Source organism: Syngnathoides biaculeatus, chromosome 10 (genome assembly GCF_019802595.1).
Source record: "Syngnathoides biaculeatus isolate LvHL_M chromosome 10, ASM1980259v1, whole genome shotgun sequence".
NCBI classification, from domain to species: Eukaryota; Metazoa; Chordata; class Actinopteri; order Syngnathiformes; family Syngnathidae; genus Syngnathoides; species Syngnathoides biaculeatus.
In genome coordinates this window covers 4,656,788-4,799,808 of record NC_084649.1, presented here as the reverse complement: position 1 = coordinate 4,799,808, position 143,021 = coordinate 4,656,788, and the positions used below count along the sequence as shown (strand labels likewise).

The window sequence follows — 143,021 nt, the reverse complement described above, 5'->3', positions numbered from 1 at the left end:
TAACGTTCCTACCACCTTATATTAATCTAATGTGCACATAGGGACTCCAAGCCCCCACAGCCTCCTCCGGGAACAAAATGGAAAGAGGTTCGTCACGATAACAAAGTGACATGGCTGGTGTCGTGGACTGAGAACATCCAAGGTTCTATCAAGTACATCATGTTGAACCCGAGCTCAAGGATCAAGGTAGGCTGCAACGTTATCTACTTTCCATGTATGGGCTTTGTTTGATCATTGAATGTCGTGGTTCCCTTATTGTGTGTACCGTGGCATCCTCTCTAGAGCTATGCAATATTATCTATCTAGGTAGTGTGATTTGAAGATGGTGGGAGGGGGGTTGGACATGGCTGTCAAATTAATTAGGACCTCACCTAACAGCATTATGTTCAAACTGCGGATTTTGCTCTTATTGCGACCCTTTACAGCACAATGTGACACACAGAAATGGTAATTTGACCCTCACAATATATTTAGTCAGTTTTATATCCAGTTGATGTACTTTTTTGTGTTCACTCAGTGAAAGGAGCAGGAACCTAACAGGATACTAGTTTGTCAATAACTGGCGAGAACTGACATATTCATTCTTCTCCTTTCACATTTACAGCTAGCTGGGTTTATATTAGCATTCAGGATGCTAGCTTCATTTTTAATGAATGTGTTTTGGGATCAGGCTGGCTGTAGCTGTCTGGGACACGTGTTCCGGCCAGTTGGGTTTGGTTGATTTGGTATTCAAGAATCAGTTTTTATTTCAATTTAGGTAATGATCATGAATGTAATTAATATGTGCAACAATTAATTAATTGACAATTATTTTCAAATGAATCAACTATTTTGATATTTGTAATGTTAGCCTCTCAGTCGTGACAACTATTAGATTTCTGTAGTCCCCTGTAAAGGCACACTGATTATCTTAATCAAAATAAGGTATTTATTTACACATCAAATTTTTGGAAAACAATGACAAATATTTTTACCTATTTTCCGACACAAAATATGGGCTAAACAAGTAACTGAGTATAAAAGTATGTTTATTAATTTATGTACTGTCAATTTGAAATAATGTCCTGTTTTTTAATCAAGGGGTGGATGGTTTAATATATATATATATATATATATATATATATATATATATATATATATATATATATGTGTGTGTGTGTATATATGTATCTGTGTGCATTTTTTTATTTATCATTTACTTTTAATGCATTGACTAATCAAATGTTCTAATGGGAAATCTTTGTGTAGACCTCCGCTAAGACCAAAGTGCAGTGTGTAGCCCACAGTCTCAAATGCGCTGAACAGTTACTTTAATGTCGTGGTTCCAACATTTGACCCTGTTGTTTGTCCTGTAATAATTCTGCAATCCGTTTGTGTGTGTGCAGGGAGAGAAGGACTGGCAAAAGTATGAAACAGCTCGTAGACTAAAGAAATGCGTGGACCGCATCAGGACCCAGTATCGCGATGACTGGAAGTCCAAGGAGATGAGGATCCGACAGAGGGCTGTAGCGCTTTACTTCATTGACAAGGTGAGCTACACGTTACATTGCAGGTGTACGTAGCTCAAAGTTCCAATGTGACAAATTACTTGAACCAAAGCTTGGTCTCTTGTGGTGCAGTTGGCACTAAGAGCAGGTAATGAGAAAGAGGAAGGAGAGACCGCCGACACGGTGGGCTGTTGCTCCCTTAGGGTGGAACATCTCAAACTCTACCCAGAGAACGACGGTCAAGAGTATGTTGTGGAGTTTGACTTTCTGGGTAAAGATTCCATCCGATATTACAACAAAGTCCCTGTGGAAAAAAGGGTGAGAGTTTTTCTTTAGAGGACCAGTCTCACTGGAGACTTTTACTCATGACTCTTCTTTCTCTTTAGGTTTTTAAAAATCTACAGTTGTTTATGGAGAACAAAGAGCCAGATGACGACCTGTTTGATCGCCTGAACGTAAGCTAAAAAATATGTACTCGCACCTCAAAGTTCAACCGCAATCCGTTTCAAGACGCGTTGCAACATTTTATCATTGTCATCCAAGTATGAGCAGAAGTTAACCAGCCAGTAGATAAAACAGTGAAGATGCCAAAAGGTGCAGCTGGCATTGGATCAGAACAGGAGAATACATAACTTCATTTGCACTAACAACATTTGATATTTTGGACTATAAAAATAGTTGGAAATTTGAGTATATTTGTTACCAGCATTTTGAAGTCCAACTGGGCATACCGTTTTCAAACTGCCACTGCACCACCCCTGTATGTGTACAGAGGGATCCTTAGTATATGGCAGAGCACCATTCCAACGGTGGAGACCTAACCCAAATTGGGGTGTTGGTGTCTCGTATGGAAGTAAATATGTGCCACCAGGATTTGAATTAAAAATGCCACTGAAAATTTTATGTTGTAAAATCCAGATTATTTTCAATTGCTGTATTTCAGTTTAACTTTTCAATGTTAAATTCGCCATATAAAAAAATTCAACCTTTTAAATTTCAAATGCAATATTTTCAGTCTCCTGAGATTTCAACTGGCTATAATTTGCCGTCTGAAATTCACAGTCTAAATTCAGTGTTAAAGGAGAAGTCCGGTCGTTTGGATTAACAATGTATCTGATAGGTCATGTCATATGTACTGCACCTTGAAAATTTGAGGTTAATCCTCTATCATTTCATGGTGTTCTGAGAAGATTTTTATCGGCAATTATGAATTTTCATGGGTGCCACCATTTCGGCGAGTCACATGACATACGTGCGTGGTTTTGAACTTTGTCCGCAAACAAAGAAATCATCGCCAGTTTGTAGTGTCTTCACATGCGGTACAAACACAAACGGACACGGTAAAATACCTTACTGTATCGTGAAATTTTGCTATAATTCGGATAGAAATAATCCGCAGAATTTTCAGTGGCATGTTCTGCCCAGTAAGAAAAACAACCAGCAAGCCAAGGTCATTTCATTATCACTTGGACCCTGGCCACCCTGTTGGCTAAAAGAACCTTTCCAACAATCTAAGGCCTACATTTCACTGATGGGTTCTACCATCCGTCATGACCACAAGTGCTGTCCTCAGTGCAATCCTCCACTGACGTTTATAAACGCACTCCAATATCGAGAGGATGGATGAATGGTGTGTCCCGCATGTCGGCCTCCGTGTAGTCAGACTTGCATGATTCTTGTCCAAAGAACCATCCGAATATTCAACATTATTTACAGCCGCAGGTTCAAATCTGTATGGACATATTCCTGTCTTCCTGAGCCACCGATACTGCTATTTCTTCCTCAGATGAGGATAAATCCGAGAAATCGGTGCTGGCCGTAATTGTGTCCCAACGTAAGCGAGCCGTTGTTGGGGCACGTAATACATCACATCCTCGCATGTAGGTCATGTGACTTGCTAAAATGGCAGCGCCTATGAAAATTCGTAATTGCCGATAAAAATCTCTTCAAAACACTATTAAATGAGAGAGGATTAACATCACAATTTCAAGATACAGTACATTTATGAAAGTTTTCACAATATGCAGATATGTAAAAATGACAGGACCAGAAAAGAAAAATCCACCTCACACAAAACTTGACTTCCTCACTGTGACAGGAAATATAATACTTCCCGTCATTTTTGGACCTTTTGTTGATGGTTGGTTAAAGAATGCCTGTCAAAATTATGGCTTGACGTGAAATCGGACCGTGGGGCAAAAAAGATTGGGGACCGATGCCCGAGAAAACTGCCCTACCTGTGAGGAGTTTGCATGTTCTTCCTGTGCCTGTGTGGGTTTTCTCCGGGCACGCCAGTTTCCTCCCACATCCCAAAAACATGCATTCTTTGGAGACTCTAAATTGGCCTTAGTTGTGATTGTGTGGGCGAATGATTGTTTCTATGTGCAGTTCGATTGGCTGGTAATCAGTTCAGGGTCTACCCCATCTCCTGCCCGATGATAGCAGGGAAAGACTCCAGCGCACCCCCAACTCTTGTGAGGATAAGCGACTCAGAAAATGGATAAATGGATGGAAGCACAGGTATATCCAGAAGGCAAAGTATGAAGGACAATAGGCTCTGTATTTGTAGACCGCTCAATGTGCGCCCAAGCTTAAAAGGTGCTCATCTTGATATTGGTGCCAGCGCAAGACTTGCTGAGTGTTTTAATATTCGTCAGAATGGTTTGCGCCAAGTTGGAGCGTGGTGGTGGTGAGGGGGAGTAGTTGTATTCTTTGACTTCTGCCTGGAGCATGTGACATTTTGGTAAATGAGGAGTCTATTTCTAGTGACACATTGTCATTTTCATGTCAGCACAAGAAGGTTGTGCGCTCGAATTGATATGATGGTCTCAGAAAGTCTTTTAATTTAGACCAGGTAATACCACGTCTTAAGTTATGGATTGGGGAGCTAATGCAATTTTGGCAACTGATGCAGTGTGCAGAAAGGCATGCGAGGTCATTGAATGGGTTTGGTGTTCGAGAGATTTACTTCATCATTGGGCATCTCTTAATCATTTTTGGACTCAGTGTTTTGAATGCATTATTATCATTATTAATATTGTTGTTGTTATTTATTTTTTTTTTTTTTTTCAAAAACAATGTACCGGCTGCCCTGTTGAGGTGGAAAGGAATGTTCGTTTGAGGAAATATAAATCAATGAGGGACGTGGACACATTTTAGTCTCCAGTCATTTTTTGTGAGATTATTCACTATTTCAGGCTTGACTGCTACAGTCTTGAACATGTCACTAAGTTCTGTTTGGCAAAAATGACATCGCCACATCCTACGTTTAAAGAGAATGATGCGAGCTTCTTTGATTAGAGAGTATTGAAGTTAGTTGGTGAAGTTGGTGATGCCCACACCGGCCCGAGGGTCCCATTTTAAATGCAGTGGCGGTATGGCAGTCCACCAAAGTACCAAAGCCCCCCATCTTGTTGAAAAAGCAAACGTGAGCTCCACAGATGTTGTGGGGATCAGACTCAAGTGTTTCATTCAAAAATTTCCTGCCTACTTCGGACGAGAGGTGGTTTACACCCTGAAATGGTCACTAGCCAAATCGCAGGACAAACGTAAGCAACATTCAGACTATGACAAATGAAAACAAAGTGTAAAAGAGAGTACACCCCTGGACGTGTGTGTTTGTGTGATTAATTTATCTTTCAAACAAAAAACAGCGTTATGATGGTAACTCAGCATGATTGATGTGCATTGTCAACGCTGCACAAATTCATGAATTGTTAATCCGTGTATACAAAAGACCCTCTGTATTTGGAATGTTGGCATTTTGTTCATTTTGCTCAATTTTGGCAGACTTCAATTCTCAACAAGCACCTTCAGGAGCTGATGGATGGTCTAACAGCCAAAGTTTTCCGTACATATAATGCATCGATCACCTTGCAACAGCAGCTCAAAGAGCTCACAAATGGTACGCTGCCATTTGAAAGGCTGAACTCAAGAATCCAAACCTGATCAATGATAAGAATTTTCATCATAAATAATTGATAAGTGTCTTTTTAGTCACGATTAAATCAATGTTTTTGCTGTTTGCTCTCTAGCGGATGAGAATGTTCCAGCCAAGATCCTATCCTACAACAGGGCCAACAGAGCTGTGGCCATCCTGTGTAACCACCAGAGGGCTCCACCTAAGACGTTTGAGAAGTCCATGCAGAACCTGCAGACTAAGGTGAGCGTGGGATGTGCTTTTGTTTATCATCACATAGGAAATGTGATGTTCCTGAGCAAGTGATCCAATTACAGGTTTTCAGATGGATAAATCTCAGTTTTGTTCTCGTGGGTGCTAAAATGCAAGTTTGAGTGTACACTAGAATAGCGAAAGGCTGCAAATTTTGGGGAAAACTTCCATGAGAACTTAACCTAGTAAATTCTTAAAGTATTTCAGATTTGAAACCTTCCTTGGGAATTTAGGGAAATGTAATGGTATTCGAGCATACATATAAACATTCATTTTTCATAAGCATACATACATGCAAATTTATCTCCATGATCACATGTGAGGCCATTGCGATATTTTGCATTTTGTTTTCCAATTCACTCGAGTGCCAGCGTATCTGAAGCAGTGGCAGTTTTTGAAGTTTTATTGGGGGGCCAGGTGTTTTTTCAAAAGGACTCACACAAATGCATGCACACTTATTTAAGTTCCTTTTCAAGGCATTTATTAACTGTATTCATTGTCTCCCCCCTCCCAATACTATTCATTACATTCCTTTATTGTAATCTAAAGAGAGGAATACACAATTCATCGCCCCAGTATATAAATATCATGTATTATTATAGGCTACCGTTTTGTGTTGTAAAGTTAACAAAGGTTAGCTAAAAGCATGCAATCAACTCAAGCTTACATGAGCGTCTGTTCTGACAGGCGGCTATTATAATTCATAGTTGGCCATCAAAAACTTTTGACCAGAAATTTTGCGTTTATTTTTCATCGTAATATTGTTTCTTCTTTGGGTGGCACGGTGGGGAAAGTGTTTAGACCGTTGGCCTCACAGTTCTGAGGTCCGGGGTTAAAATTCCAGCCTCACCTGTGCGGAGTTTGCATGTCCTCCCTGTGCCTCTGTGGGGTTTCTCTGGGGACTCAGGTTTCCTCCCACATCCCCCAAAAATGGGTATTAACTGTCGCCTAAATTGGCCTTAGGTGTGATTTGTGAGTGGGACTGTTGTCTGTCTCCATGTGCCCTGCGACTGGGTTGCAACCTGTTGAGGGTGTACCCCGCCTTCTGCCCGATTACAGCTGGGATAGGATCCAGTACCACCGCGAGCCTTTTTGAGGAATACGCGGCTCTGAAAATGAACGTATGAATGGTTTCTTCGTTCTGATTGAACTCTGGTGTCCGGTAACTCTGTGCTAGGGTTTTCATCTTAATGTCAACGAAATGGACTGAAAGAAAATCAACGATCGGACGAGAATGGTTAACGTGAGCCAGGTGCTTTATTTCCGCTTTTTGCGGCGCTGCAATTGCAACATTTTAACGAATGCAATAGCTTACAAATGTAGCACTGGGACAAGTCTACTACAAGCCACTAAGCATGGATTTCCCTCCATGCCTAGTGGCTTGTAGTAGATAGTTGCAGTAATTGTCAATCTGAATGTTTGATGTGTTGGTTTTCCCCATAATAATACTGTTTTACCCACCTGCAGTTTTTTGTTGTGTTGTCATTCTATAAGTGTAGACTGTGCTGTGTGGTGGTGACTCGTGACTAGTTTTCACACAGCTACAAGCATATGATTATTTCTTAAGAGCTGCTGATACTTGGGAGGAGAGACTCTTGTAGCACATACTAAAAATGTGGAATTGTCCAAACTAGAGTCACCCTCCATTGCCACCTTATAGCAACTCTGCCCGAGACACACCCAAGTTATCGACCCAAGATGAAACAAACTTTCACCTGTGTCCCCCCCTTTTACAAAGTAAGGGGGCCAGGGTGAAGGCACTTATTTACAGGGCCTTGCCTCGCCCTGGCCCAAGAACTGCCACTGGTCTGATGCTTGCTCATGTCTCAGATTTCGTCTTGTTTCACAAAGCAATAAAACAAGGTAGTAAGAGAGGGTAAATCAAGATAAAACAGACTTATGCTAAAATGTTCCCCCCTAACTAAATGTAGGCTTCCTATTGGGAGCTAACCTTTATTTTAAATATTATATTTTTTTTAGATTATGGGTTTATTTCTGTTAATTCTCCTGGAATGTTTTCAGCTTTTGAAAATTCTTCACGTTTTGCAATCCCTACTCACTTACTTTTGAAATGGTGGTGAAAGTTAACATGTTGCAAATGTAACAGTAGTTGTCTTGATTTGTCTCAGATTGAAGCTAAAAGGGACCAGCTGTCTGATGCTAAAAGAGAGCTGAAGAGTGCCAAGGCTGATGCCAAAGTACGGAGGGATGAAAAATCTAAGAAGTGAGTGGACTTCTTGGGATGTGGTGCCATGTGTTAACTAACGGCTGGTTTCTGACAGCGTTATGTAATCATGACCCTTCACCGCGCAGGGCTGTCGAGACGAAAAAGAAGGCCGTCCAGAGGATAGAAGAGCAGCTGATGAAGCTGGAAGTGCAGGCGACCGATCGTGAGGAGAACAAACAAATTGCGCTCGGCACTTCAAAGCTCAACTATCTCGACCCTCGCATCTCTGTGGCTTGGTCAGTGACGGTGAATTTCAAAAAACTAAAACATTTTTAAAAGGTAAATTTATCCAGCCTGCTAACGGATATTCTATTCCCAGGTGTAAGAAGTGGGGTGTTCCTGTTGAGAAGATCTACAACAAAACCCAGCGTGAGAAGTTTGCCTGGGCCATTGACATGGCAGACGATGACTTTGAATTTTAAATTGCAGGTTATGGTTTTAACTCTACTTTTTAATCGGATACTTCTTTTTACTATACAGAATTTTTCTTGATGGACTGACCCGATAAGGTTTTGGCAGGAAAAAAAGATGAGGCCACAATTGAGTGGTAGTTTAAACATCTGATCTGCGATCAGGCATCCAGCTGAACTGAGCATCAAGGCATAGTGCCAGTAGTCGGACTGCCCCCCTCACCCCCTCACCTTTTTCTCCCTGTGACGATGCCTGAACTTTGAACTCTGTGGTCCTATTGCTTGTGTATGAAGCAAAAAAACAAGAAAATGCTTTTTATCCATATATCTTCATTCACTGTTTGTTTTAGCCCCTTCATGTATCATGAATGAATCTATATTTTGATAAAGTCAAATCAAACAAATTCCTTAATACCACCCACAGGCCTTTTGAGGACAATGACAAATGTGTGCTTGTGTGTGTGTGTGTGTGTGTGTGTGTGTGTGTGTGTGTGTGTGCGCGCGCGCGCGCGCGTGCGTACGTGCGTGCGTATGTACTGTGTGTATTAGGGGGCCCGACCTTAAAAGCTGTCTTGTTTAGGGTGATTATTTTAAACTGGACTATTTAAAATGGTGTTTTGCATACAGATGTCTGGGAAGTGGGCAAGCTTTTGGGGGTTGGAGTAACACTGCAACCATGTCAACATTTACTTAAGCAAGCAGAATGTGAATATATGTTTTACAGCCTTTCAATCAGGGACTTTTTTTTTTTTCAGTGTAAATGTGAACCAATCATTTTGATCCTGTCACTTGCGAGCCCCCATCCCCTAAAGCTGCTACTCAGCCCCTAAAGTCTACATCTGAGTTGAACTTAATTTGTTCCTAGGAAAAGAAAGAATCTCCCCTGTTACTTGAATTCATTGTATTTAAGTCTTTAAAAGGAAAGTGTTTCTCATTGGAGAAGTGTATGTGTGTGTGCGTGAGGGATGTCAACTTTGCCAAAAAATAATCACCAATCTGTTACAATTTTAGGTAGATAATTGTGTAAAGAATGAGGTTAAAGCAATGTAACATTTTAATGTGAATTCATTTTATTCCACTCTTATGATAGGAAAGTTGATGTAAGTAGTTGTAAAGTCAACATCCTATTCCCGTTTTACCTTTTGTCCTAGCATTTGATCATGTTAAGTTGTATGCTCATTGTAGGTTAAGAATATAAATAAAAACCCTACACACGAAAAAGTCTCCTTTTCTTACTGGCTGAAGTAGCGCAATTGAGTAAGTTTTATTTGTCCAAGGGTACTTCAAATTGTCAACCTGTGCTGCGCTTAACCCATCCAAAATCAATTTGTAAATGGGGGGGGGGGGCGTGTATTCTTGCCAGTTTCAGTTACAGAACTAATTATCTCAAGTGTGATTTGGCGTCGTTGGGTCTCTCCTCATGATCACACCATTCCCATAACAGTATTTTCCTCTAAGTTGAGAGAGTTATTTTCTACAAATAGATATTTGAGGCCAATCTCCCACTTTTGCCTTGTAGTAAAGACAAAACCCAAAACTGGAAACGGGCCGAGGGGCCTTTTTATTTCCCCTGCCAGTTTTGACCGCTTGTCAGCGGCTCACCAGCAGGTGGCGCGCTAAGCACTCGAGTCATTTCAAAAGTATCCCACAGCTTTGGTTTCTGGCACGATTTTTCCCTCCCGCTGCAAAATGGGCTTTGGAACAAGTGACACCGCTGATTGGTGAGTATTCGGTTTATTCTGTAAAGATTCAGAGAAAGTGTAGAAAGGATGATACAACAGTGCTTTATGATCAGGCTATATCATAAAAGTTTCGTAAGCGATCATTACACCGTAAGTCCAGATTCCATTATTCTCAAACCAAAATAAATTTGTAACATTCGACACAAGTGCATACACTGCTGGTAGGAGATGAACCTCCAATTTCACTTTGGATGGTATAGCACCGTTCTTAGCTATTAGCAGCGTGACAAGGATGCAGCTTAATAGGATATCCATGTAGTGACTGTATGTTTATACAAACAAGAGAATTCAGAAGAGAATTTCTCCCCATTTGGCTCTCTAGCTAGCTCTAGATCTCACTCTGTCAGTGTCAAAAGATCCAATTAGTAATTTAACTTGCGACAACAATTGGCCAGTCACAATATTTGATACAATATTACAGTTACAGCTCATATGAAAACATCTCCAAAGTGTACATAAAGCAGCACACGATTTTTCACAGATAAAGACCAAAAGCGATCCTTGATGCACTGGCTGTTTTCGTTTTTCTTGTTTTTTTTCCCCCCTCCTTCTCTTCTTTAACTGTACAGAAAGCGCAGTAGCTGGAAAGCGAGCTGATGGACAAACAGGTCAGATAAACACGGACAGAGCTGAGTAAGGCAACGTTAGCGTGACAGGCTTGTCTCTGTTCAGTTTGCAGGGCATTGGAGGTTATTGATCTGGGCAAAGCTGTCAATACCTTTGCAGTGGGGCAGTGGGATTTTTGAGCATTGCTGTCTTCATTAGTGCATTGAATATATTCTCTTGCGTGTAGCTGAACCACAAAGTGATCACCAACATTGATACAGGTCTAAATAAAACATGTTTGATTGCATCTGGACTTACAGTGACTCTGGAAAAGTAAATAGAGTTGGGACAGGGGGAAGCAACAACAACAACAACAAAAAAAGTAAAATTCAAGGCAGTGCTTAAGTACTGGTTGCTAAAAAAAAAAGAAAAAAAAACGTAAAAAATATCACAAAGCCAACAATAACATTTCTTTGACACATCTTTTGTCCATTCAGTCAGTAAACCCCCTTTTTATAGTGCAGTTTCGATCATATTCTGTATATAGATTTCTCGCTGTGACCCCAAAAACGTTATCTCTCGGCCTCATCCCATCCTATTTTTGTTCATTCAAGTCACTTTTCCAGTCAGTGTGCGTCTTCTTTTTCTTTTCTTTGATCCCTCATACTGACCTCATTGTGTACCCTCCCCACACGACCACAAAGAAGCATGAAAGGCTGAAACATCACAGGACTTGAGAAGGTGAGAAGTTCTTTCTTCTGACACGGGAGGAAGTGATGGCAGATGGAAGAGGAAGAGGAGGGGGTGGGGGGTATTCACAGTTACAGTCAGAGTCTTACGGTCCAGCTACAATCACATTTGCTGTCATTACAAACACTTTTTTTTTTTTTTAATTCTGAGCCTGGCCAGGGAGCAAACCAGCCTTGTACGCGTGTTCCGTGCAACTCGATCACACCTCCAGCAGCTCCATCCTCAGGCGATCCCTAAACGTCAGCAAGCAAACACAACATGCACAAACAGGTGAGGATCTGATCCCAAGCTCGGATGAAAGGAAGCACGCCACTTGGAAATCCACCCCGCCGAATACAATTGTCATGTTTTATTCACACGTATTAACATCCGCTCGCAATCTATAATTCAATGGGCGAGATTTCTACTTACCTAAAAATAGCTTTTAAATGAAAAACATATGTAGAGGCTTGATTGGCTGAATGCAGCATGACACCCACAAACAAGCTGATCTTTCATTATTTCAGGTGAAATCCAATTTGAATGACTCGGAGTGGATGGTAAGAGCAAGTTGATTGGGGGTATGCTCTTTGCTATATCACGCTCAAAGCTGTCAAGTAACAAGTAGTTTTTTCAGGTATCTACATGAGAAGTATTCTTGCGACTCAACTTTTGCTCTTAAACTTTTTAACACAAATTGCGGATATTTACTTGGACATAATTGGTGCTCTTTGCATTTACATATGAACTATTAAGGGATTGGATGTGTGCTCAAAATTGTGGTCGTTTGTTTTATTTATATGTATTTAATTATGTTTTTAGGAATACATTTTCTGGTGTTTCTGTACTGTTCTTTCATCAGACAAAAATATGTTTTCTGTAACCCTACAGACAGATCTAATTTTTTTTCCATGGAAAGGAAAACATATTTGCTGGGAATAACCTTTAGAATTCATGGATAATAATAATCTTTGGCTGTTATTCCAAATGGGCGGTACGGCCATTAATTGGGGACTCTAAATTGCCCTTAGTTGTGATTATTTAGACAGACTGCTGTCTGTCTCCATGTGCCCTGCCCATTGACAGCTGAGAACTGCGAATCTTGTGAAGATAAGCAACTCCAAAATGAATGAATGAATGCGATTAAAAATTTTCTGTATCATTACTTCATATTTTGACGTTTACAGAAAAGTAAACTGCATGAAGATTGAGAAAATAACAAGTTACACTTTATTTTCAACACAGGCGAGGCCCTGTAGCTCAGTGGTTAGAGCATTGGTTTGGTAAAACAGGTGTTATGGGTTCATATCCCACGGGGGGCCTCCACTACATGAGAAGGGTTCCGTCAGGAAGGGCATCCGGCGTAAAAATTGTTCCAAACATATGTGCATTCATCTGAGATGAAATGCTGTGGTGACCCTGAAAGGGACAAGCTGAAAGAAACTTACTTTATTTTCAATATACACCCAATGTGTTTGATGGATTTACTGTAATTGAAATATACAGCAGATTTTAAAAAGTGCTCCTTCAATCTATGCATGTTTGATGTGTTTATTTTAATCTGGTTGTCCCCAACAGTGAGAATCACCCAGGAGGCCAAGTTTAGGAATGCTGATGTGGAAATCCAGTGACCTCTTTAATGTGATTTTTTTTATCTTATAACATAAGTCATCCATCCATCCATCCATTTTCCAAGCCACATATCCTCACGAGGGTCGGGGAAGTGCCGGAGCCAATCCCAGCTGTCATCAGGCAGGAGGCAAGGTACACCCTGAACTGGTTGCCAGCCAATCGCAGGGCACACAGAGACAAACAATCAATTGCACTCATAATCACACCTACGGGCTATTTAGATTCTTGAATGAATGCATGTTTTGGGATGTAGGAGGAAATTGGAGTGCCCAGAGAAAACCTACACGGGCGCAAGGAGAATATGCAAACTCCACACAGGTGGAGCGGGGATTTGAACCCCGGTCCTCAGAACTGTGAAGGCAACGCTCTACTGCTGCTCCACTGTGCCGCCTATCATAAATTATGTGCTACCAAAATAACTACTATAATGTTGTCTAATATTAGTACAAGATCCTGTTTTCTAGTGTAACAATAACATGGTTTGTTGATACCAGCCTCCGATACTTAGGCCCAAATATCTGACATCGAGTAAGTCCTCCTCACCAATAGTTGGCACTACACTACAGCTGTTTGTCACATGTCACTCACAAAGAGCAGTCCTGAAAGTGATATTGTGTTCAGTGGGATTTTATGTATCAAATGTAGTTGCGATATCTGTACTCTATATCTGTATCAGCGAGTTACTATGGAGGCAGTACTCGTATTTGTATCGTTCTGAAAAAAATGCAAAGGTAGCACCCTTTTTAAAGGTTGCATTAAGGCACTTTGCCTAAGCATTTTTAAAGTTGGAACAAGCCTTCCTCCAAAGATGGCCACGTTGCTCCGATTGGAAAGGAAATTAAGGTTCCTGGGCAAAAATAGAAAGCGGCCTGTCGTTTCCACTGAGGAGAGAAAATATAATGTTTGCCTTTGAGAACTGTTGTATTCTGTTTGTATGGGTTTCAACTCCCTGTGCATTTAAGTAGCAGTTGTTTGACACTCTATAATTACTGTAACATCTATTCTAATTTCTTTAGCTCGTCTATGGCATTTCATTGGACCAAATTATATGGTTTGGTGTTTTTTGGGTCACGTTTACAGTAAACTTAAGCTTGGAGTGACAAACAGCTTGAGGGAAGCATGCTTCGCCTCTGTTTTGAAGAACTTTGTGAGAAGGCTATTTTAATAATGTCTTTTAATGAGTTTGAGTATGTTTTATTAAGTTTAAATGTGTTTGAAATTTGTGAGAGAAGTAACTTTTTTTTTTAAATAATCTCTTAATATCAAGGATTGTTACCTATTGCAGGTGTGGTCTGAAATCTACTTGACCTGATAAACAGATCACTGCACAGTTCGTTGTATTTCTTGTGACCAAAGCAAATCTTTCCATATCTATTAAACTGTAAAATGTATATTAAAGCAACAAGGGGCCTATAACACTAATAAATAATAATGAAGCAATGCTCATTAAATGAAATGTCCATGTGATGCAAAAAGATGCCTTCTATTGATAGATTTGGACCTAAAACAGCTCACGAGCGGAATAAAGGCCAAAGATTATTATGAAGCCTTGTTTTTCAAAACTTAACACCAAATAATAATCAATCCAAAAATATTTAGGCATTATATTGGGTAGAGACTTTTCTCTGCCATGTTAAGACACAATGTTAACGTGTTAAGAGTGTGTGAATAATTGCAGTTCCATTCCAACCCCCCCCCCTTTTTTTTTTTTTTTTTGCACAATGCGACTTGGATTTCAACAAACACTAAAAAAATCCAACCTAGCAATCTTCTAAACACTGACAATATTTTAAAACGCTAAATACTACAATTACATTTTTGGTCGCCGGTTAGCAGATTTGACCTTTTGAAGAGTCCCTGATAATGTGATGAAAAACGAAGGCACTGGTTGGCCAAAGACGAGATCTGTGTATTTGCGATTGATTGCTATTGATTTCAGTTCCCGTCATCTGAAATGGCGAATTTGAAATTGTCTTTGTCGAACTGAATCTGAAATGACCAAAGTGAGTGTGAAAGAGTCCAAATCGCCTGTCGGTGTGAATGTCAGAAAGGTTTTTTGATTACCACACGGCGCGATTGGCTGTCAGCCAGTTCAGGGTGCACCCTGCCTCTTGCCTGCAGTTAGATGAGATAGGCTCCAGCATACCTGCGACGGTGGTTCATGTATATTGCTTGATAATCGATTTTTCTGTTGATTGTTCAATAATCTGGTTTTTGTTAAATCGTTTTTCAAATTCAATCCTTTTGCTCAAAAATTTGAAATTGTTTCAAACTGAGTGCAGAAAATGCACAAACATAAACTGATTATGATTTAGTTACTGGATTGTGTATGTGTAGAAAAGGAAAGATAGCTTGTATGATCGATAAATAGATTAACAGATTTTCCAATGCAAGTGTTTTTTTCAATTCTTGTTGAATATTCAAAATAAATTATTTTTGTGTTGTTTCCATTTATCTGAGAACAATTTTAACTGATTTATAGGGTTTTGAAAAAGACCTCTAAACGACCCCCCAAATCTCAGCCTTACTTCGGGCTCATTTGAGTTACCTGGTCTGATTGGTGTCATTGGGCTGATCAATAAGTGGCTGAGTCGCAGTGAGCTGCTGTTGGTTTCTTTCGGCCCAGGCGTCCATCAAGACTCCCGGTTGTGCGGAGGTCTCAGCTTTGATGAGCTCTCTGCTTCCCTCAGTCCCCATGAGACCATGCAGTGGTGAGTTTAAATCCTGCCATTGAAGCCGTTGGTCAGTGTTTGTTCCTCCTTCCCCCTCGAGGGGTTTGTTCACGTCTTGTTCAGCATGTTTCTTTTTGGCAGCCGGCAAGTCTTTCTGCAGTTCGGCTTCAACGTCTCCTCTGCCGCCGGCTTCCTCTCCATCTACAGATGGTCGCAGATAGGTCTCCAGCCACTTCAGCTGTCCATTCTTGTGACTGTGGCGGCTGTCACTGAACCAGCGCACCACCTCAGATTTAGGCAGGCCTGTCTGTATGCTTAACTCCTCGTATTGCTGACTGTTGGGCCAGCGTGCACTGGAAAAAGCCTGGCGAAGGATGCGCAGCTGTTGGGCATTCTTGTTGGCCCAGGGGGGTGCGAAGGACCCTTCGGCTATCTCTGCCTTGTGTTCTTGATGTGCAATCTCAGAGGTGCTCTCGCTTTCATTCATTTTGAGCCTCTTGAAGTTGATCTTGATAGGTTCAAATTTCAGCTCCGAGCAACTTTTGTCTGCGGTAAAAAGGTCATCCTCCTTGATAAGTTGCTGCAAGATTGACATGCCTTTTATGCTAAACTCCTTGTTGCGCTTACCCTCATCCATCACGGATGAACTACTTTTTGTGATGACGGTGGTGCTGGTGGTGCTTTGATTGGGCGAAGTGCTGGCGTGGTTCAGGTCTTTAGAGGCAGGGTTTTCATTGGTAATACTGTTGTTGTTGTTGTTCTGAATGTTGCGTTGCTCATCCTTCTTCAAGGTGTCAGCCTGCTCTTGAGGAGTGATGGCGGCACTGTTATGATTGTTATTTTTGTTATGATTTATGTTGCTGGTGTTTTCGATGGCGCTGTGACTGTTGAAGCCTTCCGGTCCCGTCAGTAAACTGTTGCGTGTCTTGTCATTGGGGTAGTGCAAATCATTATTGCTAATATTTGTAGAGCAGGCAGCAAAGTTGTGAATCCCATTGGCGGTGCTGCTGTTATTCACGCTTTTCCTGGAGACGTTCTCACCGCTGATACCACTGCTTGAATAGCTGGTGATGCTGCTGCTACTGCTGCAAGTGCTGCTGCTACTGCTGCTGCGACTGCCGGTGCATCCAGCCGCCACGTCCACGGCGAGGCCATTGCTGCTCTTATCTGGCTCTGCGGTGGGTTGAATATTCTTGGTCAGTGTCGACGTTCTGACCAGAGACTGAACCTTCTGAGGGAGAAGTGGAGTAGAGTACGAGACCCTCGTCACGTGGGGATTAGTAGACACACTGGCCTGCTTAGCGGTGGCTCCAACGGGCCTGATTCTTCCACTGCCATAGGGGATTTCAGCCATTGGAAAATTTGGTCCTTTTGAACCTGAAGGGGTTGTTACGGTGTGGTGAGTAACAATGTGATTGACATGACGCGGCGTGCCAGGTTGCTTTTGGGGTGCTCCCCCCTGGAACACGGTGTTGAACATCTTCCTCCTCGCCTCTTCTATTTCCTCTGGAGACCAGCTTATGCCCTGCTTGAGTCTTTGGGCAGTAAACCACAGTTTGATCTGCTCTTCAGGGAACTCTGACACTACTGTCAGGTAACAGAGCTCAGCTTTGGTCGGGTAGGGGAACTTGCCAAAGGATGTCTTAAGAAAGCTGCTGGTGTCCATGGCGGCATCGTAGGTTGGGATGCTGCTAAGAGGGATCATCACCTTCGGAAGGTCTTTATTGGAATCAGGGGAAGCTGGGGTGTACAGGGAGGGAGTGTGCTGGTGAAAGACTTGGTTGGACACTGTTGTCGCAATCACGTGACTAACAGCTGTCCTCGGCATAGCTTGGGCGCCAGAAACACTGAGAGCCCCATTTTGGAGTTCAGGCACATTTGTCAGCATGTTGGGGTCTACATCTTTCCCACTGACTTTTTTCAATACTTCCACGGTATGAGATACTACAATCTTTTTGTGCTCTCCCTTGGCTCTCATCATCTTTGCAATAGGGGTTTTGCTCAGGGAGATTCCAGATTCTCTGTAGTGGTCTCCGCTGTCCGTGAAGAGGCTTTGCTCCACTGCTGAGATGCCATCCCTCTTGTTGACACTGAGGGAGGCAGTCATCAAGCCCTCCGTGATCTTAGGGTGAGTGTTGGCATTATGCAGAGCCAGAGCCTCAAAGCGAACAACTGAGACCCCACAGTTCAGGCAGTAGAAAGTGGGCTGGGCCCTGAAGTCTAAGTGGCAGTTGTGCATGTGATCCAAAAAGTAGTTTAAATCTCTGGACTCGAAAGAGCATGGCGGACAACTGTATGTACCTCCTTTCTGCACCTCGCTGCCACATTCAGATTTGGATGAGTTGTGAGAGACACGGCCAGACTCCTCTCCAGAGATGCTGAGTATGCCGTCTTCTGGGATTGTTGGTAGGAGTTCTGGCAGTGAGCCCAGTATAATTTCCTCGCGCACATGTTTGGATTTGGATGGTATCATGCAGGGTACGGTGGATTTCCTCTTGCTGGCCATTGTGTAGCTTTGCAGAGATGGGAAAGTGAGTGAGTGATTGTCCGGTTTGATGAGAGCAGAGGGCGAGTGGAGTTTAGTGTCATGGATCAGCCACAGTGTTGCTTCATCCCTTCTGTTGCCGTGGGACCTTTGTCCAACTTTAAAGGCGTCCAGGGAACCTGTGAGGCAAAAAGACCGCAAACAAGATCAAATTACTCCATCAAAATTCTGGTAATTGTAGAAATGCAGAAGTAGTACCTGACCAATCCTAAGGATGCGGGTGTTTAACTTTCTTCAGCGCTGCGCACACAGTATTTCTACATACCACATAACAGAAGTGTGAATGTGGGGAAGCTAATAACCCTACGCACAGTAGTAAGTGTAGGAGGAAATACAGTGTGACAATGTAGGTGGTGTTGCTCTACAATCACAGCGCTGAAAACACTTCCAGGGTTTATTTCTTTTATTCACAATCAAAATAATAAGTACTATTTAGTATTACAGAGAGATGTAAAGTAGTAATTTGTTTGAAAAGCTATTGATAGCAACAAAGCACTTATTGATGATACAGAAGAGCCTTATGTCAGACAGGTCTTAAAAAAAAAGCAGGTTTTGGAAATTCAAGTGAGTATGCAAAGACAATTGCATTTAAACAAGAAACACACACACACACACTCTAGCAATCACTATCACCTGCCAGCGTTTTGTTTATTTTTGGGGGATTTTCAGAGTTATGTCTTGCTGTCTGTCAGGTTTCATCAATTCTAAAAGGGATCCATGAAAATCAACAGCCACCAATGACAATGTCTCATTTTTGTCACATTTGTTGTTCTTCTTGACTGCTGCCTTAGGTTTAACTCTGCTAATTATTAATGGCATGTGTATTTTTAGCAGCGCTTCATGATACAAAAACAAAAAAAAAAACAGCAATTAAACTGGAGGCTTCCATGCTGACTATAACCAAGGCGCAGAGCGAGAAATGTGATTTGCAGGCTTTGAATGTGACTGGGGATATTTGTTGCCAGATGCCACCTGGTTCCCTCAAGGAAGGAGTTATTATCAGTGAATAAATATTAGTCGCACACTTCCTTGGGGATTTTCAACCTCTTGAGTTGGGTGTATTTTCCCCAGTCCCTTGATTGATAGTAGTACCACATGCATCCCACCTTTCCAGCTGTTTGACATTGCCTGCTGGCAAAAATATACAATATGCACACAGGTTTTTGTCTCTGGAAGTGATGAGTATTCATTTTTTCTAAACATTTATGGATCGTGGTTGTATGTGGGTTTTTATTTGTATTTATATTTGGCTAGACAAATTAGGATGGGGCAAAATGTTATCGAGACAAGTCAATTTGGTCTATGCTTGGCATTATCAGTATCAGTATTACACAATGTTAATGTTTACAATAATATTGGTTAACTTTGCTCCATGAACAGGCAAAATATTTTACACCTGACCAATACAGCTATACAGTGCAAATGTACCAAGGCTTTGTTTATGTGAGTGTTACTTCATAATATTTCTGCTAGCTCAAACTATCGTGTTGAGCATTTGCTAAAAAGCATGCACAGAGCCAGAGCACACATTTCACCGAATGCACAAATCCATTTGCAAACCTCATCCACTGTCTTGTTACACCTCAATCATGCACAATGAATTTCTCTCCTTTGTTCACTGTATTATTATGAAGTGAAAAATATGCCTCTCACTAAGTCATACATATTCCAATTTGGGATACGGAAAAACTACGGATACTCTTTGCTGGTTAGTGTCGCATCAGCTCGCATTAATTGCTGTGCAGGAATGGACAGTAAAAGGCGTGGAGGAAAAAAAGGAGAAAAAGAGAAGTAAATTCTTCACCCTCTGCCCTCTGCCTGAACTTGTGACACAACACACAGACCCTCCGATCATATTTCTCTTGTCTTCTTTTCTGTGACTGGAGAATTGTCGATTTGTGTGACATGTTCGAGGGAGTGAATAGCGCTCACTGTGTTCATATCACAATGGTTTAACTTCATCTTGTGGCTTGATCATACCTGAGAGAATGATCAAATGCCAAAACTCAACATTCATACAACAAACTGCTTGGATCGAGTTTTCCCAGGATTTAGTATAATATTGTGTTGGTTATATCGTTATATATTTTACTCCAATTTCTTTCATGTTCATCACGTGGCATTTGGACATGGTGAAACGCTCTTCCACAGACTTCCTTTTTACAGAAGCCACCCTGGTGGCTGGTAAATAAAAGATGAACCTGTTCCTGAATTAAAACCCTCAAATGACCCCAGCCATTGACAAGTATCTTGTATAAGTATCTTTTTTTTCAACATTTTAAAATTTTATTTTGTAACAGACAGCTGCTGTGTTTGGAGAGAACTACAGAAACAAAAACAAAAAAGAGACAAAACATAATAATAACCCCCCCCCAAAAAAAAAAAAAAAACTAGGTCACCAGCATCTTATGCAGTAATCCTGCTTCACTGCCTCCCATCCCAGGCATGTGCTGTATGTTTTGGTGCCAGACAGGTCATGATATCCTGTGATGGAACACTCAATTAACCCCTGCTAGGGACACCATGTTTGTTCACTGAACTAAAGATTTACAAGTGTGTTCGCGCAACGGAAGAACAGGGACATGCACATCTGTATCAAAGATGCTATTATGCTTTTGGAGTGTTGAGAGAAATCAACGTTGGCTCCATTTAGTTGCGCGGTTTCTCTTTGTCTAACGGATGACGACACTTGGCATATAAATGGATCATCACAGTACAGCAACCACGAAAAAAAACAAGATTCTGGGTTCAAACATGTCAATGTGGAGTTTCCCTTTATCAAGGTGTTCTTCTCTGTGTAAGCTGGCTTTTCCCCACAGTCCAAAGAGGTGTATCGATATGTTCGGTTAATTGACAACTCTAAATTGTGTGTTGGTGCCAATCTTAATAGTCGTCAGCGTCTGTGTTCGCAAAGAAAATGTGAGGGACCAGCAATCCCCCTCAGGCCTTATTCCGTTTGAAAAAAAAAAAAAAAAAACTGTAAAAGTTATTTTTGAAGCCTGAAAACAATAGTCCCAAAGTGTGAGTTTTTTCATAAAACCCTGATTGCTATTGTTGCTGTCTAAACGCTGAAAGCGGTAGTCTGTAGCAACAGAAGTGTATTCAAGCATAATGTGTTCGTGTTCGGACGGATTGGGGGGGGGGGGGGTCCTCGTTTTACAGTGTCATTCCTATGGCAGAAATGCAACCTGAATTTAAATGAACAGTAGTGAATGCACCATATTCACTAAAAAACCAATGCTAATGCAATGACAAAGTTGTAATTACAGTAAATATGTATGTGACTACTACATCCTGGACATAAAGATAAAAGCAGTCAAATGAAAAAAGTAACTGAAGTGTGACTTCTTGTGCTGCATGACAATATTCTAATGCAATGCCATGCAAATGAGTAACTGTGCCCCTCTGCCCCCGGTTGCCTTTTTGTGAAAAGTATCAATAAATCAAACAGTGTCGATTGATTATTTGCATTTGGTCACGTCACTTCGTATCAGAGTACTGTATACTGTACACACACAGCTGATGGCCATGCCAAATCTGAAGTGAGCTGATGGCTTTCAAAATTGGCTCCTCCACGGCAATATGCGAGGATTCACTCTCCACTCTGAGTAGCGCGTTCTCAGACCAAAGGTGAACAACGCCTTATAAAATAAAAGACCCGGTTGGTTCAGTTGGCATTTGAGAAACGCAACCCTAGAATGCACGAATGAGTGGATGGAAACCGTTGCATACACTGGAGAAAAATGTACATGTTCGCTGACTCAACTCTTCAGAATCAAGACGTGTTTAATGTACCCAATGCCCATAATGCATACTTTTTTCATAAATTTGGCGTAAATGGCAGCACGTCTCTGTCGTAGTATATTTGCATATATTTTTGCTCCAGAAGTGTTGCTTTATATTAATGTTTCCAAAAATAATTACAGTGACATCTTGACTTATGAGTGCCTCAACTTTTTCGAGTAAGATGCCGTCGTTTGGTCAATTGTTCACAATTTCAATGACGACAGCCCTTCACGTCGATATGCTACCACTCGAGTCAAGTGGAAAACAAAGGCAAGCGGCAGTCGCTAATGTATTTTCAGCGGTTTGCTGAACGGGACAAACAGTCGAAGACACAAATGGAAAATGAAAACACTCTGAAGCGGTATGGAGAAGACAGTCCCACAGAACTAACCATGTGGTGATGTGGTGAATACCCAACAAATGCTGGAGTCCAAGCTATTGACGTCACTCACTGTATGTTCGGTTTATTGACAACTCTAATGTAACAAATTCCTAGTGGCGTGTTTTGTTTTTGGGTGTCGTAATGGATTATTTGCATTTTAATTCATTTTAACGGGGAAACAGTAGCTGACATACAGTCAGAGTAAATTGAGTAACACTTGTAAGGCAGGTAGCATTGTGCTTAGATTTTTTTATTTATCAAAAATACATAGGTGCTACATCTTCTCAAAAAATGGTTTTAGATTTTCCATGAGTAGGAGTAGTTATTATGAATGTATGTACTGTTTTTTTACAAATTGCTAGTTGCTGCTTTAGCATGGAAATAGTTATTTTTTTAAAGGTCCGTGTGGCCAGAGATCATTTTAACAACTTTGTTGACAAAATGTGATTCTTATAAACAGAAAAACATCGCGAGTTGTATTTGGTGGTCGTCATATAATTGTACCCTAAGGCTAGATTTACACTAGATGGTTCAAGTTTTATTTCTAGACATGGTTCATTGCAGTGTAATGAGAAAAAAAACCCCTCAAAATTCGCAATGCTTCTACCAAATGTTGATCCAAACCGAAAATAATTGGATATCTGACTATATGACTGAGGCGCAAATTGACAGATGGGATATAGGCACTAAACTGGAATTAGACAATTAAGCCTGCAGTGCAAATTAAGCCAAAGCATGTTTGTGTGTCCCTTTGAGGGCAATGTGCCGTTCACACCGAAGTTGTGGCTTGCCCCATTAATACACTTAGATGTGTGCCCGCGTCAGCGGCTATTGTTCTCCACAAAAACATCGTCGGATGGTGAGTTTAAAGTGGCGAGTTTTTATTTTATTTTTTTTAAACTTTGATGTATCTTCTTTACCTAGCTCTACCGGAGGCCTTTTTGTCTGCCTTCATTTCCAATTTACTGTATAATGAAGGCCTTGGCTGATGAGTCGCCAGGACAGCTGTGTTTCCATTATTTCAAACCTATGCCGTGGCCGTCTTTTCTCTAGAAAATCGACTCGGGGTTCATTCCCATTAATGGCTTTGGTGTGTTTTGTGCAACTGAAATACGTTTTACTTGGTTTCATATATTTACAATGACAGCAGCATTAAATTACAACAGTGTGTGTGTGGGGGGGGGGGGGGGTCTGCTACACTTTCTCCCACTGGCCAGAGGTTTATTGCTAAAAATGCTGTGAAATGTGTCCAAGACAATAGATGAATGGATGGAGAAGGTAATTTTGTAACAATGCCAGAGTTTTACTGGAGCAGCTGCGTTCAAATGGTACAAGAGTCAGTGACAAGGCAGACGTGGGCCGAGTACAGTCCCTACGTTCCTTGTAAAAACAATTCAATCCTTCAGTGAGAGAACTCGCGACGAGTTTGCACGCTTTGCATAAAGAATCAAGTCACCTATTCAAAGAATGACCCACTATATCTGGAAGAGCGTGACTCGAGACACAAAACAAGGGTTTCCTGAGACAGCGGCCCATTGAATGTTTACAATGAGAAGGCAGGATTTGTGTTTCGGAGCAAAGGTGGACAAAGCGTCGACCAACACTGCCCCCACAGGGCGCCACATGGCCACTATGGAGCAAACTCTCTGGTCCACCTTTTTCTTGGGCACCCACACACACGGAAAGCGCACTGCCTCGTTGCAAAACTATTGCTCAAATAAATAAAAAAACAAAAACAAAATGGCATTAGGCACTATTTCGGTTGGGGTTGGGGCGGTGTTGGTGGTGGTGGTGGTGGGGGGGGGGGGTTTACTTAAAACGGATTTAATAGCAGCATTACGATTTGAAGGAGGACTTGCTTTTATGCTGTCATTTCCATTGCAGTATTATATTTACATGTCATTAATGTATGATTATAATCTGTACTTTTATACGGCTGAGTGCTTCTACCTCTGCAACAAGCCCTGGCATCCTTTCATCACTTCATAAACTGCTGCAGCAATTAGAATATTACAACGTGAAAAATCTACAGCGGGCTGCCACCAGAAAGCGAAGCGAGGCTGCAAAGTGGTTGCTCGACATTAAAATTTAATTCAAAACAGCCCACTGTTGCAGACACTCCCAGATTGTTGGGTCAGCTACAGTTGACATTAACAAACACAGATTTGTGTTTTTGCACCGCGCTGCCTGTCACATGAAGGAGAACGTGGAGGCAGGAGGAAGAAGAAGCAGGACAAAGGAAGACAAAACTCAGACGTCTGGGAGTAAAGCGAGAAGATGACTGATGATGATGACAGCCTGCGCTCTTTCAATATTCCTCCCTGCTGACACCTCCTAGTCGGGCGTCTACACACTCTCACACACTCCCTCCTCACCTCCGCAACATTTAGCGCCTGTGACGCTCTCAAATCTTTCTCTTTGAACAAAATAACTGGCAAGGAGTCTCTTGATGCGACTGTTGCAGAAGAGTTATAACATAAAAGGAAAAGGATAGAAAACAATCTCTCACTCTCAAAACATTTGTTTTGTGGTTAATTTGCCCTGACAGTGATCTACGCCACTTTTATTTTTTATTTTTTTTTTTCTTCAAGTGGAGTAAAGAGTTAAGAGCCCTGACAGATCCATTTGAAAGATCAAAAAATCTGTCCAGAGGGAACATTTTCTGCCTTGGTCCCCAATCGAGACTTGGATGTCATGTGAGGGGATCAGCTGGACACCTAAATTATAAGAGCGCAATAAAGCAGAAACAGAATATCACTGTTTTAAACAGATTGAGAACAATGGTGGCTCATTTATGTGGCAAATGTGATCCAGCGCTGTGGGCTTGAAGACGCCCTCCTCGCTGTGGACATGCGATAGTTCTGTTGGCCGTATGTCTCCTCTGTCTTTGGAGACGCATGCTGGGAATACCGTGCTCTTTCTTTGGCAAGGTTTGACATCATGTGTGCCACTGTACGCCATGGCACCATGAATAAGTGTGCGGCTGGAGTGATACGTGTGCTGAAACACAAGTGGGAGATGTCAGGGTGATTAGCACAGTGTTAATAGATAGAGTGGCTGTCCAGCCCAAGACAAAATGTGACCTCCAAGCGTCTTCGTCTCGTCTGCACCCTCTTTTTTTATGTCTCCGTCCGACATATTTGTGTGTGTTTGTGTCTGAACGTCTGCGACGCAGGTGTTGTCAGCCTTCTTCTTCCTCCCTTTTTCTCTTCTCTCTCTAATACACACACAGACACGAACCCCCCCCCCCCCCACCTCCATGACTATAGCCCCGTCCACTGGGAGACTGGTCGGTCGTGCCACTCATGTGTTAACATTGCCATGGCAACCCTTCTCCTCCCCTTGCCCACTATGCCCCACACACTCACTGCTGAGACACTCGCACACACCCACCAACCTCAAGACTCATACACACTGAATTCCTCAGACTGCATCTGGCACAGGACAAACTTTAATCCACATGGGCCTGCGAACCACATCGTTGAAAAGTCCATTCACGGTTCGGGTCCCTTTGAGACAACTTCGGGTGAGGTCTGAGCCATTTTGTTCCTCAGCAAGCCGAACCCGCCTCTCCACTTCTCAAATGGTTATCAGCGGGCTTAAAGAAATAGCACAAGTGAGCATACCGCAAATGACGTCCTGTCACCGTGTTGCTCGATCAGACGCTGGACTGACATACTCAGTGTCTCCTTGCACGTGTTTGCCGTTATGTGTTAGGGCGTAGCTTGCCTCGGAAAGCGTACATTGTTCTACAAAGCCTTCTATCTGTGGCCCAGATGAATGACGGACAAATAAACCATGGCGCGGCGAGAAAAAAAAATCTGAGTCACGCATCCTTTTACATCACTTTTCATGAATAACTTCTTCAGTTCTGTAGCCAAGACTACAGGCATTCATTTGGTAAGTTAAGAAGAAAAGGAAGAAAGATGGCGGCGTACCACACATTGTACTGTCCATCCTAAAATGGCTGACATCAGAGCCTTGTCAAAGCCCGGCAACTGCCAGCTCCTGCGTGGGACAGAGAAAGTGGCAGGGGTTCTTTCCCCACGAGTCCCACGTTACCCCCCCCCCTCCCCACCACCACCACAAGTGTTTCTTTTTGGTTAGAACTGTGTAAACATGCTGTTTTAGAGCGGCCCGAGTTTCCATATAGCTAAGACAGATGACAAAAGCGGCACTAAATAAAGGCTGAAAGCCCTGACTAAATTGCACCTGCATAGGAGGACACTGTCCTCTCTGGCGAAATAAATAGGAGCCTGCACTGTGGTTCTGAGCGTGTATTGTGAGACTCATGAAGTATGCTGTTTGCATGAAAAACAGCAGGGAATTTGATTGGTTTGGCATCAAGACAGTTGATTCTCGCCTTAGAACTTGAGGAATGTTGAACACTCCAAGTCAGCTAAATCTGCAAACCATGGCCATATGACCTTCCTTGGTATTCTCAGGCAGGGGTTTCATTTTGAGCTGTGGGAGGCACACGCAAAGGCACAATAACTGGGAAGCGTGGTCAGAACACCAGAGATGTGCAGTACTACTGCAGGTATACATAAGCGTGATGTGCCTTCGCTGTGTTGCGGCATTGTCAGTGTATACAAACACTCTGCAGTGGCTATAATAAAAAAGAGAAAGCACTTTTTGTGGAGTGTGTGTGTGTGTATGGTTGGGGAGGAGGGTGTCACCATGGAAGAATACAAGTATTAGCAAAGAGGGAAATAATTACAATGACCATAGAGCTGGGAATGGAAATGATGTCCTATTCACAGTGCTTGGTACTACACGGCACTAAGATGCTTTCGTCGTTGGTTCTCCACTTCATAACAGTACCACCGCAGTAGTAGCGGGAGCCTGCCAAAACCAGACCTCATTGAATGCACCGGTTGGCACAAGATGCAGAACCGAGAACGGGAATCTTCTGTATTCATTTGTCGGCGTGCAGTTAAGGTGACAATATTTATTCAAGAAGAAATTAGTGGGGAAGCAAGGCAAAAATTGGATGAGCAGTTTCTAGACATGTATCCTAATGTCACTCGGACTCTGTGGTTGCTAATGTGCTCGATGGATGGTACAAGGATCACCTCGTAGTACTAAAGACAGACACCTAGTAGAGCTGTGACGAGTTGAGGTACCAGGCAGGATGCAGGAAATGGGTACCTCTTTCTGTATGAAGTACAATATCATGGAAAGCGCAATTTACTTTAGTAGTTCAGTTAAAAAATTGAAACTCCCATTTACATAGATTTAATACCGACAAAATGGAATGTTCAATAATTTTATAATGTTGAGATCATCATGCTGAGAAATTTCAATATTGGAACGTATTCAATAAATCCATTTCACTTTTTGAATTGAACAGCTGAAATGCGTGAACTTTTCTATGATATTTGCATTTATTGAGATCAATGTTGCACAGAACAAAAACAAGTCATTAGTGTCAACATAAACAATAAAAGCACAAGTTAAGGTATGGAGAGCGTGAGCTGCATTTTGAATGTGCAGACTCACCTCCCAGGTAAACACAGCTGCTTGCCTCAGCATGTTTGCCACCTCGCTTGACATTTGATGTGATTTTTTTTTTCATCTTTACATTTTATTTTCTCTTTATTAAAATTGGCTTACCTCCTGTGTACACTTGTAACGACAGTTAAGAATGTCACTTAAATCACTGCCTGGCAAGTTACAGCGGAATCCGATATTCAGCTGTATGGCGTACATACAGTAGATTGCAGATTTGAGGGACAAAAGCGGGCCCGAGCGCAATCCTATTTCTGACTGGATGAAAGGGAGACCGGCTGGCCTCATTAGAGCAGTTCTGAAAAGCGGGAGCCCGTTCCCAGCGTATATCCGGTTGGAGTGAAAACCTCCACGCATGCAGAACTCACCGGTTCAAGCTGCCAAAAAGCTCGTCTACCACGTCTTACTGGTCAAGCACACACACGCCCACGAATCAATTATGAAGCATGGAGAGGGGACAACCGTACTTGTTCTGGAAAGGCCCAGTGGAAAACCTCAGTCCTTTCCTTGACCTACATTATATGTAACGCCCTCACATGGTGAAATAATTAAAGCCCATTCCCAAAATTTACCAGTGAAACACGCCTGTCGAGCTGGCTGGGCTGCCACGATTCATTTGGACTCCTGTTTCGTGGAGCCACAGTGCAGTTCATAGTGGCGAGAAACAGTCGGTGAAGAGAGGTTCCTCTCCTCGATGCAGAGGACGACACGGGCTGTGTTCAGAATCATTCACTCAGTCCATACTCAATAACGTTGAGTTATTTTTTTTTGGGGGGGGGGGCTATCCACAAAAAAAACCCGTATAGTTATTTTATAGTTAATTTTGAATGCAGCCTAATGAACACAGTGACTGCATTTAAGAGTATTCACTTATTCACTACGACCCTAAAAGAAAATATTTTTCAAACGCCACTGAGGTTAATTACTTTATTGCTGCCACACAATTACAACGTATCGGATCAATGTCAGCTGGTGGCTCTTCGGTAATAAATATTTAACAAATGACTTAGAATAACATTATTTTAAAACGGGTTTATTTTACAATTCCAATGAATATATTTTTGCGCCACAATTCATTTATTTTCTCATGGCGAAAATCCAACAGTACAGTAAAGACCGTAATTTTTCTGTGTTGGCGCCATGCACCAATTTTACTGGTGATATTTGAACTATTGGCAGATGTTATCTGTCAAAAGGTCATACTTTTTCAAAATACAATTTAAAAAATGTTCTAAAGTAATATCTTCAAATTTTAATTCCAAAATGTCTTCACTGTCAGGTGTCCGAAATGACGTTTCATGAATTCCAATGTTTTCTGAAGATGTTAATTACATTTTGCACATTTAACACCACTGGAAAGACCCTCATCATGTTATTGCAATACAGCAGAAGGATCTGTGTGATGAGGCAGCCATTTTGCATTCACACAACACCAGACACCAAAAAAAGTGTTATTTCTCAGATATGAATTAATATGTATGAATTTGTGAAAGTGTTGTAACTATCTATCCAGCCATTATCTGAGCCGCTCATCCTCACAAGCATTGCGGAAGGGCTGGAGCATATCACAGTTATCTTTGGCAGGAGGCGTGGTACAACATGAACTGCTTGCCAGCCCCTCGCACAACTATATTGCATGTCTTTTTGTTATTACATTTGTTTAAAGATAAGTGTGTAATCATTTAAACGAGTTGTTAAGATCAGCAATGCGCTTGTACCTGCAGAGTTTGAAAGGCACCAAATGTAAATAGTGCAACTCATACGATTTTTATGAAGCTGTTTATGTCATTACCATTATGAGCTTTTGTCTTTACTGTTATTAAAAAGTGTATTTCAATGGGCCAGCACTATTGCTTTTTCCTCTCTCAAAAAGAATAGTATTTAGTATGAACGTCTAAATTTGAAATGATCAATAACCTGTGTGCCTGTTTCAGCATGGGAGACTTTACCTTTATAAAACCGAGGAAACGAAAAAAAATACAATTCCCAACTTCGAATTTATCATTAATAAATTGAATTATTTTACGAACATCATGAATGTTATTGATCTAAAGATATGAAAATGACGCACATAGTGAGTGACTAGTGCCTTCGAATTGATTGCGAACACAACTCGGGTTTGTATTTACGTACACTATTAAAAATGTTCTTCTACGTTCAATACACCGCTGGCAATCCACACTTTTGGGAAAAATATGTAAAAATGAGCAAGCCTTGCCTTGTGTACTCGTGTTTGTGTGTGAGTGGGTGTGTGAGGAGGGCAGAAACACATGTTAGTGGGAGGAAGAGGAGGAAATGAAAGAAAGAGTCCTGTGCATTGGGGCCTACCATAGCAGGACGTGCATAAAGGGGGACGATTTGTGACACTTGTGCATGCGTGTGCGCTTCCACTGACTTGTTATGCGGGAGCCCACGCGACTCACGTGTGCGCGTGCGTGCCTGCGTGTTTGCTATATAGCGTGTGTTGTTGGGTTGGCAAGTCTCTCCCACTCCCAGACTCAAAGCGCTCCTGAGAGGAAACACGGCGTGTTGTGCAATAATAACCAAAAAGAAAAGAAAGAAAATGATTTTTTTTTTTTTAAATAAGCAGATCCGCCACATTGGAGGCTATAGCGAGCGAGCAGGAGCGCACACGCAGAGGGGCTCGGCGGGCTCCAAGTATGACAAAGTGACGCGTAAAGCCATTTCAAGTCCATTCACAAGGCTCGGGAAGCCTTACACGACCTCCCGAGACACTTGCCAACTACCACTCTGTATAAACCTTGGGAACAGTCAACCCCTATCCCAAAAAAAGAAAAAAAAATCCTCCACCCCCTCCACCTACTGTCGCCATTTTATACATAGGCGACTTCATATAAACTACAGCAGCGGCAGATCAACATCCACAATTCAAGAGCGAGACGTCATTTCGGTAAACAAGTTCGGAGCTCACTCTGCTCCGCGTCACAAACAGTAGATGTGTCCTTACCTCAACGCTCGCCACCGCAAAATGGAATCCGACATGAATATAGAAATGAATAATATTGGATTAGCTCCGATCGCTGCGCTTTGGGGAGGAGAAGAGGCGAGCAGGGGGTGGGGGCTCTCCTCAAGTGAACCCGGTGAACTGGCGTGAACCCGTCACTGACCACGGCAAGGTACATTTACATGGCACGAGCTGCCAGGCCCGCTGCAAAACAACTATGGTCGGCGATGCGGCTCCCAAAAATATAGCCAGTGTATTTCCTAGGAGCACGTGATTGGGAGCGTCATCCAAAATCCAGAAGCCCTTTCATCTCAAATTTTGGAGAGGGGCGGGGACAGATCAGCGTGTGTAATAAAAAAAAAAAAGAGGAGGGATGTATAGACTGGTTCTGTGCAACGTCACCACCTCTGAGACACACTGGATGGCACACGAGGAAGGAGAAGCAGGGCCACTTAAAGACAGCCAAATGCGACGGAGATTTAAACAGACCCCCATATCCCAAGAAATGTTTTTTGTTTGTTTTTTTGCCAAAAATTTGATATTATATGGACTTAGTAGCACAAAGTGTGTGAGTTCCCCAGTCCCGAGGACTCCTGCAACCAGCCTCAAAATCCAAAGTCATATGGATCTGAGCATTGCACATAGTTTAGATGAGACTCCAAAACGAGCAAATGTTGGCTGGATACTTGGACATCCAAAATCCATACATGAACAGGCTGCCAACCAGTTTAGGCTGTACAGGCTCCTGGCCAAAGATAGCTGGGGTAAGCTCCAGCACCCCCGCGGCCCTTTTGAGGATAAGCAGCTGAGAAAATTAAACCATGAATCCTTTCAGCACCACGGTTTCTTTGATTCCTCTATTTAGGCTTGTGTGGATTGGACCGAGACGCCAGTGTTCACATCACTGTTATTCTGTGTCGAAATGTCAGTAAGCTAAACATGTAATGGCATGTGATGTCATTTCTATTTCTCAACTGATTCAAACTCAATAAAAGCACAAAATGTGCATCGTATACAGGTGGACGATTGATTACTTTTGAAAGTCCAAACACTCCCTCTTTACAAAACAATTGAATTTTCTGGAAGATGAAAGCACACCGGCACCACGGTGAAATAGTCGTTAGCACGTCTGCCCAGCAATGGGGGGGGGGGGGGGAATTTGGTGTCACTCAATCTTACATGGCTGTTTTTCCTCCCAAATTCCAAGAATTTGCATGGTAGCCTAAATGAAGACTCTAAATTTCCCTTAGCTGGAATTGCTTGTTTCTCTATAAGTACCTTGCACCTGAATGAGCGACCGACACGCAAAACAACCTCGACAAAAAAACTGCAATCATTAATGGTGATTTAATTAACAAGTGTAAGCGGGAATACGAAAAGAAAATACAGTTAACCATGAAGATTGTGATATGGCTTTTAAGACTGATCAAATGAGCAGACCTCAGCAAGGATTCATCAAAGATCTGCCGACCATCAATGAGATTATGTTGCTCGGCAAGCTCAGTGTGTTGCCTGCAGTTTGGACCATTACCTCGCATCATGTGGTCCTGAAACATGTATGACATCACCCTCAGGACAGTTGAGAAGATGGAGTGGAAGGTTTTAGCTTCTTTGTGAGAAAATCATTAGGTGTGCCCTGATGTCTGTCTAGCCTCACAGAGGAGTTCAAATGAGTTGATGCCCCAAACACAATGACAGCTAGGATGCAGTCCAACAGGCGAGAGCTGCACTCTCCCATGGTGATGTGATGGGCCAAGTGCAATGTGGAAGAAGTATGTCTTTAACTGAGTGAGAGAAGACCGTGATGGAGTTAAAAAAAAATAAAATAAAATCCTCAAAAAGCGTAGAAAGCTGGCTGTGGCCGAAATCCGCCAACAGAAGAAGTTCAGCAGATGTACCGAGGTCAAATGGGGCCAGTGGATGAGATGGGAGGATGTGGAAGAGCACAAGATCAGCTGGAAGGAAATCTGTAAGACCGATGAGGGACTGGGGCATCTGCAGACATTCTCCACGCTAGGCCATCAGGGATATGTCAAGAGTGGTAGAGAAGAGAAAAGATCCTAGCGGGTTTTCCACATAAGTTGAACTGAGACAGAGGTTGCTGGTGCTGGGACGACAGAATCCGATGCTGAGTCTACTGGAGAACTCACGGGCCAATTTGTGAAACCTTGATGAGAGTAGAAGCCCACCAGTCCAGTTGTTGTGCACAGTCCCCATGCACATTGGATTCTTTAGCAGCACATCTTTTGTATTAGATGGTATCAGATGGGGTCAGAAGAGATGCGCTGATCTGTGTAGGATGTGCTTGTTGCCCAAGGTAATGCGGTAATCAAGGAAGGTTTGAACATTTATTTTGCCGGAGTAATAGTTTTCTTTGTGACTTAAAAATAGTTTTTGTTTGTCTTACCTGTTTGTCCGGAACGTGTTCAGACGTTGCCTGTAAACAACATTCAGGAACAACAAGATTATGAATTGCTAAAAAAGTGCATAGAAACAAAAATGTGGGTGTGGTGTGGTGTGAGCAGCGAGCTGGTGCAGATTATACGATATAGCAACAACTGTCATTGGCAGAATACTAAAAATTATGTGCCAGTAATGAAGCTAGGAATGTAAAGATAGTATAACACAAAACAGATTACTTCACGGATTAAAACGGGATGTGGAAAAAATCAGTTTTAGCCTCCAATCGCCTCATTTGTGTATTACTTTTAGAGAATGTCCCTTAACTTTACTCACTAAGTGGAATTACTGATTAATACTACGACTAATGAATTGTTTACTGTACTGTATAAGTGTTTTCCAGTCAGTCAGGGAAGTATAACGTCGCTCCATGAAGTACAGTATAACGCAAGAGAATTGTCAAATGTGACTGAAATTAACGCTCCCCTGCCTTCAAACGTGCACTGTATGATTTCAAAATATTGAAACGTGTACACTACGGTACTCTAAAGCAGAACACTCCGACGAAGGGGAAGATTACAGGACAACAGAAACATATTGAGTGATGGACAACACTAATCAAATATTAACTCATAAAAGAACAGAGTATGGTTACAAAAACATGACTCGAAACATTTGGGGAAAAAAAGAAAGTAAAAGAAGTCGCTGTGGACAGCAATGAACTACGATGTTATGATAGCCAAAAAGGGTCAGAGTGAGAGCTCTTTCTGTTGTGTGGGCGGGAGGGTTCATATTAGCAAAGCGGAGAGACGTGTGGGACTCCTGTTTGCATCCAAACCAGCCAATAAGATTGTGTTTACATTAAACGACGGCCGAAGTGGACCAATCAAAAGTCGCCATTTCCGTGCTACGATCCTCCGGCAACCAATGACAATGTGGGACACAGAGTAACCGACGGAAAGCACAATATACAAAAAGTGTGTACCTGTAGGTCAAAGCACCTTCCCCACGAGACGGTTAGAAAGGTAAAGAAGCAATGGCGCAGTCTCAGTGCCTGGACGACTCGCTCTTAAGGGCCAAGTCAACGCACACTGGGGCCGCGCAGCTTAACCTGCAGGAGGTGTACAACGAAAGACACCGGCTCGCCTTGGAGGAGCTGCTGTCCGGGGGGGTTGACAGCTTTCTGGCTTTTCTTAGGAAGGAGTCCATCTCCAACTTCCTGTCAGACGATGAGCTCCGGTGGATCCTGGGTGCCTCCGTGGCCCCGTGGCGCGTGTCGGTGCTCGGCGAGGACCAAGGGCCGACCGAGCAGTCTCTCAGCAGCTCGCTAGAATGCTTGTCAGTGACTTACTTCCCCGAGGTGTCGGACGTGGAGCCGCCGCCGTTGGAGATCGGCTGGCCCGCCTTCACTGCGGGCTCTTACCGTGGAGTCACCAGGGCCGTGGCTCACTTCCAGCCAAGTTATGGGGAGAACGTCTACGCCTGCAAAGAAGCTGCAAGGAAAATGATCAGGAGTGCCAGAGAGGTACGCTGCAGTGCTGTTGGGATTTAGCTCTATACTATATTATTATTATTATTATTTGTCAACTCTCATCACAATTTACTGCGAACGTACGTGCTCTATTAGAATATTAACTGCCCCCGCTTTTATATAAAATTGCTTACTTGTGCGGTGGGAAGTAACGAGGTACAAATACTGTATTTTTGTTTTGAATTTGCAGCTATCTCTACTTTCCTTGATGAGTTTTCTCATGACTTTTACTGTAAATCATTAACAACGAATACCTGCACTTTCTACTCCTCACTTTGTCAAAAGGGGTTTGATATCATATCATATCATCAAGAAATGTAATGTTGAGCTCAATTAGGTTTTTGGGGGTCATCTAATGCCGTAAAAATTAGGGACCAAAACAACAAGGAAGAAGATTAACCAGAGGCCCTTTGTGAAAATCTGAACACATTCGGAGAAGCAAGATATTGCAACATTTGCAAAGCTATATGATTTTTTTTTTTTAATAGCCTAAAAGCTGACCTACCTCTTGGTCTGCAAAAACAACTAAACCATACATTGTTTTTTTTCTCAGTTTGAGCACTTTGCAACTTAACATAAATGGAAAACCATTTTATGTGCACATTTTTTTCTGTTCAGCCAAGTAATCAATATGTGTACTGTATAATTGGGAGTAAATATTCAATATTTTATTCTGTTCATAGTGCATTTCAATCTTTTGTTTTTTTTTACTCATGTGCATAATTGAATCTGTACTGTACTTCTAAATTTTTGCACAAGTATCTTTACTTCTATTTAAGTACAGTGTGTAATCACTTTGCCGCCTCTGTTTATTAGACCCTTAGACAGGATGATTGACTTTGAGTGGCTTGTAGTCGACCAGCACTTCATATATACTTTTATACGGAAAGAAATAACAAACTCAATATCATGTCGTCCTAAAATCATCCTGCATAGTCCCCATGGAATTCAGTTTGATCCTTCAGTTTTCTTTGGTCTGGCTTTTTAATGAGATGAAATGACCAAAAGAAAGGACAATCAAAAGCCAAAGCAGAATGAATATTCATTGTGGTGTCATGTGCTTTATTTGAGCTGTCAGCCCTGTCTGCTGTTCAAAGAAGGAATCGTTGTGTGGCTTCAGCAGGACCTCGGGCCTTCGCAAACACTGCAGCAGATGTGTCTCAACTTGCTTTGCTAAGTTTGAGTTCTCTTCTATTAAAGAGCTGTACCTCCCTCTGTTGAGGCAAACAATAGCTTTTTGTAGAAAGTGCACAGGCAACAAGCTCAATCTGGAAATGAGACATTATCGTGGCCTTTTGTGGTAGTAAGACCCTCGTAGCCCACAGTCTTGGCTCTTCAAAAGACTGTAACTGTGCATAATTGTCATTGGGCAGACATTTTGGCATAACCTCTTTAAAAATAATCCATGCTTTTTCATTCAAATCCGGCTGATTTAGTTTTTATGTGTCTATGACCAGATTGATGTCTTAAATCTGAGATTACGTTAACATCCGTGTCTAATCCTCAACACACAACGGCTTGTGAAATTCCACCCTTCTTGGTGAATGTGTAAGATCTGCGCAAAACAAATCTTTTGTAAAAGGTATTTGTCTCATTTGGGGGGAAAAAGGTGATTTGCTGACCAAGTGTTACTGCTGATTGCTATGGTAACAGACGACCGTCGAAAGAGGGCACATCAGCACACATATTGCACTGGAGTGTGTCTGACAGAGATTCACAGTTGTGTTTTCAACGAGGCCTTGCATTTGATACAAATGAAAACACAATCATTTGCCGCAACCCAGAAAACTCTGCTGCAGCCCTGAAAGTAAATTTTGTTCTCTGTAATTTTCCGCTGCAGGTGATTGCCATAGTTACGGATTCCCTGACAGACCTGGATATCTTTAAGGATCTTCAAGAGGCATGTTCTGTCCGCAAAGTCCCCGTTTACATTCTGCTGGACCAGTCGAGCTGTTTCGCGTTCCTCAAGATGTGCAGAAACATTAGTGTTAGCCTGGATGACCTTCAGGTACACTGCTGTTTCTTTAGAGGGAAGGGGGGGTGGGGTGGGGGGGGCACAGCACCAATATCTGGTTGCATTTCATCAAAATATTTCTTTTAAGATATCACACGCGTGGGCAGGTTTGTTACCTGCTGATCTGTCTCTTTTTTTTCTATATTCTTGAAGCAAATGAGAGTAAGAACCATAACTGGCACGACTTATTACACAAGATCAGGAGCAAGAATCACTGGGAGAGTTCATGAGCGCTTCATGCTGATTGATGGGAATCGTGCAGCTACAGGTTCATACAGGTATTCTATCTATCTATCTATCTATCTATCTATCTATCTATCTATCTATCTATCTATCTATCTATCTATCTATCTATCTATCTATCTATCTATCTATCTATCTATCTATCTATCTATCTATCTATCTATCTATCTATCCATCCATCCATCCATAAGGGCGTCTATCTTTCTTTAAGGGCTACGATCAAATCATTGGTGACTTGGTGTTACCTTTGAGTTTGGCGAAACCCCGAGACAGAATTATTTTTTAACTTTAACTTAACTTTAACTTTATTTTGACAAGAGCTGCAATTTTGCCACACCACATTAACGTTAAAAAAATCAATATATAGTATTTCATGGTTTAGCCTTTGTTTAATGCCGACTTACTGTGTATGCATGTGTTGTAGCTTGACCAAGGTGTCTGGCTTCTCCTAATAAAGTTTGCATCAAGGGTTCATTTCTTGAAGCTAAATATGTACACGAAACCACCTGGTGGCCATGTGTCTAATCACAGGCGGGTAAATCTTAAATGTCAGAGGACAAAGATGTCAGGGGGTCCGTTAAAGTTCATACTTTCATTGTTCACGTTATGAAATAGATGTATGTCATTTCCAGCAAGTTGTCGAATCTAGTTTAGCTGAAAAATGAAGTTTTTATTAATCTTATGGAGCACTCCCTGAATATAACGACAACAGGATGTAGTTACTCTTTCTTCTCTACCAGAAGTCACATTACAATTTCCAAACACAGCGTACTGCACTCTGTACACAATGGCGAGCAACATGCTGGAATATGAGGAGGAGGATGATTTTGATGTGCAGGAGCATCCAACAGAAATTGGCATTGTCAAAGCGTACGTGTTTGAGATGATCAGAAAGTCGTAACCTAGCAGTAACGACGATGAGCAGCCAAATAACAGCTGTACAACAGAAATTGAGTGTAGCCACTGGGTCCCTGAGAAGGCACTGCCTCCAGAAGAGAGGACACAATACCCTGCAGAGTGGATTGGAAATACACACTGGTATGTTTGTGCATCCCAGAAATTCCATAATTCACTTGCTTTATCATTCTCACTTGACAATAGAAACAGTCATGAACTGGCGCAGTATGAGAAATCAGCAGTTTGTGTGGGATTCATAATACATTGGTCCGACTGGCCATCCAGCCATCCATCCATCCATCCATCTCTGTACTACTTATCCTGTATTTATTTGCTTTGATATGGTCAAGTATTTCATTGTATTTGCATTATGCACATTTGGTCATTATTCTTCCGGTTTCTTGGCGACAACGCACTTGAAAAAAGAGAGAGGGCTTGCAGTGGGTTTTAATTTCTGGTTAAATAAAGATATTGTTTAGTTATTGCAATATATTATGTTATCTTCACTCAAGTACCTTTAAAACACAGCTCAAAGAAAGTTTTTATATCTTTTGGGTTGTAGCCGCAAAGGTACAGACAACAGTACTGAACAGAACAGACTGGGTCATTTTTTTCCTACTGCCCAGTGCATAACAACCACAATGAACTTTTAGGTATATACAAGGAAATCCTCACCTCTTGTCTGTGCCACTACACCATGGCGGCTGTGAGATTTAGTTCCCTTGCTAGTGGTTGAGATCCCGATGGCTGGTGGAAAAATTATCACTGTAGCTGGTTTAAGCCTCTGTCTAACTACACCTGTGTATCCAAGGCTTTGTGTTTTTCTCAAAATACGGTGGCTCGAAGTGATCAGGACAAAATTTGGAATCCTTGCTCATCACCCACAGCTGACCACGTTTTTTCCCATCTGTCCACTGATCTCGTAAATCCTCTTTCACTTGGAAAGCCATACAAACGTTTGCCACTGCTTGAACCATTTGTTCAATCAAATGCTACACAACAAACCATAGTGAAATCGCTTATACACTTGACAACAAATATACAACAATGGGAACAATAGTTTGGAACAATATCACACAAGACGGAAGACCAGAAGACACATTCTGAATCGATCAGAGTTTATGGGGCTTATCCCTGATCATCAAGTTTAAAAAAAAAATCACCGATTAGATCACAGGATGGAGTAATGTGTCAATTTAAAAAAGAAATGTTCATTTACTGTATATACTTGTGTACTTAATTGCTCAAAAATATTTTTACAGTAAATGTATATAATAGCGAGGCTTAGTAACACAGAACAAACTAATTATATAGATAGATAATCCTTTAGGTAGCAGGAGGTACATAGTGTAATGAATGTATTTACTTTTTGTGACATTTGTTTGTTGCTGTGCCATGAGATTTTTTTTCAATTGTAGAATACCGGTATGTGCCTTGGGTCCATAAAGGTTGGAAATCACTGCTCTAGTCAGACCATGTATTCTAATCAGTTGGGTCAAACCAACATTACATGACAGAAATAATGGGTGGTAACTCTAATTCAATTAGTTCAACCACACTGAAACTTTAGAGCTGATTTGACAGAGCCACAGAATGTTTATACACAACTGTTAGCGCTAGCACTAGCTTGCTGTGCGACATAACGTTTTATTGCCTGCTTGCAAGCTGTATCATATTAAAAGAACATGAACATAGCTCAAGCAAGATTTAAACCAATGTCCTGTCCTGTGCATTGGTGACCACCGAAACACATTTTTCCCCATTTTGTTCTTATATTATCGTTGGCACGATTCACTCTTGTTGTTGTCGCCATAGTAATGAGTATATCCGTTCGTATATGAGTTAACAAGATAAAGGCCAGTGGAAAAATTAAAAAAAAGGGATGTGGTGGTATCAGAATGCAAGATTTTATTGCTGTCACGGTTGGGGCCTGTGAAGGGCGAGGAAGGCAACGCAAGGGGTGTAGGACCTAAATACAGGGAAGTGAGGCAGGAATAGAGAATCTCAAAAATATTTAATTCTAAAAAACAACTTAAAGTCTTCTTCTTTTGCTTTCAGCTTGCCCCGTTAGGGGTCGCCACATCGCGTCATCTTTTTCAATCTAAGCCTATCTCTTGCATTTTCCTCTCAAACACCAACTGCCCTCATGTCTTCCCTCACAACCTCCATTAACCTTCTCTTTGGTCTTCCTCTTGCTCTTTTGCCTTGCAGCTCCATCCTCATCACATTTCTACCAATATTCTCACTGTCTTGCGTCTGGACATGTCCAAACCATCGAACTCTGGTCTCTCTCGAACCTTGTCTCCAAAACATCCAACTTTGGCTGTCTCTCTAATGTGCTCATTTCTAATCATATTCAACCTGCGGACTCCTAGCGAGAACCTCAACATCCTCATTTCTGCGACCTCCAGCTCTACTTCCTGCTGTCTCTTCAGTGCCACCGTCTCTAATCCATACATCATAGCTGGCCTCACCACTGCTTTGTAAACTTTGCCCTTCATCCTACCAGAGACTATTCTGTCACATGGAATATCAGACACCTTCTGCCAGCTGTTCCAACCTCCTTGAACCAATTTCTTCACTTCCGTACCACACTCACCATTGCTCTTGATTATTGACCCCAAATATTTAAAGTCGTCCACCCTCGCTATCTCGTCTGCCTGGAACCTCACTCTTCCCCCTCCACTCCTCTCATTCATGCATATCCAGTATATTCTATTTTTCTTTGGCTTATCTGCATTACTCTCCTTTCTAATTGTTCTTCCACCTGCTCCCTGCTTTCACTGGAGATCACATTGTCATCTGCAAACATCATAGTCCAAGGGGATTCTAGTCTAACCTAATCTGTAAGACTATCCATTACCACAGTAAACAGGTAGAAGCTCAGAGGTGATCTCTGGTGCAGGCCCACCTCCACCTTAAATTCTTATCACACTTACGGCACACCTCACCACTCTTTTGCTGCCGTAATACATGTCCTGTAGTATTCCAACATATTTGTCCGCCATACCAGACTTCCGCATGCAGCACCAGAGTTCCTCTCTTGGTACTCTGTAATAGGTTTACTCTAAATCCACAAAGACACAATGTTGCTCCTTCTGACCTTCTCTGTACTTTTCCACGAGCATCCTCAAGGCAAATAATGCATCTGTGGTACTCTTTCTTGCCACAAAACCATACTGTTGTTCGCAGATACTTACTTCTATCCAGAGTCGAGCCTCCACTACTCTTTCTTATAGCTGCATTGTGTCATCAACATGTGTCATACATAGATATCATACATCAACTTTATTACTCTATAGTTCCCACAGTCTGCAAATCACCTTTGTTCTTAAAAATGGGAACTAACACACTTTTCCTCCATTCTTCAGCCATCTTCTCGCCCACTTAGTATCCTGTTGAACAAGTCAAAAACTCCACAGCAACTTCTCCAAACGCAACAGGCATGTCATCAGGACCAACTGCCTTTCCATTTTTCATCCTCTCCAGTGCCTTTCTAACTTCCCTCCTACTAATCATTGGCACCTGCTGGTCCTTCACACTTCCCTTTTCTCCTCTTCCCTCTCTCTCATTTTCTTCAATCATCAACTTCTCGGAGTATTCTTTCCATCTATTTAACACACGACTGGCACCAGGCAACACATTTACATCTCTATCCCTAATCACCCTTATCTGCTGCACATCCTTACCATCTCTATCCCTCTATCTGGCCAACTTGTAGAGATCCTTTTCTCCTTTTTTGTGTCTAACCTGGTGTACATGTCATCATATGTCTTGTTTAGCCTTCTCCACCCTCTACCTTTGCCCTACGTCGCTTTTAAATGTATTAATTTCGCCTCTCCTCAGTCCTGTCTGTATCCCACTTCTTTGTTTACCTCTTTTCTTGTATGACTTCCTGTAGTTTGGGTTTCCACAACTAAGTCCCCTTCTCCTCTTTGCTACCAGAGGATACACCAGGTACTCTCCTGCCTGTCTGTCTGATCACTTTGGCTGGAGTAGTCCAGTCTTCCTGGTGCACCTCTTGTCCACCGAGAGGCAGAGTTGCCTTGTATCTCTACAGAAAGCTTTTTCCGTTTTAGTGGCTTACTTTAACCTGTGACGTACCTTCGCCACAGGCAGAACTTGGGGTCTGTTTTTTGCTTGGCCATGCCATAAATCTTCAGAGACCAAACTGTGCTTCTGCTTTTCTAGTCCTGCTGACTGCTTAGCCTGCTGGTTACCTAGCCGCTCTTGTCGACTTTCACGTTGTATTTGGGGAAATGTATTCCTTCATTCAATCTGCCTGGGTCACACCCTCCAAAGATGGCTCCTTTTCAGCCTCATTTGTGGTGGTTTCTTGTTATCGGTGCAGCTCATTGGAGCTAGGCTAAATACAGGCGTCTTTCAGCGGTGAGCTCCTTTCTTTATTTCTAAACGAACTTCGTGGCGATCTCAGTGATGCTACAATGCGTTCTTGTGCAAAAGTGATGTGCACGAAGTCAAAAGGTGGCGCCTATAAAACAATGGAAGTGGCAGCATTGCAGTTCTTGTCCAGATAAAATAAGTATGTTTGATTAGTTTGGATTGAAATGCAAAAATTTGACATTGGCAGCGATAAATGTATGTGACCGAATATCCGTACATTAAAGTGAGAGATAAGTAAGACTAGCAGGCTCCTCAGTCGATACAAAATCTGCCAGGAATCCTTAGATACATAGATTGTATTGTTGTGGATCAGCTTTCACGAGCCTCAGAATCAGTTGCCTGAGGCTTTACAGAAAATAGCTCTTCAATAGTTAAACTATTCTTGTGATCACATGGGAATAACAAAGTTACATTCAAAGATGCTACATTTCCACTGGCATTTGTAAACATTAAATCCAATCTCACGTTACGTACCTTTTCACAAACTCGTTGTCGGCACCGGTGCTGGCAAAATGTAAGCAACGGAGTGTAAGGCAAGCCATTGAAGTTAATGGCAGAGGTGTGTACATTTCGGCACTTCCCATGGAATATACCTTCGCAAATTAATGCTTCTTCTCGAGTCTTCACAATCCCACTTAGTGTATGTTTTAGCGTTGTTACTGTGTGACACCAAAAAGTAAGTCATGTGATCGTCTAGGTCTCAATTAAAAAGACACACAACCACACAACCAGGTATGTCTTGCAATTAAAACAGCAATTGCCAGATGAGCTCAGCTCGTCATCACAACTTGAAGTTAAAAAGGTCAGTCAGCACACGTAAAGCACATTGTTTTTTAAAAAAAAAAAAACAAAAACAAGCAACACATGTGTGCAGTGACTAGCTTGAATGCCACCCTCTGTGTGAGACTCCCTTTGGATCTCAAATATTGTTTGTGCAGATTATTTCCTCGACAAAAATTCATTCATTTATTTATCTTGCATTCCGCTTATCCTCACAAGGGTCTCGGGACAGAAATAAATTGTTGTGGTCTATTTCAATTTATTTTATATTTGAAAATATGTACACTGTTGATTTTTTTCATTTTTTTTTTAATGCCATTAAGCAAAAGATTCTCAGAAAAGAGGTCTGTTACATGTTTGAAAAGAGATTCTCTAGTAACAATATTGGGTTAAATCAAGTCGAGGTTATGATTAATGTCTATATCAGCATACCTTACCGTATTGGTGTGAACATTGCATACATAATGCATTGTTTCTGCACCGAATCGAATTGTTCTACTCCCATACGGAACCGAATCCTATCAAACCATTTGCACCCATAGTTAGTTTTTTTAAATTCAAGTGCAACTCGTGCTAAATAAAAACATTTTCTCCACACACAAGCCACACTGGTTTATAAACGTCTGATATTTTACACACACACACAAAACCCAACTGAACACAATTCTGGTGAGTAAAAAAGAAGTTAAGAATAGATGAGAATGTGACACTCCCGGGATTGGGAAAATCCACAAATAAGATGCATCATTGTTTAAAATCGGGGGTTAGCTCAGGGGAAAAAGTTGCGGTTTATGGCGGAATTTATTCAGCTATCGACAGGGGATGAAACTCTTTAGTGATAAACTGATAAAATATCAGACTATTACTACCTTTTCAAAATTTATAATTCATCAAATCTTACCTTTGTGATCACAACAAGAAAAGTCAGCTGTTTGTTAAATTTATTGCTATTCAATTTAAACATATATATATATATATTTTTTTTTTACAATTTTGAAATTTTGAACCTTAAGAGGTATCCTAAATGGGTGCGTCCCAATCTATTTGATATGAGTCCAATATCAGTAATAAGATAAACCGGTATCTGATTCCATCACACTGGATCTCAAATCTCCAATCGAAGCGCTCTTTTACATTCATTGGATTGCAGATTTCGCTTCAGCATTTCTGTCCTGCAACTGGCCACAGTTTGCAAAGCCCTGGTAATCACAAGCACACAGTGCCAAGTTGATAATAAAAGAGCAAAGAGTAATCTTGAATGTTGTTTGCTTAAAGCCATTTATTGACACTCCAGTTGAAGTTCACTCCAGAACTAAAAATAACAAAAGGATTACACCTATTGTATGTTCAAATACATCACAGACTTTTTTTTTTCTTTGTCCACAAAAATTTGCCAGCCTCAAGCTAATACACAATGGAAAAACACCATTAATGAGCTAATGAACGTTAGCATCACACTTGCAGCACTTGTATTTCTCACAATAATTAACATTGGTACACAAAACGCTTGAATAAACATATAAAAAGGCAATATAACAATACCCTAAAGCAGGGGTACTCAATGCATCGATCACTCTTGGTCGATCACGGGACGGCGTGCCAGACAAAAAAAAAAGATGTCAGCCAATGTTCCCTGTAAACTGCGCATGTGCGCAATTGTGCACCGCTGAGGCAGTCTCTTCGCAGATATTCTGGGTTGCGCGCAAAAAAAAAATCCAATGCAAATTGAAAGTATAACATACAGCTATTTAGTTTGTGGCATTTTGCAATGTTATTCAATGAGTGAGGGATGACTGGTCGTTACATCCAAGGGCAAAATTCACATACATACATACTGTAAAAAATGAAAAGAAGCCACTGGTTTCTTTTAGGCAGCACACGAAACTTTCTCTAACAACAAGCACTGCTCCGCCACACTGTTTTCCTTATTTACATTACACCCCCCTCCTCTTAAAGACGTACACTTATAATTACAAATGTTACAGTACTTACACAGCCCATCAATGTGTTTTATAATGACCATCGATGCTTTAGTTAGCAACACAGTCTGGGCAACGTAGAGATAAGACGAGCTAGACATGCTGCTCATGTTTACTTTCAATAATGGAGAAAGTTAAAAAAAGAAATGCTGTTGTTTGAACATGCACTGACTGTCAGAGTATGTGAATAATCGAAGAAAAAGTGTTTAAACTGGACAAGATTTTCTCTTTTTGAGTGGCAAAGGTCTGGTCTGAAGCCAAAGTGAAAAGTGCAGAATGAGATGGTGTGTAATTTTAAAATTCCACCTTGGCACAGCCTGATTGAGGATTAAAGCACGGACAATACAGTGCACAAAAAGCTAATTCTGTTTTTAAATATAGGAGACAACACAACATTAACCTTAAAACGGTTTGGAAGCAACATTACCATCGTAGCTCGCGAGAGGCTGGCTGCTTGAAAAGGTGATCTTGGAGTAAAAAAAAGTTTGGGCACCCCTGGCTTAAAGCATATATTCTTCAAACTGAAAAGAAACAACAAAAAATATTACTTTAATGACTTCCACTGTGTGCGCCACACTGCCCCTCAGAGGTTAGGATGTGCACTGCAAGGAACGGCACTCCCAAGCTCAACAAGATCCCAAAACAGGGGCAGCACCAGCATCTTTTCCAAGAAGTTAAAAAGTGTACAGTATTGCCGCACATTTGAAAACACCAAATGCTGTTCCAACAATTTACTGACAGTAAACAAAAAAAACTGCATTGATCTAAAATTATTTTGCACTGTTAAAGTACAATTTGTATTTAATTATTGTGGTTATTTTATATTCAATCTATTCATTTCAGTTTTACTGTGGTTGTTTTTATGTGTTTCATTTAATCTTACAATATGTATACTGTATGTTTGAAATTGAACTTGACGTAACCCAAGAAAAGTAGAAAAATCTTCATCTTTATTGAACTATCCTTGAATCCTAATCTTTTTGTGTGAAGGTTCAACTGGACTGATGCCAAATTGAACACCAGCAACTTAATCGAGCTTTCTGGTCAGATAACGGAAAAGTTTGACGAAGAATTCCGGATTCTTTATGCACAGTCTCTTCCTTTAAATATCCGAGGTCCTCCAAGTGTACAAAACAGTGGAATCCCTGAGCACATTCCCAGCAAGCATCTGCTCACCTCCTCCCCATACCTGAGGAGGGAGAGGTCCCTGGAGCAAGTATTTCTGACCAGCACACCAGGCCATAAAATCAGCACTTTACCCTTCCAGCCTCCCTGTGAGGGCTCCGCTCCAGAGGCGGGTCAAAGCAGCAGCGGAGCATCAAACACTTCGACTATTGGCGACGCCTGGTTGGATTGGCGGCAAATGCCAGAAGAAATCCTGGCCTGTGGTATGATTCCCCCAGCAGGGGAGTCCGCAACAGGCAAGCCTTTACCCCCGAGTGTAGCGTCCTGCCACGTGGCCACTCAGACCGGTTTATCAGTGGCGGACGGGGATGGACAGACAGACCTGCAACTCACGCAGGACCCAAATCCCACACTCAGCCAGGTCAAGGCCACCTTTCTCAGAGTGATCATCCCCAACCAGGCAGCTCCAGCTGGCAACCTGAAGGACTGCCTCAGCAATCTGACCAAAGAGCGCCAACACCACTACTCAGCCATCCGCTCCAAACTGGAACACATGATGGCCAGCGTGTCACAACGGCAAGAGCTAGCAGACATCGGTGTAATGACTCAGGGTCGACGGGGGTTACACAAAGAGATGCTGGGGGCAGACCCTACACAACTTGCTGAGAATGCAGTCATGGTCACATGGCCAACAGCCAGATGTGTACACTAGATTGCTACTCTCACCCCCCCACTCCTGTTCGGGACACGAGGATAAGGGCTGTTGTGGGATTTCTCTGGACTGCTGTACTAGAATATCATCTGTTTTGCGTTGGTTCTTTGTTTTTGTCTGGTGCTATCTTGTTGCTGTTCTGCTGTTTTTATTCCCTGCTTTAACGGTTGTAGAATAATAGTTGATCACACAATGTTGAAACTGTGCAATACTACTGTTACTGTAATGAATAACTTCCAGATGTAGATGATACACCATCAGTTAGAGCAGAGGTCACCAATATGGTGCCCACAGACACCAGGTAGTTCCAAGGACCACGTGAGTAGCCAACAAGCTGTTCTAGAAATACTTCACCAGTGAGATGTAACTATTTTTTTAAAAACACTCTTGTATTGACATAAATTTTAAAATAAAATTTAGAAAAAATGGTATAGTTATTTCGTGTTCATGAAGACAAGTGAGTCGGGACAATAATGATGAAGAGGTGATTCCCCACATAATTTGAGCAGATTTATTTTAGAAGCACGCATCAAACTGGTTGCAGTTCACATCCGGTAAATTAGTAGCATACCTAAGAAGTTAATTTTGATTTCCAAAAGGTCGGAGAGCCTGCGATACAGAAAAGATGATTGAAAGTGCGTTGTGGGTCTTGAAATCAAATGTGGTTGTGGTAAATGCATCTAAATATACTTTCCTAGTGTGCTTTGCTAATAATAAAGTGGCCTTTTTGATTCTTGATTGAGCGCTTACTGTGTTCACTTTCAGTCCAAATGTATTTTGAATTGCAAAGACGTCATAAAACATGCTCAAAAGCTTCAGAACGCACAAGGAAGCAAACTGCCAGTGTGACTAGAGAGAAGAAACACTAATGTTTTTTTTAACTGCAGCGTCAACACCAAATTAGTCAAGTCGACACGTGAGACACTTGCACCTCTTTGGAGAAGCTTTCTCATTCATGGCGGGCATAGACAAGGAACACTGTTTACACATGTATTTTACTTAAACAGCTCATTTCTTTAACGTTCAGGGAAAAAAAATTCAAACAGTTTTTCAAAGATTCTTATTAAACACATTCCTGGCAGTCAGAAAGCAACATATTTCCAGACAAGAGAAGCAGGAGGTAGGAATTTCTTCACAGCGCCATATTAGCGATGCTCTGCTGAACATCCTTCTGAATTGCCCAAAAAAAAAAAAAGGCTCTGCACAGGCACAAGTGCTGCTGAGCCTGGCATGAACAGTGTTTTTCAACTTCCTATCGTGCACTCAAGGCCCTGCTGCGAATGATCAAAACACATCAGAATCTTGGCTCTCATAGTGTGTTCAGTTTTCATCCCGCTGAACTTGATGTGTAAATTGCTTTGCTGCCCGAGGTGCGACTATTCAATGTATACAGATACAGTATATCAACCCACAAAGGAAGAAACTCGCTGGAGGTTTTGGCAATACAAGAGTCAGTGCTTATGGATAAAAAACCAACTATTAATTAGTTGAAGAACATTTGGTTATTTGCACTTATTTTGTTAATTCTGCTTTAGGCAAAAGAATAGGTTTATTTTTTTCCAGTGTGATCAGATCTTGGATCATTCACAGTTTAGTCCAGAAGTATTTGGAGAGGGTTTTTTTTTTTTTTTTTTTTTCCCCAAACCCTTTTAGCGTGTACAGTTGAAGCCGGACGTTTACACACACTCTGCAAAAGCACATGTTTTGTCTCACTAACTAAAGTCAAATCAGACTCAACCTCTCCTGTTTCTGGTCAGTCAGGATCACCAAAATTATTTAGTTTTGTTGAATGGCAGAATGAGAAAATGTATTTTTTTTAGAGAATTTTGCATTTCTTTGAGATCAAAGTTTACATACATTAGCTCCGTAATCAGTGTAGCATTTCATTTGAACTGCATCACTTGAGTCAAACATTTTGGGTAACCTTCCACAAACTTCCGACAGGACTCTTCTGGAATCCTGGGCCATTCCTGCTGACAGAACTGATATAATTGAGTCAGGTTTGTCGTTTGCCTTGCTCACACACACTTTTTCAGATCTGACCACAAACCTTCTATGGGATTTGGATCAGGGCTTTGTGATAGCCTCTCAAAGACGTTGACTTTGCTTTCCTCAAACCACTTTTCAACCAATTTTCCAATATGCTTCGGGTCAATGTCCATTTGGAAGACCCAATTGCGCCCAAGTTTTAGTTTCCTGGCTGATGACTTGAGATGTTTCCTTAATATCTCCATGTAATGTTCTTTCTACATGATGCTGTCAATTTTATGAAAAGCTCCAGTTCCTGCTGCACCAAAAGAGCCCCACGACATCATGTTTCCACCTCCATGCTTCAGAGTTGGTGTGGTGTTCTCAGATTTACAAGGTTCCCCCTTTTTTCCTCCAGATGTAACACTGGTCATAATGACTGAACATCTCCACTTCAGTTTCATCAGACCACAGGACATGTCTCCAGAAGTTAAGATTTAGTCTTTGTATCTTGTTGTAAACTGTAATCTGGCTTTTTTAATGTTTCTTTCGGAGTAGAGGCTTCATTCTTGATGAGTAGCCTTTCAGCCCATCTCAAGGCAGGACTTTTTTCACTGTGAAAAATGATACTTTCTCTTCATCCAGCGCTTTCAAAAGATCTTTAGTTTTCGTCCTGGCATGGATTTGCACATTTCGGACCAAAACACGTTCATCTCAGGACACAAAGCCTGTCTCCTTCCTGAGTGGTGTGATGGAGGGACACTCCCATGATGTTTATACTTGCGCATAATTGTTTGACCAGATGAACGTGGCACCTTCAAGCGTCTGGAAATTGCACCTAAGGATTAGGTACACTTATGGCGCTCCACAATTCTTTCTCTTATTTCCTGGCTGATTTCTTTTGATTTTCCCATGATTTCAAACAAGGAAGAAGAGTGTTTGACGTGTGGCCTTAATTACATCTTCAGATGTGCCGTCAATTAAGTCACATGTTGTCAGTTAACCTACCAAAAGCTGCTAAAGCCGTGACCTCATCATGTGGGCTTTCCCATGTTCTTTCAGTACATCGTGCATTTTGGGTATGTAAACTTTTGACCTCAAAGAAAATATGAAATTCTCTCGGAAATTCTCTCCTTAATTATTGTGGCATTTGACAAATTAAAAAATGTTTGTGATCCTCGCTGAAACAGGAGTGCTTTAGTATGGTTTGATCTCCAACAGTGAGACAAAAAAATTAAACGTGTCTTTTTGCACAGTGTATGTAAACTTCTGGCTTCAACTGTAATTCTCCAGTATATTATGCATTCACTTTTTCTTGTTTTCATACAGCGGTAGGTATCATGGTGGAGTAGTTGTTAGCATGTCTGCCTCACAGTTCTGAGGTTTGTGGTTCCAACCTTGTCCTGGGGCTTCCTGTGTTGAGTTTGCATGTATACCTGTATGTTCCCATGATTGGTCGGGAACCAGCCCTGGCTTTACTCTGCCTCTCAAACAGGGATCATCTCCAGTTAACCTGCAACCCTTAAGAAAATGAGCAGTAAAGGAAATGGATTTTCACATGATAAGTATATCTTGCATGTTTGTTTGGTTTAAGTACAGTTGAAATTCCAAGATCATTTTACACAGGTGCACCTTCAAAATACAGGTAAGCTCAATTTATTGCCGTGCACTATAGTCCATCCATCTTCTTCGCCGCTTATCCTCATGAGGGTCACGGGGAGTGCTGGAGCTCATCCCAGCTGTCAACAGGCAGGAGGCAGGGTACACCCTGAACTAGTTGCCATGGAGACACACAGCCACAATCACAACTAGGGGCAATTTAGAGTGCCCAATTAATGTTGCATGTTTTTGGAATGTGGGAGGAAACTGGAGTGCCCAGAGGAAACCCACACAGGCACGGGGAGAACATGCAAACTCCACACATGCGAGTCCGGGATTGAACCCGGGACCTCAGAACTGTGAGGCCAACGCCTTACCAGCTGTGCCACCGTGCAGTCCACTTAAAAATAAAAAAGAAACTCATTTTACATATGTAGCTGAATTACAAAAGTGAAATACAGTGTAAGAGTTAGATCGGTGCATTTTCCGTCCCGCTTATCCTCACTAAGGTCGCAGGAGTACTGGAGCCTATCCCTGCTATTTTCAGGCATGAGGCAGAGTTCACCCAGTCACCGTGACACCAAGAGTGAGATATTTCACGATTTATTTTTGATATTCTCATTATTACATCTCATAGCTAATCAAAAGTCAAACTTCACACTTTCCACAGGAAAATAAGAAACAATCAACAAGAATAAGAAATTAGGTCAGAATTAACCCTCTGAAAAGTATTTCACCACATTTTATGAGTTTAGTACAAGTTAAAACTCACTCACTGAAATAAATCTATCTGATATCTCAAAATATTAAGATACAACTTGATATGCAACATGTTAACTCTTTTGGATTTCAATAGTGGTCTTTAGAAATGTGCATGGGTGCTGTATGTAGACTAGTGAGACATTCATTTGAATGCAGTCGAGGGCTTGAGTGTATTCACCGATAAAGTCCTGTTTCATGTGAATAGCGTGTGCATATTAGCATCTTACCCAATCAAGCCACCTGAGTCTGTCTTTCAGTCTATGCATGTCCATTTCATAAATACTAATTATCACTTGACTGGTTAATGGCAAAAATCTTATACAATACTCAGGCTTCATTTGGGGATGTACAAAAATAATTACAGGCTAGCATCACAGCACCTCCTAACACCAGTGAACTAGAAGGAAAGAATTGGAAACAAAGTGATTTTTCATTCATGCAATGCCACATAATGCCTGCTCAGACCAAATTCAGCCAACGTTTTAAACCATTCTAATGGAAGAAGGTAAGAACAGCAGGCCCTCGGGCGGCTCCTCCTGTGGAGTGTGCGTCTCCGAGCAGGCAAACACATCAAAAGCCTCAGCATTCATTATGTAAAATGGCACAGCTGAGATGGGACTGATATGCAAGTAAATACAATGGGGGTAATATGGAAGAGCACTATTTGATTTTATTAGGCTGCTGCAACGCAACCACTGCCTGTAATTAGTGGAGCAGCGGGGGATCCACAACACAACAGTGCGCACCTATTAGTTGAGGCACACAGGTAAACAGAGAACCTTTGCATATTTCACGTCATGTGTCAATTAAAAAAAACAACAATATCTAGGATGTTCTTTTGTTTTTTTTTTTTATTATTATTTTTGGGCAGCATGAGGGTCTATTCAAGAATAAGACAGTGGCCTACTTGCATAAAGTCTCACTGGCACCTTTCTGCCACCAGAGAGAGCCCTGCACTTGCATTTCCCAAAAAAAAAAAAAAAAGCCAACAATTCTTGCAGCTGTGTCAAAATTAACGAAAGACAAAATTAGGAGGATTTTCATACATTATCACATACAACATCCTTGAAATTTCTTCTAGGCAATCAGCCAAGAAAAATGAAAAAAAAAAAAGAATCAATTATAGTAATGGAAAACGTACTAATTAGATGTACTGAAAGAAAGGTATATGATGTAGGTACAGTATAACCTTATTCTAAATACCCACGCAGTGATAATCATTGAGTTTTATTTCAAGGTAACTAAGCAAGACAAAAGGTTGCATTCTCTATACTGCAATCATTTGCTGGTATTGAATTTTCAATTAACATTTAAAATGGTTGGGAAACACATTCATGCATGGACTTTTCCATACGATTTCTTTTTGTTGATAAAATTGTATTCAAGTACATCCATCCATCCATCCACCCATCCATCCATCCATTTTCTAAGCCGCTTATCCTCATGAGGGTCGCGGAGATGTCGGAGCCAATCCAAGCTATCAATGGGCAGGAGATGGGGTACACCCTGAACTGGATCCCAGCCAATCGCAGGGCACATTGAGACAAACAGTCACAATCACAACTAGGAGTAATTTAGAGTGTCCAATTTGTGCGTGTTTTTGTGATGTGGGAGGAAACCTTAAAAAACTCACGCAGGTACGGGGAGACCATGCAAACTCCACACAGAGAAGGCCAGGATTGAACCCGGGTTCTCAAAACTGTGAGGCCAACACTTTACAGCTCCGCCCCCATGCCACCTATTCCAGTACATACGGATGTAAAATAAAAGTCTTCTAGAAAGGCTACATGATCTGCAGCAAATTTCAGAGTCAGAGTTTCTTTTTACATCAAATATTTTTGTTTATTTTTTTTATATTCCATGACTATTTTTAAAATGTCATTGATGTAAGCAAGTCAGATTCAAAACTTAAAGTACAAATAATGATAGTAACAATTTGTGACCTGTGCGCTTTTTGGAACATGCCTCACGGGCACCCTAGATGGTCTTCGTGGGCCACAATCTGCCCGCGGGCACCACATTGGTGATCCCTGCTCTAATCCAATTGATCCCTCCGTACAGGGCATTTAACCACGCCTCCTGAAGTTACGTCACCCCACGTGTGCTAACCTCAGGCAAACAATTAGCAAAAATGGCGGCGCAGGAAGAAAAGACTAGAGCGAAATTGTCCTATTTACCAGCTGATTTCTCACTTGCATTCTTAGCGAATAGTAAAATATCGTTGAAAAGCAGACAGCACGGCTTCAAGTATTTCAGCGAGGGGTATTTCAATGGTATTTACATGCATATCGACGGAGAAACCATTGATATTAGCGCGAGATCTTTCCGGAGTCAGAGGAAGACCGAGAAGCCACATAATATAATATATTATAACCCAAAGACAAATTTGTCATTGACAGTTTCCTATTTTCGTGTTACATATCACACTTGTGTGCAGAATCTGTATGTGTATCTGTATAGCCGTTTGTGAACCGCCGTATGAAGGAAAAGAAGGCGAGGCTTGATTTACGAGTGGTTTCTCTCGTTTTCTTTGTGTAACGTCACGCGCTCCCCTCAATAATTATTCTTGAATTAGTGCCCAACCTACGTAAGTCCCGACCGAGTACGACAAACACTACTTTATAGTGTCCTCAAACATCCTTCCTTCAGTCTTGGTGTCTCGGTGCACGTCGAAGGCTTTTAGGACTCGCTAGTCCGGTTTAGCTTAGCTCGGTAGCCGGCAATAGAGACACGTTTATGCAGTCAGATCATCGCAAAATATCGCTCAACACAGATCAAGTGTGTCAATCATTCACATGTAGCTATGTTATGCAAGCGAAGAACTGCTAATTCATTTATATGAGACATGTATTGAAAATCAAATATAGGGCTTACCTTCGTGCTAACATATCTGTTCCGGTTGATTTTAGATGGATTCAGTTGATCATACGATCTCCCACAAAGTTTGATCCATCAAAGACATTTTTCATACTGGGTCTTCGGTTTTGGAAAGGGTACGAATTGAACTCCACCAACTAGCCTTTCAGGATACCTGTCGTCACTATTACAGTCCGTGACTACACCTCTTAACCATATCTATTGTTAAAGAAGCCAAATACGCGATAAAACACTAACAAAAGCCATACTGGACCATGCAACGTTGTCTGAGGTAATAGCGGATGCCAACAAGGGGCGTGGTTCATGCAGATCTCTGGCCTCTGATTGGTCAGTGACACGTATAACGCAATTTCTACGGAAGGGTCAATTATCCAGGTCGTCTAAAATCCATCTTATGCAAATGTCAAATGATCATCTGGAAAGTAGTTGTGCACATTTGAATGCACATCAAAAATACACTCAGTTTTAATAGGTGATAAAAAAAAATTAATGGGTTATTGAAATACCCCCATCATAGGGATAATCATAAAAACATACAGAAAAGAGTACTGCAAAGAGAAGAGTCTTGAATACAAACAGAACTAAAAACAGCAAGAAATACAAGAGAGGTTACACAGATCTGTATGAGACTGACATTTGTAGTTTGAAGCCAGGAAGTAAATCCCAAATTTTCAAGACAGCTTTTAAATATTTAATGTTTTTATGTTATTTGCAATCAAGATCTGCTCTGGACAGTTCCCAGTGCAAATCCGATTAGGCTCGAGCAGGGGTCTCAAACTGGCAGCCCAGAGGCCCTTTGCGGCCCCCAAGATGATATTTTGTGGCCCCCACCTTAATAAGAAAGCTTAATGTTAGCACAGTCCTCAAGACTTATATGAATGGCATTTTTGCAATGTTGTATGTGGAGCTCACAAATCTACCAATCACGGTGAGATGTATGACTCTTGGGGCGTGGCACTGACCGTGCTTGATGCAAGCAGAGAAACATCAGCGTTACCATGGAGAGGTTTTTTGCTGTTTTGCACACAACTTGTTTTCATAACCGTCCCCGATTGCTTTATTTTGTGTTAAAAGAATAAAAAAGACGTTTGAGAAGATTGGATTTTTTTTCTAAATTTCAAATTTAAATTGCGTGTGTGCACTTAAAGCTGCGGCCCAGCCTCAGCCAGACTCTGGCTCCGCCGGCCCCAATGTGAATTGAATTTGAGATCCCTGGTCTACAAGAACTCCTTTGTTGAACAGTACAAGAACATTAACATAAAATGCTTGTTTTTGGACACGCCTATGATAAAATATGTATAAAGGTTTTGCAGCCATGGGGCCTTCAGTGTTTATATTATTGTATGGTGGCAGTATATTGCACTGGCTCCCCTCTTCATAATTCCCACACGATCAAATTAATCAGAATGAAGCACACGGTGTGCTGTCATCACACAACTGATTATTGGATTTCCATCTTCATGTTTATTCATGAGTTGCCCCTGAAAACACAGGTTGGAACTGCCACAATGCGAATCTTATAGTCCTATCATCCCCTCCATTGCTCAATTAGAATTTTGTCAAAGGTTCAGATTTGGGTTTTGGTTTTTACCCCTGCCCACTCAGTAGCAAAATGTAACAGCCCTCCCAAAAGTGACCTTTTAATTGCCACAAACATGCTTGATGAGATTCAAGCTTGATTACTCGGACTTCATAGTCAGTTTGTGAGCTACAGTGACTCCCAGAGGCGTAATTTGGGACCTCTAAAGACTCCCGGCCAAATGTGTTGAGGAAACATTTTCTCTGCAATCTACAACCAAACAGGTAGACGCACCCAAATGCAAATGGGGTGTTCGTGAATCACACTTTTTATCATCAGCCTGAACAAAGATATACGGTAAAGGTTGAATCTGTGCCTGTACTTACTGACAGAACAGAAAAACAGCTTCGTGTGTGAATTTTTGTGGAGGTTTGTTTTCTAGCAGGGCAGTTAGCAGTTCTCCCTCCTCTAACCAGGGTTTGTTCTGCGGTGCTGATTGGGAATGTTTTGCTCTAAAAAGCAGAGTGTCTGATTCTTGCGGTCTATGATCCCCTCGTTGTTCGGATGTGTGAGTCACAGTGACATGCACTGACGTTCCCGCTGCACGAGGTGCTCACTTCCCGTGCAATAGTGCTGATGCCAGGCCTCCCGCAGGTGGGAGTTATTGTTGATAAGCTTTCAGTGCTGAACTGCATGTTGACTTCAACGTGTGCCAGGAGCAGCCTTCGTACTATTTTTAGTCGGTTACAGCTGCTCCTGAGCACCCACCTCTCAAAGCAGCCATTCTCCAGAGATTTATGGCATGGGCCCATTAGAAGCAGCTGTAGTTTCTTGCGTGTCCTAGCAGTGCAAGCTGAGGTATCAGGCCATCGCATGGATTGTGTTTATGCCGGTGCCCATTCCCAACAGCTGACACAGTGCGGAATGCCGTTATCAGAGAGCGGGATGTTGCTGGATGATGAAACCGCAAGCGATGACTAAGCCACCGCTCACAGAAGCACCTGAGTTCGAAACAATCGACATTTGTGCTGAGCGGCTTGCACACAGCACTGCGTGTCCTAGGGCGGTACGTTACATACACATCTTATGGCTGAAACAAAGCTAGACAAGTTGTTTCATTGCAACGTTACTCTGTGTTCCGGCCATTCCCTCATTTTTGCACGTAGAAAAAAAATAGTATTATATTTCTATGGATAACATGGGGAAAACTAATTGTTCTAGTGGGCTGCTGCCCCCTGGCCTTTAACGTCAAACACTACAAAGTTGAACAACGGCAAGGAAATGAGCCTGCTTGTGATGTTTTCCAGTGATTCCCAATATGTCGCGCCTCACCAGTGTTGGTGTCGAGATGTGACCTGTGACTGACTGGCGACCAGTTCAGGGTGTAGTCTGCCTTTCACCTGAAGTGAGCTGGGATATGCAGCACCCTTGTGAAGGTATATGGCTTACAAAATGGAATGTAAACAAAGAAATATTAGTGCTGTGAGAGATCATCAGGTGTGTTTTGATGGTTGCCCATCTAAATGTCGAATATTGTAGTTCTTTTGCCAGTATTCGCTGTCAACGTCTTATTTGTCTGCATTATTCAACAGGACACCTTGTGGGCCAGGACGGCCCCCATTAGCCCTCTCCACTGTGTGTGGCACACAATGAGGTTCTATGCTGGCCACCGTTAACTCTGGTGTCTATTTCAGCAGCTCTGTATCCATTTATTGATGCGTGTCTTCCATTGATTCAGCCATTGATCTGCCTTGTAATCTATTACCCGTCTGTCTCTCAGCAGGCTTTCAAATCATCCTTAGGCTTGAACTATTAGAGCGAGTAGTGGTGAAGTCCAAAGGTTGGTGATACATTCACAAAAAGAGTGTGCGTGTGTGCACATGTGTACTCCATGCATGTGTGTTGTTCTTGGCTTATCTGAGTCGGAAGAGAAGTCAGCGAATCAGTCATCAATCATATTTTGATGACGACTAAAGAAACTATTGTCAACCCACCTGTAAGTGAAATTTATTTCTCACAATGTTTAATGCGATACTGTGGCTATTCTGCTCTTTGAAAAGTCCGGTCAGATTATCCACCCCTCTACTTTCCATGTCACATATCCTGTTCAGGATCGTGGGGTTTTTAGCCAATTCCACATGGCTTAGGTTGTAAAATGGACTAGTCCCTAGAGTTGAATACCAGCCAATCACAGGGTACTGGTCAAATTCTCTGCATAACATCAAACATTAATCTGGAACTCCTATTTTTTTTACTCATACTACGGGATTTAGGATACATCGCATTGTCTGTACATAGGACATTACAATAAACAGCCTTTAACATACAAGATGGCTTTCCTTTTATTTTTGACTATAATATTTATGTTTCATTGATGTGAATAATGTGGCCTCTGCTGTTTAGTGTATATGTTATTTTTAGTAGTGTTTGCAAATTTAATCATTTAAAACTGAAAACAAACACCATCAAGAAGTGTGGCGTTACGACCTGTTTGTAAGGCTGTAATGTACTTTTAATCCACTGCGGTTTGTGGAACATCATGTTTTAAATGAATATTTAAATATTGTGCAAAAATATACATATACTGCACAGCCACCACACCTATCCAATAAAGTCCTGACCAAAATACAGGTTTACATTTGATATTTTTATTGCATGGTCAGCATGACAGCACGATAACACTTGAAGTATCCCATAAGAACACGCTTGGAAGGAACAAAAGAAAATGCCAACAGCTGGAGGGTGCTTCAGACTCAGATTCAAGATGGATTCATATATATTCATGAATTCAGTTAGAAAAGTCAGACGTCAGCAGTACGATTGTATAACTGTTTTACTTCAACTTGAGCCACATTCTAACAATATTTGGGCAGGAAATGCAGCCGTGATCCACCGTACAGCCGACACATTAAGAATCAGTAAAGCCACGTTTGAGTCAAGCGGTGGTTATGCCACTTCTCTTAGATTTACAGGTGATGGGATGGCTGTAATTTGGCCTTGATTATTGCATATGTACAATTAAAATAGACATATAGATCATTGAATAATTGACTGACTTCACTGAGTGCTATTTGTCTTCTGACTCAGGAGTCGTAGTAAATTTAAGATGAGGTCGTGATGGGAGTGAATATCAGTCTTTCCTTAACTTGACAGAATCCTGTGATGAGCCTAATGTCTGACTGAGATTTTTTTTTTTTTTGTTAACTTTCTCGCTTCTTTCTCTTGCCTCAGGATAAGAACTACAAAGATCACAAAAAAAGGAACACCCGTAGGACTGTGTTTCAAACTATCACGTTTTTTTTTTCCATGTCAGTCTGTGGATACATGTCAGCAGCCGTCTAAAAGGTGCTGACAATGCTGTCCAGCAGGCTGCTGCCTGTGTGTGAACTTAGATTTAGCTCAACGGTGGAGCTACCCTGCTAATTTGATGGAGCACCAAGAAGGAGACAAATTGGCCTGACGTCTCATACTCTGCCTTGTCTTGATTGTGTGACGACTTCCACTGCTAATATGCTACGATGGGCAGACCTGGCCCACGATGGTGTGCCTGAGAGGGGGGGGGGGGGGGGGGGGGGTGTCTCAGTTTGCAAGATCAGCAGAAGTGCAATTGCTTTGATTCAGTTAACTGCAGAGTTGGACCGTGATGTGGAATTCTCTTGATCACAAGTGGGGTTACCACTACAGTACAAATTATATTCTAATGTCATTCTCAACATTGTACTAAAAGATGTTCCATCGTAAAAATACACATATACTCCCATCTGGAGTTTCATGTGTTTCGTAAAACAAGGGGATGCGTATTTTCTCCTTTAAAATGGATCATTTAAATCACAGCATTGTTTATTTTTCCCTCAGCTTAGCATTAGCCAGGAAAAGTGCACTCAGCATCACAAAGCTGCTGAGGGCTGAAAGTCTGCTTGGTAAAACTCAACATTACTGGTAATCAGAATTCTGTATGATATTTTAAAGATTTATCGTCCTTGAATCCGTTTTGTGATTTTCTTTTTTTTTGGGGGGGGGGTTGTGGGTTTATCACAGCAGCCTCATTTCCCTTCTATACTTATACTCACTTTGCTGATCCACACACTTTTTAGTATTTCAGTATTCTTATCCTTGCCCGCCAGTAAGAGGATCCATTTTACTTATTTGTTCCAAGTGTGGCTGGAGCCTAAGTCAATAACTCCACAATGAATTTGGAGGATGGAGGGCAAGTTGAGGAGGGGCAGCTAGTTAGCGGAGGTGATGCTACCGGCGGGGCAGGACACCTTTTTATCCAGACTCAGCAAGGGTAAAATGTCAAGCATTTCTTAGGCAAGCGGCTCCGTAGGGTTCTATTCAAAGCTTTAATCTTAAATGAGAGCATTGCGCATTGATATTCCAGAGGCCTCTTTGCCCTTCGTCTCTCAGCTACTTTCATTTAGAGGACAACGGTGCTGCACCAGAGCATGGGGATTGCTTTGTCAGACAGCCAAGAGGCAAAAGGCAAGGTCAAGCTCCCTTTGTGATGCCGCTTCACAATGGAGCCAAGGCGTTACCTTTCGGACTGCTTTTCGCCAACAGAATTTGCATTTTCATTAATTAAGGAAAATTATCTCTATGTCTTTTCTCCTTCTGGGAGTAAACTCGGGAAGCACGGTGGAATAGTGGTTGGCGCGGCTTCCTCACAGTTCTGAGCTTCAAGTTTCCTCATCCTGTGTGGAGGTTTTCCCTGGGTACTCCGACTTCCTCCCACATTCCCAAAAGATGGAGGCTAAGGTACAGTCGTTGAAGATTACATTGTCATGTGTTTTAATGGTTGTCTGCACTGTCTGTTCCAGCATTTGGCTGACAACCAGTTCGGGTTGAACCCCATCGCTTGCTCAAAGTCCGCACACCCTCTTGAGGATGGATGGAAATACACTACACTGACAAAAGCCTTTGGACACCCATCATAAAGCTGGCCTTGGCCCCTTTTTACCTCAATCTTGGTTATAATAATTATTTTTTTGGACAATTCTAGACTTCTAACTATGCATTCAAGCCCATCTTCTGTTCCAAATTCCTTAAACGTGTATTGGAACTTCACTTTAAACTTGCCTGGATTCAATTTTCTAGCCAGCAGATTAATGTGAGGGACCAGACGAGAGCTTCTTCAGTCTGGTTCACAAGCCAGAAGTGAACTGTAAATATGCATGCAAATGTGTTAAATTTATGTTGATAAATGCTTGTCCTTCTAACTAAGAAATAAATTGTCTTAACCTTTGTGATAAACACGATGAACGGCGACCGATTATTGCTTTCAAGGCAGGGGACGCCGCATTCAGACTTTATGCATTGCACTAGTTAACATTCTTAATTGGGATAAACGAACCATAAAGCACATAAGCAATACCTTGATGCCTAGTGACTGACCAAAATTACAATCTGTGCCTTGGAGTGAACTCCCTCACATAAATACTTCACACACCTCACTTTCCAGTGTACACCTACAATTCTTCCTTCATGATTACTGCTGACTTATATATTAGTCACTGAGCAATCTTGTATGGCCATCGTCGCACTTTTCCTCTCTGCTATCGCCATTACCCAACCTACACTCTCAAAGTGTGGTATTCATAATACTAGTAATATCAGACTCCCTCTAGTGGTACGGTAAAATTCAATGAATTGAAGTCCCCGTAAAGTGGAAATAAATGTCTTGTAAATTTGATACACAACAGAGAAGTATTAACAACCCTGTCAAATTTGAGTAATTAAAAATATTGCACCGTACAGTATATAAATTGAGGATTCAGAGTTGTGTGAAACCCACACATTCTCTGCTTTCAGACCCTTGTAAAAACCACGACCTGCTCAATTTTCAATCAAACACCGCACGTCTTTCTTTTGTATATAGATCTCAACATGTTTGAGCCACAAAAATATATCCCTTCAGCCTCAAGTGGCTGAAATAAAGTATTTATCTCACCACGTTCTCACAGGGTTTCTAGTGCCCTGATGAGAAGCACAACCCAACAGCTAGCTCGTGAGCTAATGGGCAGTCAAACAGTCAGCAGCATCACCTCCTCGCTTGGTGTTGTGCTGTGCGGGTCCACAGGGGCAATTCAGGGAAAGTCAATTGTTTATTAAACACAGCAGCAGAAGTCATTCAGCCTGTGTTACACAAGCATTTGAGCACATTCTTTCTGCTAGTTGAAGGACAAGACCCATCAATCAACATGTTTGATTATTTTAATTGTATTCAATTATATCATGGCCATATGTGATTATGCATTATAATACTATAGTACTGATTTTACTCATTAAAAATCAATATTTTGGGGGTGTGTGGTTGAAGCTGGAACAGATTAATGGCATTTCTTTCATTTCACTGGTGGAAGATGATTTGAGATACTAGTTATATTATGTGAATGACATATGAATTGCATCATTATTTAGGTCCCGTTTTTTTTTTTTTTTTACTGTAAAATGTGATAATGCACAAATTAGAAAGTTTTCCAAAGGATAAGAATAATATTAAATGTACTTTTATGTTAAGCCTTGATGTCATTTTTCGAGAAGACATTATGGCCGTTTCACACTGCATGTGTAGCAGATTGCATCGGATGCTGGCAAGTGAGGTTCTGCGGGAGTACCACGAAGGCACCACTCTTGAATTGAAAATTGTTTAATTAGGCTGGTGACAGGCAGTCCATCCAAAAGGAGAGATGCTGCATTTGGCAGAGTAGTTTCAAAATGAAAATGATTTTTGTGGCATTGTGCAGTAAAAGGCATGACCAGTACCAAATATGGTCACAACTGTTGTCCCTGTGCCAAGTGCAGTGTGAAAAGGGCTTTATTTCTACTATGTTGGTGTATTTTAATGTTGGTCATTATTAAGAAAAAAAGTATAACACACCCAAGTTATTTATTCAGATTGATCGGAAGTCCTAATGGGATTTAATGAGGTGTGATGAGTATAAATTGTACCAATGTTCCCTCTAATTTTTCATCTGTCTGGGTATACAGACAAGATCCCTGAACACACTGAGAACCACAGTGAGCAACATCAGAAGTGCTCACTGTGGCCATGCACCAGTATCCCACATAATCATAGAAAGTTTCATGGTTTATTAAAGGTTTTTTCAAAAAGTACAACAGCAATTTCCATTGGTTTACTTTTAATATAACTCATTTGGCCAACTCCCACAGTTTTGTAGTTGACATCATTTTCCTCCCTGAATTTGATATATATGACGAGCATTTTGTGTCCTATTATGTCTGTGCTCCCATCTACTATTAGGGTATGCCAGGGTGCATTTTTAAACGTACACATAGTCTCATTCTGCACTCATTCTCAATCTCATTTATTGAATTCACAAATTCAAAGGGATAGTTTTTGTTTCACCAGCTTTCTGGTATACTCACATACTTTGCCATGTGATCGTGGATTTGATGAATTGACAGCATTCTTCTTCTTCTTTTCCTTTCGGCTTGTCCCCTTAGGGGTCGCAACAGTGTGTCATCTTAGATGAATGCATATTTGTTTGGCACAGTTTTACGCTGGATGCCCTTCCTGACGCAACCTCTCTGCATTTAGCCGGGGAGAGAAGCTTACAGCACCTGGTATTCCCAGGCGGTCTCCCATCCAAGTACTAACCAGGGCCAAACCCGCTTAGCTTCTGAAATCTGAAGAGATCGGGCGATCTCAGGGTAGCATGGCTTTAAACGTTGAACTGACAGCATTGATGTATTTATTTTAATGCCAAGTAAAATATTGTCAATGAGAACTTTAACTTGCTCACAGTCAGATTGTGTGTGTGTGTGTGTGTGTGTGTATGTGTGTGTGTGTGTGTGTGTGTGTGTGTGGTGTGTGTGTGTGTGTGTGTGTGTGACAGCTAGTTCTTTTTCTCCTGGTTGTTTGCGCTCTCTCGCAATAATATACCAATCCTTTTTCCCATCTTGAGTCTTCGTATAATTCCAATAGCAATCAAAGGATTTTTCTGCTGAATGTGTTGCTCGTGCTAGAACAGCTTCCATTGACAACTTTAGCATCGCTGCATCTTAGGCAGAGCACTTTTTCTCACTCCAAAAGAAAAGATCTCACCCAGTTTCACCGCTTGTTCTTCTATTTGAGGATACTCCGACAGCCATTCCATCTTAAAAGAACTGCAGTTCTTTTTTACTTTGGTTTGGGGAGTTCACACATCACATTCACTACCCGCTTGTTTCGCCATGAAATGGGGTTAGTATTAGCATTACTGAACTCCACCGCAATGTTATTGTTATGGAGTGTGTACAAGCACAGTACATGCGCAAGTTGGTTGCGTAGTGTACAGTATTTGCATCGTATCGTATGATTGGCTGAACAGCTCTCACTCACCGAATTACATAGGAAAATAATACAGGAGAAAACATTATATATCAAATTCATTTGCAGTGCGTTCACTACCCCGGATAGGTTTTCTTGTGTGCTGAGAGTGTGAGAGAAGTGTGCAATTGCTGAGCTGCGCAGCTTACATCGGGTCGTACTACTGCGGGGTGTTTGTGATAGTGCCATTGTATAACGAAGGTCTATTTCTCTACCCACTGCATTAAATTGTATTAAGCTTCACAACCAAATCAAGTCTTTCCCTCTATTAATAGAGAAACAGACTATACTGTTGATAAGGTGTGTATATTACAGTACTGGTGTCAGGATTGTATCACACCCTCAATGCCTACTTCAATTACTTAGAAATAATCAATCATGGCTTTATCAAACATGTGCCAAAAATTCCCGATTGTGTCCATCATGGCTCACAGTTTATGAAGTGGGATGTTGTAAAGTCGCCAGTAGATGCGCTGATAAGGAACATGTGATCAGGTAAGGTGAGCAGGCAAAAGAGGAAAGTGTGGGATGACAACTCTCTCGCTACTCCTGTGGGAATTCTTGCTGTGCCACCTTTCCAAAGGGGAGAAGTACACATAAACACGCAGAAAACCTGTTTACCTCGAAGATCGTAGCCCCTATGTGTGATCCTGAGGACCAGGATTGCCTCCATTTCTCATGGTCCTGCATCAGTCCACTGCTGACACAGATATACTGTCGAGATAGCATCACAGATAGGTTTGTGGAGGTTGAAGTAGCCCTCAAGGCGACCGGCTCTGAAAACACTAACACTCAAGGCATAACTGACACACGTTAATCTTCAAACTTTCATTTATTTGACACCTATTCACTTGAAATCTCAAAGCCCCAATTTCAAGTCCAACAAATCCAGATTGAAAAATTATACTGCAGGTTCTCGTGGAGCAACTGTAGTTTTGACAGATCTATTGGCTGATCGGAGCTTGATAAAGCACCAGTGAAAATGCTCCAATTTCAAAGTCTGCTCTGGTTGTGTGGGAAAGCCCAATGCTTGTGCTTTCCACCGCCGCAACCAATCAGCCACCAGCAGCCTTTACAAACACCTCAGCTGCAGTCACCGTATCAACACAGTTCAACAGCACATCTTCCCTTACAACACAGCCGCTCAACCTCTCAGCCAGTCAATAAAGACTATTCCAAAGAGGCAGCAATAAGAGACAGCATTTTAAAATAGAATAAATATCCTATTTCACACTCCAGCCGTCATAATGATAAGATGTCATAATCACGTGTCTTTAAAATAATAACTGGCAAAAGTCATGTGGATGCTGGCAATGTTGTATGGACAAAGGATCCACACGAGTCAAGCCTGTTCCTCGTAGGGTTTAAATATAGCCCCATGCGCCATTTCTGCTGTCACTCACACGCTTGGGCTGCCCTTTTGACCTCACATTCACAAAAGAGACTTGAAGCTGACACCCGTAGAGCAAATGTTTTTCACCACCCCAGTCAAAGCGTGCCAAGCGTGCACTTTTGGGGCTTGATGCATGGCTGCATGGTTTCTTCTGCCAATCATTGACTGTTTTTCGTTTTTTCATTAGACAATATAGAATTCATAAATACAAAAATAATCTGCAATATAGATTTTTTTAATTGTATTTTTTTTAACCAGGGCTTCCTTTATCATTCAGTAAATAATGCATGAATCTTAATGACAAAATGACCATATCCACTGCCAATTAGTATGGACTGTATCTATGAAGCTATACATTCTGGTGGTGCTGGTCCTAATTAGAATTTCCTCTACTTGTCTCCTAAATATTATTCTAGTTTGTCATTGTATCATTTTTACTCATTTGTCTGTTTTTTGTGTGTTCACTTGCAAGTGGTGTGAACACATGTAGGATACAAAGAAACAAGATGGGGTCTCGCCAACTATTAAGACAGTTGTACCTTGCTTCACGCCTGACGGTGTGCAGGCTCAGGTCAGAGCTCGTTTGGTTTTGAGTCAAAGGTCACCAACATATGTTGTCCAACAGCTTAAACATGTTAGTGCCAGAGGCTGCTTTTCACTAACATGTGCGTCGATTTAGCTTTCTCCCAGCTTCTGGTGTACCTCTGCTATGGATGGAACTGTCATTATTCATAAGTATAGTGAATAATATTGAAGAGCTTTTTGGCTTTTATTTTCTCTGTCACCTCTTCATTATAGGGAGGGGAGTGGTGGATTTTTAAGTGTTAGTAGATGGAAGTCAGAATTTTAAGTGTTACAAGATGCCAAGGAGCACTAAGGTCGAGTGAAGGAGATGAAGCGTAATTTACAGAAAGAGGAATAGGAATCCCCTTGGTTGTAATACAGTGCCACATTTTGCCATTTTAACATTTGTTCCCACACAGCAGTGGGAATACTGTATATGCTTGAGTTTATGCTCTGCTTATATGTTTTGCAGCTGTGTTCGTTAAAGCAGCACTTCTTTGACTGTGTAAAATGACAGTAACAGCTATGATTAGACATGATTAATCACCAAAAAAATCTCAGATTAATCACGCAGTAACTAACGCAAGATAATTACACAATGTCTTCTGACCGCATAAGTTCCTTTACGTTAACTTCGGGCAGATATTTGGAAGGTGGTGCAGGTTGCAAAAAGTCAATGATCAGGTCAATGCTTATGTCGGTGCAAAGATATGTGAGGAACCTGACGTGAGTGTAGACATCGTGGGTTCCGTTCAGTGACACTGTGAATGGACCTGTGTCCCTATGTGCCCTGAGATTAATTAGTTACCAGTCCAGGGTGTATTCTGATTTTTACTCAAAGTCAGATGGAACAGCCTCCATCACAATTCATCTCTGAATAAGAAATAATTACAATGACGAGGTTTTTAATTCGGCATAAGTTTTTTTTTGTCTCTGAGATCCAAGACTGATACCTAGAACGTCAGTTTTGGGATTCAAACAATGGATGCAGATGTGAAGGATGTGCTTTCACTGCAGAATTTCAATGAGGAGAACATGCAAACTCCACACAGGTGGGGAAAGGATTTAGGGCCCAGGTCCTCAGAACTGTGAGGCAGATGTTCTAACCTGTCTGCCTCCAAAACGGAACAAATTAGTTTCATAACCCGCGGTTCAACTGGATATATAGCCTCTTCATTTTGAAAAGAAAGCTGTTGCTCACTGATTTGATAGTAAACATACAATGTTATTTCATTATATAAAGTTCATTCTATAATATACTGGATTTTTAAATACACACCAATTAAAACAAGGGTGAGTTCAGCCTTTGTTTCTGGAGCTGAAAGGAATTTCACCCATCCATACATAGTTGCCAGCCAATCACAGGGCACATGGAGACAGACAACAGTTGCACTCAAAATCACACCTAGGGGCAGTTTAGAGTTTCCAATTAATGTTGCATGTTTTGGGAATGTGGGAGGAAACCGGATTGCCCGAAGAAAAACCATGCAGGCATGGGGAGAACATCCAAATTCCACACACAAAGACCCAGGACGGAATCCTTGTCCTCAACTGTGAGGCCAAGATAAAAATACAACTTTGCTCTGTCAAACAGTAAGTTGATCCATTGTCAGGAAGCACTCAAAGTAAGCAAGTTAAAAAAACATCAGAGTGGGTTAGCTTCTGTATGATCACCATCAACTGGATGGATTGACTGTTGTGTAAAGGCCCTAAATACAGTAGTGTTCAAAATAATAGCAGTCCAATGTGACTAACCAGATTAATCCACATTTTAAGTATTTTTTTGTTTTCCTCCATGTCAAACAAGTTATCAGTAGGTGCAGTAGAAAGAAGCCAACAAGAGCCATTATTCATGATATGCCTGTGCAATTGGGAAATTTGTTGAACGGGGTGTGTTCAAAACATAGCGGTGTGGCGTTCAATCAGGGACGTCATCAATTTTGTGAAAAAGTTGTGAATCAGGTGGACCCTATTTAAGGATGAAATGAGCACCTGTTGAAAATGCATTTGTCCTTGAATGCTTGAGGAAAATTGGTCTTTCAACACATTGTTCAGAAGAACAGCGCAGTTTGATTAAAAGGTTGATTGGAGAGGGGAAACATTATAGAGGTGAAAAAATTATAGGCATTTCAGATGAAATAATCTCTAATGCCTTAAAATTGAAAGCAAAACCAGAAACGTGTCAAAAAATGAAAGACAACCATCAAAATGGATCGCAGAATAACCAGAATGGCAAAATCTCAGCCAATGATCAGCCCTGGAGTTACCTGCAAGTACTGTGACAGTGAGAAGACGTTTGTGTGGAGCTAATCTATTTACAAAAATTCCCCGCCAAGTCCCTCTGTTAAAAAAAGGCATGTGCAGAACAGGCTACAATTTGCCAAAGACCACATCATTTGGCCTGAAGAGAAATGGAGGAACATTTGCTGACTGATGAAAATAAAGTTATCTTTTTGGGTCCAGTGGCCACAGACAGTTTGTGAGTCGACCCCCAAACTCTGAATTCAAGACAGAGTGCATAGTGAAGACAGTGAAGCATGGTGGTGGAAGCATCACGATATGGGCATGTTTCTCCTACTATGGTGCTGGTCCTATTTATCGCATACTAGGGATCATGGATCGGTTCATATATGTCAAAATACTTGAACACGTCATGTTGACTGATGCTGAAGAGGACAGGACCTTGAAATCAGGTTTTCAACAAGACAATGACCCCAAACACACTAGTAAACATGCAAAGTCTTGCTTCCAAACCAACAACGTTAATGTCTTGGACTGGCCCGCCCAATCCCTGGACCTTAATCCAATCGAGAACATGTAGGGTGACATCAGAAATGCTGTTTATAAAGCAAAACTAAGAAATATAAATGAATTGTGGAATGTCATTAGGAATCTTGGACTGCAATAACAACTGAAAGGTGGCACAAGTTGGTTTACTCCATGCCACACAGATGTGAAGCAGTTCTGAGAAGAAAAAAAACTGTGGTCATCCAACTAAATATTAATTTAGTGTTTCAAAGGATTGAAATATCCTAGAAAAAAAATTGTACCAAATAGTTTTGAATTTGCAAAGTCAACGGCACACTGCTTTTTTTATTCACCACACCCCTTTCAACAAATTTCACACCCTTAAGAGCGTGTATATCATCAATGCTGGGTCTGGTTGGTTTTCTGAGAATCTACTGCACATACTGGTAACTCGTTTGACATTTAGCAACTTGAAAACATGGATTCATTTGGTTAGTCACATTGGACTGCCCTTATTTTGAACACTACTATAGCTCCTACACATGTTGCGAGTGTGTCTTTTCTTCTTGACTCTCCAAAAGAAAATCCACCCAAGGATGGGTGTAGAAAACATTTCTATCACTTTGTCCATATGTAAAGTAATAACGTGATTTAAAGTCCAAATTTCACAGCCATATTTGGAGAACTGTGAGTGACAAGTTATGACATTGCAGAGATGTTAACATGACATATTAGTGGGAGAGAGACACACCCAGTTTCATGCAGTCTTGTTTTCTACAACATATGACACCACTGCTCTGCTGTCTTGTCCAACATGTAAGGGTCCTATTGCTGAAGACAGATCAATAAACAAGGGAAAGTTAAAAAAGAAAAAAAATATTAAACATATAAATACCTCGTAAAACACCTATCCATTATTTCCTAGAAGTCACAGTGCTGTACAAGGGAGATACAATACTGAAAAGTAGAGATAATGTGTGTTCACTGGGGGAAAGCCCTACTTTGTCAAGCTATGTTGAACTCGTCAGTTTGCACATGCTTGTGTGACCCTTAATCAGTGCAGCTTTGCTTCACTGAAACTAAGAGACACAATTATCAGCCCTAAAGATAGGAATGGGGTGGGGGGGGGGTAGTAGATGGCTGGGTTAACCGCTGTGGCTTGTGTTTCTACTATGCACTAATGGTTGCCTGTCATTATTATAGACAGAAACAGGAGGGCGCCTGCCAGCTGCATGACCCCCATAAAACAGGACAGGAAATCCTAACAGGGAAAGAAAGGGAAAGAGTTTGGCTTTCTTGGATAATCCCCCCCGTGTTGACTAGACTCATTTATCCTTTAAAGTTGCAGTGTGAAGTTAATGAAGTAGAAAGATGTGTCCATCACAAAAATGAATATCATTCAGTTTTTTTTCAAACCCTGCATTTTCCAGGCTTCTTCTGTCACGATGGAAGGAATCTGTATAATTATTACATTTACAGAAGTTCAGCCTTTGCTCTCCGACCAAAGTACAGGGTCTGTAACACGATGGGACTTTGTTAAAGCTGCCTCAGAGGTGTCCAGCGAAACGTGACAAGCTGTTTATTAGCAGTCCGTCCTATCAGATTGCCAGAAGTTCATGCATAAACAGGCTGAACGCCGCGTCACCAGGAAGCCTTACTGCTGTCAATAAGATAACTCCACAACCTTTATTGTAGTTGAAGAGCTACATATTAAACCGCTTGGTTGAATCTCGCAGAGCGTGTCATATGATAACATTAGTCATTACCAGGAGTACGTTCGTAATTGCTGAGGAATTGGTCAGGATGGTGCAACCAGTAAAAATGACCTTGAAGTGCAAGCGTGAAAGGAAAGCAAAAGAAAAAAACATTGACTTTAAATAAAATACATGAATAATTTGTTATGACTTTATTCGGGAAACGGCTCGTGCACTGATTTTACATTGTGTGCGTGCAGTGTCCAAGGAGATGTGTGCAACATCTATGAAGTGCGTGTGTGACAACGGCATGATTCACTGTGTCACAACTGCCCAGAAACGACTGGACATCCTGAGCGGAAACCACAGCCGTTCAAGCTGTGTTTTCCTGCGAAATACAAGCTTAACGCTCTCACAAAGAGTCACTTGACTGGGTCCTCATATAGGAAGTGAAAGAGGAAGCCCCTCGTCCATCCTGTCCTCTGTCCAAATCACTGCTCTGCGCCTCACGTGATGCGGCGCTCTCAGACGACTATCAATTTTGTACTCTTACTGTTGCAAAACAACTGTGAAGAAAAACCAAGCTGGAACTGGAGCTCTCCTGATTTTAGGGGTCAAAACCGGCCACTCGCCATCGAAGATTAGGAGCATTCACGTCGACTCGCTTCTTGATCAGCAGTGTTTGTCTGAAATGTTTGCACACCTGATTAAAGAATGCTTCTTTGAAAATCCACATTTATTTCTATCTAATCTCCAACAGTCACTCAGGGCGCTCCTCTGAAGCAAATCCGGCCAAAAGCTGTCCAGGAAACATGGGTTTGACGTTACACGTCCAAACAATGTAGTAAGTCCTGTTAAACAGTCGGCTCTGCTGGCCCAGGCCTCCTCTTGAGGCTGGAGGCCTCTGGTTGTGTTCATTGGTGTCCGTGTGTGCCTGCATTCCTCTGACTCTCCCCACACAATGGTGACTCTCTGCAGCATTCTTCTGTCTGTGTCCACTGTCTGAGACACAGCCAAACACGGGCAGAGCTCACATTCTCTGGAAAACATCTAGAATCGTTATACATTGCCTCAAAGTGTGTCATGTTGTTGTACTGGTCACGCTCATTATCATAGACACCTCGGTGGTCGTGATTTTGAAATACATTTACAACGTGACGATGGTTCCTCTTCAACCTGCTTCACCATCTTGTTCTTTTTTGTGCAATCATTCCCTTTCTCTATTCTGATGCCACAGACGTGCAGACACCTTTCCCTCGTGCTGACTCAGTAGCCTGCCTCGGGCGCTCTGGGCTCGCGTTCTTTGCGGTGAAGTGGAAGGGGGGGGGGGGGTAAAATGTGTGGCTCGCACATCAGCCGCTCCAGCCTATTACATTCGAGGGAAAAGAGCTGGCTAATCGTTTCTACAATGGCACCCCACACATTGTCATACTGCTCCACAAAGCCCCTCTCCCTGCCAACACGGGCACTGTATTGTCCTGCTGATGCTTATAATTCCAAATGCAGTGATTGATAGTGCTCAAAGATTCTAACACGTGAGGAAGGCACCTCTTGAAAGGGCTAAAAATCATGCCAAGTTAAACACAAATACTCTAAGGGTTATGTAATGTGCACTGTACATGTGACATCATAAAATATTGAAAAAAAAATCACTTAACTGAATAGCTTTTTACTGACAGATTGTGATCTGTAAAAAGACAGTTGATTTGTGGAATTGAACCTCACAAAAAGCACATTTGAACGCTATTTGAAATGTTGTGGAATCCGATTCACTGTCACATACTTTCTCTCACAGACTCTACGATCACTTGCACAATCTGCACATATTATAATGCAGGATTATGTCGAACAGGTATTCATAACATGTGTTAGTAGTAGAACCATATTAAATAATTACACACGTTGGAGAGGAGTTTTTCCAAACGACCTTTCAAAATGCAGCATCACTATGAGGAACCACACTGAAGAACATTTTCAAATGAAATTATTTCCTTCACATTATCCAGTGTAATTATTGTTTCAAAAGTGACATTTTCCCACACATCTCATGTATTGACTCTAATTCTAAATTATGCAAGGATACCTACTGCGAGCAGTGAGAGTATTTCTGAGCATGTTATCTGCTACATGATTCATGAAGTCCCAGCACTGCGGGGCGGGCTACAGGGCCAATGCCTGTTTTCAAAGGGAAAGTATTTTTGCACCTGTGGTGGGAAGGGTGAGCAGGGAGCTGTCACGGGGTCAAACGTGAAAGGATCTGATGTGCTGTCAAAAAGATGGTGCCGTTAAGTTCTATGACAGCAGAATGCTCACTGTAGAGCGTTAGAAAGTCACTTTTCATTGAAATCACGTACCACAATGGCCTTGGAAGCAGGTTCCTCGTCCAAATATTATTCCGCTCCTGAACTGTGAAGGAAATGTGGCGAGAAAACATGATTGCGGATGACAAAGTGACAAACAGTGCAGAAAAGAAGACAAAGTTTTATTCCTCTTGAAGTGTCCAGAGGAGCGAGGACCGGCTGCCACGGATTGCCGCTTCTCTCTTCCTGTGTCACTGAATACAAATGTGATTTGTTTGCCTGAGGAAGCGAGAAGAGGGGAAGCCCAATTTCCACTGCGTTTTATCTGGGCGCCGCAGCCTCTGCCAGACGGCGTCCTTTGCTTTCACGTCAAGATCCCACAGGAAGCAGCGCTCCTTGAAGACTAAAGGTCATGCATGGAATGAGAGAAAGCGCAACAAAAAAAAAGGAATTTTTCATTGCCAATAAATTACACAAGGAAGAGCCCTCGTCACTAACTTCATTGGATGAACGCTACGTATACAAGATTAATCCATGTGCTGTGAATACTTTTTATGAAAATTTAGTGTTCATCCTTTGATACAAATCACATATTACTAATTGTAATTCAATAATTTACTTGTGTCAAATACTTCCACTTCTGTACATTTAAAGGTTCCCGTGTGTGTTGATGAATAGCTTTGATCTTTTTAAAATAGCTGTCACGTGTGACAAATGACATTGGCAAACACGAAATGTGTAGGTGGCATTTTTGATCAATCAAAAATTCCACAGAGAGAGGAGATGAGGTGTAAAAAGTCACAATAGTTTTATTGATCCACAGTACTGTATTTGAAAAACCAAAAAACAATTTGCATAACTGTGTTTTCTTTTTAAAAAAGAAAAAAGACAAGCAAGTAAAGAAGACATCTGCCCAGCAGAATCAGCTCAGTAAAAAATAATGCTGCAGAGAAAACTAGCATCATTGTCTTCAACGTGTATTTTAATCAACAGGAACTCAAAAGAAGAGGTAAAAAAAAAAAATCCAAGCCAAACAAAATCTGAAAAAAAAAGATTAAAATGAAATAAAGGAAACTGCAGGGGGTGATTTCAATGATGTAATTTCACACAAAATGCAGATATGTCGCTATAATGTGCTCACACATGTCCTGCATGCATGTTCAGCTCGGGCGTCTTCATTGATCACGTGTTGAATCGCCCTGCTATCATTAGATACATTTCAGCTTTCCACCAATTAAACCAGGAAAAAAAGTGATTGTTTAAAAAGCGAAGTTGGCTGCTGCTTATTGAAAAGTAGCTGCAGTTGAGTTCTCGCGAAGAATCAACAGCTCACATGAAGTATTCGGGGGAGGACGGGTTGTCACTGGTTGACCCGGTTTCGTGGTAACAGTTTGCACCGGACAGTTTCTCGCACTTGAGTTTGTACGCATCCCTCTCCCGGACCAGCCTGTTCAGTTCGTGTTTGAGCTGCTCGACCTGGGACACCAGGCTGGTCTTCTCGTGCTCGAGGACGTGTTTCTGCTGCACGCGTTTGTAGCGGCACGACTGCGCGTACCCTCGGTTTTTCAGGGTTCGCCGCTTTTGCTTCAGGCGCATCACTTCGTCCTTACTCAGCCCCCGGAGGAGCCGATTTAGCTCCCGGACCGACATGGACACCAGCTGGTCGTCTGAGAAGTGGTACTCGGCGTTGCTTCTCCTGTGCTGGCCCTGAAGGTGGCCGTGGCTGTGGTGCGCTCCGCCGACCTCGCCCGGGGACTTTGGGGAGGCGCTGCCCACGTCGGTCTTGAGGTAGGGGTCTTGGCAGTGGCTGCTTGGGAGCATTTGCGGGGGGGCCGAGAGCTCCGAGTAGTGATGCGCGGTCTCGCCGAGCTGGTTGTAGCCTTCGTAGTCGACCGGGAAAGGCGGCTGCGGGTGTCCCTGCTGCGTTGTGACCCCGATGAGGGCTTCGACCGCGTCCTCGGGGCTCAGCCCGAAAGCTTGCGGATACATTTGCGGGTGTGGGTAACCCCCGTTGTTGTCAGCTATCCAAAACGGGTCCTCGGGATTATTTCGCAGCTCGTTCGGAGGGAGGTTAGGCGAGGAGGGCATCGAATTGGCAGGTGTGCTCACGGGCGTGGAGGACACCGAGTCGGGTCTGTGGAGCTGGTTGCACGGCCCGATGAGGGTGCGCTCGATCGCCTGCATCGTCTCCTTTTTTACGCCCAACTTCATCAAATCGAAGTCGCTGACGAAATTCATGAGGCGGATTTCTGCAGTCTCTCAGTGCTAATGTTCACCTTTAGATTGTCTGGTGAAAGAACTCGGAAACGTCCGCAACTAGTTCATGCGCTGGCTGTAAACGCACTCACCCGCGCGTGTTGGGAAGAAAGAAAATCATGAAAAATTTGTTTTCCGCTCTGAAGCGAAAGCCGACTCCAAGCCGCATCCAACTGGCAAGAAGGAAGCAAAGCTCCACTCGTACACGAGGATGGACACACACGACGTCGAAGTGAGCGGAGAAGCAGTGCACAGTTGGTTCATAAAGCCACTCGGGATCCGTATCGCCGCCCCCTGGACGACACCTCCACGCTGCTCGCCAATCACCGCATGCATTCTTTTTCTTTTTTTTCCTTTTTTAAATACATTTGGAGGAAGACGAGAATGCTGCTCGTGACCGTCACTTGACCAAGACACGTACACGTAATCGCGATGCAGCCACCATCTACTTCGAAACGTGTTTATCTTCAACTTGTGTCTCTTACCAATTAGATACATATACTATATTGTATTATATATCTGTACAAATATCCAAGAGGACAAATTAAAAAAAGAGTACGACACAGAAAAAAAAAACAGTCTTCCCCTGTTAAAAGAATCAATCCGTAAATTGACAATGGCCTTTTTGCGGTTACTCAACAACAACAACAACAACAACAACAACACAACAACAACAACAGTCACGTAGCAGTTAAGGCTTCTTTAAATCCACTTGACACTTCGTTTTGGCGCTCGCCTGAGGGTCCGCTGGCCAATGCTGACATCTCATGGCTCTTTGTTAAACCACAGGCCGTTCCATTGAAACCCGATGAATATATGGGAAATGGATTGCATTTATACAGTACTGTATAGTGTTCTATCTGCGGGTGGGGCTCGGGGGTTCAGCGCTGTCTGTTTTTGCATGAATTTCCTGATGCAGTGATGTTCAGTCTAAAACCATCCCAAATTAAACAAGCACATAAACTTTTTACAACCGCAGTCTTGTGTTTCCAACATAACCTGAATGGGCGTTCTAAATATAATTTGAATATCGTGTAAAACTTGATGCAAGTAGCTCAATTTTAAAAAAGTGGAATTTACAGTATAGATTCACTAACCAATTTTCCGAATTTTTATGCTTGTAGCTTACAACAAATGATAACTCAGAATTTACAATTTAAAAAAGAATCTGAATGTTACATTCGAAAGAATCATAATATATACAAATAATATATATAATAATATAAATATAGAAATTAGGTTGACTTGGCCAGATTTTTAATGAATCTGTATATGAGCATCACTTCTCAAATTCCACAGCTTAAATACATTTTCTTTCTTTTCTAATTTATTGAGCAGCAGCTACTATTTTTTTTCTTAAATTATTTTTCTTACATCAGCAGCTATTAAATAAAAAACAGCGCAATAGATTGATTGATCATACAAGTTTTGCCTCCCAACTGTATCGAAAATACTAGACATTATACGTTAGAAACAGGATAGATAAATGTGTAGTTGGGACTGTGTCTTGTCTTCTATGTGAGTGAGTATGATGTAAAGAGAACTTCAAGATTAAGCTTGGCAATTCAGTGGATTGGTACATTTACAGCAGTTTTGTAACAAACTGTCAAAATACACACCTTTATTTGCCAGCAAAGACCAACCAGCAGCACTGCAAACAACACCCCCGCCCCCCACACGACATCTCTCTTTCTAAGCCTCGATGCGTGTTATCATGTTCTGTGTGGTATTTGGCAGTGTGTATGTTACATTTCCCATTGAGTGATTAAATAAATCTAGAAATCACTAATGTCTGGTTTATCGAACATTGTCGTATCTTTGCTTCTTGTATACATAACATCTTTCCCACATGATAGTTCCAGTGTCTATTGTGTAAACACGTAAGGGCCAAAAGCAAACTTTAGCTTTACTTATAGTCTCGAGCCATCAGATAACATACATGGAGTGAACAAGTAGCATCAGGAGAAAAGCCATGGCTCGACAACACAAGGCTGAAGTCATGATTGCTGGAGAACAACTCAGGTAGGATAGAAACCGCAGTCAAATTTCACAGTTGTATCAAAGTTAGATGAGTGACGTAAACTTCCTTCAAGGTTGAGGCTTCACGATGGAAAACTCATCAAGGACAGACGGTATCACCTTCGAACATATCCAAATTGCTTTGTAGCGGAGGAGCTCATAGCCTGGCTGGTGAACCATAAGGAGGCTCCGGATCGGACAACAGCCATGTGTCTGATGCAGCACCTCATGGATCACAACATTGTGCATCATGGTAAGAGAAAAACAGAGGGTAAGGCAAAAAATCATTACTTTTAAGACACAGAAAAAAAATTTAGATTTTTTTTTTTTTGTAGTTTGTGATAAGTGGTCTGAGTTCAAGGATGCCAAACTTTTGTATCGTTTCCGCAAAGATGATGGCACATTTCCCTTCAATACAGAAGTGAAAATCTTCATGAGAGGACAACGATTGTATGAGCAGTAAGAGCTTCAATGATCACCAATTGATAAAATGTCATCCATGTGTCAGATTAACGGTGTGGATGTTTAAATGCTTCAATTTTTTTCCCCCAAGTACACTCTATATCATCCTATTCCTAACAAAACAAGATATGCATTCTTAAATTGGCAGTCTCATAGGGGACAAGCACTCAGTTCTGCAGCTAAGAGAGGAGCACGGTGTTGCGTATGAGCGCTCTTTTCCTGGCTGCCAGTTGATAGATTGGCTACTTCAAAATGGAGAGGCAGTGAGCCGGGGTCGGGGTCTAGAGCTGTGCCGTGCTTTACAAGAGCATAGCATCATTCAGCACGGTGAGACCAAAGCAACTACACAACTGTTGGTGGCCACTGGCCGGGTACAGCAACTGCAACTCATCAACTAAACACTTCCCACTTGTGCTTTTGTTCCCTCTTCTCTCATCACTAGTGGGACAAAAACATGATTTCTTTGACAGTGGACTGCTCTATCAGTTTTGCATAAATTTCCGTCACAGACGACGCTTGTCTGAGTTGCTGAGTGAAAGTGACCAAGACAATTATGATGGCCCAATGTTGTCAACACAAGGAGACGGCCACCACGATAGTCCATTTGTTCAGCACAAAATTCCAGCACAAGAGGCTGCCAGTGATTTCCAGTCAGGTTAGAAAAATGTGCATTTTCTTCCCCACTTGTTGCACATTCCTCATCAAGAGATTCACACGCAATTTTATGATAGTGGGAGCCAGTAAAGACCTGAAAAGGGTGACAAGTGGCCGTCGAGGCAGTTTGAATTCCCTCCAGCTTCACTCTCCAGGATTTCTTCCTATTGTTCAGAAGTCTTCAACCCCAGTCATAAGATGCAACCCTAAATCAGGCAAGTGCGTAATTAAACGACAGTACTTTATAATATAATTGGTTAAGATTTAACATTTATGATGAAATTAACGATTGTTCTTGCAGTTCTTAAAAGACATTTTACTTGTGAAGAGCTACTGGTACCAGGTGCACCATTTACCAAGAGAGTGTTGACAGTGAGTTGCAAAAGGCATCATTATTCCATTTTCTTAGGATACATTTGTATACATTTTTCATGATGTATTCTTTTCTGCTATGTGGCTAGGATAATCTGCCTCACAGTCAAACGTTCCAGGTTTTAATCGCAGCTCCAGCCCAGTTTCCTCCCATACTGTATTCCAAAACGGTTTACAATTGTAAACCTTTAAATTGGCTATGTGAGTAAGCAGGATTGTGAATGGTTGCCTGTGTACGGTATACGGTACATGACCTCTGATTGACTAGCGATCAGATCAGATCGGATCTAATTCAAACCTTTTTTAAAAAATAAAACAAAAACATTTTATTTGCTATTTCAAAAATATTTATGCTAAGAACGAAAAACAAATTCTCTCACCATGATTGCAGGTGACAGGTGACGCACTTGGTTGGGGCTTTGTCCTGAGAGGCATGGCCCCTTGTTATGTGCAAGCCGTTGACCCCGGAAGCCCCGCAGCAGCTGCCGGAGTAAAGGTCATAAACGTCATACACATGGCATTAAAATTAAATCAAAACAGTGTCTTACTCAAAATCTGCCCATTTTGTTTTTTTTTAGGTGCGACAATTAGTGTGTCAGGTGAATGGACAATGTGTACTTTATCTGGACTACAGGACAGTGACCACACTGGTGATGACAGGACCTCGAATTGTTGTGTTGGAAATGATGGAATCATTGGAATAAAAACGTTTGTTTTCAAATTGATCTAGTACAAAACATTGCTTTTTCATATAGTGATAATTAGACTCATTTATACTGCAGCCCTATGGGGGGGAGTGGGGGGGCACAAGCCAATGCAAAGTGTAGGCTGGTCCCAAGCCCCAATAAATGCAGATGGTTGTGTCAGGCTTAAAACTTTACCAAACAAACGTTCTTGTAAAGAATTCCATGCCAGATCGGAAATTGAAGCAGATCGGGATTTAAGATGTGCATATCAGGGTTGCGGAAATGTAGCAATATTGAAGGACAACATTTCCAGCACATGGGCATCGCAGTATTTTATTTCCTCAGGCCAATTTACAAGTATGGTTTCCCTCAGATGGCCAGTATGATCGTGAAACTAGATCCAAGTACGGTATATGTATTATCACCCGATCATGTTATTACGTATCATCACTGTCAGGCAGAAATTTTCCATGACCAAAATTTTAGTAATTTTTTTTACCGCCACAAATTGATACTATTGGTCAGCCCCCAGACGAGAGCATTATATTTACAAATTATTGACCAATGTAAAGAGTTGAAAATATCTCAGCTCTTTGACAATCCAATGTTAATGGCTCAACAATGTTTTTGGGGTTCCTGAAAAGTGATGGTTTTGGAGAGGATTTCACTCAACACTAGTGATGTACATAAATTGATCCCTCCGTACAGGGCACTTGACCACACGCCTCCTGAAGTGACGTCATGCCACGTGCGCTGACGTAAGACAAACAGTAAAAATGGCAAATACAATACAATACATTCTGAACTGAGACAGACTCCATGCTTCTGATTTCATTCAAATCAACGATATAATATAGATTCTAAATACAATACATTCTGAACTGAGAGAGACGCTATGCTTCTGATTTCATTCAATCATTCAGACGTAGCAATGTTATGCTAGCGAAGAACGTCTCATTCATTTATACGAGACGTCTATTAAAAATCAAATTTAGGGCATATCTTCGTGCAAACACAGTCTGGTTAAGCTTCGGCCGCGAGCCAGCAAGAAATCGATACGTTTGTGCAGTATGATCATCGCTAAATATCGCTCACCAAAGAATAAGTGTGTCAATCGTTCACACGTAGCGGTGTTATGCTAGCGGAGAACGTCTCATTCATTTATACGAGACGTGTATTAAAAATCAAATTTAGGGCATATCTTCGTCCAAACACAGTCTGGTTAAGCTTTGGCCGCAAGCCAGCAAGAAATCAATATGTTTGTGCAGTCCGATCATCGCTAAATATCGCTCAACAAAGAATAAGTGTGTCAATCGTTCACACGTAGCGGTGTTATGCTAGCGGAGAACGTCTCATTCATTTATACGAGACGTGTATTAAAAATCAAATTTAGGGCATATCTTCGTGCAAACACAGTCTGGTTAAGCTTCGGCCGCGAGCCAGCAAGAAATCAATACGTTTGTGCAGTCCGATCATCGCTAAATATCTCTCAACAAAGAATAAGTGTGTCAATCGTTCAACACGCAGCAGTGTTATGCTAGCGAAGAACTTCGAATTCATTTATACGAGACATGTATTGAAAATCAAATATAGGGCATACCTTCGTGCAAACATATGTGTTCCGGTTGATATTAGATGGATTTAGTTGATGATGCGGTCTTCCACAAAGTTTGATCCATCGAAGGCATTTTTCGTACTGGGTCTTCGGTTTTGGAAAGGGTACGAATCGAACTCCACCAACTAGCCTTTCAGGATACCTGTCGTCACTATTACAAAGTCCGTGACTACACCTCTTAACCATATTTTTTGTTAAATAACCCAAATACGCTAACTAAACCTATACTGGACCATGCAATGTTGTGTGAGAAAATGGCGGGAGCAAAAACGGGCTTTGGTTTATGCAGATCTCTGGCCTCTGATTGGTCAGTGACGCGGATTGCGCAATATCCACAGAGGGGTCAATTGATGGATAACCACTTCTGAAATCATTCAAAGAAAATAGTTTGCTGTGATTGGCTGGCAGCCAGTTCAGGGTGCACCCCGCTTCTTGTCCAAAGATAACAGGGATAGGCTTCAGCTTTCCTCCAACACTTGTGAGGATAAGTGATAAAGAAAATTGATGGATGCATTTGAAAAATTAAGACGTACTTCACAAATGTGCAATAATTTCAACAGCTCACTGCAATAAAATTACACCATTTGAAAGTGTAGCGTTTACTTTTGGTCCAGTGTGACAACGTATCATCTATTTACAGTGTGAAACAGAAGAATAGTTTTTGATGTGGCTATTCATGAATCTGAATTGTGGGACTGTAAACAAAAGCAACTGAAAACTGAAAATGGATGGAATTGAGCTGTGGAGCCAGCTGCCAGGTTCTTACGACTTCCGCTCCCCAGAATCGCCATTTTGGATTTGGAGTTGGTTGGCTTACTTTGCAGTGATACCTTGCACAGCCAGGCTACCGCGGCTTTCAGTTATCACACTGGGCACTGGGTGGTGCTGACAGAGTCATCTTGGAGGACCTTGTTTTCCACAAGTCCGCATTTCTTCTATCCCCTTTCTCTCTCCTCGTCTTATTCTTTTCTCCCCCGTCGGCACGCTGCGGAATTCCAAGCTCTTGTGGAAGCTGCAAGCTAGCTAGCTTGTAAGCTAGCCGCAAAACAGCATCGGCACCGGCTTCTTTTTGACCAGAGGAACTCTCATCAGGCCCGCCGCCACATTGTCTTTCGTCGTTTATCCAGTGAGGCCCACCTGGCTCATCATCCGGTGAGTAGAACGTAGCCATATCGAAGAAAGCAATAATGATAATGTGGGAGGGAAAAAAAAGGATGCTCTAATGCTAAGAGGGCTAACCGAACCGAGAGGAGCTAGTAACAGCGAATGTTAACCACGACGCGAACAACGCTGGTGCACAAAGTTGACTGAATGAATCTTTGTTGTGCTCAATAGCCCCGCTAAGTTTAGTAAAGACTGGTTATAAATAGACAACATGCTCAATAACGCGTTTACAAACACACTGATTCGCGGTCCTTTGAAACGCCTTTTCCAAGCTTGCCCGCCCAAACAGAGTCGGGCCTCAGAGATTATCTCATGATAGCTTTCCTTTCACATGTAGCTAAATCGCTCAATTATATAATATACAGCAAGGTTTGGGTCGGAGATATCGATCAGAAATTAACTATGTGACTGCATGTGCTTCTGTCAGGAGAGATGTATCAAATCCCTGTGAACGATTTGACAAAACTCAGGAAAGCCAGGAAACAAGTGAAAAATGCACTTGAAGATATTGGACTGGAGTACTGCAAGGAGGTGATAAATGTAAGTGAACATTGGTTTAATTTCCTCCATAAATTGTCGCATGATTATGGGCTTGTTTTTGTATTTTTCTTTTTGTTGTTGTTTTATTTTCCACACAGGAATTAAAGGATTTCAGTCCTGGTGATAAAATTTTCAATGAGACACTCTACACAGACATCTGTGTCTGGCATCCTGCATACTCTAAAATACAGGTAAATATATTTCTGGTCCAAAGTTCAACAGTGAAGCCCTGTTCGATTGCTGTCTGTTTTTTGAAATTCTGTTTTTGTCAGTATTGTTTCTGTTGTAGAGCTGTCACAATTAATTGACACGTAATCAATCATCAGATTAAATTCCACCGTTTGCACTTTTTGCGTTTAAGATTAATAAGAAATTTTCAAATATCTGCTTTTTCTCTGGAAAATATTGATCAACATGTTTACTTATTTTTTTGACATATTTTGACCAAAACCAGAAACAGAAATTTACTGAAAAATATATCAGTTTAATCTACTGAGGAAATATTTATTTGTAGCCGTAGTATTAATAACCTCCAACTGACAGAACGTAGATTCACAGAACAGAAACACTTAAGGGAACGTTAAATGTTCATTATGTTCATTTGTCCTTGAGTTAGCCAGTTAAGGGGGTAAACAGCTTCCTCCACCACTGCAATGCCATTTTAAACCTCAGTGCTTTGCTGTGTGTGTGTGTGTGTGTGTGTGTGGTGTGTGTGTGTGTGTGTGTGTGTGTGTGTGTGTGTGTGTGTGTGTGTGTGTGTTGGCCCCCACTTAACACACAAAACTTAACCGTTTATCATATTAGTTAGCTCGTGACCTAACAAACTAGCCCGCAAAGTAATGAGTCAAGTAGGTAAACAGCTCGCTCCACTGCAGCAACATTTATTAAAACATCAGCGCTTTGCTTTGAGTTGTGTGAATCCTGAATTAAAACACGCAGGAAAGTTAACTGTTTTTTATGTTCACTAGCCCATCGGCTAAGGAGCTGAACAGTTCGCTCGCTGCACTGCGGTGACATTGTTTAAAACATCAACATTGTTAGGTGTGTGTTCATCCCCAAATAACACAAACACAGAAAAGTTAACTGTTTTTATTAATCATAACTTCAGTGGAACACATATTTAGCCAGTAGTTGATTACAGCAAGCTTTTGCTTCCGGTCTCCAAACTGGTAGCAGCTTAAACAGGAGCATCTGGGCAGCCTTATCATAATTCAATAAATCCTGCCGAATTTGGACCGAATGCTGTGAATACTCGAAGTGGGACGCTCCTGGTGACAACTTCATTAGACTAAAATCATCATCTGTGCAGTCTTAGTACCCAAATTGGAGCCGTGTCATTCGCGTTAAAGCTGCTCGGCCTAAGTTAGCCTAGCCTTGATCGCTAACAACAAAACTCGTCGGTATTCTAATATTTAACTGAAGTGAACTAATATTTAACATCAAATGTTAGTACTTACACGACTGGCAAAACCTAAGTTTTGTTTACAACGATGACCGTGAGTATTTAGTAGGAAGTTGGATAAGTAGAAATGTCAACTTAAACTTATAGACCCAGACCACCTTAGCTTAGCTGGCTAACAACGAGACGTGTTTGTGATCAAAGCGTGCTGTTGAAGAAACATCGAACTTGAGTAACTTCATAACTTGTACGACGAGGGCCGTGAGGACATTTAGGAAATTTATCCTTTATATTGTCACACAGATAGCATGTGATTTGTGTTCCTGATGTGCTGACTGTTTATTTGATTGCTTTTATCTGACTTTAACATAGATTAGGTAGTATGTAAATTGTGTTTTATGTACTGAATTTGTTTATTTGATTTCTTGTTTTAACTATCTTCAGCCCGAAGGAGGGCACTGTTAATCTGCAAGGCGTAGATAGAAATTCGCATAATGTAGGTCGAAGACAAAAAAAAAGGAGGAAAGTGTCTTAGTCGGAAGAAGAGGCATGCATAGATCCGACAACTGTGTGTAGGGACTTTGAATGTTGGTACTATGACAGGAAAAGCTCAGGAGTTAGTTGACATGATGATTAGGAGAAAGGTTGATGTATTGTGCATCCAAGAGAGCAACTGGAAAGGGAGTAACGCTAAAAGGTTAGGAGCAGGGTTTAAATTATTTTACCATGGAGTGTTTTTTTTTTTTTTAAAGGAAGAGCTGGCTAAAAATGTCTTTGAGGTGAAAAGAGTATCAAATCGAGTGATGAGGCTGAAATTTGAAATTGACGGCATTGTGTATAATGTGATTAGCAGCTATGCCCCACAAGTAGGATGTGACCTTGAGTTGAAAGAGAAATTCTGTAAGGAACTAGACCAAGTAGTTCTGAGCATCCCAGAGAGAGATAGAGAAAGTTGTGATTGGTGCAGATTTAAATGGACATGTTGGCAAAGGAAATGGGCAATGAAGAAGGGATGGGTGTACGGCATTCAGCAAAGGAACTTTGAGGGTCAGATGGTGATGGACTTAAAAAAAACGATGGAATTGGCAGTGGTGAAAACTTATTTCCAGAAGAGACAGGAACATAGAGTGACATACAAGAGCGGAGGTTGAACCACGCAGATGGATTACATTTTGTGCAGACGATGTAATCTGAAAGAGGTTACTGATTGTAAGGTAGTGATGGGGGAGAGTGTAGCTCGACAGCATAGGACGGTGGTGTGTAGGATGACTCTGGTAGCGGGTAGGAAGATTAAGAAGACAAAGGAAGAGCAGAGAATCAGGTAGTGGAAGAATGTTGTGTGGCCTTTCGAAAAGACGTGAGACAGGTTCTAGATGGACGGGAAGAGCTCCCGGAAGACCAGACTACTACTGTCAAGGTACTCCGAGATGGCAGGGAGGAGAGCACTTGGGGTGCCTTCTGGTAGGAAGGGGGAGAAGGAGACTTGGTGGTGGAACCCCAAAATACAGGAGGTCATCCAAGGAAAGAGATTAGCAAAGAAGAAGTGGGACATGGAGAGGACTGAGGAGAGGTGGAAGGAATACATTGAGATGTGACACAGGGTTCGCACGCGGCCCTAAAAGTCCCTAAAACCCTTATGTTTTCGAAGGTGCATTTAGGGGCTCCTAAAAGTCCTTAAAATCCGCGAAAACCGGTCAAGCCCCTAAAAAGGCCTTAAATTTAAAAAATTATCAAAAGAAGGACCTCTACCGCCAAAATTCTCCCCAAAAAATAAATTAATCTTTTATGTAAAAAAAAAAAAAAAAAATAGCGATCTGTCTGGCGTCCAAATCAGCCGGAAATTGTCAATGGAAGTCACCGTGTTGACAACTAGTCGCCATCTTGTCGATATTCCATTGTTTCTTTCCGTGAGTAGGCATTTCACTTCGTCTTTGTTACGGCGTAGCGTAGTTCTTTCATCGATCCAACTTGTATCACGGGGTAGTGCATTTTTCAAGAAGCTTGGGTTGAAAGTAAGGAGTTTGGGAGCTGGGTTTGTCGAGATCCAAAAGATCGGCACATGTTTTACTGCCATCTGTGCAAGCAGAATTACCAGCTTGAAAAGATGGGCGTCAAAGCGCTAGAGTCGCACCGGGAAAAACAGGAGACACGCTGATTTGGCGAAGACTCTCATCTTCCGTTGGTATGAATCTGTTTCTAAAATATCAAGATATTTAAGCATCAACTTCAGGCAATGGTACTCGCAGTGCATGCGCACTAGGGATCGCAAAAAAAAACGCTTACTTTCATAACCGGTTTTAACCGAACAGTTGTAGCGGAAAAAACGATTAACCTGTTTTAAAACCGGTACCATAGTGGTGTTTACATAATTCACCCGCGGGACCTCGAGTTGGGGTGCGGGGTTCCGCACGAACTGTTTTTGTTGTTGCTTTAACGGAGTGACGAGTTCACAGAGTTCCCCCGTTATGCGAGAAGTGTTTTGATGTCTGCCAATAAAACAAGTTTTGTTGCTGTGTCCGACACTCCGTCTCAGACTCCTTTTCTCAGGCGCTACACCATCGATCGTTAATTTGCTCCGCAGTAATGGGGTAGTTTGTATACAATGTTGACAAACAAGCTTGTTGAATGTGGCTTTCAACAACGCACTCGAGTAAGTTAAATTTTTATTTTTTTTGAAAAAATGTTTTAATGTTGACATTCTTCTTTCGGACTTTCAGAAAGGGCATGAAAGTATACCGAGCGTTTCCTCGATGCCATGTTTGATGTTTCTTTGATTTAACTGAATGTTCTTTTGAGTCCAACTTTACTCTAACAACGTAACTTGAAAAAAGTGGAAATGATGTTGGGAAAAAATAGCGCAATGTGGAGTACCGGAACCGGAAGAAATGATTGGAAATTTTAACCGATTTCGAAAGTCTGATTACGTTTTCGGTTTTAAAAAAAAAAAAACGAAAACCGGTTATAAACGGTTATTTGTAACCGGTTGCGATCCCTTATGCGCACCTACAGTTTTCCAGCCTTCGACTTAAACCAGCCAGAAGTCAGGCTTTATGAACGTAGTTCAATACACGAAAAGGCAGATATCTTGTGGACTTTAAAAGTGATCTGCAGCCATTACAGTTACAAATCTTGTGAAAATAATTCAAAAGTGTTTGCAGTCATGTTCCCAGACAGTGACATTGCTAAAAACTACCACTGATGGGAAAGGAAGACTTCGTACCTGGCTACATTTGGCATCGCTGCCCACTTTTCATCTCTACTGCCTCAAAGCCAAAAAAGCCAGAATAGAGACTGACATATCTACGCTTATTGAGAAGGCTGACAAGCTGTGTGAGGAGCCAGAAGAAAAGAGGAATCTGAGGTTTATCACCGAGGCCAATACACTCAGAGGCAGAGCAAAGGACAAGAGAGCCACTTTGGCACCTCTGCAGCAACAAATAGAGTAGGCACTGGGAAGGCTCAAGGAGCTAGAGTAGAGGTGCTGAAACAGACATCAGTAGAAGACATTTGTGTATATAGTTGCAATTGTAGTTAGAATCCTTTTTTCTGTATACTGTTATGTGAAGACGTTGACATTGGTCATATCAATGAGAACTACCACAAGGGCAACAGGTGATCACTGTCACAGGTACTGAGATACTGGAACATTGATGAACCAAGAACGGTTGATGGCACCATTGGGTGAGTCTTTTTTCCTTACTCTTGATTTCCCATGATGGCCCTAATTTTTTTCCGTGTCACCCTCTAAGATGCCCCTAAAAAGCCCTTAAATTTTTTGGGTCAGACTGAGTATGAAAAGAAAAGGTAGAGGTGGAGATTTTTCGTCCAACTTATTCAATAGAGTACTGGCGGGAGAGAAGATGCCAGAAGAATGGAGGAAAAGTGTGCTAGTCACAATTTTTAAGAATAAAGGCGCTGTTCAGAGCTGTGGAATCTATAGAGGAATAAAGATGATTCACACAATGAAGTTATGGGAAAGAGTAGTGGAGGCTAGACTCAGGAGGGAAGTAAGTATCTGCGAGCAACAGTAGGGTTTCATGCCTCGAAAGAGTACCACAGATGCATTATTTGCCTTGAGGATGGTCATGGAAAAGTACAAAGAAGGTCAGAAGGAGCTACATTGTGTCTTTGTAGACCTAGAGAAAGCCCATGACACAATACCAATAGAAGAATTATGGTACTGCATATGCAAGTCTGGTGTGGCTGAGAACTGTTAGAATAGTACAGGACATGTATGAGGGCAGCAGAACAGTGGTGAGATCTGCCGTAGGTGTGTCAGAAGAATTTAAGGTGGTGGTGGGGACTGCGTCAGGGATCCTCACTGAGCCCCTTCCTGTTTGCGGTAGTAATGGATAGGCTGACAGATGAGGTTAGACTGGAATCCCCTTGGACTATGATGTTTGCAGATGATATTGTGATCTGCAGTGAAAGCAGGGAGCAGGCGGTGGAACAATTAGAAAGATGGAGGCAGGCACTGGAAAGGAGAGGAATGAAGATTAGCTGAAGTAAAGCAGAATATATGTGCATGAATGTAAGGGTGGACAACTTCAAATACTTGGGGTCAACAATACAGAGCAATGGTGAGCCATGATGTGCAGATTAGAGACTGTGGCACCGAAGGAGCAACAGGAAGCAGAACTGGAGGTAGCAGAAATGAAGATGCTGAGGTTCTCGCTTGGAGTGAACAGGTTGGATAGGATTAGAAATGAGCTCATTAGAGGGACAGCGAAATTTGGATGCTTTGGAGACAAGGTTCAAGAAAGCAGACTGAGATGGTGTGGACATGTCCAGAGGTTAGAGAGTACGGTATCTTGGTAGGAGGGTACTGAGGATGGAGCTGCCAGGGAAAAGAGCGAGACGAAGACCAAAGAAAAGGTTGATGAATGTTGTGAGGGAGGACATGAGTACAGTGGATGTTAGAGAGGAGGATGCACGAGATAGGCTTAGATGGAAAAAATGACACGCTGTGGCGACCCCTAACGGGACAACCCTAAAGGAAAGTTGATTACAGCCAACTTTAGGAAGGCTAGTCTTGAGTAGACTAACCACGGGGCAGGCCTTATATAGTTCATGATTTTAGAGGCATTAAAAAAAACGTTATCGTGTCCCATGATAGTTTTTGGAAACTATATCATTTAAAAAAAGAAATAGTGTAACAAGCCTGCTCTTGTGTGTTGCTTCACTTTTTTTTTTTTTTTTGTTTGTGTTTAATCATCAAACAACACTAAGTAAGCAACAATAATTGGTTAATGAACAGTACTAAAAAATTGTCTAATAAACTATCCATCCATTTTCTTAGCCGCTATCCTCACGAGGGTCGCGGGAGTGGTGGAGTCTATCCCAGCTGTCAACGGGTAGGAGGCAGGGTACACCCTGAACTGGTTGCCAGCCAATTGCACAGCACATAGAGACAGACAACAGTCGCACTCACAGTCACACCGAGGAGCAATTTAGAGTGTCCAATTAATGTTGCATGTTTTTGGGAATTGGGAGGAAACTGGAGTGCCCAGAGAAACCGGGGAGAATATAGAAACTCCACACAGGCGGGTCCGGAATTAACCCAGGGCCTCAAAGCGGTAAAGCCAATGCTTTCCAGCTTTTTGATATTGACATCTTTATTTACTCTTTTTTTTTTTTTTTTTCCTATTGGTTGTACAATTTTTTTTTTTAATCCATTTCCCTTGTCTCCCCAATTTATTGTTTAAATCTGGTTATAATGTTTTAAGTGTCGTACTTTTGTAAAGTATACATACATGTTGTTTTACAAGAATTCTATAACTGTAATTTCCGGCCTACAGACTACACCTGATTATAAACCTCACCCAGTACATTTGTAAAGGAAATACCATTTGGTACATATACAAGCCGCACCTGTGTAAAAGCCTCAAGTGCCCACAATGAAACCCACGTTGAAACACGATATATTTACAAAGAAAGACAGTACATGGAAAGAGTTTTCTAGGTTTTAATACCTTAGCTTAGCTTAACATAGAAACAACACGGTAGCACAAACTGAGCTGGTTAAAAAAAAAAACAAAAAAAAAACATACCGGTTAAAAAAAAAAAAAAACAAGCTGCGGTAGCAACACGGTTGGACAGCACTAAAAGGGACAGTTAAAAAAAACACCTAAATCACTGACACATCGTAGTACCACAGCAGCAATAGGCTAGCGCTGTGATAACGGCCGATTTTAAAAAAAAAAAAAAAAAAAAAAAAAATACCGGTAAAAGTCACTTCCTCTGCATAAATATTCCACCAGTGTCACCTTTTCCGCTCGAGTGCCCCTTTGCGGCCGTTAGGAAAAAAATGCACAAATTAACCGCATCACCGAATAAGCCACAGGGTTGAAAGCGTGTGGGGAAAAAAGTTGCGGCTTATAGGCCGGAAATTGTGGTATATATAATATCTGGGGTGTAATGATTCATTTTAGGAATTAATCTATTCATATTAGGATTCAATGTTGCAGATTTGATTCCTGGACAATATCAGTTGATTTAGAACAATACAGTAGGGAACGACTCATTGGTGTTTAGCCAAAAATGTGTCAAGTGTAATTATGAAATAGACTCCTACAAACTGGGCAGTGCAGGTGGAATTTCCTAGACTCCTGGTATTTCTTGAAAGGTCACCGGGTAAAATAAAACATCTTTATATTCTACGACTATAATTCATTTTACCTGGTTTGATGAACTATGAGCGTTCATCTAACCAGGTAAAATGAATTATGGTCATAGAATATGAAAATGTTCCTGATGTATTTGTATTGCTTTGCAATTAAACAAAGGGGGAAAATAACTTTTTTTTTTAATGTGTATCTCAGGTGGTTTTTTTTTTGTTTTTTTTGTTTTGTTTTTTTACCCTTAAAACAAACTTTTAATTAGAATCATGAGCGGGTTCTTGGACAGGAGTCCCGAACTGGACCCAAAGTTTGAGAATTCTTCTTTTCCTTTCGGCTTGTCCCGTTAGGGGTCGCCACAGCGTGTCATCTTTTGCCATCTCCTGCATCTTCCTCTCTAACCCCAACTGCCCTCATGTCTTCCCTCACCACATCCATAAACCTTCTCTTTGGTCTTCCTCTCGCTCTTTTGCCTGGGAGCTCCATCCTCAGCATCCTTCTACCAATATACTCACTCTCTCGCCTCTGAACATGTCCAAACCATCGAAGTCTGCTCTCTCGAATCTTGTCTCCAAAACATCCAGCTTTGGCTGTCCCTCTTCTTCTTTTCCTTTCGGCTTGTCCCGTTAGGGGTCGCCACAGCGTGTCATCTTTTGCCATCTTAGCCTATCTCCTGCATCTTCCTCTCTAACCCCAACTGCCCTCATGTCTTCCCTCACCACATCCATAAACCTTCTCTTTGGTCTTCCTCTCGCTCTTTTGCCTGGGAGCTCCATCCTCAGCATCCTTCTACCAATATACTCACTCTCTCGCCTCTGAACATGTCCAAACCATCGAAGTCTGCTCTCTCGAATCTTGTCTCCAAAACATCCAGCTTTGGCTGTCCCTCTAATGAGCTCATTTCTAATCCTATCCAACCTGGTCACTCCGAGCGAGAACCTCAACATCTTCATTTCTGCCACCTCCAGTTCAGCTTCCTGTTGTTTCTTCAGTGCCACCGTCTCTAATCCGTACATCATGGCCGGCCTCACCACTGTTTTGTAAACTTTGCCCTTCATCCGAGCAGACACTCTTCTGTCACATAACACACCAGACACCTTTCGCCAGCTGTTCCAACCTCCTTGGACCCGTTTCTTCACTTCCTGACCACACTCTCCATTGCTCTGTATTGTTGACCCCAAGTATTTGAAGTCGTCCACCCTCGCTATCTCTTCTCCCTGTAGCCTCACTCTTCCCCCTCTACTTTTCTCATTCACGCACATATATTCTGTTTTACTTCGGCTAATCTTCATTCCTCTCCTTTCCAGTGCATGTCTCCATCTTTCCAATTGTTCCTCTGCATGCTCCCTGCTTTCACTGCATATGACAATATCATCTGCGAACATCATGGTCCAAGGGGATTCCAGTCTAACCTCATCTGTCAGCCTATCCATTACCACTGCAAACAGGAAGGGGCTCAGAGCTGATCCCTGATGCAGTCCCACCTCCACCTTAAGTTCCTCTGTCACACCTAAGGCACACCTCACCATTGTTCTGCTGCCATCATACATGTCCTGTACTATTTTAACATACTTCTCTGCCACACCAGACTTACGCATGCAGTACCACAGTTCCTCTCTTGGTACTCTGTCATAGGCTTTCTCTAGATCCACAAAGACACAATGTAGCTCCTTCTGACCTTCTCTGTACTTTTCCACGAGCATCCTCAAGGCAAATAATGCATCTGTGGTACTCTTTCTAGGCGTGAAACCATACTGTTGCTCGCAGATACTTACTTCTGTCCTGAGTCTAGCCTCCACTACTCTTTCCCATAACTTCATTGTGTGGCTCATCAACTTTATTCCTCTATAGTTCCCACAGCTCTGAACATCCCCTTTGTTCTTAAAAATGGGAACTAGAACACTTTTCCTCCATTCTTCAGGCATCTTTTCGCCCGCTAGTATTCTGTTGAATAAGTTGGTCAAAAACTCCACAGCCATCTCTCCAAATTGCTTCCATACCTCTACCGGTATGTCATCAGGACCAACTGCCTTTCCATTTTTCATCCTTTGTAGTGCCTTTCTGACTTCCCCCTTAGTAATCATTTCCACTTCCTGGTCCTTCACTCTTGCCTCTTCAACTCTTCCTTCTCTCTCATTTTCTTCATTCATCAACTTCTCAAAGTATTCTTTCCATCTATTTAGTACACTACCGGCACCAGTCAACACATTTCCATCTCGATCCTTAATCACCCTTACCTGCTGCACATCCTTCCCATCTCTATCCCTCTGTCTGGCCAACCTGTAGAGATCCTTTTCTCCTTCTTTCGTGTCCAACCTGGTGTACATGTCTTCATATGCCTCTTGTTTAGCCTTTGCCACCTCTACCTTTGCCCTACGTCGCATCTCGATGTACTTTTTTCGCCTCTCCTCAGTCCTCTCAGTATCCCACTTCTTCTTCGCTAATCTCTTTCCTTGTATGACTCCCTGTATTTTGGGGTTCCACCACCAAGTCTCCTTCTCCCCTTTCCTACCAGAAGACACACCAAGTACTCTCCTGGCTGTCTCTCTGATCACCTTGGCTGTCGTCGTACAGTCTTCCGGGAGCTTCGGTTGTCCATCGAGAGCCTGTCTCACCTCTTTCCGGAAGGCGGCACAACATTCTTCCTTTCTCAGCTTCCACCACATGGTTCTCTGCTCTACCTTTGTCTTCTTAATCTTCCTACCCACCACCAGAATCATCCTACATACTACCATCCTATGCTGTCGAGCTACACTCTCCCCTACCACTACTTTACAGTCAGTAACCTCCTTCAGATTACATCGTCTGCACAAAATATAATCTACCTGCGTGGTTCTACCTCCGCTCTTGTAGGTCACTATATGTTCCTCCCTCTTCTGGAAATAAGTGTTCACTACAGCCATCTCCATCCTTTTTGCAAAGTCCACCACCATCTGTCCCTCAAAGTTCCTTTCCTGGATTCCGTACTTAACCATCACTTCTTCATCGCCCCTATTTCCTTTACCAATATGTCCATTACAATCTGCACCAATCACAACTCTCTCGCTGTCTGGGATGCTTAGAACTACTTCATCTAGTTCCTTCCAGAATTTCTCTTTCAACTCTAGGTCACATCCTACCGGTGGGGCATAGCCGCTAACCACATTATACATAACACCCTCAATTTCAAATTTTAGTCTCATCACTTGATCTGATACTCTTTTCACCTCCAAGACTTTCTTAGACAGCTCTTCCTTTAAAATAACCCCTACTCCATTTCTCTTCCCATCTACTCTGTGGTAGAATAATTTAAACCCTGCTCCTAAACTTCTCGCCTTACTACCTTTCCACCTGCTCTCTTGGATGCACAGAATATCAACCTTTCTCCTAATCATCATGTCAACCAACTCCTGTGCTTTTCCTGTCATAGTCCCAACATTCAAAGTCCCTACACTCAGTTGTAGGCTCTGTGCATTCCTCTTTTTCTTCTGATGCTGGATCCGTTTTCTTCCTGTTCTTTGTCTTCGACCCACAGTAGCTGAATTTCCACCGACGCCCTGCAGGTTAGCAGTGCCGGGGGCGGGCGTTGTTAACCCGGGCCACGACCGATCCGGTATGGGATTCTTTAGATGAACGCTCATATTTGTTTGGCACAGTTTTTACGCTGGATGCCCTTCCTGACGCAACCCTCTGAATTTATCCGGGCCTGATCTAAAAAAACATTGGTCAAAAATTGTCCAGTAGTTTTGTGTCGCAAACTTCCCTCACCTCGTACTCCGCTGACATTCTTTCTAGAGCTATGGCTATTTCTGTGACTGCTGCGCTTGGTCTTGCATTCAGCAAAGCTGTCATCATTTCTACTGCACAAGATTGTCACATTCACAACTTTTTGCACTCACACTGGACCCCAATTAAATGTGCTTATTAAATGTGTGTTTCTCATTTGAGCTTTAAAAGCTTCAAAGTGTACAGGGTGTTTTACAGGTTACACACACCATTAATGATAATTTCTCGCTCCCTGCCTGACATTCAGCAGACTGACTGACGTCTTTAGCATCAATAAAAGTGCTTCAAAACAACTGAGACGTATGCTTTAGTGTCTTGTCCAACCACTAAGTGCCCTATGGAATGTAGCAACTAGATGCGGGGTGTACAATAGGGCATGAAAAAAAAATATATACACATCCATCCATTTTCTGAACTGCTTATACTCGCAAGGGTCGTGGGAGTGCTGGAGCCTATTCCAGCCATCTCCAGGGAGGAGGCAGGGTATACCCAGAACTATAAAACAATATCCTTTGTGGTGTGTATTTTTATGGTTTTGTAACAGCTCAGACCTGGAAATGGTGCGTTGCAGGTCACCTAAGTTGGGTGGGCGGGTATAATACGCATACGCATGTAGTGATCAAAACTATGTCACTATCAGCAATGTCAAATCGCGGTTTAGGTGTTCAAAGGCTGATGCATTAAAATGAGAAACTCCATAAATAGTCATTACAGATATGCGTCAAATGAAAAAAAACGGATTGTGTTGGAAGGGGACCTTTAAAGACCTTGAAAATTTAGATTATAAAAACATGCCAAGGGTGTATTTAAATTGGGTGATTGTATTTTTTTTACTCTGTTAGTGTATACTCGTGTTGAAATCATCATGTGATAATTGTGTAAATTTTTTTTCTTTTTTTTTTTTTTTTTTTTTACGTAGGACTATCGATCAAGGCCTTACTGCTGCAGAGAGTGTCGGTTTTCTTCCGCAACCTACGCGGGTTACAAGAATCACTTCCGCCACGCACACAAGAAAATCATCCAGGATCGAGTTCTTCTTAACTGTTCTTACTGCACGTTCATTGCAAGCAGGAGAACATTGGAGATTCATGTTAGAGTATTCCACAAGGACAAATTGGACCAGCAGATTTCACGGATTAATGCAGTCAGACAGAGACAAGTGGCCTCAAATAAGCCTGCCCTTGGTTCAGCCAGGTCTTTGTACTTTTGCAAAAAATGCACTTACCGTGACAGTCTCTACAATGCTGTAAGAAAGCACATCTACCGGGAACATTTCAAGCACGTTGTGGCTCCATACCTGCGTATGGTTCCCAAATCCTCTGTTCCAAACGGTGCTCCTTTTAACGGAGACAACATCCTTTGCAAACGCTGCAAGTTTACCACGAAAACGTATGAGTCGCTGGTGCAGCATGTCATAGAATATCATGAGCGCATAGGGGCTCAGGTAACGACTATGATTGGACATGCGAATGTTGTTGTCTCCAATTTGCCAAACATGTCCCAGAAATCTTCTATGATTATCAATGGGGGCTCGTCTCTCTCAGTTAATGCAAAAGCACAACCAGTCATTGGCTACTTAAAGCCACCGGGTCCAACTTTTAAACGTCAGTCTTTGAGTGCAGCCAAACAGGTCGGCGTTAAAGCCCCCCCCAACACTGTGCCCGAAAGCAATGTGCCTGGTGTCAACACATCCCAGACGCAGAAGTGGAAGATATGTACAGTGTGCAATGAGCTTTTTCCAGAGACACTTTACAGTGCTCATTTTGAAAGTGCGCACAAGGCTAGAATAGTGTGGGCCATGGCCAAGTATATCATGAAAATCCACAACTTTACCAGTAAATGTTTGCTTTGCAATCGCTACCTGCCCAGCGATACGCTGCTTAACCATCTGCTAGTACATGGGATCACTTGTCCACAGTGCCACTCTGCGTTCCACAGTGTGGAGAAACTCCTTGAGCATGAGCGCCAGGCTCACCTCAGTGTTTTTGTAGGACCGCCGGGATCAGCACCGCTCACTTTTGATCTCACCATCAAGCAAAACGTGCAGCTTCATGTTCTGACCTTTAACATGAAAGAGTCTGAGAACAAAGATCTGTCTTTCAATCCTCTTGTCAAAGTGACACCTTCCATTGCAGAAATGCAGACTCATGAGCCTGAAAGTATGTGCTCCACAGAGAGGGAAAGGAACGACTTGAACAGGACCATGTGTCCGCTTTGTTGCACCAATGTGAAAGATCCGGTGCCGAACGCTCTGGCCGTTCACCTAAGGCAGCGACATCAGGTGCTCCAAACAATGCATCCAGTTGAAAAGAAAATGACATACAAGTGCATCCATTGTTTGGGAGTGTACACAAGCAACATGGTGGCTTCCACAATTACACTGCATCTTGTCCAGTGCAGAGCAGTAGGAAGGAAGCAGGCGAGTCTCGGTGCCAAGTCGCCATTGACGCTTAACTCGTCAGGGATGAGCATGCTCAAGAGGCCGATGCCGTCAACACGGATAGCATCTTACCCCAAGAAGATCAAACTAACTGCAGAGTCAATACTTCCTTCCACCACTGGAAAGAAAACCGGTACTGGGGAGCTGACTCTTGATCCCAATGTGCACAAGACATATGAGGCTCGTAAAAATTTCCTAAAATCTTATTTCAATCAACGACCTTACCCTTCCCCCAAAGAAGAAAAGAAACTGTCTGCCAGCCTCTGGATATGGAAAGCTGACATCTCTAAGCACTTTGCAGTTTTGCAAAAGGAATGCAAAAGTCTCTGTGAGACATTCAGCATGTCTGTGCTGCTTGGATTTGACATGCAGGCCCTCAACAAAGTGAAACATGACATGATTTTCAAGAACGTCCAGATTGAAAGCACTTCAAGGAGGCCAGGTGGACTCAAGTCTGGTATTCCAAACATGACCAAAAATCTTAAGGGTGTCTCTTCCAGCTTGAGGAACACATGCACAGAGCCCATTCTAATTGACTCAGACAGTGAACCAGAAATGCAGCAGCCACCTGTCGCTAAGAGAAATGGTGACTCGGACCTGCACAAAGATGCATCCAAAGTGACTCAGACGGGGGAGGAGCACCTGTGTGACTCGACGCAGCCAGGTGATTCAGCACAGATGGGAGAGAAACCACCAGGCGACTTGGCACAGATGGACGAAAAGCCAACAGGTGACTGGACACAGATGGAAGAGAAGCTACCAGCTGACTCGCCACAGTCGGAAAAGAAGCAGCCAGGCGACGCGACCCAGACAGAAGAGAAGCCTCCAGGTGACTCGACACAGACGGAAGAGAAGCAGGGAGATGACTCGACACCGACGGAAGAGAAGCGGCCAGATGAATCCACACCGAGCGGAGAGGAGGTTAGAGTAAACACAGAAGAGCCCTTAAGTGCAAATGAAATATCTTTGCAAGATGAAAGTGCAAACAATTGAAATGTGTCGGTGTCTGGGCTTGGGAAGTGTGCCTTGTTGTATGAAAGATCTGTTTCCATAGTTGTCCAATAAAATGCAATTCTCTCCAAATTTGGTAATTAAGTACTTGTATTCAATTAACCAATATTTTTTTGTTTTAATTACAAAATGGAGTTACATGCTTTTAATTGGACAACAATGAAGCGAAATGGCCTACAAATTTGCAGCGTTCCAGTGTTTCATTGTACTGTACATACTTTATGTTCTTTAATTTCCCCCACCCTGCCCGAAACCTGTTAACCTGTTAAAGACACAGTCTCATTTCTCAGATATATATTTTTCAACTGTATCAAATTGCCAATATTCATTTGGAAAATGTATAGTAATTGCTTATGTTCACATTTTCAATAAAAACAGTAAAAAAGAAATTAATACCATTTTGGTCAGTGGAAAACAAATGTCATCATGCCATGTAGTCAACCTAAAAATGTTTGGTTTTGATGACCATTGGGTGTGTGAGTAGTTTTTATTTATTTTTTTCTGAACAATGTGAGCCCATTATTCATGGTGGGTAAATGTAGGTTTCAAAGAAGAATACAAGCTAGGAGGATAGAAAAAATATTAAAACAGTGTAAATATAGACAATATGTAATTGAAAAATAAGCGAAGGTATAACTAGCTGGGAATTTATATATAGTTTTAGGTGGGGAGCAGGACTCAGAGGTGCATCATGTGAAATAGTGCTAATTCCACTTAGTGGCTGTCCGCCAAACTGCATCAATACTACATCATTCATGGAAATAATGATTACAAATACAAAATGCATCCGCCCTACCAAAATGAGCTAGACCTCCTCTTCATTATAAAGACCGAAGAAGCATGTATCAATATAGTGGAGATTCGGAGTGCTCGAAGTAGCAAATGGAGTGTTAAATACTTGGCCAGGAATTACACACACCATACTAGACTTATCTTTCAGAAGCAGGGATCACTGCCTTGTATCCTGTCCATGTCAGTTGGGGTGGGGTGAGGTTGCAGTGGCTTTTGATTTCCTTTGCGTGGCGCCTGTGTCCCACTGTCAAGACTGCCGAATGCTGCCATACGTGATGTGAAGGCGAGTCTTTCCCAGGCAAGGAACATTTGACATTGCTGTACTCAAAAAAGCCACAAAACAGTACACATGAAGTTTGATTTTGGACGCCCTATATCATCCATCTTCTGAGGCGCTTATCCTCACAAAGGTCACGGGATTGGTAGAGCCAATCCCAGCTATATTCAGAAGTGTGAAAAATATCACTAGAATTGTTCTTCTTCCCTTAGAAATAATTCTAACCTTTTGGACTGAGTGGCTGAAGACCAATTCAGGTGTAACCGGCCCGTTACACAAAGTCGGCTGCAGATAAGCTCAAACTCGCCCATGACCCAAATGAGGACAAATTGTATTGTTGATGGGTGGCCGTCTTTCGGGACAACTCCTGAAAGTGTCATTTATGACCTTGTATGTAAGCCTAATCTTTTTCTTTTTAAAGTTTCATTTCTTTCTTTCTTGCTGCAGATAAAAATTGGCTAGGCAATTAGGGAAACAGTTGAAATTGTACACCTGCTCAAACAATTTTATAGTTTAGAAATGTATGTATACAAACCACTTTTTTGTCATTGCCAATTTAAAATGCACATATGTGTAAAGTAAATACAATACAGTAAATACTGAATTTAAAGGTAATTTGGTTTTGGATTCACTAATATGAAGTATAAAAAGTTCAAAAATGTTTCTGAACACACAAATACTTGCTAAGAAAATAGTGGAACTACTCTACCCCCCCAAAAAAAATATTTTCAAAAGTATACAAAATAATCTGGACAATTGCATAATGAGAAAATTACCTCTCAGTATCTATCGATAATGAATTGTAGATGCAAGTCTGCAGAAATAAATGTCAGTAACGGGAAAAAAAAATCCAAAACTGTAATTTACTGCTCATCCAGTTCAAACTACTCCATACATCACATATTGTGCATAAAAAAAAAAAATCAAGCATATGCAGTCATTGTACTGAAAACACTCCAGACCCTTATTTTATTTTATCTTATCTTTGGCACTGAACACCTGTACAGCGCTTCTGGTCACTAGTTTTACTGATTCTCTCCTCAGTTTGGAACTGTTGGATTCCAATTTTTCTTCTTCTTTATCTATTGGGTGGTTTTAAAAGTATAGGTCTTCCAAATAAATATGCCCAAACAATACCTGGAATAGGAATTGCTAACAAAACAAAAAATGTTAAATATGAATGATAAGCTATCAGTAATAACATATGGAGCCGTGGCTCAATGGTTAAGATCATCGGCTGCCACTCTGGGGGAGTTAGGTTCAAGAGACCTGACTGGACCATCCCCGTAATGGACGGGATGGCTGTGGTGGCTAAATCTTGTCACAGAGTATATAACACTAGAGAATATCTCCGCTGAACCTGATAACCAAATGGATAACTTAAAGGGCCACGGACATACCTATAAACATTCTAAAATAGATATTGTAAGGAAAAACACATATAACATTATTCACTTCAATGTCTATACGAAAAAATAAATATGAGTGGAGAGTGCGTCATCCATGCGCAAAGTTGCGGAAGTCTTACTTGACATCCAAGTGGTAGCAATATTGCCTGCAACGTCATCAGCAGGCGTCACACTGGGACAGTCACCATTGAAAACATGTAGTAGCACCTGTAATGGGAGAGGAACAACGGAGATTTTCAGATTTTTGTGATCCCCCCCTTCTGCCACGGAAACTCTTTTCGAAGAAGAGAACATCTCACAATCGAGTGAAGTGACCGGGGCAATATTACCCTATCGTTTCGAGCCATATTTAGGTGATATGCCGATCACTTCTAACTAACAACAGACTCCCTGACTACGCTCACTCGCTAGCGGCTGGCCGGTTGCTTGCTTGGCACCGGTCGCTCACGGCAACCCACGAAGCTTTCGTCCTTTGCACCTCTGCAATCCATTTTTCACGATGAACCAGGTCTTTTGGAAACATATGAAGAGTAAATCCATCCTCCCGAGTGTTGGAACAATATCCAGCAATACAACCAGCCGGCATTTTGGCTAACACAAAGGTACAAAAAGCTACCTTCCCGCAGGTAAAACTGGTATAAACGCATGAGACTGCCTGACTGCGCTCCTGCTGATAACGTCACCTCCTGCTTCTCCAGAAAAATCCCTCAAGAGGATTTTCATGGCGGGAATTACAAAAAGCCACATACATTAAAACCATGTTTTGTGGTAAAAAAACAGATGGGTCCATTCCGACTGCCTTTTTTTTTAAATTAAAAATGTACAAAAAAAAATCGTGCTTTTCCTGTCAGTGGCCCTTTAAGAAATACTATTTTGCCAAGCCACTGATTCTCACATGGGTCGCATATCCCGCTTCGGTTCTGCTTTCCAGATGGCAGGCGCTCAAACACTTAAGAACAGTCGATCCCATGCTGCCCGCACCAAAGTGATGTCCTAGTTGTCGCCCCTCTCTCGTTCGGGCTGTGTGGGGTCCCCAGCTGACTTCATGGCCTATGTTACGGTGTCGGCACATCCTCTGGGATGGGTGGTCGCCCCCTTTTTTCTCTGTGGTCTTCCAGCCGGTTGCGCCAGGCCCGGCCACTAGGAATCTAGCCTCTTACATCGCAGACTCAACCCACCCTTCCTTGATGTGCCAGCTTTGCAAATCTGTACACCAGTTGACAAACATGCATGCGATATGGTGTCCATAAATTTCATAGACATGCTGGAGGATTGAATTGTACTACAACCTCTAATAATAACACGGGTTATATTCGGATATAAACTCACAGTTTCTTACAGGATTTTATAAACAAGAAAAGCAGATGATATTGTGATATGCAGTGAAAGCAGGGAGCAGGCAGAGGAACAATTCGAAAGATGGAGGCATGCACTGGAAATGAGAGGAATGAAGTTTAACCAAAGTAAAACAGAATATATGTGCGTGAATGAGAGGGGTGGAGGGGGAAGAGTGAGGCTACAGCGAGAAGAGATAGTGAGGGTGGAGGACTTCAAATACGGTAAGGAAGTGAAGAAATGGATCCAAACAAGGTTGCAACAGCTGGCGGAAGGTTTCAGGCACACTATGCAAAAGGAGTGTCTCTCCTAGGATGAAGGGAAAATGTTATGATCCTGCCGCTTCAGCACGAGCTGTGCGGGTGTCCGCGCAGGTGCGCTGATTGGAAGGTGTACACCTGCGCCTCATGCAGCCTGATGATGCTGTGGATTTATATGACCGCAATGACAACTGGCTGGCGCCAGTTCATAAGATCTTCATGTCCCGTTCGTGTGCTCTGGTATCCCTGATTGAACCTGTGTGTACCGACCTTCGTCCGTTCTCCGACCAACCCTGTAAGCCTGACTCCTTCGATACTTCTGCCTGCGTTGATTGTTCTCCCGTGTACCGACTCCTCCCTGTCCGCTCATCTGCTCTCTTCGCCCGACGTCCGAACTACCGCTGCTGCACCGGACTGCCTGCTCGATCCTCTACCTCTGCATATAATAAACGTGTCTCTTCTTGAACTACCTTGCGTCTAACGAGTTCCTGAATTTGGGTCCTACTCTCGTTCCGATGGGATGTGACAGAAAAGAAGAAGAAAAGCATCCCACTGCACCACTTATCAGTAGCACTGCCTTGCTCATTTCCCACATCCTGTCCTGTCTTTCTCTTTTCTGTCCTCCCTCATCTTGTCCTATTCATCAGTTGCTGCATGTCCTCACTGTGTGTCCCACCCACCCCACAAATAAAAATGTGATTTGACTGTTGTAATGTTACTTGTGGTCAAATGTGTCAATTGTTCATTTGTGCTCTGCACTCCTCTTCCCGTGTTCCCCCTGTTTCTCTGTCCTTTTCTGACAGTTACATTTCCAATAAACACCACAATAATTTGGAAAAAAAAGGAGCACAGGGAGTATTTGTTATTCCCCTGTTATACAGCAGTGCAAAGGATCGACCATTCTGCATGGCCACGCCGATGAACAGAGCAGGTTTTAAAAAAAAAAACAGATTAAGAACGGTTCACTGTTTCCTGCAAAGTCTCCCTAATACACTTTTGGGGCCTTCAAAACGTGTCAGTGTCTCCCTATGTTTGCAAAGTACTAGTGAGTAGCACACTTGCCAACTGAAGGGAGTGTGAGAGTAGTGATGCCAGTAGCAGGTGGCTGGCCCGAGGTCTGCAGTCTCACTGATAACTAATCACCCATCACCCATTCTGGAGTGTGAAACCAGCGCCGCTTCTCACCATGAAATAAACGAGCAAACATTGCTATAGATTGGTTACTGCAGCCGCTGTTAAACATCCTTCGTATGAATAATTGTTTTGAAATCCACATTCAAGTGAAATAATAGGTGTTCAGTTTGATTCATTGGCTATACCGAGAGCATTTGTGAATATTTATTTTATTTAAGAAATATTATTATTAAAGAAAGTTTTACTGTCGCTTATACGAAACACCCGTTTTAATAATTTGGTACTATGGACTATAGTTATCCTCTCAATAACTTAACATGGTGCTCATACTCTTAAGAAAACAATAATAATCACTAGACGCATTATGAAATCAGGCTGCTCAGATAGCTTTGCAAACGTTATGAAAAAAAAAAAAGAAAAAATACGACATGAGCTAATGTTGAAAACTAAAACTAATACATTTGACTCATGTTTTATCAGATTAGATGGAAGTTTTTAGTAACAGAAGTTGGTGGTTTTTACGTCATATTTTACACCGAATTCTTGAACCAACAACAGTGAACAATTCTCTAAATAAGGTCATGGGCGGGGAATATCATGCTTCTCCATATCAGTTGCATCATATTTGAAAATGCTCCCTGGCTTGCCTTTTTCATCATCATGATGTCCCTTTTTTTGCCAAATTATGAATTCCCAAGATCTCATTAACTCAATACAGATCTATGTCTTTGCCACTATTTATTTTCATGTTGTTTGAGTTGTGTTATCATTTGCAGATGTTTAAAACAAAAAAAAAGTCAAACAAACCTGCTTTGACAAAGTGCTCGTATATGTTTTCTTATGTAGATAGTAAAAGTAGAAAGACATTGGGGGAAAAATACTGAATGCGGATACCTGGCAAATGTACTAACATATTGACAAACTATTTGTAATTCATGACATCGCACTACTGCCACGAAAAAATAAATTGTTAAAGAGCCATGATGCCTTGCTTGCACACAATAGAGTAGAGATTAAAAAAAAAAAAATTCATGAAATGAGGTGCAGACCTGAAATTGGACATACTGCAAGTGGTGCACTTGGCTTGGTTTTCACCTTTGCGGGTTGGGGAAATTTGCATCAACCGCTATGCTAGGATTATGCAGTCAAACCCAGCACCCCCATTCTTGCAACTACACAAAGGTCAGCGCAGCGGTTAATCAACTAAATGACAAAAGACTCCAAAATTGCCTCATGAACATCAGGGTCCCACAACACATCCAGTAAATTTTATTGACTTGCCTGCATAAATCAGACAAACGGGCATCACGTACAAATAACTTCACACCGCGAGGAATAGAAAAGACAGTTGAATCAAGTTTGCTAATATTTTTCCCTGTGAGCCGGCCGGCCGGACTGCCCCCTTCCCCCTCCCGCCTCCATTCACACTAAAGTGGTGACCACGCCCGGGTTGCTGTGGTGCGGGTATGCTAAGGGAGCGGAGACATGCAGAGGTGGCGGGCCCGGAATGAGGTGGGGGGTGTGGCCGTAAGTCAGGAGGGTGGCGGGGCCCAGGCCGAAGGGCCCGCCGTTGTCCTCCAGGGAATGCGGCTGGGGGCCTCCCGTGAACGTCTCCAACAGGGCTGCCTTCTTACTCTTCTTGTTCTTGTTGGACACTTTCCTGTTGCGGGTTTGAATGCCGTCCTTTTTCATTGTGAGGGGTCGGTTGACCTGTGAGGAGAAGTTCACGTGTGTGTGAGTCAAAGCTAAATGTGCCCGTGATGAGCATCCCGCAGGCCAAGAATTGACTGACATTGTGGAGTTTAAAGTAGAGGCCGCAGGCGTTACACACGGGCTCCCCGTTTGCATTGCGTCTCCACAGTGTCGTCGTGCTCGTGTGACAGTTGGCGCACTGTGTGCCCGCCCGCTTGCTGACGATCTGAAAAACAAAGGCCGTTTATTTGCTTTTACGAAACTCATCCCCTTTGTTTTTTCCCATCGCAAAAGTTTTCCTCTTTGCGTATAATATAGTACCAGTCTCTTCTTGGGTCGGATCAGAGGTCTGTTCTGTCCATTCATCTTATGGTACAGTCCACAGGCGTTACACAGGTAGTGGCCCGTGCCGTCGCGGCGCCAAAGGGGGGTCGCTGTGGCTCCGCAGTTGACACACTCTCGAGCCTCTGTTCAAACATAAAAGCACTCCGAAGGTCAGTGTGTGAAAAACAATTTTGATTTATTTTTCTTTCAAATTGTATTATATTTTAGAAATCTAGAGAGATGCTCCACCAAAGCTGTTTAAAAAAAAGTTTTTTTTCGTTTTTTTTTACTTTGCCTCTATAAATGCTGTACAACAGGGGTCCGAGAGTCTGACGTGAGAGCCATTTGCAGGCCACATTTTTTTTCTTTTTTAATAGCCCGCTGCATTTGCGTCATATAAAGTTAACCATGGCCCACGTCAAAAGTTTATACAAAAAAAAAATGTTGGAAGATGGATCTGTTCTTAAAATTTCATAAAATTGTACAAAATCTCTTTTAAATGTAAAAAGGTGTAATTAAAATGTTATTTTGAATTTATAGATGCTATTGTTCCAAGATATCACACTATTTTTAATGCATTTAAAAAGACTTCATGTTAAATTTCAATAACAAGATGTTTAACTGCTTCGCATATGTTAACCAACAGCCTATTGAATTTGCTTCCACCTCTTTTATAAACACAAAATAAAGATTTTTCTGCACGTGGCCCTCATTTGAAAGATTTTAGACTTGCCTACTCTACAAAAATACAAATTTTTGAATGTTTTTTTTTTTTAATATTTTCTTTATTATTGTGGTTGTTGTTTGCAGTGGTGTAAAACTGCACGATATCATACCAATAGCTGTGTCTAATATTTTGATCACTTCAATTTAGCTGTAAGCCATGAGCAAAAAAATTGGAACCCCTTTGAAGCTGTTCGCTTTGGTGCAGTCCAATTCTACAAGAATGTGGATGAAAACCGTGCCAGTAACAGTCAAAACTGTTCCGATTTTTTAAAATATTTGTTACTGAAGTTCAGCATTGTGGAACTACCGCCTAAAAAATGCATGTTGTGTTATTTGAAGTCTTGTTTCAAGTCATGTTTCATTTGTGCAAATCTGAGTGTGACGGGTTGTTTGTCTATCTGTGTTTTTGGCACAGTTCCTCATGTCGAATGTGTATGACTTTGTTCTCACCTGGTGTGGATATTCTCATTTTGTTGCGCAGTTTCGGGGAGTATCCCGGACTTATCCAGGCGCTGGGGCTGTTGTAGTAGTTGGCTGCGGCGTACTCCTGTGGGCTCGTCATATATGGGCTGTAAGAGGTCAGCATGTGCGTGTGCTGTTGCGACGTCGCTGTGTACATGCTCCCGACTGCAGGAGTGAGACTTAGGAAACCGCTGCAGGACGTGGACCCCCCGAGCGGGCTCATACGCTCAGCCTTGAGGGCCTCCAGAGGCTGAGGGCTCTCCCTGTTCTCCCTGGAAGGGGTGAGGCAGGATGAGGAGGAGGCTCCGGTGTACAAAGAGGTGGGAAGTGGGTTTTTTGTCAGGGGGCTGCTGCTCCACGTGGTGTCTGGAGAAGTGTAGGGTGAACCCAGGGAGTGATTGGCTGGCCCATCCAGCAGCTGGAGGTTGCTGAAGAGACTCGGGGACGTGAACACCTGCCGGACTTTTGGACAAAGCAGAGGTCACGTGAAGCCTTTTGGGTCATTCGAAAATTAGAGGATGTCTCACCTGCCCCCCCCCCCCCCAAAAAAAAAATCCTTTCACAAAATGCAGAAACATGCACTTGTCGTGTATATTATACACTGAACCAAAATAGAACTTACTGTAGCAAAAGTGATTCCTAAATAGGCTTTCAAATGCAAAATAACTCTTGAGCACCCTCTAAAATAACTTGACCCTTTTATTCAGCTTTCAATGGAATGCTCGGTCAGATCAGCGCGCAACCACTGACCCGAGCTGTTCCTGTAGGCGGAAGGTGTTCGATTCTGACTCTGGTTGGAGAAGAAAGTCGACAGGTTGGTGTAGTCTGTGTCCTGGCTGGAAAAGAAGGCATCTCCATCGTCTCCTGGGGGCAGCAGACCGGCCTCAGAGGAGAAGGCTGGCAGAGGATCTGAGCCCAGCAGTGAGGAAGAAACCCATTGAGGTGGCTCGAATGAATGCTCCATGTGAGAGCCTGGACCTGCGTGGGCAGAAACAAGAACACACCATGTTATTGGTTTTAAGCAAATCCCAACATATTATTTTCCCCATGTAATGTGCAGCATCCAAACCACTTCACACAGGCCAAATATTGTAGATGTGGGACTCATTTTAAAGACTTGTACATACCAGAAGGAGTGAATATCAGTGTAGACTGTGGTCGGTCTCCTGTCCTGTGATTTTGCCCGCCGCATCATTTTATGAGGCCCACTAAAGCAACCAGAGTGTCTACTGCATGTTTTTTAGCTGAATGCACACTTTAGCAGATAATTTGCTTTCCCTTTACTTTTAATGCAATATCACAAGCCCCCACTACCCCAAAACAATCTCCTTCTTAACATCAATTGAACAACTGAAAGCTTGCAATGGTTACACCGGAACTGCACCGTTCCCCAATGAAGATCCATCTTTTAGTATGATTTAAAACTTGCGTAGCTCATACGACTTTGTTGCCAATACAGTACATTAACACTGCTGGAGAAGTCTTATAATACTACGACAGTACTGACATATTACATTACTGATTTGATTAGACTTAAATGCCCCGACAGATGAACAAACATGCATATTTGCATTCTTCCTATGAGCATTTAGATGGTGATTTCCACATCATGATGCTTAATTAAAACTTCATGTTTTTAAAATGCTGTTGTCAGAAAAATGTATGCTTCGTGTTTTCTTTTAAGCTAAAAAACAAGCTAGTGTAAACGCGGTTCCTAAGGATAGATTGGCTCCCTAGACAAGATGAATAAAAAAAAAACGGGTGGGCTGGGAGGTTGTTCATGTCACTTGGAATTCTTCAAGCACATATTGTCTTATTATAAATAATTTAAATTGACTGACAAATGTTCACCTGTCCAATCGGTTGACTTCCCCCACTCAAAAACGATGTGATTGTGAATGAATGCTCGTCTTTCTCAATATACTTTATGCTCTGTGATTAAATGGCGACCAGCCAAGGGTGCGGTATGCCTTTCACTCAAAGTCACCCGGGATCGGCTCCCCGTCACCCTGAACAAAATAAAATGTTGAGAAAATGGATGAATTGAAAAATGAATTCAACCCTTTATTCAGGATTGCTACTTAAATTGGACTCATCTGACTGATTATCAGGCAGCAATTTCACATAAAAATCAAAAAGTTACATATTAATAATAATGACAAACATTACAAAATATTACTAGACACTATTATTTTGATAATTTATTACTATGATAAACAAGGGTTATTGTACAAAATGTAAGAAAATATTTTTGATGGATGTCAATACGATTTAGATGGGAACTTTCTAATATTTGTGTGTCTTTTGAGGGCTGAATTGTATTAGATTTTTATTGCAACAGTATAATTGTAAAACTCATTACGGTCTCTTCAGTTATGCACTACTCCATAAAGGATATATAGGAGCTTCCTTAAACAATGACACGTTGGCACAGAACATTCACTTGATGACTAGTGAGACCCCGAGGCAACTATATCTGATATAGTGATACTATGAATATGCCAACAATAAATAAACTAAGACAAAAAAAGAAAAAAAAGCAACTCAGTCATTGGGACCCAATTTAAACTGATTCAATTCAAGAATGAGCCAATCTATATTTACAATATATATTAACTTTAAACGATACATGGTCATAGTTGAGAATGGAGGCTTAACATCACATGCGGTATGAAAAAAAAGCATTTACAAAAATCTGTCACTACTACAATCTGTAAAATTCCCGCTAAAGGCATTTATGTCTACAAGCGCTAGTAGCAAAAAAATAATATGAAACTCCTTCAAGTGAGCCATTGGATCCACAAATATACTTCTATTACTTTCATCAGCAGCCACTGTTGTGTGTGTGTGTGTGTGTGGGGGGGGTTGGGGTGTTACTTACCTTGTGAGATATAACTGTTGAGGGAGTCCAAAGTCAAACTGGTCAAACTGGGTTTTGGATAAAAAGTGTCGAAGATGCCACAACTTGACTGATCTCAAGTGAAAGAAACAAAACAAAACAAAAAAAACACCTTCTCCATCCAACAGTAACGCTTTAGGGCCTGCAGTGCGTGGGAGGGATTGGGGGCAACTTTCACAGAGACACACCTCCAAAATAGGAGCAAGAAGACACACGCACAACCACACACACACAAAAGCATGGCAATGTCTGCAATCAATACTGGAAAAAGGGAATAAAAAATATCTTCATGCAGGGTTGGCAAGTTTTCATTTTTTAGAGTTTTGTAAGTGCCATAATTAATTACCCAAATAAAATATGCAACTCATCACTTCAGTGACTGATACACACATGCAGATTATGTTCAAGAAGTGCAATGTAAAATTTCTTTGTTTTGGGTAAACTCCAACTTGCGTGTCTCACCTCAGCGCTCATAGTGAGTTTGACGGCCAAGTGAAGAAAACAAAAATTGAAAAGTACAAAGAGTGATTTCTCCGCCAGGGCAATGCAAAGCACTGGAGGGCCAGCGAGCGATACGGTGTGGGCACGCACAAGTCCGCACTGTGGCGGTCATTTGATAGTCAAAGCAGTGCCGCCGCTCTCTTCCCTTTGTTCGTTTGAAGAAAAAGAAGGAAAGTTTTGTGCAAAGTGCGGCAATTAAACTGCACTGATAAGTTCATGTGAGAAGAGAAACTGCAAATCACTGTGCATGTTTAAAAATATGCCGTACAGTTGTGACCCTCGGGCCAATTTCCACATTTAATCGCTGGGTCAAACATGCACTTCAGATCCAACAAATATCTGAAAAATTGAACCGTCTGTTATTAGGATTATTATAATTGTGCTATTTTTCTCGACCGAATGTGGCCCATAAAGTTGAACATCGCCCCCACAAATAAACAAGGTATCAAAAGATACATCACAACACATGCTTCAATCAACCCCTGATAAATGCTGTGTTACCATGGCTACACAATTCCTAATAAACGACAGTGTGAAAAAAAACTTTGATTAAAATGAACGGTGCGCCAACCAAATACGTTCCTCCGTTGGAGTTTAATGATTTGAGTTTTATTTGGTCAGTTCACCTTTCCAGCAGGAAGTTGTTGGACAAATAAAGCCATCTGGATGTCCTTAGAATTCACCTCAACATCGTCTGTTCAACAGTTGTATTTCTCTTCTTTGGCTTTGAATGAGCTTTTCATTATATGTTGTGCTGCCCCTGACAGGTCAGGAGTGCCTCAAGGTTCTATTCTCTTAACTTTTATTTATTTTTTTATATATCTCCTTCCTCTTGAGGATCTTCTCTGAGAAAACATGGCCTGTCATTTACGGCCTCTCATTTAATTTTCATGTGGACGATGTGCAAATTTACATGCAACAATATGCATTCTGTACAATGCAACATATTGCTCCTGTGACCTGAGTCCTCTGTCACAACATGTGAAACCCGGCGTTGCCAATCTGGGACTGAGGCTGGACGCCGAGCTAAAACTTCTCAGGGTTTTTTAACCCACATCAAATGGTCAAAGCTCTCCATTACAGTTCTGAGGACCTGGGTTCAAATCCGGCCTCACCTGAGTGGAGTTTACGAGTTCTTCCTGTGATCTGCGTGGGTTTTACTCTGATTTACTACCACATCTCAAAATACATGCATGGTAGGTTAATTGAAGACTAGCTTGCCCATAGGTATGCCCTGCTATTGGCTGGCAACCAGTTCAGGATGTACCCCGCTTCTCGCCCCGTGTCACCTGGGATAGGCTCCCGCACGCCCATGTTGAGGATAAACGGTACAGAAAATGGATGGGTCTCTTTTCACCAATTAATTTCCGTCTTACATTGTTTTTGTTTTGCTTAATCTGTTTTATGTCGGTCTTCCAGTACATCCTTGCTCTGTTATTTGTTTACATGTACTGTTGCTTGCTGTGTTTGCATTTTTGCTTTTTTGATTCATTTCATTCATTGTGTTCTGAAAACACTCCATAAATAAAGATGGATTGGATTTCAGGCATGCGGGTCCAACATACAGACGGCAACTGACATCTCAGATCTTTATCTTTTTTTTTTTATCCTGAAAAGTACTCACCCTTTAGGATCGAATTTAGAGGGTATAAGAACACAAGAAAGAAATCGCAAAAACATTTCTTTTTAAATTGATATATTGGTCAAACAATTCAACCCTGTTTCCATAAACCCTGGTCATTTTGGAAATGTCGAAACCAGCTGTCTTCTTTCCATATGTGGCCATTTTTGTGTCCCATAAAAGTGAATTTTTATCTTTTATTTCACTTGAAGTGAGAGGTCAACTCTTCCATTACCCGCAACATTAACATTTTGCAAAAGGCTTGGTCAGAATCGAAATTTAACACTTCATTTGACCTGCTTCAATGACTGAATTTTAATAGTTAGCTTTTAACTGACATAGAAAACTAACCATCTGCTATTTGTTTGCATTTTAGCAACAGTCATTTAGAATTTAGCTAATGTGATACTTTCCATTTTGACGAGGACAAACTTTAAATTTGTTGTGGGAAGCCCAGCTTGCAATACTTCATTCACAAATGTGGGTTTTGGACTCACAACCGATAGAAATGTTTTTCCAAATTGGTCAAGTTATAATTCTTAAGCCCTGCTATTGCAGTTGTCATTATTTGTATATGTTTCATATTGTATTATAATGTTCAGATTTGATTGGCATGGTCAGTAAGGTTTTATCTAAACAATCTGTTTATTATGATGGTTTTTGTTTGATACGCTGTGGAAGTGCACTTCATCAAACAATACAGCTATTTTGACCACTACATTTTATTTGAGAGCATCTCTCACATTGACGATGTGCTGTACTACACCACAGCAAACGACAACCACAATTAATAAATTAACAGAAAAACCGACTCACTGTTGTGTGATACGGCTCGTGTCTTGCGCAGATAAACTACACTTACCTAAATCTAATAACTAATACAGCATTGAAAGGAAGTAGAATAATCAGAGGGTCAAAGGTGTGTTATGCCGATGCTTGTAACCCTTAATGACTGCAATGATGTACATTTACGCCTTAGGGACTATAGTGTTCATTTGTATTAGTACAAGAGCACTATGCTGAGCGTGTGTGACTGAGATGAGAACGACTGGGCAGGGGTGTGGCTTGTGCTGCTGTGTGAGTGGACTGCTGCGCTCAGATAAGTGCTTATCAAGATGAAAGGGGGAGGCCAGGAATTAGAGGCTGTCATACACTCACGTAGACGCACAAGAGCGAAACATCGGCACTTTTGCACACAGTGCATGAAAGCACACGCCATGTACAGCACTGGGTCGTTCAGACACAAACGACGTAGACATGATTTTAGCTGACACAGTATCATCTCATTTGGACACTGTTGTACATTTAGCGGGATGGCGCTCATTTGCTGTGGTGTGTCACGAGTAAATTCGGGGGACTGACAAACAATTCCCAGGAAATCAACTTGTCTGTGGGCAGTGCTCTTATCTCGGCCACACAGGACCTGCTGGGACAGTGCACTCACTCACACACACAAAGTCGACTTTTACTTTTGCCACTCCTGGCTACTGGGCTCTTTATACTGACTTGAGACTCAAACCTGTTTATCCAAAAACTGTGCAACTTTTTAGCCTTCTGCAACATTGACCCGATTCTCGGCTTGCATCGGAGTTCGGCCTTCTAGTGTTCTAACCCTGTAGATTGTTTGGATCTCTTGACTTGACATAACGCACTCTTTGACTAACATTACCTTGATTTTAACCTTGGTTCAACTCCAGAGTCCAGATTTAACCTAAATCACCTCTGACTTCATCCTTAAAGTGAGCTACACGCATACTGGTCACAATTTGACACATATTCCCCCATTCCTATCAAAGTCGGCAAACGCCTGATTATTGCATGGCTCTAAAAGATTATCCTGAGCAATTATCATATCAAGTGCCCCCCCCCCCGTTCACAATCTGTTTGGAAAACGGCTGAAGCCGACAGTTGTAAATGTTAAACCTGTTCAATGTTGACGCGCAAATCCTGATGTGTGTGGTGAAAACTGACAACGGCGCAACCACGGACTCCGTGACTGGGGAAAGGGACCCTTTCAAAGTAGGAACTGTAAATCTTCACAGTCGTTAAAAACATAAAATAAAAATAAAAAAACACACACACTAGATATCATCACAGACCCACAAAAAATGACAATTGACAGTGTTCTAAATCATTTTGGGATCACCAAAGTTACTTATTTTCAGGTAATTTTTTATTCATTTAATTTTACTTTATTCAAAGTCAAAAGTTTACATTTTTATGAATTACATAACGTCATCAACACCTGGCACAAAAAGGAAGCTTTTGAGAAAGTATCACCTATACTGCCCCCTTGTGAAAAAAAAAGGAAGAACCGTAATACAATCATGGATTTCATTTTAATTCTTGTCTAGCAATTTTACTACGTTATATCTTGAATTGTGATTAAAAGGCGTTGTCACTTTACGTGGTTCCGTTCACATAGTGACACCCAAGGATCACCTTAGAACATGTAATGTACGGGATTTATGAATAAAAATTTTCCTTTATTATTATTACTGTTTGGTTGGGAGATTGAGTCACCAAGGAAGGGTTATTATGGGGTGAGATTTGTAGAGCGACTCATGCATCAAATCAAAGTTTTTTTTTTTGTCAAGTTTAGCTTCAATTACAAAAAAATAAGAAATTGGCAGCACTATAAATTGATGAGAATTTCAACATGAGTCACCAACATAAACAGCAGCAGCCAGGATGGTTGTGGTCGCTGATCGGGGTTGGGGTGAACACACCGAGCCCGTCTGTTTACCATGTTTATTTTTTGGATGATAAAAGATACATTACTCCCTACAGTACAAAAAACACATTTGAAAATACAGGACATTTCCAGGTAGCTTGCGATTGGCCGAGAGAAACTCGCAGCGACTGCCAGTGCTGACAGGAGCACTCGTGGAGGGCAAAGTTCAGACATCTCGGCACTGCTGATGGTGACCTATCTAACAAGGGTGCAAAAAGAGTGACCCTGCAAAGGTATTGAGCAAGGAAAGGACACACTTGAATACCACGTGGAGAGAGGAACAAACTTATTCAATGTTTTTTCGTCTTTTTTGTTGCTGTTTTTCCTTGTTGAACCTTCGGCATATGATCTAATTTAAGGCATCACTACCAAAATACACTGCTTTTGCATGCATGTCTAGTTTTGTTCAACAGACACACTGAAACACACACAAAAAAAGAAAAAAAAAAAAAGAATGCATTTGAAGAGAAAGTTCAGTCAGACAAAGAAATACAGCGAACTGACAAAAGGTAGATAGATTAGATGAGAGACAGAGAACAGGCTGGCCAGTATAATCACAACAGAGATTGATGGCCTTGGTGAAAACACACACACCAGCACAAGTTGCCGCTGGACTGTCATGGGATTCGGACTCCCACACGGAGAATCAGCTTGATACAGGCAAATGAAAAACCATCAGGGAGACTGTACAAATCTTTGTATATAGATTTTTTTTTCCTCTCATCGTAAATACATAAAAAGGCAATGAAGAGATGACCAATATGAAAAAAAAACGTGTCACAGGTAATTCTATAAAAGGCCAACGTAATTTTGTTTTATTCTCGCTCTATCGACGAACTAATTTACAAGTGAATACACTGGCTATGTAAGCTCTTTTTGCTCAAGACAACCTCAATCGAAGTCACACAGGTTTGCACCTCGCAGCTGACCGGTATGCTATCTGCACTTTGAAATAGAGTCAAAGAAGGGAAAAAAATTAAAATTTATTAAATGGATTCACATACATCAATAGGATAGGGGAATATGCCTACTAATATAATTTGACATTCTACAAAAAAAATGAACGAAGAGGTGAGAGACCACATTCATGAGCATAAAAAGCATAGGACAACTGAGTGGGATGTTAAGGGAGTGGGTATGAACCCCGTGAAACCATGTTTGGCATACAAAGCAAAACATTGAGAACGTTGGAGTAAACAAAGTAAAATCTATCCCTGGGTCCACTTTAAGTTCCCTTCAGTCCTATAACCGCTGCGGTTCTACTTGGATCAAATACATACAAAGGTCTTGCTGTTTCATTGCCATCTGCTAACAAGAACATACAACCAACTGGATGACTACTTTTAAAAAATATAGTGGCAACTTCAACATGGCCACCCATCTGCCCACAAACATAGTATCGAGTGAGGGGATGAACAGTTTAAAAAGAAAAAAAAAAAAGATGTTTTTAAAAATGCACACATACACAGCTGGGGAAAACCTTAAAAAAAAATACAAAAATAAACTACACAACGATCTGCGCCATTGCTCGCCAATTTTTGGGGAAGATTTTGCAATGTTGTGTGGTGCAAGTCTCAGTCGGAGCAAAGTTCAAGCTCAATTCTCTGCAATTTTTTTTTTCTTTTGGGGGATGGAGACCACTTCCGGATGCCACAGTCCTCATCTTGGGATGAAAAGCAGTCATGTTACCAGGAGTCCCGTACCATCACGACTGTACGGACTCGGGTCTTGCTGATGCAATTTGGAGCAAAAAAGAAAGGAAAAAAATAATGTCCTCTCATTAAGGACAAGTGCTTTATTTGATTCCATACCAATTTTTTTTTTTTTTTTGCTCATCTAATCTAATGCCTCCACAAACTTGTTCCAACAATGTACATGTATGTAGTCTCTCTCTACATCCCCCAGGATTCACAAAAGATGACAAAAAAAAAAGGTAACATAGCACTCAGGTCGGCTCTCACTTTGTGAAAGATGCAAATGGTTCTCTATACTGCTAAACTACTCAAACAAGCCCCCCAAAAAGCAAACATTAAAATGGCGCAAGAGGATTTGACTGAAAAAGATAATGTGCTTCTAGGTGTATGCCGCTCTACAAATATCATGGGCCAACAGAACATGGACGAAAGAGGGTTTTATCTACAGAAACGACTCAGATTGACTTTCATCTTGGCTTAAATCAGTTGTTGTGCCTCTGTTGCTGTCGTGTCCGAGACTTGAGGAGAATGCTGTTGGGATGACATTGAGGATGAAGAGGTCTTCCTGATAAAAAGGACAGCAAGTAGGAAAAGGACAAAGGGAGAGGGATCTGGGCAACCTCACTGGTCCGTCCTTGCTTTCTTTGGACCAGTAGTCTTACTGGAAGAGCACACAAAAGTAAAATAAGTAGAGCAGTTTCAACAGTGAGTCTCAGCACCACGTCGGGCCAATTTAAGTACTTACGTATCCGGAGAGGTGCCTGGTCTTTTGGGTGCCGGTTTTGCAGAGGCGCCATCTTTGCCAGACTCTATGAAGCATAATTTGGGTTCAAACATTTTCTTGCATTGAAAAAAAGAGTTTCAGGATTGCGCTTCTCACCCTGCAGCCATCGAACTTGAGTGGCAGGACCGTAGCCCTTCTCATTTCGGGCGGCGATGCGGAAGATGATGGCTGGCTTGGTGGTGTAGTCAATGTGGGCGTTGGAGAGGCTGGAAGACTGCACCAGGCAAGAGGGGTTGGGACCACAGTACACGCGCATAAATGCTAACTGGGCTGGGGTGGAGGCCTTGGCCTCGGCCGTCTGGTTGCTCTGGATGGCCAGGTACACGGAATACTCTATGATCTTCCCCGACGTCACACTGGGAGGCTCCCAGGTCAGGTGAGCGCCATCTGGGCTCTGTGTGAGAGAACAATGACAGAAGAAGTGCTATAGTTACAGTTGCTAAGGGTGAAGCCGATGATTTCCATGAGAAGTGGGAAAACTTTAGAAAAATTTCATAGTCAAGAATGATTATTAAGATTTGGTTTTGTCATAAGGAATACAGTCTGTGCTTTATTAAAATAATCTCGAACAATTTTGGATTTGGTAAATCCCTAGTCTAAACCATTTTAACACCCCCCCCCAAAAAAAAAAAAAAAAAAAAAAAAAAAAAAAATCACTTGAAAATTTTCCAATGGAAAATTCCAGGAATTTTATAACCCTACTTCCGCTTGGGCAAAAATTCCACAGGCTAAGCTTTATTTGTAACTTTACCTTGCTGATTTTGATGGCGCACGGGGCGCCAGGGAAGCCAGGTAAACAAGTCTTAAAAGCAGATATCTCTGAGAAGGCCCCACGGCCACAAGCATTGATTCCAGCTACACGGAATTTGTACGCTGTCCCAGGCTGAAGCTCCATTTTCTTCATCTGGCCGTAGTCTGGAATGACTCCGGAGTCGTCCTAATGGATACAAGATGAACAAAAGTGAACAAGTACTTCACAAGAAACTGAAGAAAAAAAAAAAAAAAAAAAAGAGATCATGATATTTACATCTCCCTGTGAATCATCTGCTGGCACGTAGAAGTGAGTGACAACCATATTTGTCACTTTTACAATTCCGACATCAAACCACTGATTCTCTTTCTTGACAGCAGGCTTCACAGGGGTTGGCTGAGGGGCTTGCTTCTACACATAAAGCGATACACATTCAGTGAACCAACACTTCAGATTCCATTCTCCATGAGAAGTCAACAAGGCTGTTCTGCCAAACCTCACCTCGCCCTCAATGCCATTGGCTACTTCAGCTAGTGCAGCTGCTGCTTGCAGCTTCGCTGGGCTGGCCACTGACACAACCGGTGCAAATGTACTCGAAGGGGCCAGTGCTGTGTGGATAGGAAGTGGCAAAATAGGAAACATTAATCCAGTTCTTTTTGACAAAACATACAGTTTGGGGGGAGGGGTGCTCCATATCAAGTAGAGCACACAACAGAACATGACCGAATTGCTGCACAGTGTGCAGGGTTCTGCAACAATTTTTTTAAATGAGTGGATCATAGTTAGCAACATGATATTTAAATTTTGACTTGCAAGTGAATGGTGTCGCAAAACCACAGATGAAACGACCAATTAAACATGTCATGTTACATGATCATTCGACAAAAATCACGTTTCTGGTATCAAGTCAGAGAGCGCAACTTACCGCCAAGTTGTTTAGTACTGGGTTCTTACACTTTTTTTAAGCAATAGTTTTTCATGACTTTTCCAAAACCTTACCCTGGATTTCCAAGACTGAAAAATAGATTATCTTGAAAAGATTAATATTGGTCAATTCATTTTAAATACCTTTTCCAGGTTTTTCATGAATGTGTGAACCTTGTCAGTAAATGTTTGACAGTAATACTTAAAAATTCTCATTGCGGCTAAAAAGCCAACTATTCCATTGCAGCAAGTTGGGAGATGTGCCCGGGTCAGTAATTCATTTCCAATTGTTCAGTTGGATTGCACGGTTCGGAGTTCAGCGGGCCTTACTCTCAGCAGTGGTACGTGGTAGGAGGGAGGCCACTGCACTTGTTACTGCGGCAGCCATCTCGCTGTGCCCGTTGCTCTCCACAGAGGGGTCGTTAAGGCTGTCAGCAGGAGCGAGGCCTTCAGTGGGCATGCTTGTGTCTACAGCGCTTTGCTGAGTGGCAGCCTGGGCCTCCTGAAGCTGCTGCTGCTGCTGGACCAGTGCTGCAAGCTCCTGCTGTGTCAGCATGATGGGGATGGTGGTGGTTTGCTGGCCCTCTCCAGCTGCATCGCCTTCATCTACACAAAAAGAATTGGTGTCGGTAGCTATTGCACAGGCACAACATTTGTGGACTGTGGGGAAAAAAAAAAAAAAATATATATATATATATATGATAAACTTACTCATTACAGCTTGCTGGGCAGCCTGGAGGACAGCTTGGATGGCCAGGGCCTGGGCCTCTTCAGTAGCTGCTGCCTGAGCAGCGGCCTCTGCAGCCGCTGTGACAGCCAGCTCCTCGTCTGAGAGCCCCGTTACCATCAGTGTGGCCCCCTGGCCTTCAGACATGAGCTCCGATGGCAGGTTCAAGGCTGTGGCTGTGGCTACTGCATCTCCCTGACAAAAACATGTCATGAAAATGTCAAAAGTCCGCAAAACTAAAATTTACATTCGATGGTTAATTGTGTAGTTTTTAATGGTCAGAAAATATCTAATACTGATGTGATAAGATTTCAGACTCAAACTATGGTTTCTCTTTAATTCATTCTATGCCAAAAACCTTTAAATCTTTACGAAAACCCATCTCAGTCCCACAGATGTACTGATACATTTTGCAATTTTTTTTTCATAGCATCAAGTACAAGGCTTGGTGCAGCTCCACTGTAAATATCAAGAAAGGGGAAGGACTATACGATGGTGAACTAGATGTTAACAGTGCCTTTGATCACAAAATAAACTAATGAGAGGGCATGGCAGCTGTGTAGGAGGACAAGGTGGTTGAGAGACGGTGGTGAGAATGAGACCTGTTCACAGACCACTTCACCTGAGGCTTCGTCTGATGATGACGACTCCGGCCCCGAGCCTGAAGCACATTCGTCCAACTACTACTGTCCGTCAATTCCCTGTCTCCACAGAAAATCACAAATGTGGCAAGAACTACCTAACTTGAAAGCTAACTTCCACACCAATGAACAATCACGACTTTTAACCATCATTCACAATATGAACACTGGGTTGTCTCACGATCAGGCATCTGATTTGCATGAATGAAAAAGGACTGAAAAACAGCCGGGGATCTGGGTGCTACAAGCATGATCAAAGGATGATCAATTTTAACATGCAAGTTTTATAAAATTGTATTATGAATTAAATATATCTATCTCATCTAAAAATAAATGCTATTCTGTTTTCAAAATGTACACAATATGATCATTCATTATTTCGGTGCATATCTTTACCACAAATAAGAGTACAAATTCAAATTCAACTAAGTAAACTACAAGAAGTGAAACTAGATTTAATTCAGGTTTGCGCCATGGCATACAAGCGTGCTTTCATAGTGTGTAAATCATATCCATTCAAAAACGTTTTAATTCTTGTTTTTGTAAATGACTGAAACACATGAATTTGACAATTATTAACATCATGTTTCGTCATCAGTTAAAAAAAAAAAAGACATTTTTAAAAGGGTTTTGCTTCTGAACCCTTTTAAAAATGCCTCGATCAGGCTGTGCCAAGGTGGAATTTTAAAATTACACACCATCTCATCCTGCACTTTCTACTTTGGCTTCAAACAAGACCTTTCTCACTTGAAAAAAAGAGAAAACCTCATCCAGTGTCACCACTTTTTCTTCTATTATTCACATACGCCGACATTTATTAAAGCAACTGCATTTTTTTTTTTTTAACTTTTACCATTATTGAGTAAACACAAGCAGCATGTCTAACTTTCTTTGCTCTACATTGCCCAGACAATGTCACTAAAGCGCTGATTGGTGGCCTGTTAGTAATTATGAGTGTACCCCTTTAAGAGCCAGGGGGGGGGGGGTCAGGTAAACTAGAAGGAGATCTTGTGCTTCCTTGTTGGAAAAAAAAAAAGTCAAGCTGTGGTTCACTGTGCTGGATAGGTTTTCATGTGCACTGAGAATGTGCGACAAGTGTGCAGTTGCATTGGTCTGGAATTTTTATTTTTATTTTATTTTTTTTAAAATCCATGCCATTTAAAAAGACAGAATCCGGCCTATAAACCGAAAAATCACCTCTGCCTGATATTATACGTATACAGATGACAGTGGATATATAAAAAAAAAAAATGACGTGCAGCTTCGATAACTACATGAATTGTACAGAATTTATTTCAGTCATTTATTCAGTTTTTGTAAAACCACTGGACAAATTAAACGAGAAGCAAATTGGATGCTGAGCAAATCAGAAACAAATGAGTACATGTAAGCACTTGTGTAGAGTTTTCACACCTTTCCTCATCACAAGATAAATAGTTGTATTTGTATGTGTATAGATTTGTATAAGTTGCAGGTGGTACATCCTACAGCAGAAGCCCACCCACACATGTTGGAAAGAATACCCCCCCCCACTTCACATTGCAGCAATAAAATGTATCATTTTTATTAGACTATAAACCAATCTGATCAGGTGGGCCAATAATTTGCATTTTATGCTGATCGGCTCTGATGTCATAAATTGCCAAGCCGATCAATGATTGGCTCTGTAAAAAAAAAAACATTTATTCCACATCGCAGTCATCTATGATCCAGCAGCTAGTTTATTTTTTGTCTTGTGATGGAGTACTGTAACTATCTGACACCCAATTAGGCTCTTTCAAACTTGTTGGTGAAAAAACATTTGGTGATGTGGGAAATTTTTAAGTGCCTCTCAGACAGACAACATGTGATGAGTGAATCAGGTAACAAGACTAATTTAATCTCACCCAACTGTAGCATATTAGACTACTCCAATAAAATGTATTCCTAAACCAATGCATCCATCTTCTAACAACATTGGGCTTTATTATGCAAGTTTAAAAGCACCCAGATACACTTGTTACGTGATAGGAACGACATCATGAGATCGTGCAAATTTTGTCTGTGTGTGGTGTTGGGGTGGAGTCTATAAGGAATAATAAAATACGGAAAAACGTGTGATGGTGACCACCGCAAAATCCGATGCTTAGTCACAGATTGTTTGAGCTGTTTTGACCTGAGTGAAAACTTTTAACTCATGTCAGTGGTCAATCCTGGAATCCGCCGCTAGAGGTCGTTGTTTTGCCTTTTTCACTAAAATGCGAGAATACTTTTTAAGAAACTTAGAAATACCGAACACAACTACATACAGTAAATCCATCCATTTTCTTTGCCGCTTATCTTCATGAGGGTCGCTGGAGAGCTGGAGCCTGTCCCAGCTATCTTAAGACAGGAGGCGGGGTACACCCTGAACTGGTTGCCAGCCAATTGCAGGGCACATAGAGACAAACAACCAGTCGCACTCACAATTAGACTAGGGGCAATTTAGAGTGTCCAAATAATGTTGCATGTTTTTGGGATGTGGGAGGAAACCCAAGCAGGCACGGGGAGAACATGCAAACTCCACAGACGGGTCCAGGATGGAACCCGGCACCTTAGAACTGTCTACAGCTGCTTCACCATGCCACCCTAAATACAGTAAATGAACAAATCATTTAAATCAACAGTACTCGTTTTTTTTAACCTGCTGACTGGTGATCGGCCCCAAAAATCCTGATTATGTAAAGCTTAATTTTTATGGTAATTACTTTTTAAAATTTAAAAGAGGTTCATTAAGTAGTGTTTGGGGTTCTCATCCCTGGTCGTCTGCTGACGGGGAACAAATAAAGAAATTCATGGCAGTCTTGGGCATTCCCACAAACTTGGACTCTGACCATGCAGCACATTTCCTGGAGCTGTTCCTTACAAAGGAGCTGCTTCAATATGTTGTGAATTAAACAAACCACTTTGCTGTGTATTTTCTTGAACCACAAAGCAGCAGTGCGACACATCAGAGGAAATGTGTGTAAGCCGCTCACAGTCAATTAGGTCAAAATTTTTTGGACTCTATTGCAAGATTCTTAAAATAAATAATCAATTATCACCATGTACTGGTCTTTTAAACAATCGTATGCCACACTATATTCTGACAATACTTTGGCAAAGAACTGCTAACAAATTATATGGCAGTTCCTACATTTTTTACACAAATTCATCACATGGTGCTTCTGATAGAATGCTTAGAGCCAAACCAGTGCTTAACTACTTGAAGACATTGTAAGACATCATAAGACATCAAGACATTGTATCAGCCTGAAGAAAACAAATGCATTGATAAAGAAATGAAGTAGGAGGACACCTGTCCTACAGAATATACATCACACAAAACCCCACCAAATACAGAATAAAATCCTACTTCTTATGGACACGGCTATTATGAACAATTTTTATAATTCGGTTGACCTCTTTGAGCAACTATTGAATTAACATTTCGGGGATGTTGAAGAATAGTGGGGAACCTCAGCCCATAAAACTGGCAAAAAAATAAATAAATAAATAAATAAAAAATAATTTAAAAAAAAAAAAAACTTTGGGGGCAGAGGGAAAGGTTTCCAGTCATAGCAAGTTCAAGATTCCATGCCACATGGAAAATGGTAATCTGCCACTACTACATTATAATGCAGAGAGTGGACGTGTGTGGGGAGGGGGAGACACAGAACCCATTTTCAAGACGTAGTATGTCATGGAGTACAACATGCACATCAATGGAGTGGGTAAACTTAAATCAGAAGATTGTTCAGTTTCTATTCATTCAAAAGGTCACTAAACTAGCTGAAGAGGTCTGGCCCATATTTTTCATATTAGCATGTTCAATGCCTATGTCCTATCTAGAATTAAACAAAATCAATCTCTAGCCCTCCTGCAGTTTATAATAGACATAAAAAAGTCCTGGACCACAAGTTGACATGAGGGTGACAATTTACAACACCAAAGTTAGTAAAGTTACAATACTGACACTTCAAGTGGGCTTAAAGAGCTGAGCAAGCACGCACTTGAATATCTCAAGCCTATGACCAAGAAAAGACCAGAGAAAATGACAGGCCTGCCTGCGCCAAGGAAAGCACACCGAAACAAATATGCGATGTCTCTACTGGAGAGATGAAAGTGGACTTTCATGAAAAATCCTTAAAGTACAAATGCGAGCACTAGGGGGGTCTGGGGGCATGCCCCCCCTTGAAATTTTTGAAAAAAATAGATGGCTGTGGTGCATTCTGTGAACAAAATTCAGACAAAAATTGAAAGAAAAATTTCCAAGTCCTGACCCCCCAAAACAATCGGGCAGAAGTTCGTTCCCTAAGGGCCAAGCACAGATTTTTTTTCCCCCCATCCCCCTATCATTGGATAGCACAAAATCACATTTGTCATTAAAATATGCCATCTTATCTCAAGACAAATGAATTAAGTTAATTAATCAGTAAAAAGACATCTAAAAGTGTCCTTTTTCCCCCAAATTATACATATTATATAGAATACACACGAAAATATATCCTAGAATTTCTACACCGTACAGCAAAACATGTTTAAGAAGCTGAGCTGTAGTAATTACTATTAACGTTTAAGTCTCAAACTGATACACTCGACCACATTGCTCTCACTATCTTAGATATAGATCTACTAATACTAATAGTATAATATGAGTTGCCTTTTAATATTTTGAGATATATATATATATATATATATATATATATATATAGGAATGCCGTAAACTGGTAGCAAAGTCATTCGTATACATACACACAGTCACTCACATTTCAAAAATGTACCGGTGTGGTCAGTCATGCTCGCAGATAAAGTTGCGGGTGTGATTAGGGATGGCCTTAAAATAACTTACTGGATTAATATAACTGTAAATTAAAAATAAAATAAGCAAATGCATAACTAAAATAGAAAACTAAAATTTTAAATTCAGAAATGATCATTTCCAATTTCAACTGATATTAGTAGAACATGATCTACCATATATAAAATTTTTCATCAATAAAAACTTTTGATTGACACACTTTATCTGAAGAAAATAAACACGAAGGTTCAATACTCGCAATGTAACGAAAATGCTGAAAGTTTACTTACAAGGGAGCGATACATTGGAACATTCCTGTCGGCAATTATGACGTATTGTTGGGGGTGGGGGGCACGCACCACGGGACAGCTATAAATAGGAGGCCGGCTTGCTAGAGCGCCTTTATGTGCATGCGCTCGACTTATTAGCCACACCTGAATCAAGCGACGAGGTGGATGATAATCTAATGTTGTTGTTTTGGTTTTTTTTTTTTTTACACCGTCACACTGCCTCGCGATCGACGCAATGAGCACCCCTGGTGTAACTGAATTTCCTTTGACATGGCTCTCGATAGTGATGAGTTTCGACATAAATGCGCTCGCAGTACGTGAAGCAGTTCCGAACATGCGCTTTTGTACATGCTCCGTACATGCTCAATACGGTTAACTTGCATTTCCTGTTTCCGGATGAATACTGATTGGAGCAGGGTTGTTTGGTTAACAACGTTTATGAAATAAACACGTACATTAATGTCAAGACCACACAAAATAAGAGACGTCTTGAGAGAATGCGAGGGGAGGGGCGTTACTGTTACTAGTGTTAGTGCCTCAATGGGTCTTGAGAGAATGCGAGGGGAGGGGCCTTACTGTTACTAGTATTAGTGCCTCAACGTGGCTACGCTTGTGAAAGCAAAACAACGAACTCAAACGCATGTTCGTCCAATGTTGTCAACAAATATCCGGATTAATTTTAGGCAATTTTTCCCCAATTTTCCAGAGCAATTTTCATGAAAATTTAAAAATCCGGAATTCCGGAGGATTTTCATCACTGCTACTGTCTTGTACCATTGCACAAAGGGGACTGTTTCCACATCTACCACACAAAACAGAATTATTGATCAAAGTATTTGTAAATATGGAGATACACGCACTACTGTACGTAGTTCAAAGTTATAACTGTAAATAGTTTTCATAAGTTACACCAATAAAATCATTTTGCTGGTCGCACAGATACAGTGCACTTATTCCAAAGTTCATGCCTCATCAATTATTAAATGGGTGAGTTATAGTTGTAAATGAACTCTTCCAATCAACTATCCTTTTTTGTTTTGTATAGCAGAAAAACTATTTAGATACTTGAGCTGTCAAAAAAGAAAAAATATTAGCAACAAAGTCAAAGTTAAATGTCAAATGTATCTTTTCACAAAAAGTGGATTTTTTCTTGGGCACTGGTGTTTTCATTAAATGTATCCAAGTTCTATTCCTGTTTACTAAAGAAAAGTAAAAGTTAGAAATTTACATTTTCTGCAGGAAAGCACAGTTTAATCTTTCTTTTAGTAGATGCCAAGTTTATATAGCACTAGAACAATTTTCTTGGAGGGGGGGAACAATGTCAAAAACACCACTGAGCTTTAGGACAGATGAGCCACCAGTCCAGGTATAAAATAATCCTGTTGGGTTTTCTTTAAATCCACCAGAAGAGAAGGATTAGATCTTCAACTCACACCAGTAATAAGTGTAGTTCATGTAGTTTTGTGTATTGCCTTTGTATGTGTTGCTGCTTCAGTTGTGTTCAAGTAGTAGTTGTTTGAAGGTTTCAAACTGCAACATCCATGCTAATTTCCATCAGCCTATCAAATTGGAGTTTTGCTTCATATTACCATTAAGATAGTGAAGGCTTTGGATAATGGTTAAAGCTCAAGTGTCGTCAAACTGATGATTTTTGGTATATTATTAATGAAAAACCCACAGCCAATATGATCCCATGTGTTTTTTCACCACAAAACATGATTTTGACATATACAACTTTTTGTAACTCCCGCCATGAAAATCCTCTCAGGAATTGACCCCTCCGTGGATATTGCGCAATCCGCGTCACTGACCAATCAGAGGAGAGAAATCTGCATAGACCAAAGCCCGTTTTTGCTCCCGCCATTTTCTCTGAGAACATTGCATGATCCAGTATAGGTTTTGTTAGCGTTTTATCGCGTATTTGGGTTCTTTAACAAAAAATATGGTTAAGAGGTGTAGTCACGGACGTTGTAATAGTGACGACAGGTATCCTGAAAGGCTAGTTGGTGGAGTTCGATTCGTACCCTTTCCAAAACCGAAGACCCAGTACGAAAAATGCCTTCGATGGATCAAACATTGTGGAAGACCGCATCACCAACTAAATCCATCTAATACCAACTGGAACACAAATGTTTGCACGAAGGTATGCCCTACATTTGATTTTCAATACGTCTCGTACAAATGAATTCGAAGTTCTTCGCTAGCATAACACTGCTGCGTTTGAATGATTGACACACTTATTCTTTGTTGAGCGATATTTAGCGATGATCGGACTGCACAAACGTATTGATTTCTTGCTGGCTCGCGACCGAAGCTTAACCAGACTGTGTTTGCACGAAGATATGCCCTAAATTAGATTTTTAATCCACGTCTCGTATAAATGAATGAGACGTTCTCCGCTAGCATAAAACTGCTACGTGTGAACGATTGACACACTTATTCTTTGTTGAGCGATATTTGGCGATGATCGGACTGTACAAACGTATTGATTTCTTGCTGGCTCGCGGCCAGAAGCTTAACCAGACTGTGTTTGCATGAAGATATGCCCTAAATTTGATTTTTAATCCACGTCTCGTATAAATGAATGAGACGTTCTCCGCTCGCATAACATTGCTACATGTGAATGAAATCAGAAGCATGGCGTCTCTCTCAGTTAAGAAATGTATTTTATTTAGAATCTATAATATATCGTTGATTTGAATGAAATCAAAAGCATGGAGTCTGTCTCAGTTCAGAATGTATTGTATTGTATTTGCCATTTTTACTGTTTGTCTTACGTCAGCTCACGTGGCGTGACGTCACTTCAGGGGGCATGGTTAAGTGCCCTGTATGGAGGGGTCAATTTGTTGTCGAGAAGAAGCAGGAAGTGACGTAAAGGACATTGGCGCCCCCTCGTGGACTCGTTTGTTTCCATTAGTTTTACCGCCGCGAAGGTTGCTCGTTGTTCCTTTGTGTTAGCCAAAATGCCGGCTCATTGCATTGCTGGACATTGCTTGAACATTCGGGAGAATGGAATTACCCTTCATAAGTTTGAAAGAGACCCTGTTTGTTGTGAAAAATGGATTGCACGGGTGGAAAGGATGAGAGCTTTGTGGGTTCCAAATAACAGGTAGGTGTGTATAGAGCTACTAAAAAAAAAAAAAAATAGTTTGGGGCGGACTACGTGATCGGTCTCTCTCATAACGTAGCAAAAGATCCGCGTATGAAACGTGTCAATGTGCGCGTCGCCCAGCCAACAATGTCTCACTCAGCCTGCAACATAGCACGGCTCCACCCCCTCCTTATATAGCACAGCGGGCCGAAACTCAGCCGCACCGGCTGAGGCGCTGCGTTCGGCGGACACATCTTCCGCGAAGGCTGCGCGTCGGACTTTGCGACGGGGGCGGCTCTGAAGAACCCAGCCGAGGATGCGTTACTCAGTCGCGTGCGAGCATGAACACAAAGCGACACCACTCGACTCCGTCATAAGCCACACCGGTCGGCTGCGATGAGCCGCAATGGCTCATCTCCGCCGCGGAAGTGGATCGGACAGGATGTGGTTTGGCCGTGATGGCATATCATCTGAATATGGCTCGAAACAATAGTGTAATATTGCCCTGAGGGCTCGAAACAATAGTGTAATATTGCCCCGGTAACTTCACTCGGTGTGTAGTGTTGTCCTTTTTGAAAAGAACTTCCGTGTCAGAAGGGGCGTTGGAAAAAGCTGAATATCTCTGTTGTTTGGCTTCCATAGTAGCAGGCACTGCGCGTTTTCAACGGCGGAAGTGACGATGACGTCAAGGACAGATGACGCGACTAATATGGCGACCAGATGTCGAGGGACACTCAATTGCGCAACTTTGATCATGGATTACGCACTCTCCGCTCACTTTTTTTCTTTTCGTATAGACATTGAAGTGAATACTGTTATATGTATTTTAACAATATCTATTTTAGAATGTTTATAGGGATGTCACCCGCACATTAAGTACACATTTTCAGCTTTTTTGTGTGCTTTAGTTTTGGTTAACTGTGACAAGAACTAAAAAATAGCTCATATTGCCTTTTATGTGGAAAACTGCTAACAGGCCCTTGCTTTGTTTCCTAAGTGATGGGCTACGACCGTCTTCACAAAAAAAAAAGTCTGTTATAATTAGTTTCAATATGTTCTAAGTGGGTGGGAGTGGTGAAACTCTGAATATATTTTCATATGCTTTACAGTGCAATTTTTTTACCCATCATGGGTGGGTCTGGAACTTTCCATTGCAATAAACTGTTCTCTATAGATCAGGAAGTTATGATAACTCTCACACACAATAAAAAAAAAAAATCTCTGGACTTCAGACAGTAGCACAGCACAAGTGTAATGACATGATATAGTTTACTTCTGCCTGAGTTTCCATTGGAGTTGCTTCCTCTGCAGGTACAGCTTCTGCTGATGCAGTTTCATCAGTCTGCATGGGCTCTTCTGTGGTGGCTTCTGCGCTCCCCCCCTCTGTGATTGACGAGATCGACTGGAGGCAATTGGAAACAATCTAAATGAATTCACCTTCTTGACAGTCTGCCTGAGATGGTTGCATTTGTGCCAGAGTTATTCTTACAGGTACGGATGGTCCAGGGACAGGTGTGGATTGAGTGACAGTAGTGATAGCCCTCCCCTGGGTGGTGGTAACAACTGCTGCAGTGGAAGAGGCCTCTTCAGTGCTGCTGGTGCCTTCAGTTACATCATCTGTCTGCTGAGCTGCTGATAGATGCCAAAAAGTTACATTTTCAGTCGAGATAAGAAAATAATGTGAAGAATATCTTCATTCCTCCAACTGGGAGCCAAAAACTGATGAAAAAAAAACAAAACATTAAAATGGTGAAAAAGATGCTGACACAATCTTAGTACCTGTGCCCTCTCCGGCTTCAAGATTGCTGGTGGCAGTGGTGGCTGTGTTGGTGGTCCCAGTTTCGTGTGTTTCGCAAGGTGGGTTGGAGCAAACTCTTTGAACGGCACCAGTTGCTGAGCTGGTCTGGTCCCCTCCCATGTTGGAGGTGGCTGTTGATGGCGTGTTAGTTGTCCCTGTCTCGTGCGTTTCACAAGGTGGGTTTGAGCAAACCCTTTGCACCGTGCTAGTTTGGCCTTCACTCATGTTGGAGGATGCTTGCGTGGATGTGTTGGTGGTACCGGTCACATGAGTCTCACAGGGAGGATTGGAGCACACCTGCTGGACTCTTCCCATGCTAGCTGATGCTGTGGTTGCCGTGTTGGTTGTCCCCGTTTCATGGGTCTCACATGGCGGGTTGGAGCACACACGCAGAGCGGGCATATTTGAAGATGCCATCGTAGCTGTGTTGGTGGTTCCCGTTTCGTGAGTCTCGCAAGGAGGGTTTGAACAGACCTGTTCTGCTCCAATTATAGCAGAGGACATTGTGGCTGTGGTGGTGGTTCCAGTTTCATGGGTTTCACAGGGTGGATTGGAGCAAACTTGCCCTGCGCCAATGTTGGCAGACGATGTCGTGGCTGTATTAGTAGTTCCTGTATCGTGTGTCTCACACGGCGGGTTAGAGCAGACTAAAGTTACAGTCCCAGACCCATCTCCAGCAGCTCCAGCTTCAGAGGAGCTAGGCTGCTCAGAGGTGGGTGAAGCCAGGATTGACACTGGAAGATCCTGAACTGGTTGTGCTTCTACACCACTGGGAGTTGTGATCAGAGTGACCTGGGTGGGCTGGTTCTGGGGTGGGGGAAGCAAAGAAGAAGCATTTTTTTAAAGAAAATTGGAGCCCACTTGTGTATACATAAATTAAACAAACTGAGCATTTAGGGTCAGCATTTTCTGAAATCATTATCAGCAGAGATAACTGTAGCCAATTGTATTGTACAACAATTTAACTTAGCTCCCCTCTGGAACTAGTGAGAAACAGCAGCATCACCTGCACTGTGATGCTGGACGAGGGCAATGTGTTTGCAGACGTTAGGGTGGTCTGGGCAGCAGATACAGTTATTGCAGGCGAACTGATGACCTGACTCGACAGGGTAGCAATGGTCCCCAATGTGGTGATGGGAGTAACCAGAGATGCGTTAGCAGTGTCCACAGTGCCACCTGCCAGGCTTGTGGAGACTGTACCAGTGACTGTGCCAAGAGAGGTGACACCTAAAAAAAAAAAAAAGACAAAAGAAAGCATGATTTCTGAAGTGGCTTTATCAAAAAATTAAGAAATGACTTTAGTTATTTTCATACCAGTTGTTCCCTTGACAACCAGGGTTGTGACAGTGGGTTTAACAGCAGATACTGTCACTGGCGTAACAAGTCGTACACCACCAACTGTGCTCATGGGTACAGTCCGCAAAATAGTCCCTGGCTGCCCTGGGGCACCCTTCAAAACAACCTACAGACAGAAGCTTTCTGGTTACTCTTATTATACATAAACCGTACATGGTCCAAAGCAAAACAAAATTCCAGTCAACGTTGTCTCATCTTGATGTGTGTACCTGTGTCAATCCCTGCTGGCCAGCTGCAGTTCCAAGCTTGGGCACTGCAGTGATAATTTTGCCAGGCGTTCCAGCGGTCATCACCTTGGTTGTAAGGATTGTAATGGGTGTTTTCATTCCTGTGCTACTTGTCACACCTACAAGACCAACAACAAAAATGCATTACATAAAACTCCAAGACATGTTGATTGCATTCACTTCAAACTTTAATAACTTTTCAGCTGTAAATACTTTTATAAGTCTTTGCCAAATTGTGTCTGTCAATATGCATCTCCAAATAACGACATTAAACTGATAGACATTTTAAAAGAAGGAACATCACAGGGTTACAACTATATGGTAAGCAAAGAACTGAAAAAAGTAAAATAAGCCTGGTACCCACGCATAAAATTTTATCGGGTTGTTTAAGTGCCTAAAAGTTCTGAGGAGCCGGGTTCAAATCTCAGCCTTGCCTGTGTGGAGTTTGCATGTTCTCCCCATGCCTGTGTGGGTTTTCTGGGGTGTTCTCTGGTTTCCTAACACATTCCAAAAACATATGTGGTTTGTTGATTGAAGAACCTAAATTGGCTGCAGGTATGATTGTGAATGCGAATGGCTGTTTGTTTGCATGTGCCCTGCGATTGACTGGCAACCAGAGTCAGTTCGGATAGACTCCAGCTCACCTAAAACCTTAGTGAAGATAAGCGGTACAGAAAATGGATGGATATTTCAACTGTTTTTAGATGAGACTAGCATAACCAACTTCAGTGTTGTGCACTTAATTGTATACATTCTGGTCTTGGTGTAACTGACTGCAAAAAAAGTTAAATAATTCAGACCTGTTGCTCCAGGTTGGGTCATGATGGCCGACATTGGGATGGTTTTAATAATGGTGGGGCCTTGTTTAGCGGCATTTGAAGAGACGCCACTGATGTTAAGGATTGTAGGCTTGTTCCCGGCACCTCCAGCCTGGGAGGTGGTGATGATCGTTGCAGGTTTTCCATCTGCAGAGGTCACCAGCTTCAGAATAGTGCCGGCTGGCAGGGGACCCTTTGTCTGAAGAACAAAAGGGAAGATTTTATGCAAATTTTCTAGAGAAACTGTTATGAGGGCTTCTTTGCACGACATATAATTTACCTGAATTATTTGGGTGAGAGGGTTAGTGGAAGCCTGACCCGTGACAGCTGATGTCTGCACTGGTTTGGTTTGAACCACAGACATCATCTTGCCAAGGTTTGATATCTGGTGAAGAGAGAAAAGGAGAAATTAGTCGATCGTAACTAATTGTCACAACGATAAATTAAGGGAAATGTGTTTTTCCTCCCTCAATGCACACAGAACATTTTTTTTATAAGAAAAGGCAAAATGTACTTATATTTTTCTCTGTAAAACAGTATTTTGAAAGCAAAGGATGATCCACAAAATAATAATAATAATAATGTTCTAAGGGATATTTTGTCAAGAGATAGGCAATTCAGAAGTAAATAATTGGAAAAGGAAAATTTCTTATGTTTGTAGATACAACATTAGTTAATTCTTTTCTTTTTAAATTATTACTTGTACCCATTCACAGTTGTGAAGAATCAGATTTTCTTACCAGAGTGCCACCACTGCCCATGGTGAGGGGACTCTTAACCAAGGCAATGGTCTTGGTAACGCCTCCCATCACAGTGGTTACCACCTGGGCCTGCTGAGCCACAGTCACTGCGCCAGACTTGTGCACAGTGATGATGGGCCTCGTAGTAGTGGTGGGCGAGGACGTGCCTGCAGTACCCACCTGCGCTGCAGCAGTTTTCAACATGCGTGTGGCAGGGTTACTGACCTGTATGCACAAAAATATTTGAATACCTTGCTCAAGACAAGTAGAGGTTCAGGACCCCCCCCACACGTACCATGACTGGGGAAGCGACTTTCACTGTGGTTGTGCCAGGGGAAACAGCTACTGTTTTGAGAATTGTGGCACCTGCAGGAACATTGAGGACTGTTCCAGCAGAGGATGGTGGAATCTTCTGTGTTGCTGCAGCTGCGGCAGCTAATGCTGCCATTCCACTCATCTGAGGGCTACTACCAATCGGCTGGAATCAGAGGAAAATGAACAAAATTGCTAGTTTGTCCCTGTGATTGTCATCAACTCAATATGTTCATCATCAATCACGTGTTCTTACCGAGCCTTGTGTAGCCTGGGCAGGCACAACCATTCTGACACCAGGAGGAAGGGACGTCACAGTTACAGGAGATTTCCCAGGCTGGCTTGGGCGTACTGTGACAACAGATGCACCTGTGGCAGATTGCTGAGTAGCAACCTTCAACACAGCTGTAAAAATTGATCAAGGTGTAATAAGTCTTTATGAACAAAACAACAATTGAGCTTGTCTTTGAATGTAGAATAAAATAAGCATCGATTGTACCAGCTTGTGAAAGAGTCTGTGGTGAAGGGGCTGCAGCAGCCGGAGCGGGACTCTTAGGAGAGTTCACGGGTTGAGAGGGGATTGAACTCATGGCTGGCGAGGCTACAGCTGGAGTTGCAGGGATGTCATATTTCTGCAGCTGCAACAAGTATGTGTCTGCAGTGGAAACTGCACCCCAGCTCACTTCTAGAGAGTTGGTATTGGCACGGACCAACTGCACTCGAGCAGGGGCATGTGGCCTCTCTAGTAAGAGGGGGGGGGGGACGATCACCCTCAACACTTAGACTGATTGCAGGATTATGAAAATAAGAAAACTGAAAACACACATACCGGTTTCAAGGTACCAGAGGTCTTTACAACAGACTTGGTTGTTCCATGCTTTACGGTATCCATCACGACCACTCCAAACATACAGTCTGGAATTGATAGACACAGCACAATGCCCAGCACGGGCCCGGGGAATGTTGTCTTCAAGGGTGTCCATCAACACTGTCTCCCAGCACATGGTATCTAAAGAAAACAATTAAAAATAAATAAAATAAACAATTATACATCCAATTTCCATTTTTTTTAATATATATAGAAAATGTAAATGCAGACCTACCGAGATTTAAACAGGCTAGGGTATTTGTGCATTTCCACTCTTTCTCATGTGTGGCCACTTTGACATCATCCATTACTAAGGGAACCCATCCGCCAAAAACATACATCCTGTACATTAAATACAATCACTATGAGATGTCTGACAACATCGCATGACAGCCAAACAATACTAAATCAACAGAAACCACAACGTGTGCGGTCGGAAGGAACAGTAGTTGTCTCACTTATTTGTGATGGTAGTGGCAGAATGTAGACTCCGAGGAAGTGGTGCTGTGCCGCTCACTGATGGTTTGTTCCATGTTAAGGTATCTAGACATAATGGAAAAGTAGTTAAATCTAACAAAAACATTTTAACAAATTTAAAAAAAAAAAAAATAATCACCCAAAAGGGCTGCTATCTACTGTCCAAGTATATTTTTCATTTCAAGAACAGGTTATATACCTACCAATGTCAAGAGTCCACAAATCTCCAAGACGACATCCACTCATTCCCCCATAAATTATCAGTCGAGATTTTCTACTTGTCTTTTCTGTGTAAACCACTGCAGTGTGGCTTTCACGAGGAGGAGGCAGGACTCCATACGTGATTGGAATATCCCATGCAACAACGCTGGACCCGGCACGAAGCTCGAGTATGTACAAATCATTCAGGTATCTAAGGAAAATTACCCCTACATTAATCATGGTAATTTTAAACATGAACAAACAATAACAAACACACTGCTAACACTACCTCGGAATGTTGTTTTTCGGGTCCTCACTGTCATTGGCAAGTCCGCCAAACAAGTAACATTTGTTTCCCACCAAGGAAAAACTGTGACCAAGACGTGGACAGGGAGGGGGCCCGTTTTTGGGATTTTTTGCTTTTAACTTTTTCCATTCCCATCGGCTGGCCTAAAACAGAGATCAAGGTCAAAATTGCATTGACGGCAAGCAGTTGATTTCAACTCAATTGCAAGTCTCTAAACTGTATAAAAGCCATTGAATAACACTGTTTAGAATCACAACAACAGCCATTGAACAACCCCCCCCCAAACAAAGTTCTTTAGGTGCTCCTACCAAGGTTGCCAATTCAAGTAGTTCTGTGGCATTGATTTACAAAAATTAAGGCCTTTTCACATAGCACTGAGCAAAGCGCAGCATGCTGTCGACAAACCCATTCATTGTGTACATGCTACAATGCCATGATGATGGAACGCCATGACGTGTCGTAATTCACAAGGTGGCTATTTGCCGTAACACTTCGTTGAGAACGGTGTTGCGTTGGTGTCAGAAGGCTGCTCCAATAGGAGAGGCTGGTGGAATGATTTCAGAGTGCTAACAGCAATCATCCTTGTTTCTTCCTGGTTGGAAGCTACAAAAGGACCTTCAAATATGGACAAGTTTATATCGGCAAGCTGTTGTCTTTGCGCACCGTTATTAGGAACCAAGAAAACCAAGCGCCATGTGAAAAGGCGTTTTGTCAGTATCAGTCATTGATTCAACTTTGTTGCCCAGCAAGGTAGAAAGGGAGCTAAATAGAAGATGAAATGTATCCCTTAAGTTTTGAAAGACATGAATGTCAAACAAAAAAACATTGAGAAATATATTTTTAAAGTTGTAAAATGTGTCCATATATTTATTAAATGGGTACATTGATGGGAAAACTTACCTGTAATTCATAAAGATCATTGCTGTACTTTCCATATTCCACCATACCACCAAATACCAGCAATCTTGTGCCATCACAGACAAACCCATAGGCAGCACATCCTGGTGGAATGTCACCACGGACAGCAGGGATAAACCACTGGTTTGTTGCTAGAAATGCAAAAATCAATTACATTACATAACTGCATTATTACTTATTATATAATATATTATTATTATATTATATATATATAATTTATGATTATTATAATTATTACTGCATAAATTTCTGTCACTGAGACTATGATCATACAAATCCCAATATTTTAATTAAAAAAGTTCCATGAATACCCCCCCACAAAAAAAAAAAAAAAACTCTACATAACCAAGGAAGTGCCAAACATGTTTCAACAACTGTTACTCATTTTTCTGCAAGAACGCGAAACCTAGAACCATCCATTTTATTTTAGCCCGCCTTTTTTTTTCATAAAGTGTGGACTTTTGCCCACTAGAGGGACATAAAGTGCACACATTTGAATCTGGGCCTGCTGGGGCCTGTACTAATGTGTATCCAGCTGTACATAATTTACCCTTTAAGAAAGTTTTCGTGCTTCCTACACGTACATTAATAATGATGAATATGTTAAAAGGTATTATTCACACTGTGACATGATGTTCAAGGTGTATAGTTTGAAAGACAAATTCAAATTTACCAGTATTGTAGACATGTAATTCGTCCACTATCCCTTCATTTCCACCGCCAAACACAACCATCAGTTCCTTTATCGCCACGGCTCTGTGTCCATGTCTGGGCCGGGGAACAGGACCCGACCATCCGAGGACCCGTTTCCACCGCGGTTGCAGAACCGACGCCGAGGTCCCAGTCACCGCGGAGCCAGGGACAGACATGACTTCTGTCAAAGTAAACAAAACAAAAAAAAAAAAAACCAAAAAAAAAAAAAAACAGAAAATTGTGAATGCTGAGGCACCGACTATACATCAATTTTTCTGAACAAAAAAAAAAACTAAGCAACTTTTCACAGTGGCTAAGTTATCATTGGGTGCGCCTAAGTCTAGCGTTGTCGTAAACTCTTCCCAAAAACTGATCCCAAATGACAGCATCTGACCACTTCCACAGATTAATATTTTGTTCGACAGCAACACTGTAGATATTGATCAATAACGTCATTTATCCGCGGTTGTCTCTAACCATTGAAATCAACCCATGGAAGTCGCCATCTTGTAGCCAAACAAACCACCGCTAACCTTATTGCCAGTCTGAAAAATGGCGGAAGCGAATGAAAGCTAAAAAGACGCGACCATTGACTACTTTAAGAAACAAACCCAACAAATTGCAATCAACTGCAACAAATGATAGACGACCACATGTAGGTACATATAGCTATACAACTCGCATGTAAAGCACGGATAAAACTCACGCGCAGAAGTCGGCTTTTTTCATGCCTGTGTGGGAGTCGCCATATTGTAGCTGGATAACTTAGCATTATATGGAGCGCTTCCGACGCATTTACTAAGAACGCAACATAACATTCAAGTCCAAACAACACAAAGATTAGCGAAAACCAAGTGTATTGATCCACACATTAGTCTACATTGTCCAGTAAAACACAAACCACATATTTTCGGAAGAAGTTCGCTCGCAATAGCGGCTAGCGGCTCAAATCTAATGGGTTAGCTTGATTGGCTAGCATCTGTCAAAGCGTCACAGTTTCTTAATTAAATGCAAAGTCTTTTCCCGCTATTTTGATATGCAGGCATTACCTTAAATAAATAAAGCTGCAACACCAATCTCTTAATGTAGCTACGGCCAGTCGAAGTGCATAAACAGATTGTTATTATGCTTCACGCCGTCAGTGGAAGCAGCCATGTTTTCACGATCGGCCTACTTGCACGGCTCCCACAAGAAAAATGGCCGGGCGGTTTGTCACAACAAAACACTCTTAACGTAAAACCGCCAATTCATTGCAATATTTACCTACCTAATTCGATGCAGTATCTGGAAAAGCACTGACGGGTGGTCTAATCTTGCTGTAATAATCCCGATTCATTCGATTTGCGAAGAAATATTTCCTCTCATGCCTGCCTGGAAGCTGCCATCTTCTTGACAACCAGAGGCGGAGGAAAATGGAGACGGTTGGCGTCACCCAAAGCAAACATGGCAACTGAGAACAACTCGGAGACGATGTTGGCTACGAATAGGCAAACTCTTTATATTTACCCTCACCAATCCGGCAAGGATGACATGAGTGAAGAGGACATTTAACAATGATTCGAAATAAATATTATGATAATGCTTAACAACGGACACGTCATGGCAACACGTTTCTATAATACTCCGAGGTTTATTGTCCCTTACTAAAGATGGCGACATCCGTTTAGAAAAAAATATTTTTATTTAACTGTTATGATGAATTATTTTTTTTACACACAACCGTAAAAGAATTCACATGCGCGTCAAATGAAAAAAACTATTTTTTTTGGTCATAAATATAAAGATTTCGCTCGATTATTTGAAAAAGTTTCCACGCCCATATTCACTGCAGTAACGGTTACGCCCTCCAGGGGTGTTGTACTGTAAATTTTCATTCACATTAGCGTAAAAGTCCTGTATACATATAATCAAATTCCTATGCATTCAACTGTCTGAAAATGCGTTAATCAACAACAACAACTATGTTAGAGTTATAGATTTTGATATTTATTAATCATTGTCATGACGCTGGAGAGGTACCTCGTTACATTTTATTGCTCTCTAATGCGACACCATTCTTTAATATTAGATTCAGCGTGATAAACGATTAGATTTTAGATAAAATGCCCAAATTAGCTATTTCAACTTCATAAATCATTGCTTTATCAACTTGAGCAGTACTGTACTGGGTCGTTATCTTGAATTATTTCAATCAACCAAACTGGACATAACAACTGATAAGCAAAATATTGTTTTATCAAATAGCACCATAACTACCAATAAACTGAATATAAGTGATTCAGTCTCTCAATCAATTTTTGCATTATGCTATGTGTCCTTTAGATGTCATACTTTCTCCTCTGACCTATTGTATGATACGACTGCACCGTATTCAGTATGTTCAGTTGACAGGTCATTTTCAAAAGTGGTTGGACTCTAACCTTTATTGTGGATCCTCATATCACTTTTAAATCACCCAACATTAGCATTTTTCTTAAGGCACAAAATCAGTCCTTTCATTTCCCATGTAATTTGTTGGTGGTTGAGTTTTTATTTTTTTTATTTTGCAATGAATTTCATGATCGGATTGTCCAAGTGGTCTTTCAGCAATTTGATCACAATGACCATAACATTATTTCAATGTTTATTTTCATGCTTTAGAGACCAAAAATATGTTAGGGCTACATCTAGATACACAAAGTGTCATTTAAAAGAAAATGAGATGCATCCATACACCCATCCATCCATCCATCCATACACCCATCCATCCATCCATCCATCCATCCATCCATCCATCCATCCATCCATCCATCCATCCATCCATCCATCCATCCATCCATCCATTTTCTTCTAGTAATCTGAGGTCGGGTTGCGGGGGCAGTAGCTTTAGCAGGTACACCGAGCCTTCTACCTCAATAGCCACTCCGTCCAGCTCTTCCGAGGGGATCCCAAGGGGCTCCGAGGCCAGCTTGAAGACATAGTCTCTCCTGTGTGTCCCAGGTCATCCTCGGGGTCTCCTACTGGTGGGACGTGCCCAAAACACCTCACCAGGGAGGTGTCCAAGAGGCATCCGAATCGGATGCCGGAGCCACCTCGACTGGCTCCTCTCAATGTGGAGGAGCAACGGCTCTCCTCTACTCATCCTGCTCCTTCTCCGAAATGACTGAGGTTCTCACCCTATTTCTATTGGACGCTCTGTGGAGGAAACTTATTTTGGTAGCCTGTATCAGGATCTTGTTCTCTCAATCACAAGCTGTGGATCCGACATAAAAAAGTAAAAGTAAAAAACCCGATGTAAAAAAAGAAAAAAAATAAGCTAATAAAATAATAACAATAACAAAAGTAAATTGGCGGCACAGTGGGGCAAGTGGTTAGAGCATCTGCCACACAGTTGTGAGGACTGGGGTTCAATCTTGGCCCTCCCTGTGTGGAATTTGCATGTTCCACCATGGCTGTGTGGGTTTCCTCCAGGCACTCCAGGTTCCTCCCACATCCCAAAAAACATGCAGGAGAAGCCTCTAAATTGCCCTAAAGTGTGAATTTGTCCACAAATGGTTCTTTGTGTATATGTACCCTGTGATTGGCTGGCGACTAGTTCAGGATGTACTCCACCTCTTGCCTGAAGATAGCTGGGACAGGCTCCAGCACTCCATCGACCATTGTGAGGATAAGCGGTTTAAGAAAATGGATAGATGGGTAAAAGTAAATAGAGACAGCTAAAGTCAGCCAGGGTTGAGATTTTGGATTTATTGAGATCTTTGGGTCTTTTAAAACAAAAAAATAAAGACAGCAGCGACATGGAGGAATGTGAACCTGGGAGAGATAATTACAATAAGAAGGGTTGGATGGGTAAGACATTTCCCATCTCTTCCCATCCAGCCTTAATTCAGTTTGAATTGTCAGATACAAGAACAGCGCACATGCACACAGACACACACACCAACCCATACACAGATTTTCTATGCCGCTTGCCTCACTTGAGTCATGGGCGGGCTGGAGCCTATCCCAGGAAACTGCGGGCAGGAGGCGTTAGACACTTTGAAGTGATTGCCAGCCATTCGCAGGGTACATATAAAGATACATTCACACTCAAATGTATATCTACGGACAATTCAGAGTCATCAATTAACCTACGATGGATGTTTTTGAATTGTGAATTTAAACTAGGGCAGCATGGTGGAGCAGCTGTAGAGTGTTGGCCTCACAGTTCTGAGGACCAGGGTTGAAATCCCGGCCCCAGCTGTGTGGAGTTTGCAAGTTCTCCCCGTGCCTGCGTGGATTTCCTCCAGGCACTCCGGTTTCCTCCCACATTCATTTTGGTCATTGTCTTGTTGCATGAGGACTTTAACTCTCACATTACATGTATGTTGCATTTTGTTTTCATGAAAACCCTGACAATGGGTTATGTGCAACAAGGTGACATCTGGTCAGTTCTGATGTATGCTAAGTGAAGTTAAAACCCGTGATACCTGATTTACTTCTTGTACATAAAAGAGCTCCTATTTACTATGTGTTCCTCATCAGCATCACAATGAATAGAAAGATTGACTTGATGCTGTTGTCAGTAAGTGACTGTATCTTATGTATACAGTAATGTAGTGGCAACACTTACAAGAGTAAAAACCCTATGGAAGGTCTCACAGTACACATTTCACATTCTGCCATATCACCAGCGTCAGTGTTAGTCATAATGTGGGTCGTTTCTGACCCACGTACATTTAAATTATGTGTATGCATGAACCAATGATTTTTTTTTCTGTCCTCTTTGTACAAGTCTAAATTATTTTTTTATTAAAGTTGTCATGTTGTCGCATCATGGCAGAGACAAAACCATGCTTGAATGTGAGTCACAACAGTCCCCAAATTCAAAATCTTTTACTGATCTTACTGATTACATTTAAAGTATAGTAGCTGACTATGTTCAGCAAGAAGCAAAACAAAAAACATGCATTTGTCTGTGGTTGTGTCCATATGTCCAAGACAAACACATTCAAATTCTACAACCTGTAGTTTCCCGTGCTCATATGAACACGAGACGACTCGGCGTGTACAAGAGGGTTAAATGGGTCAGTAAAGCTCAGAGAAAAACCTTGATCTTCTACACTGCTTTGAGCTCCCTGTAATGGTTTATATGCAGTAAGAGCATTACGGAGCAACCATGAAATCAACTTTGAAACCCTAAAGAGCTCATGATCTATAAGCCAGGAAGTGAAAGAAGACATACCCTTCCACCCAGACTGGTAAGACAGTAGGGGGTACAGTATGTGAAACAAATAGGTCAAAAGATCAAGTGGCAAAAATATAAACAAAAAAAGTTTGATTAAGAAACTGAATGGTTGGACAGATGTTTCTTAGCTTCACTCAGAGCAATCATTTCACAAATGTTGAAAGGTATCACAGAATGGTCACTAGTAGACTTAAGGAAATCTCTACACAGATGGTTGATATGGTAAGATGAAACTTTATGGACCCCACAGTGGTAAACCTCACTTGTTACAGTAACAAATTACAGGGCAAACTATTGAAAAGGTATACAATATAATAACAAAAAAGAAGAATTATTGATTAAAACAGATGAGAGAAATATAAGTGGGGCTACTACACTCGCTGTTTCAAGACACAAAATCATCCATCCATCCATCCATCCATCCATTCATCCATCCATCCATCCATCCATCCATCCATCCATCCATCCATCCATCCATCCATCCATCCATCCATCCATCCATCCATCTTCTGACCTGCTTATACCCACAAGGGTCATGGGAGTGCTGGAAGACCAACATAAAACGCATTCAGCAAAGTTAAAACAATGTAAAACTGAATTTAATTGGTGAAAAAAGACCCATCCATTTTCTGTATCGCTTATCCTCACAAGGGTCGTGGGAGTGCTGGAGCCTATCCCAGATGTCAACGGGGAGGAGGAGGGGTACACCCTGAACTGTTTGCCAGCCAATCGTAGGGCACAACGAGACAAAACAGACACACTCACAATCACACCAAGGGGCTATTTAGAGGGTCCAATTCATGTTGCATGGTTTTGGGATGTGGGAGGAAACCGGATTGCCCAGAGAAAACCCACGCAGGCACGGGGAGAACATGCAAACTCCACTCAGGTGGGGCCTGGATTTGAACTGCACGAGCTGTGCGGGTGTTCGCGCAGGTGCTCTGATTGGAAGGTGCACACCTGCGCCTCATGCAGCCTGATGATGCTGTGGATTTATATGACCGCGATGACAACTGGCCGGCGCCAGTTCATAAGATCTTCATGTCCCATTCGTGTGCTCCGGTATCCCTGATTGAACCTGTGTGTACCGACCTTCGTCCATTCTCCGACCAACCTTGTAAGCCTGACTCCTTCGATACTTCTGCCTGCGTTGATTGTTCTCCCGTGTACCGACTCCTGCCTGTCCGCTCATCTGCTCTCTTCGCCCGACGTCCCAACTACCGCCGCTGCACCGGACTGCCTGCTCGATCCCCTACCTCTGCATATAATAAACGTGTCTCTTCTTGAACTACCTTGCGTCTTCCGAGTTCCTGCATTTGGGTCCTACTCTCGTTTCCGATGGGACGTGAGAGAACGAACTGGCCAATACAGGACCCAGCAGGAAAGACCCGGCATCGCCGGGACCAACGCAAGGTAGACCGTCTGCCGGAGGACCAAGCCTGTCCAATCCGGGGAGGCTCCCTGATATCCTCCGCTCCCGTGTCTTACGCTCCGCCAGCGAGGTATGAATATGTCCCGAACGCGACCCGTCCGGCTCCTCATATTCTTCTGGACTCTGACTTTTCGGAATATGAGGAGGACCGCAATTTGT

The 143,021-nt window shown here is 41.8% G+C and overlaps 8 protein-coding genes, 1 long non-coding RNA gene and 1 pseudogene across 18 annotated transcripts in view; 4 read left to right on the top strand and 6 right to left on the bottom strand.

Moving 5' to 3' along the window:
• top1a (DNA topoisomerase Ia) overlaps positions 1-9,516 on the top strand; it is a 16,607-nt gene extending 7,091 nt beyond the window's left edge. For all 4 annotated transcript variants that reach the window (XM_061832722.1, XM_061832723.1, XM_061832725.1 and 1 more), the window contains 9 exons: positions 42-186; positions 1,386-1,529; positions 1,620-1,805; positions 1,874-1,942; positions 5,277-5,391; positions 5,522-5,649; positions 7,788-7,882; positions 7,972-8,121; positions 8,205-9,516. In XM_061832722.1, the coding sequence (XP_061688706.1) occupies positions 42-186; positions 1,386-1,529; positions 1,620-1,805; positions 1,874-1,942; positions 5,277-5,391; positions 5,522-5,649; positions 7,788-7,882; positions 7,972-8,121; positions 8,205-8,307 (1,135 nt within the window). In that variant the 3' untranslated portion in view covers positions 8,308-9,516. The remainder of the gene's footprint in view (positions 1-41; positions 187-1,385; positions 1,530-1,619; positions 1,806-1,873; positions 1,943-5,276; positions 5,392-5,521; positions 5,650-7,787; positions 7,883-7,971; positions 8,122-8,204) is intronic.
• Positions 9,517-10,020: 504 nt separating this feature from the next.
• On the bottom strand, positions 10,021-34,325 carry zhx3a (zinc fingers and homeoboxes 3a). 3 transcript variants are annotated; one of them, XM_061833031.1, is made up of 4 exons: positions 34,191-34,325; positions 33,213-33,242; positions 15,493-18,280; positions 10,021-11,566 (listed from the first exon to the last, which is right to left on the bottom strand). In XM_061833031.1, exons 3-4 carry the CDS (start codon positions 18,120-18,122, stop codon positions 11,533-11,535), a joined length of 2,664 nt encoding a protein of 887 aa, XP_061689015.1. In that variant the 5' UTR covers positions 18,123-18,280; positions 33,213-33,242; positions 34,191-34,325; the 3' UTR covers positions 10,021-11,532. The 3 variants fall into 3 exon arrangements, with proteins under 3 accessions (XP_061689015.1, XP_061689016.1, XP_061689014.1); XM_061833032.1 differs by lacking the exon at positions 34,191-34,325 and adding an exon at positions 33,591-33,674; XM_061833030.1 differs by lacking the exons at positions 33,213-33,242; positions 34,191-34,325 and adding an exon at positions 30,809-31,626.
• fam83d (family with sequence similarity 83 member D) lies at positions 34,242-47,632 on the top strand. The gene is made up of 4 exons (XM_061833033.1): positions 34,242-34,730; positions 36,577-36,744; positions 36,904-37,028; positions 46,044-47,632. Exons 1-4 carry the CDS (start codon positions 34,242-34,244, stop codon positions 46,888-46,890), a joined length of 1,629 nt encoding a protein of 542 aa, XP_061689017.1. The 3' UTR covers positions 46,891-47,632.
• Positions 47,633-63,184: 15,552 nt separating this feature from the next.
• On the bottom strand, positions 63,185-63,303 carry LOC133508192 (5S ribosomal RNA; annotated as a pseudogene).
• Positions 63,304-70,566: 7,263 nt separating this feature from the next.
• Positions 70,567-101,951, bottom strand: LOC133506912 (uncharacterized). Its single transcript, XR_009796639.1, has 10 exons — positions 101,451-101,951; positions 101,017-101,327; positions 100,241-100,328; positions 98,440-98,753; positions 78,787-78,888; positions 78,129-78,240; positions 77,039-77,143; positions 72,698-73,046; positions 72,431-72,608; positions 70,567-71,345 (listed from the first exon to the last, which is right to left on the bottom strand). It is a non-coding gene; the product is annotated as an uncharacterized LOC133506912 (long non-coding RNA).
• On the bottom strand, positions 73,428-75,133 carry mafbb (v-maf avian musculoaponeurotic fibrosarcoma oncogene homolog Bb). The gene has a single exon (XM_061831277.1). The coding sequence runs from the start codon at positions 74,879-74,881 to the stop codon at positions 73,973-73,975; it is 909 nt and encodes a 302-aa protein (XP_061687261.1). The 5' UTR covers positions 74,882-75,133; the 3' UTR covers positions 73,428-73,972.
• On the top strand, positions 75,561-79,384 carry si:dkeyp-97e7.9 (DEP domain-containing mTOR-interacting protein). 3 transcript variants are annotated; one of them, XM_061831276.1, is made up of 9 exons: positions 75,561-76,921; positions 76,993-77,171; positions 77,311-77,377; positions 77,529-77,707; positions 77,823-78,035; positions 78,112-78,249; positions 78,336-78,406; positions 78,798-78,902; positions 78,985-79,384. In XM_061831276.1, the coding sequence occupies exons 1-9, from the start codon at positions 76,872-76,874 to the stop codon at positions 79,108-79,110; spliced, it is 1,128 nt and encodes a 375-aa protein (XP_061687260.1). In that variant the 5' UTR covers positions 75,561-76,871; the 3' UTR covers positions 79,111-79,384. The 3 variants fall into 3 exon arrangements, with proteins under 3 accessions (XP_061687260.1, XP_061687258.1, XP_061687257.1); XM_061831274.1 differs by having other exon boundaries at positions 76,993-77,189; XM_061831273.1 differs by having other exon boundaries at positions 75,562-76,921; positions 77,254-77,377.
• On the top strand, positions 81,257-98,036 carry adnpa (activity-dependent neuroprotector homeobox a). The gene is made up of 4 exons (XM_061831269.1): positions 81,257-81,859; positions 82,299-82,411; positions 82,510-82,602; positions 95,112-98,036. Exons 2-4 carry the CDS (start codon positions 82,304-82,306, stop codon positions 97,623-97,625), a joined length of 2,715 nt encoding a protein of 904 aa, XP_061687253.1. The 5' UTR covers positions 81,257-81,859; positions 82,299-82,303; the 3' UTR covers positions 97,626-98,036.
• A 1,445-nt stretch (positions 101,952-103,396) lies between the features above and the next one.
• Positions 103,397-110,171, bottom strand: gata1a (GATA binding protein 1a). 3 transcript variants are annotated; one of them, XM_061831271.1, is made up of 7 exons: positions 108,936-110,171; positions 107,906-108,063; positions 106,805-107,032; positions 106,043-106,516; positions 104,864-105,009; positions 104,643-104,768; positions 103,397-104,560 (listed from the first exon to the last, which is right to left on the bottom strand). In XM_061831271.1, the coding sequence occupies exons 3-7, from the start codon at positions 107,016-107,018 to the stop codon at positions 104,273-104,275; spliced, it is 1,248 nt and encodes a 415-aa protein (XP_061687255.1). In that variant the 5' UTR covers positions 107,019-107,032; positions 107,906-108,063; positions 108,936-110,171; the 3' UTR covers positions 103,397-104,272. The 3 variants fall into 3 exon arrangements, with proteins under 3 accessions (XP_061687255.1, XP_061687254.1, XP_061687256.1); XM_061831270.1 differs by lacking the exon at positions 107,906-108,063 and having other exon boundaries at positions 108,936-110,170; XM_061831272.1 differs by lacking the exons at positions 107,906-108,063; positions 108,936-110,171 and adding an exon at positions 107,182-107,884.
• A 4,602-nt stretch (positions 110,172-114,773) lies between these two features.
• On the bottom strand, positions 114,774-137,870 carry hcfc1a (host cell factor C1a). Its single transcript, XM_061832094.1, has 28 exons — positions 137,492-137,870; positions 136,205-136,405; positions 135,514-135,662; positions 134,596-134,756; positions 134,309-134,517; positions 134,087-134,171; positions 133,864-133,970; positions 133,590-133,769; positions 133,260-133,502; positions 133,017-133,165; positions 132,744-132,926; positions 132,449-132,673; positions 131,989-132,093; positions 131,691-131,907; positions 130,873-131,009; positions 130,622-130,769; positions 130,314-130,534; positions 129,289-130,114; positions 128,999-129,141; positions 128,783-128,911; positions 118,674-118,884; positions 118,293-118,568; positions 117,540-117,646; positions 117,315-117,449; positions 117,039-117,224; positions 116,384-116,681; positions 116,249-116,312; positions 114,774-116,164 (listed from the first exon to the last, which is right to left on the bottom strand). The coding sequence occupies exons 2-28, from the start codon at positions 136,398-136,400 to the stop codon at positions 116,125-116,127; spliced, it is 5,130 nt and encodes a 1,709-aa protein (XP_061688078.1). The 5' UTR covers positions 136,401-136,405; positions 137,492-137,870; the 3' UTR covers positions 114,774-116,124.
• Positions 137,871-143,021: the final 5,151 nt, after the last annotated feature.

Bases quoted from the DNA above. Each gene is read 5' to 3' on its own strand.
- zhx3a (XM_061833031.1), bottom strand. From the start codon at position 18,122: ATGGCCAGCAAGAGGAAATCCACCGTACCCTGCATGATACCATCCAAA. The intron at 11,567-15,492 runs GTAACTCAAATG...GCTGACGTTTAG, and splicing joins AATGACACCAATCAGACCAG to GGATCGCCTGAGGATGGAGC.
- fam83d (XM_061833033.1), top strand. From the start codon at position 34,242: ATGGCGCAGTCTCAGTGCCTGGACGACTCGCTCTTAAGGGCCAAGTCA. The intron at 34,731-36,576 runs GTACGCTGCAGT...TTTCCGCTGCAG, and splicing joins TGATCAGGAGTGCCAGAGAG to GTGATTGCCATAGTTACGGA. The intron at 36,745-36,903 runs GTACACTGCTGT...ATATTCTTGAAG, and splicing joins TTAGCCTGGATGACCTTCAG to CAAATGAGAGTAAGAACCAT.
- mafbb (XM_061831277.1), bottom strand. From the start codon at position 74,881: ATGAATTTCGTCAGCGACTTCGATTTGATGAAGTTGGGCGTAAAAAAG.
- si:dkeyp-97e7.9 (XM_061831273.1), top strand. From the start codon at position 76,872: ATGGCTCGACAACACAAGGCTGAAGTCATGATTGCTGGAGAACAACTC. The intron at 76,922-76,992 runs GTAGGATAGAAA...ACTTCCTTCAAG, and splicing joins ATTGCTGGAGAACAACTCAG to GTTGAGGCTTCACGATGGAA. The intron at 78,407-78,797 runs GTGAGTTGCAAA...CCATGATTGCAG, and splicing joins TTACCAAGAGAGTGTTGACA to GTGACAGGTGACGCACTTGG.
- adnpa (XM_061831269.1), top strand. From the start codon at position 82,304: ATGTATCAAATCCCTGTGAACGATTTGACAAAACTCAGGAAAGCCAGG. The intron at 82,412-82,509 runs GTAAGTGAACAT...TTTTCCACACAG, and splicing joins ACTGCAAGGAGGTGATAAAT to GAATTAAAGGATTTCAGTCC. The intron at 82,603-95,111 runs GTAAATATATTT...TTTTTTACGTAG, and splicing joins CTGCATACTCTAAAATACAG to GACTATCGATCAAGGCCTTA.
- gata1a (XM_061831271.1), bottom strand. From the start codon at position 107,018: ATGGAGCATTCATTCGAGCCACCTCAATGGGTTTCTTCCTCACTGCTG. The intron at 106,517-106,804 runs GTCAGTGGTTGC...TTTGTCCAAAAG, and splicing joins CGCCTACAGGAACAGCTCGG to TCCGGCAGGTGTTCACGTCC. The intron at 104,561-104,642 runs GTCAGTCAATTC...TTCTCCTCACAG, and splicing joins TCTACTTTAAACTCCACAAT to GTCAACCGACCCCTCACAAT.
- hcfc1a (XM_061832094.1), bottom strand. From the start codon at position 136,400: ATGTCTGTCCCTGGCTCCGCGGTGACTGGGACCTCGGCGTCGGTTCTG. The intron at 134,757-135,513 runs GTAAGTTTTCCC...TCTCTGTTTTAG, and splicing joins ATGATCTTTATGAATTACAG to GCCAGCCGATGGGAATGGAA. The intron at 116,313-116,383 runs GTGAGAAGCGCA...TATGCTTCATAG, and splicing joins TCAAGTTCGATGGCTGCAGG to AGTCTGGCAAAGATGGCGCC.